The sequence below is a fragment of the Gymnodraco acuticeps genome, unplaced genomic scaffold, assembly GCF_902827175.1.
Source record: "Gymnodraco acuticeps unplaced genomic scaffold, fGymAcu1.1, whole genome shotgun sequence".
NCBI lineage: Eukaryota > Metazoa > Chordata > Actinopteri > Perciformes > Bathydraconidae > Gymnodraco > Gymnodraco acuticeps.
Window position 1 is genome coordinate 1,765,158 of NW_022990981.1, and position 144,179 is coordinate 1,909,336.

The 144,179-nt window shown below is 41.0% G+C and overlaps 1 protein-coding gene across 1 annotated transcript; it reads left to right on the forward strand.

Moving 5' to 3' along the window:
* Positions 1-17,909: 17,909 nt before the first annotated feature.
* On the forward strand, positions 17,910-71,037 carry znf644b (zinc finger protein 644b). The gene is given in 8 exon segments (XM_034235716.1): positions 17,910-18,177; positions 21,705-21,754; positions 60,111-62,819; positions 64,187-64,391; positions 64,393-64,727; positions 66,635-66,748; positions 67,016-67,106; positions 68,228-71,037. Coding segments are annotated over 6 exon segments (3,609 nt in total). The 5' UTR covers positions 17,910-18,177; positions 21,705-21,754; positions 60,111-60,124; the 3' UTR covers positions 68,397-71,037.
* Positions 71,038-144,179: the final 73,142 nt, after the last annotated feature.

Genomic DNA, 144,179 nt, shown 5'->3' on the forward strand with positions numbered 1-144,179 from the left:
AATATACAGACGCAAATAGACAAACTATAGTAAAATGAACACTTAAATGTGTATTTTGTACGTTTTCCTTCCAAAAGCCTGAAAGAAAACATGTTATGGAATCAAAATAGCACAACATCTCAAAATTGACCAGTGCATGAAAAACGATGTTTTTGCCTGCCGTGTCTCGCCTTTAACAAACAATTGATGCGGCTTGTATCGCTTAAGCGGCTCCCTCCCCACTTTTGGCAGCACCCCCTGAGCAAAATGACTTCCCGTGGCTATGCACACACCTCCCAGCAGCACATCCAAATGTTGAACCCCTAATTTGGGGGAAATATTAGACAAGGAAACAGAGACGTTTTTGGCTTGCAATGTATTATGCCAACCAACAACATGGTACACATCGTTTCACACACACATACGGGTTTTGGGCCGAGGGCGACACCGTACTTCCGGTATCAACAATTTCACGCGAGGTGCATACAGAATATCATAGTCTATTGCCTTAATCAATATAGTCAACTCTAAAATACCACATATATGCATTGGCATGATAATATTATTGTGACAAGTGGGGTATTCACCTGGTGTTTCCAGAAGATAGACGTAGATGCTGCCAAAATCGACCGAAGGCCACTTTTGAGGGTCGTAATTCCATACATTGTACATCCAACAACCCACACAGCTCTAGTTTACGCTGGTAACGACCTAGAGCACACCCTTCAAGTCCAGAGATGTAATCCGAAGACATGCAGCGATTTCTTCGGTCGTTAATTCAGAAAAAAAAACCTAGTGCGCTCTGCCTGGCTACATTAGCTAGCTGTTTATATTAGCATCGCCATGATTTTTGCACCTCCAGAAAAATGGCGTCTTTCTAAAAAAATATATGGCGCGCGTTGCATTGTGGGTAGCTGTGACGTCACTGTGTGTGAAAGAATAGCACTCGGTATAATACAAAACATCGATTCTTGACATAAAACAACTACTAACAATGCACACACTGCAAACATATATCCAATTTAACACACAAAATGTCCTTCTTGGAGCTAAACTGCACCATCATAGCTAGTGGCGCTAGAATAGCTAACGGCGCTAGCAAAGTTAGCATACACAGCTACAACAATTACAGAACCCAGAAAAACCCTCCAAAAATACCCTCTAACAACTATCACGCCAACAGTGTGCTTTTCACATTAATATTACACACAGACAGTCGACATATATAACATTTATCACGGATGAACTCACCTAATTTGGGGGAAATATTAGACAAGGAAACAGAGACGTTTTTAGCTTGCTTCAAGGTCGAATGTATTATGCACCCGTGGCAAGCTACAAGTGCCCTCTGCTGGACAGACCCAGAAAGTCAACCATGACTTGTCATATCTATTACACTAGCTGGGTCAATACCCATCAGAAGACCCCTTTTCAAATCCGGCCTGGAACCATTAGCCTTGTGTCATCCCCTTTTCTCCCATTAGCAACACCTAAATAAAAGGTAGTGGTGGCCTAAATTATCCTAAAAATAATAAAACATACAGCTCATGTCTGATAATCAAACAACTCCATTAGCCACATGTACTAAAAAGTTGAGCATCTAGCAGCATGTGTACATGTCAGTTAGGCCCACATCATGACCCTGTCATCATGTATTGATGTAGGAATGATGTGTACTTGAGAAATCAAAGCAGACCTCTGAGGCAACACACCGAGCGGCCGACATGGAGCGGCAGCGCGGGGGTCTCTGTTGTCCACGTCTCCGAGGACATGAGGGTCCACTGTGGTGCTTCAAGAGCTCCATCAGTGCCCTGCAGGAGCTAAATGCATCACTCCTGCTCTTCATCCTCGCTCTGCTGCTGGTCCAGAGGTTTCTGTGGTCAGTTTCTCACACATGCAGAGTCTCTTTCATGGTCACTATCAAACATTCAGCAGCTATCCCCAATATTCTCTCTCATCCGTGTCAACTCTTGTTTTACACTTTGTTCTTAGTCCTTAAAAGTGTGCCCTATAACGCAAGACACCACAGGCACTTCAAGTAATCAAGTAAAAAGAAAATCAAAAACACACATTAGATATTTATTTCACTAACTTCGTGTATTTGTGTCGGTGGATCTCTCCGTAATTCAACAAAAGTTAGCATTAAATAATGCCTTATTATTATATTTAAACATTCAATTTCAGCAAATTTGTAATATAAAATCTTTAAAAAACACTATAAGTAATCAACAGGTGAAATGTCATGATTAGATTAATTTGGTAAATCTTTTTAACTATATTCAGTATATACACTGCTCAAAAGAATGAAAGGAGCACTTTGAAAACACATCATATCTCAATGGGAAAATAAAGCATGCTGGATATCTATACTGATATGGATTGGGTAATGAGTTAGAAACGAAAGAATGCCACATTGTTTGATGGAAATGAAAATGATAAACCTACAATTCCAGGAGGCTGAATTCAAAAACAAGCCGAAAATCAAAGTGGAAAAATGATGCTGCATAGTAGTCCATTTTGCTGCAATTCCATTGCAGCAACTCAAAATGGGACTCAGCACTGTGCATTGCCCCCACGTGCTTGCATGCATGCATGCCTGACAATGAGACGACGGATGGTATCTCTTCCCAGATCTGGACCAGGGCATCACTGAGCTACTGGACAGTCTGAGATGCAACCTGGTGGCGTCAGATGGAAAACAATATAATGTCCCAGAGGTGTTCTATTAGATTAAGGTCAGGCAAGCGTGGGTACAGTCAAATGGTATCAATTCCTTCATCCTCCAGGGACTTCCAGCATACTCTTGCCACATGAGGCCGGGCATTGTCGTGCAACAGGAGGAACCCTGGACCCACTGCACCAGCGCAGGGTCTGACGATGGGTCAGAGGATTTCATCCCGATACCTAATGGCAGTCAGGGTAACTAGACAACAGCACTGTGCAGCTCCTTCAGTGACAGGCTGCTTCCCCCCCGGTGTCTCATGGAGAGATACTGCAGGTCCTTCCTTCCTGCAGGCGGTCAGGCTGTCTTATCACCACGGCCCCTGGTAGACCCCCACAGCAGAACGGACTATACACATTATGCAATAACGCTACTGTGAAATATAAACTGTGTTGCAACTTATTTAGTTCTGTTACACTGAGCACAGTCAACAGTAGCGTAATAGTCTTTTGTGCAATATTTAATTCTTACACACTTATGTTATCACATACTGTACTTCTAGTGTACTTTATATGTTAGTTACCTTTCCTTTTTTGTATGTCTGTTCCATGGACGTGTACCCAATTGATTTTTCTTATTAACATGTGCTCGCCTCTGTTGATCTGTTGCTTTTTGCCTTTTTTTCCCCGTAACTTTCCCCTCTGTGACGATTTCTGATTCTGAAATGATTTATACAGATTCATATTCTGAAAATGTATGCAAACAACCACATATTTAAACATAGTTGTACTTGTTTAAATATAAAACGGAAATGAAAATTGTATTATTGTAAGTAATCAAACAGGGAAGTTTCATGGTGATGACTTAGTTACAAACTTTACACCTTTAAAAAACCCTGTGCATGAAAATAGGTCTTGATTTACATACTGTAGAAGCATTTGTAATTTTGCAGAAACTGCAGTGGCCGCCCCTAATTCACTCAAAGAAGTTAAATTATCTGTCATTTACATGTATGCAAGGAACTGGGCTCAGAAAATAGCTCAGATTCTGAAATAAATAGTTGAAATAAATGTAAGCGTGACTTTGATACTGATAAAAACGAATTCATGACTATTAACATCATTTGGCGTAAAACCTTCTCATTATTAGTCCAGGTCTGCATCGCAGGCAGATCACATCATCTGATACTCTGTGGTGCCAAGGAAGTGTGTTAAATCTGCAGACGGCGTGTGTATGGCGTGCTCAGAGGAGAGGCCTCTGCTGTAAAGTGGAGGTTAATGATGGCGGCGCAGCAGCTCATGTGGTAGCAGCACCAAACCTCCGTTCCCAGGGGTAAACGTAATCACGCGGGCAATTATTAAGATTCAGAATCTGTTGTCATCCAAACTGCGGCGTACACACAAACACTCCCCCTGCTCTTATAAAGCATATTTAGACCATTAGATAAGCCACAACTCACAATTAGGCTGCTGGCTGCCTCTCCCACACACATTTCCCGGAGCCTGGTTCACATTTTGAACACAATCTTTGCACGGAGCGAGCAGCCTTATCAAAGTCTTTACGTTTTATAGCAGATTGTGATACTGTATGGCTCTGTGCAGTCTGTTATTGGGTTTCCTTGTGTGCTGTGATTCGAACGTGCACGTGTAGCCGCGTCTTATCTGAGCCAGATGTTTTCCCAGGTTGAGGGCATTCTGGTCCATGTGACTCTAAAGGGTGTTTAGTAAAGGAAATTGCAATCAGCTTTCTTCAGTTTCACAGACTACTGTCCACATGTATCCTCACATTCACGGTAAACAGGAGATCTCCTAGAGAATAACAAATCATTTGAATAAGGCTCCAGGTTGTATTATCACACAACTTTATTTGGCAGTGTGGTGGAAGAAGTACTCAGACTATTTAACTTAACTTTAAGTAGTAATACAAGTGTAGAAATAATCAGTTACAAGTAGAATCTGGCATTCAAAAACATACTTAAGTATAAGCATTCAAATATACTTCAAGTACCAAAAGTAGAAGTACTCAATGTGCAGAATGGCAATTTCGGATCATATATATTTTATCACTTGAAAACAATGAATGATGCATTCATGAGTTCATTATTTTGATGTTGCAGAGGGTAAAGGTGGAGCTAGCTTTAATGACACTGCTAGGTATCTTAGTCTTTAATAATACATCATCATTATTTAGTTGATTTACTTTGTGTTATTAATGATAAGTAAGTAGTAACTAATCATGTCAAATAAATGTAGTAGAGGATAAAAAAGTTCAACATTTGCTTTCAACATGTAGTGGGGTAGAAGTCTAAAGTAGCATTACATGGAAATACTACGAAAATAATAGTACCCCAACATGTTACTTAAGTACAGTACTTGAGTAAATGTAGTTCCAACACTTTTTATTGGGAAGGATTGGTAAAATAAATGCACTGCAGAAGCGTTTTGGGTTTCTGTTTTTGTATATGTGGCGTCTGCTACCTGTTGCGATCTTTGAACATCGCTTGGCATTTTCCCAGACTGCCCCTCTCCTGGAAGCTGTTGTGTACCTGCTGTCTGGAGCCACCTGCCCCCCCCCCCACTGCATCTGCAGCCTGCAGAGACTTGGCCGCCTGGTGTAATGTAAGCCCAGTGAGCAGGCAGCAGATCATAGGAGAGGGAGTACAAATGTGCAGAGAGTAAGAGGGGCTCACAGATGTTTCCTTGCAGATTAATGTTAATAACCTTAGCGCAAGGACAGCAGAAGAAGAAACAGCTCAGGGATCCAGATGTGGAGGAAGCAGCTCCCTGAGGAGGCAAATATTTACTGAAATGTTTCACTCTGTATCCACAGAGTGGAAATTGTAATAATTCAGGGGCAGTGATAAATAAAATACGTTAACACTAAGAGAGTATTCTTATTCTTTTTTTTTCATTGTTGTACTGAACCTATGAAGGATGTTGGTGTGTGACATTCAGTGCCTAATATATCTTGCACACCTTAAATTGCATGTGGCCCTGTCCTTGGCCCCTGTATTTGAAAATGGACCCTGTTTGATCGGATCAGACTCAGACAAGCTGTCATCCACTGTCTTTTTAAAAGGAGAGGCCCTTTTATGCTTTTTGGGGTTTTTCCTTTCCTAGTGTGTTAACTTATATAGGTATACAGTATGTGCATGTAAATGGTCTGCAAAAGTGATAATCCTGTGCTCCCTCGAAAGGGAGCTTCTCTCCCACACCCCCTCTGCCTTAAATGCCTCCATTGGACTCCTTTGGTTACTTGCGTAACATGATAATATCACTATCTAAAACTATGCTTCTTCTGGCTAGCACTCCAACACATTGTACGTGATAGGCTAAGGGGGCGGGACATCTCTAAGCGGTTAACCAATCACAACAGAGCAGGTCAGCTAACCAATCAGAGCAGACTGGGCTCTGGTTTCAGACAGAGGGTGAAAAGAGGTGCTGCAGCACAGGCAGTATGAGAACAATAAAGCATGGAGACATGTCCCAGTAGAGACACTAAATACTGATATGAACCTACTCATATTTGCTGTAATGTAAGCTATAATTGTTAGCACCAAATGGAGTTTGCCTTCAGGGCTTTCTAACAGATAGGGTTAATTTCAACCCAAACCAATGTCCAATTAAAAGCCCGTATATACACACCCATTAACACACAACAGATTCAAAAACCTCCACATATGCATAAATAGAAGCTAATAGGTACAGACAATTAGAAAAACCACGAATAACTCCTACTCCGGTTTATGAGTGCATGTTTCAGTGTCCGGTAACCACTGGAGAAAGAGTTTGGAGATGTTATGTTCCCATGCATGTGCAATTGTTAGCACGTCCAGCTAACTAGCTTACTGCTGGAGACAACATACTTCCATGGCCAAAGAGCACATCATTTTAGGGTACCATCAAATAAAAGCGAAAAGATTTCTAAAAACCAGAATAAGATGTTTACATGTGCAGCACATAACTGGGATACTACTCGCATGTGCAGTATATATTTCTCCTGCTGCTTCATGCAGATGATCCTTAAGCCAGTGGGAGATGGAGTCCTTTTCACTGAGTCCTGGCTCTGAACCAGCATTTCCATCAGTCACTTGAGCTTGGTGTTCCTCCAATAAGAGGCGTGTCATCACTCAACACTTTAGACGATCTAATAATTCTTAATAAGACCACAGCCGGTGATCACTTTTTAACAGCACAATGCAAGGTCACAGAGGAGCTTGGATCAGGTTACAACACAAACATATACAAGTCCTGTTTATTGATCATTTAAATGTGTTCATTATAGGAGGGCAGTGAAGCCATCATTTGTGTTGAGAGAAACCTCCCTAGGATTACAAATGGCACAAAGTATAGTTTCTACTAAGATGTGTTCATTAGCAGAGAGGGTTTGTGTTGGATGGGAACCAGCAGAGAGGGTTGTGCAACATTAGCTGAGCTCACATTGCGTAATAGCGGGGGGGACGACGACAGAGGCAGCAGATAGAACTTCACTGAGACTCGAGCCCAGGGCCAAGCTTTCCCAGAGCTCCAAATCCTCAGCTAATAAAAGGTGATGAGTGGAGTGTAGCTCTGACTTTGTCGTGGAGACTTTTTCAGAATAAGCTGCAACCAGGGCTCCAAGTTTGTGTACAACATGTGTCAGTGTGTGCCAGAGAAAAGTCAGGAGGTGAAACTGTAACAATGATCTCACTCTCAGCTCTGGCACAAAGTGTGAGATGAGATAACACACACACCATCATGTTCCTCTTTCAGGACGATGAGCTGAGGTCAGTGCAGTTACACTAGAACACTGTTTTATCTCACACACACACACACACACACACGCACGCGCACACACAGAACCAGTTCTTTGTAGTTGCACACACATATGCTTGCCAGATGCACATACAGTATGCCATAAAGCATGTATATGTGCATGCATGCATACATTGAGCCAACAGATTTGGACACACATTACATTGCATTTAGCTGACGCTTTTATCCAAAGCGACTTACAATAAGTGCGTTCGACCAAGAAGATACAAACTTGAAGAAAACAGAATCATATAAGTACATCAGGTTTCATAGAGCCAAAACATTTCAAGTGCTACTCAACTGGCTTTAGATAAGCCAGCCCTTTATTAGTATATAAGTGCTTTGTTAATAATTCTATCGCTCGAAGTGGAGTCGAAAGAGATGAGTTTTCAGTCTGCGCCGGAAGATGTGCAAGCTATCTGCTGTCCTGATGTCAATGGGGAGCTCATTCCACCATCTTGGAGCCAGGATAGCAAACCCACGTGTTTTTGCTGATGGGAACTTGGGTCCCCCTCGCAGCGAGGGTGCAGCGAGTTGTTTGGCTGATGCAGAGCGGAGTGCACGTGCTGGGGTGTACGGTTTAACCATGTCCTGGATGTACGAAGGGCCAGATCCATTCACAGCATGGTACGCTAGTACCAGTATCTTGAAGTGGATTCTAGCAGTTACTGGAAGCCAGTGAAGGGAGCGGAGTGGTGTGGGAAAATGTAGGAAGGTTGAAGACCAGACGAGCAGCTGAATTCTGGATGAGCTGCAGAGGTCGGATGGCACATGCATGTAGACCAGCCAGGAGAGAGTTGCAGTAGTCTATGCGTGAGATGACGAGAGCCTGGACCAGAACCTGCGTCGCTTTCTGGGTCAGCTGGGGACGTATCCTTCTGATGTTGTAAAGCGTGTATCTGCAGCAGCGGGTTGTAGCAGCGATGTTTGCAGTGAAGGACATGTTGTTATCTAGGGTCACACCCAGATTCCTTGCAGTCTGAGTCGGGGAAACAACAGAGGGGCCGATGTTGATTGTTAGGTCAAGAGTGGGACAATCTTTTCCAGATGCCACATGCACAGAGATACTTTAATAATGAATAAGTTATTTTATATTATACACTGTCTACATATAATACATGTAAGATGTATAATACAAAGTTAATGGAGCATTAGTTAAGGCTCCACGCTCCTCAGCTCCTCTTATGTTATTGCTTATCAAATGGATGGCAGCAGAGAGAGTCACTGAGAGGAATGTGCTCATCTGCAGCACCCTCTAGTGGAAAACAAAATTCCATTAGAATTGACAGCAGGATGAAAGAAAAGCTCAGCTGCCCCATTCTGTGAGCAATCATACATAATAATGTTTACTATATCAACATATCCATGAGCAATAAATCCACTGACAACTAATAGTGTGCATATTGGGTATAAGCGTATTTTCCATGGCTGGCTGTCACATGCTGTGGTGTGGTCTCCCCCCCCCCCCACACCTGTGTAAAGCTGCAGCACCTTACATGTGTCAGATGTGTGAATAGTTTTCTCTTGCAAAAGTGTTAGTGATGTGCCCCATTGTAACTAAATATATTCAGTATCACCAGTGCTGCTGTATATATTTTCAAAAGTTGTCTTGTGATTCAATGGTGAGCCTTTTCATTTTATAATCAATAAACATTGAGGGAACAAATGAGGCAGACCTCCCCAATGCTTTTAACATTTTTTATTCTCGATTCGAGAAAAATGATTTCTCCATAAACACCTCAACCCTTAGAGAGTCTCTCTCCCCTATCTCAGACATAGTCATTGAACAGGATGATGTTAGGAATCTCTTAAAACGATTCAATATTAGGAAGGCCCCAGGTCCTGACCATATTTGTGGGCGTACACTCCAGTATTGTGCTAGCGAACTCTGTGGTGTTTTCCAGCATATATTCCAACTGTCACTTGAGAATAGCCAAATTCCTGATATGTGGAAATCCTCAACTGTAATTCCCATCCCTAAGAAGCCTCATCCTAAAGTCCTAAACGACTTCAGACCGGTGGCTTTAACGTCATTGGTAATGAAAATGTTTGAAAAAATTGTTAAAGGCCTTGTCATGTCAGTAATAGGTGGTGAACTTGATCCACTACAATTTACGTATCAGGCAGGGAGAGGCGTAGAGGATGCAAAGCTTTTTATACTGCACACCCTCCACAAACACCTTGAAAAGCCACAAGCCCATACCAGGCTTTTGTTTGCTGACTTTTCTTCAGCATTTAACACAATGCAGCCACATCTCCTGGTGGAGAGCCTATTATGTCATTTTAAACTGCCCGATCAACTTGTTTTATGGATTTTAAACTTTCTAACTAATAGAGAGCAGAAGGTGTCTGTCAATGGACGCCTCTCTGACTCTGTCATCACTTCCACGGGCTCGCCTCAAGGATGCGTTCTTTCGCCCCTACTTTTTATAATGTACACTGATAAATGCAGGAGCATGCAAGACAACAGCTACTTGGTTAAATTCTCTGATGATACCGCCCTCTTGTCCCTCCTTAGCGGCTCAGAATCAGGCCACGAGTGTGCTCTTGCCGATTTTATTTCCTGGTGTGATGACAGTTTTCTGGATTTAAATGTCTCTAAAACCCAGGAATTGATCATTGATTTTAGACGTCACAGGGATGTTCCTAAGGAGTGCATCATACACAATGACAAGGTAGAAATTGTCACATCATACAGATACTTGGGCACCATTTTCGATGACCACCTCAAATTTGATGTGAATACTGAGTGTGTTGTGAAGCGGGGTCAACAGAGAATGCACCTTCTTCGCAAACTGAACTCTTTCTCTGTCAGGCCCTTCATTCTTTGTCGTTTTTACCAAGCATTCATTGAGAGCCTTATTTGTTTTTTTTTTATCTGCTGGTTCCATAGCCTTACACTGAAAGACAGGAACAGGAACAGGATTGTTAAAACCGGACAGGAACAGGAACACAGGAACAGGAACAGGAACACAGGAACACAGGAACAGCATTGTTAAAACCTGCTCCAAGATCATCGGCGTGAAACAGAGAGACTTAAATTCCTTCTGTAACCAACAGATTCTGCGGAAAGCAGAGAGCATTCTGAACTCTCCAGGTCATGTACTTTCACATGAATTTCGTCTGTTGCCTTCAGGGCGTAGATATGCTCTACCTGCTCAAAGGACTAATCGCTTTTCTAAATCATTCATCCCTTCTGCACTCAAACTTTTAAATTCTTGAAAAGGCTTTTAACTTGTTTATTTATTTATTTATTATTGTGATGCTTTGAACTATTTATAGTGTAAATTGTAATTATCCACATCTGTGCTCCCGGGTGTATCTGTGTGTTTTCTTCTTGTATGTTCCTGCCTGTGTACATGACATAAGCTGCTGCTCATAACCAATTGCCCCTTGCGGGATTAATAAAGTTGTTGATTGATTGACAACATATTTTAGTTATGCAATCCAGTTTTCTCGCTTTCTTTTTCCCCTGGGTTATTTGTAATTGTTTTGTTACGTCCCCAACAGTATCAGGAAATGTGGGGGCTCATCCAGGATCTTGAAAAAAAGATATTTAGTAATTCATTCATTCTCTGTGTCTGACTCATATTGTAGATGTGTAGCTTTGTTTAAAGTCCATAGAGGTGAACAGCTTCCTCGGTTTAGTCAGGGTGAGTGTTTAGCTGGGAAGTATCGCTCTTCATTCACTTATTAGTTATTTTGAATTTGTTGTTTTCATTGTAATCCTGGGTAGGGATTACGTTTCTGTGGAAGGTAGGTGGTCAGGTAATATCTGATGAAAGGGGCATGAAGTAATTAAAGTGAGTTATAAATGTGTGTTTTCTCAGTTGGAAATATCTTCTACAAAAAGGCTGCAGTGGCCTCTTCTCAAATGTCATTGAATCATTGTATAATAAAAATAAATGTGGCTGTTTTAATGCGCTACCCACCAAGTCTCGGTACTTCAGCTGCTGTATGTATCACACATTAAGTATAAGAACAGATCTTGAAGCCAGATTGAATAAAACTTGAAACAAAGACGTCTCGGTGGATACAACATCTAACTTATAAATTTTAGATAGAAAATAAGGAAACGCATTTCTTCCTACACTGTGTTTGTAAACTTTGGATTCATGCACAGCTGACTCATTCAATTGGTTGTCAACCATGAAGTAATGTTATGTATTCAAATGTTATGATTCCAGCTTTCCAAATGTATTTTTTTTATCTCGTTTCTTATTCCTGTATGACAGACAATTTATCTCATCTTGCGCTTTGTACAACACTGATCCACATTTCCTGAAATCTTATAGACAGAATTACAAATCGATTCATCAAGAAAATACTCTCAAATTAGAATAATGCACATAGTGTGAGCTTCTAAGCTTTGAGATGCACCTGCAGTAAATATATAGCTGTCCTGCACAGACAGACACTTGTGCAGATCACACATCACCTACTGTTTAACTACCTGGTCACATGCCAGTACAACAACATTAACACCACTGGAGTCATTGTACAAACAAACACTCAACATACTGGACAACAAATCTGTTTTTTCGCATCACTGCACAATACTCAACAAATACAACTTGCTAAGCTGGGAAAATCTCATTAAACATGCAAATGCTTGCCTTTTTTACAAGATTGTCAACAGCCTTACCTCACCTCCTCTTAGACAGTTTATTAACATACGCACAACTGCAACTAGGGTAACAAGAGGTGCAGCGATAGGAGATTGCATTATTCCACTCAGAAAAAGTTCTTTCAGTCAGTCTTTATTTTCTGTTATAGCTGCTCAGCGATGGAACTCAATCCCACCTCCAATCAGAGACCAGACCACATTCACTTTATTTAAATCAAAACTCAAAATATGGTTAGTGAGGAATCAGCTCTGCCAACACTGACCCAAACTTCTGCTCCTTACAACCCACTGCCTGTGTTTTAACATGTTATTTTGTTTTGTTTTATTTGTTTTGTATTTTAAATTGTTTTATTTAAGTATCCCAGGAATGTCTGTTGCATGTTTTAAATGTAATGTATTTACTTGTTTAAAATGAAATGTGTTTTAGGTTGACTTTTAAAATCTGTCCAGGGACTACAGATGAAAAATAGCCTCTTGGCTAACTCTGGCACATTTACAGAAATGTTCATTAATGTGCACTGTCCCTGTTAAATAAATAAATAAATAGATGGATACAGACAGACTGCCACCCGGAGCCAAAGTCTGAATTCCTCTGCAGTTCAGTACAATCCACAGTACTGTAGCACGTTTATTACAGCAGCTGGATGTACAGGAAGTTTCTCGGCTCGGCATGCCAAAGTGTTGGGAAACACTGGCCGAGGCGGCTGAGCAGAAAAAGTACACCATACTCTGCAAAAACAAGTGAAACTCCTCCAGTACTGTCTGCAAAACAAAATAATGAATCTTTGATATTGAAATTGACATGGAGCAGCAGCTGGATGCCACCATATATATCCAACTGGGAGGAGATTTACACAGACAAGATGATGACTATGTACTTCTATAGTGAGATCACAGAGAAAACAGACTCAATGGATCTAATTTCTCTGGTGGGGGGGATCATTAAAACGGTCCCATCACTTCACACCCCCTATGGCACTGCTGCCCCTTATACCCAATTGTTTCTCGATTAAATTGAAAGCTTTGCAGCATGCGAGTGCAACAGTAAATAAATCAGCTGCATCAAAGCTCACAGTCTGTCAATCAATTATCCCATTAGTGAGGAACTTTACAGAAGCCCTTGTTTTTCTTGCTATATCTAATTCAAGCAGACTAGTGTGTTCCAAAGGGGCCAGATCCTCATCTAGTCCCGGATAACAAGGCGGACAGGGGGTCCCAGTGTGACCTCACTGTTACCCACACCAGCATCTATTATTATTTTCTTTTGGTGCAAAAGAATTAACTTAACAACAGGGCCAGGGTCATCCTCTATTCTCTTTATGGAGGAGGTGAAATAATGAGCATGCACACACAACATCTGACTCACAAGATCTCTGTGCGCTTTGAAGAGAACAAACACATTGGTGAAAACTTTAAGCATTCTCTTTATTTCTCTTCCTTGCGAGAATAAAACAAATATCATAGCAGACTCCAAAGCACTGCTTGTCTCCAGTGTACAAAACTAATCAGCCCGTGTTACTCGCCCAAGGTCTTCCCATTTTTTTATTAGCAGTGTTCAGCCCCCACAGTGAGGAACATGAAAGAGAATGCAGAGTGCTCAAAAGAGGGCTTGTCTCCCCAATTTATGTCAATCTCACTTGCTTAAGCGTGTTTACAGAGAGATCAATTCCCAAACTCTGAGGGCCGACATTGTCAGAAATGAATAATTTAATAATGATAACCTTAAACTTTCTGTTTTGTCATAATTGCCTCAGTAATATTCTTCCTGTTTTTTCTTTCTCCGCCAAAAAAACATGCATGGCATCAAAGTGGTGCTTGTTTATTTCATAGTGGGGACAAAAAACGTTTTTGTTGTTGTGACTTTGACCTTTAGCTGTTTATCTGTCTGTGGAGCCCTGATATCTACAGTTTTTAAACCTCTTCTTTGGTTGATTTCTAAGCATTTTAAATGAATACAAAGTTGACAGATTAGTTTTCCTCGCCCTCTACTTAGCCCTTTAAATCAGTGTGAGGCCAGCAGCCCAGCACCATACCACTCTGTTCCATTCATCCCACCACTAAGCAGTGCTTAAGATCTTGCACAAGCATTAGAATGTGAGTATCGGCGCTCCATGGCTCATCAATGAATCATGGCCCACTGCTTTCCAGAAGATACCACTGTGTGAGATCTGCTTAGCTGATGAAAAATCACATCAACATCAAAGAAGTCCTCTTAAAAGAGCAAGTTTAGAAAAATTAATATTTGATAATGCTGAAACCCCACATAAGCACACAGCCAGCGAGTGCCTGATAATCTCTTAAGAATATTATTAAAAGCCTTAATATGCCATATTTACTGATATTAAGGATTAAAACAGCATATAATATGCGTTTAAGAAGCGTTTTGCATATCAAAATACAATTTGTGAGCAGTGATTTAATGGTAGTTAAGACTAATTTCAAAAGACATACTAGGAATGGACACAGTAAGCTGCCCTCTGCCACCTTGTGGTAAATCTACAGTACTGCATGTATGCTTTCATCATTATCGTAAACGTACATGATTTATGTTAAAGTTTCAATGTTTAACTTGTAATGCCCATGTGTAGTAAATGTGTGTTGAGTCTATAATTGTTGTTAAAGGTGTAGGTTCATGGTGGAGGCACTGATTTTCCACACGATCATAATGAGGAGCGTATAACTGCTCAATATTAATGTCTATGCTTTGTAAAGTCTAAGGATGATTGCATCACTGATATTTAGATTATTTTGTGCAACCTACTGGGTCTATGGAGTCTGGAAGGCATTTACCAGACAAAAAGACACACCATTAACCATAAGTCAGGATATTTATGCCTTTGCTGTCTTAATTATGGTCATTCTTTTTTCATAAATCTGTCTTTTCTGAGGCCTCTGGAGAAACATTTTGTGCACCTGTGCAACCTCGATTAACTAAAAGAATTAAAGGTAACACCAGGTGATTATTTGATATACAAATGATCATTTTGGGGATGAAGCATTCCTTTAACTAACATTTTAAACAATGGATATTTACCTGTAATATAAGGTACAGTATAGATATATGGCACTCCAGAAAGCTAAGAGGGACATTTCTCTCATCTTTGAAGTCACAGATAAATCATGTTTTTACAGAAAGTAGCCAGCCGGACAGACCTTATGACCTGTCACAGCAGGGGAAGCAGGTGTTAATAATGTATTAATACATGTGAATGAATGGGAAAAGATCCTCATTTGCAAGCATCTGATACAGATATGGGACTCATGTTTGGAGTTAAACATAATATATAATAGAACATATGAATTTCAAATATAAATGAGTGGTCAGGTGGCGACCTTGAATCAAACCGAGGTCTGCAGCCTTCATTAGAGAGTCATTTCACCTGAGCTACAGAAGAGAGACAGGCTATGAATAGCTGCGTCTGAGATAGTGAACTCAGTAATTCCTCACACTGTCATGTGCCCCGGTGATTTAAACTGGTTCTCTGCCTCTCTTTGTTAACTAGCTTCAGTATAATGATGTAGTTTTCTGTGATGTTCCAACACCATGGCTGGAGGCAGGAGTTTAGTCAGCAGCATGCAGGATCAAGAAAAAAAAAGTGAGCCACTGAAAATGGAGAAAAATGGCTTGCAGTACCCCAAGGTAGGGAATAAATTGCAGACGATAACTAGTGAAGCGAGGCACAAACAGCATAATAAATTGTTAGAGATCCTTTTTTTTTTGCTCTCATTTTGCAGAGCAAAATCAAACTTTGGAGTGCACAGTTGGTAGGCCATTAAAATAATTACTTGATGCTCTGAAAACAGAAGGCTTGTGTCAATCCCTATATCTCACACAAAAAGACAACGCACTCCTCGGAATCACTTTGTGTTGTCTGCTGTATGGGTGGGTACGCTGATAACCTCAGATCACAGAGAGGCAAGCACAAATACAGTAAGTGACTTGGAAATAGCTTTGAACGAAACACATCTCTGTTGAATAAGCAGCTAAACCCAGAGCTAATGCACACTGGCATGGAGTAGATAAATATGTATGCACAAATATTTAGGTCTTACAGTTTCTCAATATATCAATATTAATGATCTGCATTCTACACATTAAATAATTTAGCTAAAATAAACAAGTCATATTTTTGCCCACTCTATAAATATTCAACCAATCTGGATACATTTTTGTTGTCTGCAGACTACTTCTTGTTGATAATAGCAGTCACTGGAGCAATGTACATTCAAAGATGTGTTAGTTGTTTGCTTAATCCAATCAATGTTTCATATGTTTATGAATATGAGAATTAGCAATCCAATCAACCACTCCAGACACCACACACTGTTTCCTCAAAGTACAGAGCAAAAATGTTCTGTAATATTATAAACAATAAATATATGTGTTTGGAATATTTGCTTTTACGTCATTGGATACAGGATATATACCCTGTAGAAGCATATATTGCATATGTGGACCTAAAGCAAAGTTATGGCCAATTTACAGGGACAATATAGTGCAATGCAATGTATCGTTGGGACAATCAGATATAAAGTTAACCATGCTTAAAGCTTGGGTTCCTGCATAGTTCAATGACACATATGTCAACATAAAAAAAACAACAACTATGATAATTTGTTTCCTTCACGGTAATCAGAAAAAAATACATTTACAAAATGTTTTACATATTGATTATGGCAAAATTAATGTTATCAATAAACAGCAGGTACAAATAAATAAAAAACCTGCATTGAAGTTTAAAGTAAAAAAGAAATAATTGTAATAAATAACACCTGTTCTACTACACATGATGCTGCATTTTTAATGACTGATGAGGTTTAAATGGTCTCATGGTCTTCTGCGGAATCATGAAAATCACACTTGGGCCGGAAAGAAAAAAAACATGTGACAGTATAAATAATGTATTTCCAGCATGCATTCTGCATCATTATCCGACAATTTAAACGAGGGTTAACGCTCACTGCTTTTCTTGTACAAAAGCAGTTCAACATTAAATATACAACAGTCACACATTCTTTCTTTTTTAACCAGTTATACAACCATTTTGAAATTCAGTTAATGGTCACAGAAGACACATGTAATCCCTTCTGTCCAAGTTACACTGTGGATGACACAGTTACGACAGACACAGCCATTTCAAATGAAGAGTGTCAAGACTATTCAACAATATTATACCCTCCGTGTTTCCAACATGTTCATTTGAAAGCAGTTTACCCTTCATTAATGGAATAAAAGTGAATATTGTGAAAATACTTTCTCATACCATTGAATGGCAATATTGAGAATGTGGTCACATTCTCATTCATAAAAAGACGAGCTCAGAGTGGTAAATTCAACTATGTATCCATTACTTTAAGCTAACTCAGTCAACAATTAATGCATACATGTTAGCTATTTCAGACATTAAGTCGTTAAGTTTAGCAAAGATTATCTAACCAGCTCCCACTTTTTGGCAATCTAATTATCCAACCATTTATCAACTACTTTTAGCTATTTTTAACCCTTGCCAATCATTTGTGATTTGTTCTGTATTTATTCTATTTGTTTTTTCAATTTAGCTTAAATGCAGTGGAGCTCATCCCAAATAGTCCATGTCAACTGCAAAAGTAGCCCACCCCCTGGGGTGCAAATGCTAGCCCTGGTTGGGAATCAGTAATTTACACAATTATTATATATAAAATATTCCTATTTTATATCTCATTTGATAGTGAGTCCACTAGCAAGAACAAGTCTGTGTATCTCTGAACGAAAACGTAGGTTGTAGGCTAAATTGATTTGATATCAGGATGCATTCAAGGTCATGAACCTCACTCAAATAAATTGTGTTGTCACATCTGTTCCCAACCATTTTCAAAATATGGCGCCATGTGTCGCTTTAGTTAAGTAGTAACGTCATTATGGTGAGCTGTTTTAAGTTTGAATGTCGGGGAACTAAAGTGGACGTGAAGCTTTTTCGGGGTGAGCAGTCTACCTCCTGCTGAACATCCCTCTCCTCTGGACCAGAGTGCAACCTGCGTGATTTTAAAGCAAAATGGCGACAGTGTAACGGAGTGGAGAGCCGAGTAACTGGGTCAGGTGCAATGACAAACCTGAGGACAGCAGTCTTCGTCCTGAGGTAGGTGATACAGCCTTTCGAAACCTCTGATGTGCGCAGGGATACATTGTAGTCAAGTGCGGTCATTAGTCTGCCGTGTGTCGCTGTCGCTGTCTCTGTCGTGGGTCGATGTGAAGGTATTCAAACACTGCAGTGACCAACAACTGGGAGCTAGTTTACCTCAACTTCTATGTGTTCGATATTGCTACACAAATTGTTTCTCCAATATGCCGCTGGTTCAGTTGTGTCTCTGAGGCTCAGCCTGTGGGCAGAGCAGCTAGCTGACTGTCGCAGAGCCTGTCAAAAATAAAGTCACTGCTAAGTGCTAACAGAGCCAGCTTCTTGCTATCTAGCTACGTTGTTTCAGTTTGTACTAAAGGACAAACAGTTTGTGGACACAAGTCGGGTTTCTTTGGAGTCAAACGAGATAAACTTGGTTGTTACTTTGATATTGTTGTAGGATATGCAAAGCATTGATGTAGAGCTGCATGATAAACTTGGTTTATCAAGTTTTAAATCTCTGACTATAAATGGCCCAATAGAAACAGAGTGATGTGGTTGTATGGAAATTACAAGACGATAGTGTAAGTTGTTAGACGTCAAAAGTAAGGTCAGTGGCAAAGCAAACTCTGCATGTCAAGTTGAGATCGCATTGCCAACATTATTACTGCAGAGCTAGCACAGCAAAACATGACAGCACCTAAGCACATTTAAGCAGCCTTGATTCAAAACATGTTCAACTACATATTGAAGTTCTTAAATGATAAGACCGAGCAAGCATAACAATAAAGACAATATTTACCTTCCTCCATTTCCTTTGAGTGTGGAATACCCTCACAGATTCATCACAGATGTACACTACTTCCTCCTATCTATTTGTCGACTATCCACTAAAAATCCCACAATGCAATGTGTTGTATTTTATAGAATAAAAACATATGTTTGTGTAAAAGCCTAATATAACGTTCAGTAATGATGCAAATAGGTTTGATCAGAAAGTTCACTGTAATTATAAAGTTAACCTGTGAGTGTCTACGCAACCAGACAGATTTGTCGCAACATTGGTGTAATTCTTTAGATTTATTTTAATTGGTTTTGTTGCAGGTCAAAACGACTACATTATCAAAAGCCCCAGCATGTCCCTTCACGCGAAGCTGCTGTTTATGTTAGCAATTTCAAACCTGCAAGCAACAGAGAGAAAGCATGTCAAACATGCAGTTGCAGAAATAACACATTGATAGTTTTTAATTAACACATGGAAGACTTTTCGATTGATAGCTTGTTAAAATATTTTAGCCTTACCAGTGACGAAACAGAGTGCATCTGGTAGAACTTGTTGCAAGTTAAAACACAGGTATGCCCACAGTCATTTTCTCAGAGCAGAATGTTAGGCAAACAGACAAGGTTGTCGTTGCTCCGCTGGTCTATGGTGCCTCTGCTGCCTCACTTTGCTGGCAAGCTAGCAGGTGAGACTGCAGATGTGTTGTCATTGTAGTCAGACCACTGCTTTGTACAAAGTTGACCAAAGCCTTATCTTTGTTAGTTATTTTACCATCTGAGGTGTGAAACTAAAATACTTCCGCACAATGCTCCTCTGTACTTTGGTGTTCTCATTGTTTGCTCAGGATGGCTTTCCTCACAATGACCTCCATTTCCATAGCAAAAGACAACACTGGCATGGTTTACTGAAAGGTCAATAGGTCATGCAATTAGTCAACCTGATCACAAAGTATTTGTTTTATTGTTTTATGTCCTATATAACTATGTTGCAATGTTGGAGGAGCTTGGGACTACATTGTAGCTACTGTACATGCTTTTGAATCTTGAATCTTTGAATCTTTGAATTTTGAAAAAGAAAACTACTTCAAAAATGCAGTTGTGCTTATAAACTGTAAACACGATGTATATATTAAGTAAGTTGGAACTCATGTGCATGTCCATGTTGATGCCCTAGGATGGTGATGGTGAATACATATCAGCAGTTATTGGTAAGAGTTTCATTTTGAATGGCGCTTCATACATCCATGATCCATCCATCCATCAATGTGTCCGTCCATCCGTCCGTCCGTCCTTCTATCCAAACAATTTGTGATTTTCATCAATCATTGAACCAAATAATTGCCAGCAGAGATAACAAGCATAGTTGCATTACTCATATCTCTGTAATCAGCTCAGGTTTTATCAAATCAAACCAACATAAGTGAGTCCATGACTCCCTGCAGGTGTCTATAAGAAGAGCTTACGTGGCTATAGGAGGAAGTCAATGGCAGCTTATCAGGCTAGTGTAGGTTCTACTGCTCGACTAAATAAATCAGACGGTCGAGGCATTTTATCCACAAATTGATTAAATGTCACTTGACAAGGTCACATATTTTAACCAAGATGCTTAAAGTCCCTGAATGCTCAGCATAGCAAACAGTTCTGTGTTCTCTGCCGGCCTGCCCGGCTGCTTACACTGCTATAAATGAAGACACCGGGGACTACTTAAATGGGAGAACACTGGCCTGAATGAGCAACTCAGCAGAGGAACAGCTGCAGAGAGGAGATATTTTAGTAATCAGGTGGATCTACCAAGAACATTGAGGTCTGCAGAATCATATCAAAGGCGAGGAAATAAGGGCGGGCATCCATGGAATCACACCGTCTGAATCACTGAAAGACTCATTAAACCTCTGCATGGAAATGAATTGATATCAAAGCTGTTTTCTCTTGGTGATGAACATATAGCTGTTCTGTTTTCACTCATGATATATATGCCTGTTCCCATTTGGCTGTATATAAGTGTTATCTTTTATTTTCATGTTTAATCATTAGAAAATAGTTAAAGTAGCATCCAACACAATTTCCCAGACACCATGGTTATTTTAGTACATGCTTGTTTTTTCTTAACGCCAGGTATTCCATAAATCCATACGCTTTGCTTTTGATGTAACGTTCTCAAAATGGTTGTTGATTAACATATCCTCTTAGCTTCAGTTTCCGTATTGTAAACATTTAAAAGTGAATTATATACCCTTGGCAAACCATTTTCTTAATTGAATGTTCAAATTGAGCTTTAAGTTGAAGAATAACCAGGAAACATAATGGGCTGTCCCTAACTTTGCTGATGGTGCTGGCTTTTTCTTCACGTTTAGTCTAACAATGATCCTGTAAAATACTGTGGCAACACCAAGGCTGTGGCCAATCATTGTTTTAATTGTTTGATAAATTATTAACATATCATCTGAGTATTTGTTGCTTAATCCTTTGGGTTTTTGGAGACACAAAGAACACAAAAGATCCTGTAACACAATTGATCTTCTGATCATCACAGCGCTTATCTGACGCTGCGATGATCATGTTTTCATGTACTTGTGTGGATTTATTTAGCAAGAACAAAAATCAAGCTTTTATTTTTGGATCCTAATACAGAGTCTGAATTTGGAGGGACAGATTTCCTTAGGCAGGGTGTGTCAGAGATGTGATCACAAAATCTTACTGAAGCTGAGATGTTTTTCAGTTCTCTGTCGTGAGCAGTTTAAAGTTTGAGAACATGTTCTCTGTTACAGATGAGTTTTCCAGGAGCCATGAGGGCTAATCTGTGCTTCAACATTCACTGGTAAGTACATTACTTTTCTTATTTCTTTCAATGTAACTTGTTAAATATTCTGCCTCATTATTGAGATCCACTTTCTCTAATTTGACAAACACAGGTGTTAGTAGAATATCGTCTCTTATTATCAGCTTTATGATTCAGACGGGAATCACAACAGGGTGACCTCCTGTGGAGCAACATATGTTTATTCAAATAGCCACTGATCTGAAATTACAAGTATTTGAGCGGGTAAAACTCAAAATGAGTGTTGATTGCTTTTTAATTGAAAAGAAAGAAAAATGTGTGTGTCTGTGGAGTCTAATGTTCTTGTTAGTATTATCATCATTATAATCACAATGGCAGAGCATAAAGCAAAAATGTGACCGTCTCTGAAGAGGTGTTAGCATTCAGAGGCACAGTAGTATGTCTCCTTACCGGCTTAACACCTGAAACTGTAGCTCCGACGTGTGAAATGCTCTCAAACTGTAGCTGGGTGTGATTAGCAGTCAAATTAAATCTGAGATATCAGTTACATGTGTCAGTGCTTCCACTCCTACACTTGGCAGGTTGTAGGGAGTGACAAGCTGGCTGTTGATTATTCTCCGGTGTGAAACCCAACCAGTGTTTACTCAAGTCTTTGTTCAATCCTAAAAATGTAAGTCCCTATTTTGATGTGGAAATTGTCACCATGATGAATGTGTACCATAGTAATCTAATCATGAAAGGTATTATTTGTAACTTTTCTACGTTAAAATGTCTAAAAACGACTAGACCGGTGTAATACATGTTGTTGAGTTGCATTATTGCATTAAACCATATACTTTTTTATGTTCAAACCTAGAGTAAACCATCAGTTTCAATGTCATGGGGCTTTCATATGGTTAGTTTTCATGGCGACATCATTTTAATCCGGTTTTAATACAGATTTTGATCAACTTTTTTTATTCATATAAGGATTTTATGATGTCTGGAATTTAAGATTAGGGGTCGATATTCCGCATTTGACCGATTATCGGTATCGGCCTTTTTTTTAATCAAATTGCCGATAAAACTTTGGCTCTGATGCGGCCGTTTCTCTGGCTGCAGCCACCACTCTGTGTACACGAGCAATGTCCCGCCCACCTGATAGGCTATTACTGAAGTGTCAATCAACACTGAAGATTTTCCGGGCGGGAGCCAGCCAGAAAGGCGGGACCTTCTCAGATTACAAGCAGGTGCGAAAGAACGCAGACACAGGCCATTTCTCAATCTCGAGAAAACTGGCTTCCAAGCCAATATTTCAAGGATACTACGTCATCGAGTGCCGCAGAAGGACTGTTCCAATCTCCAGTATACATGGAATTCCACCGAGGCCGCGTCCTTGGTTTGGGGGTAATTTCGAGGCTGCACATGGGTAGACTTCGCGTCCTTCAAATCCCCACAATGCTTTGCGCACGGACCAATTTCCCCAAATCTGTAGCGGAAAATGTAAGGCGCACTTGCTAGCCTGTTCCATTCTTCGTTTTCCGATTGCCAGGAAGGATTCTTGCCTCGCTTCTGAAGGAAGTGACTCGGAAGACATGTGCTACCAAGCAAGCATCGTCGCGATTGAGAAACGGCCACAGACTGAACAAGCAGCAGCGCTGAGCGGCAGAGCCATACATGTCTTTCGAAGGTAAATCAGTTGAAATCCGAAGTTCAATAAACATCCCTATCCCCTATGCTGAAGTTGCAAAAACACCACGATTTTATGATCCAATTCTATCAGTTTCCCTGTTACACAGGGACGCGGGAGGAAGTCAGTCAGAGTTGGGGGTGCGTGCAGCGTCTCGCAGCAGAGTAACTGTGGTTTAGTAACTAATAGTTTTACTTCCCGGGTCCATTTGTTTTGAAGAGGAGGAGTTAACTTTGTACCACCATGATCCAATCATAAAAGGAAGCACTACCGCATTACCATTTTGTATAACTACGAGGCCAGTGTTAAATTTGTTTTTTAGTTGCTAACGTTCACTGTCCCCATTGTTTTTAACTACATTCAGACATAGTGAAATCTCAAATGTGAATCAGGGTTCCATTTATTCATCTGTAATGTCATTGTATAGCTGTGAAAATGCTTCAGCGTCTTGGTTCTCTGCCAGAAGGTGACATTATTCAACTTCTTTTCCAGTTTTAAGACAGATTATCTAAAATTCTTTGATCTTGGTTCTATTTATCCATAAAGATGAAATCACCGGCTTCTCTGAGGTTATCTGAGAAACAAGCTAAAGTTTACTTCAGTTAAAGAAACAGATGTTTACATTGAAACTGCACTATTAAGTGTTCTTTCAGTTTTATTAGCTGGGGCCGTTTGTTTTGGGTAGGAGGCGGATAATTCCAGATGATTCAGCTCCGGGGTAAAACACTTTTTAACTATGAACAATGAGGGAACCCTGACTGGGAGAAGATGACAACAGTTTTGGTAATGGCACTGAATAACTGCTACTTACCAAATCGTACTTAAAATGATCAAATAAATGTGCATTTTAATCAAGGGTTCATGTATCATATCCATTAATGCGATGAGACACATTTAACATTATTATGCAAAATACTTACTGAACCTACATTTCTCTGCAAAGTCCACGTACGTTTACGTACAGAGTAGGTTGAGGTGGATGGATGGCTCAGTTACGGCCCCTACACACGGCGGCGTGCGTTGCCGCTTCAACGCTTCTGCCCATTCACTTTGAATGGGGTGACGTCACGATTCGCCGAACTGCATTGTGGGAGCAAAGCGTAGCTTCTCTCGCGGTGCTCGCTGCAAAAGTAGAGCAATGTTCTACTTTTGCCGCCTCGACGGAGGCGTCAGCCAATCAAATCCCGCATATGCAAATCTGACAGTTCAAGCGCTAGCCAATCAAACCGTGTGTATTTTGGGAGAGCCAGACCGCAGTTATTTCCCATATGTCAAAAAATGGAGGAAAAAATTATCGTGGCGGTACTATATGACCACCAGTCCCTCTTTACATACAGGGATACAAACCGGAGGAGCCAGGCATGGGGGGAGGTGGCAGAGACAGTGGGTGACACTGGTAGGTTTTCGCCTGTTTGGGGAGTTTATATCCAGTGTACTTCGTTTGAATGGACAGCTAGCAAGCATAGACAGTATATTTAGCCAGCATGGATGTAGCGTGAATGCTTTGCTTTGTATGTCCGGGGCGGGACATTCATGTGATTGGTTGTTGCTCGCGTTGCTCGCGTTGACTCCCCAAGCTCAAGATACGCCCATCGCCAAGCGGCAACGCACGCCGCCGTGTGTAGGGGCCGTTAGACGAAGACTTTCCCTCAGGAGACTGCTGTTTGTGTCCTGAAGCACAGCTTAATGCTGCGTTCACACCAGACGCGATGCGATGTTTGGGGGCGGCGCGATTACATGTAAAGTCAATGCAGAGACGCGGACAGACGCAAATTCGCTCCGACGATAAGCATGAAACGGTGGACGCGAATTCCGCGCCGAGATTGAGGCGATTGAAGGGGGCCGCGACAAACGCTCGAGTTCAATTTGTTCAACTCGAGCGTCATATTCGCGTGACGCAATCTCGCGGTAGCCAATCAGCGGTGAGGATCTCAGCCTGCAGTCAATGACGTTCAACCAGAAAACATCAGCCGTTAGCTCTTAGCAGTTAGCACACAGAGCTCACAGCTGCTCATATCTGTTCAGAAACTAGACAAAAGTTAAACAAGTACAAACCACAGGCTGTCTGTGTCATGGTGAATACAGTCGCTGGTTTAGTTATGTCTGTAGGCCGTTGTTATGAGTGTGGAGTGAGCACAACGTTAGCTTAGCCTGGTCGACCCAATCTTTATTCAGAAAACAAGCATTTTGTCTGCAGACTTGTCAAAGCATTAATTCATGGTTTTTACTAACCGGTATCAGTATGTTGTTACTTCGGCATCATTTAGAAATGTGTATTACAATTTAATCACGGTAAAATATGTTCATTTTGTTGTAGCTCCCGAGCCAGCACGTCTTGTTTGAATGATGCGAGTAAACACAGCTGGCAGCCGCGGTGAAACTCGAGCGTTTAGAGCGATGCGATTAGAGCGAAGCAAATATTCACATCGCGTCCGGTGTGACGCAGCATTAGAGCAAACGGAATTGAATGGCATGTATGACCGTAATTAACATTTATAAAAACGTCACTTTTACAAACATTTGGTTTCGAAAAGCCTGTATAAACCGCTCTGCATTCCCAAATCATGACATTTTGAATCCATATGTTGTGTTAGGGAGGACCAGGATCCTTGTTGCCAATAGGATTTGTTACACATTTGTTTTACACATGTATGTGCAATTACATGGACTTAAAATCCTCTTACTGAAACGTAATGGTGAACATTCACTGCTGCTGCAGTAGGATGGAGTTATAAGGCAGTTTTCCCCTGTCTTAATGTGATGGCAGCCCTACTGAGAGGGATTTGCAGAAACATATTTTTGGATGAATTTGTAGGGATCAGGGTTCATTCTCTGGTTTTGATTCTCCGGTGCATTCTGATTATATAAAAACCCTCAAGCTAGAAGCTTTTGAAGCCAGTTTATTTCAATCCAAACTTGGATTTCCATTCTTTTTTAGTTTCTAGTTTGGGATGTTTTTCATGTTCACAACCCTGGATTTACATGTACATTGAGTGGCAGTGTGTTTTTTAAAGAGCCATGGGAGTTACTCTTTCTTGGAGAAGGTTTTGTTTGAAAGGAAAGACAGATTTACGTTACTTAAATCTAAGAAGCCGGCAGGTGAGATTGCTTTTTGTCCAAGGCTGAATGAAGCAGTAAGTCAGGAGCTGTCCACAATCCAGCCTCTGCAGATCAAGCCTCCAATTATCATGTTTCACTCGGGTTATGGACCGTTTCCTCCACTAAGGGGCAGAATATGATCACTGATGCGCTCAGCCCTCGCTCAAGGGGATGATACAAGGACAAGCAACACCAGCTAATGTGCAGTGTGTAATCACATTAAATTGAATCAAAGGAATGATGCATGAAAACAAAGAATAGCTTACAATGCAAAAAAGAACATTTTGTAATTAAATGAAACCTGAAAGTAAATCAAAGATAAAAAGAGTCATGTTAATATACAGAATATTCTAAGGTATTATTATGATAAATATAGGTTGTGTTTTTTGCATTTTACTAACCTGATGATTACATCTTGAATACCTAGAAATATATTTTGCTATATTTTAGGCCTGATCAAGATAAACCAAAGTATGCAAGAATGTGAAGTCAGTATTTAACACCTCACAGGTCCAAACAGCTCTGTGTTTGAGGGTTTGGATTAGAGAGCTTCCGTTGAACATGAGCTGAGAGGCGGCTAACCCTTTCTGTGGTACTGCTCTAAGGTTGAGCTCAGCACTTTCCTCATTAATGTCCCACTTATTCTCAGAGTTGGCTGTGATATTTGAGCGATTTGAGCATGCGGGGCACAGGTTAGGCACAATTATGCTGACGGAGGGCTTTTACAGCTATGCTCAATGAAATCTGGAGTGTAGGATTAGACATGCAGAAAGTTATATAGTGATTAACCTTCATTTGAGTCCCCTCCGTGATCTCCAGAAGACAAATCCGCCTGCTGTCAGGTATATTTCTCCACCTTGATAAATGACCTTCAAAATGATAGATTGAGGCATTTTTTTCCTTCTTTTTATGCTTTTGAAGCATTTGTTTGCCCTTTTCAGGAAGTTCAAATGCTTCCTTAAAATACAAACCTCTTCGATTTTATTTGGATGTATGGCAGTATCGATTCAGAGGTAACTTAAAGGTCCTCTGTGGAGTTACTGACCACTAGGGGCGCTGTGGAGCATGGCAAAAATACTCAGTTAATGTATCCTTGCGTTATGTCTTATTACATTTTTAAAGGAAAGTGTCAGTCTCTTATCATTGCAATGAAACGTATGTTCTGCACGAGTCATCACATCATGAGTCATCACGTCTTCTTGCCACTTTTTCATATTTTCCGCAACAATCGTTGGCTGCAGGTGCCTTCTGTTGGTGATATTTGGTACTGAGGAGGATTTAGTGCCACACCAATTATTTGACCAATGAAGTGTCTGCTGTTTCTTCAAAAGACCATGTATTTATACAATTACAGATCAGATTGTATCTCAAGGGGATAATAAAATACCAACATTATTACCACAACCAAATAACTTGATTTAAAAAAAGGTTCATGAAACGTTAGCTTTTGGTTGGAAAACATTTTGCCCCCATTAAGTGATTTCTGTTTTGGAAAATACATTTTGGGGGATTTATGTTCACAGTGTGTGTTTGTTGGGTTTATTTATTCAGGTTTCATCTGCAATACAAAAAATAAAACAAGTGTTATTTTTCTATCAAGAAACTGGGGGAACATCCTGTTAATCTGTTAATGAGAAAAACTATTGAAAGCTAGAATGTCACAGTAAAGCTCCATTTAATCAACTGAATATATTGATGCCATCAGTTTCTTCTTATTATGCTTAGACATTTAACACTACCATGCATCTGTATTAGTTCATGTCACGACTTTCTAATCATCGCTAATCATTATTTCCTTAAATGCAGCATGATGAATGAAGCTATAGCTAACGTTATCTTCTTCATGCGTTTGCTCTTTGACGCCACAGAAAGAAGCCTTTCATAACAATGGCGGGTCTCCTCCCTCGCCCCTTCAAGAAAGGACATTTTTGAGCCCCTTTGATTTGCCCCGATTTGTTTTGATGTGAGGAGTGAGTGGTTTTTAAAATCTCCTTAACTCCCCAGGCCTGGCCCAGCCTCCCACAGGGCTAATGACCGCAGCCCGGCCCGTGCTGAATAATACAGACGCTTGCTCGGTGGAAGTGGGGAGGAGGGCACGGGGTTAGACGTGGGCCCTCCTTCTACAGTACACCTCCATTGATAAGATTGTATTAATTGGTATGAATAGAGAGGGATTTCTCCCTCTCCTTGTATACATTTAGCATTATACTCATTAGCTTCCCTTTGCCTCCCAGCGAGTTTCTCCTTCACATCCCCCGGGGTCTCCTGGGAGGCAATTTGCATCTCTCCATGGTGTCCCTCTGGGGTTATTGAGGAAATATTAGCCTCTTTTCTTCTGTGGCCGACCCTTTGATTTATTAGGATCTGGGGCTGATAGAGTGCCACTCACATGTTAATGACTGGCGCTGATACAGGCCCCCGGTGCAAGACCACGCATTGATCCGGGTTGAAAAGGTACAATTGACAAGCGGCACTGAATAATCGCCTTACACGCGTCTGTGTGTTTATGTATGTGTGTGTGGACCTTGGGAAATGACAAGGGAATCCCACTGCTGTCAAGGCCGCTGCGCTCAGGCTGTCCGTTTTCCCTGATAGAGTTAGATAAATAGGCTTTCGTTGCCCCTCTGAATTCCTTGTGACTTTTTGACAGGCGCAGTTTTGGGCGTTTTCTCGTCAGAGGCTGGCTGCTTCTTTGTTCTGCTATTCATGTCATCTCTTTGACCCCATGCGGTGCTTATTTGAGCCACTTCTAGCTCTATAAACCCCATCACAGGCTGCAGACGACACACTTGATCCAGTTGCTGTTAAGAGATGTTCTCCAGGTCTAATAATAGAGATCTAGATGACTACACTTTGGTTGCCATTAGTGACTACGGGGCCGCTGCTCCCCGTCCCCGCAGCGGTGCACTCATATTATGTTTTAAAGAAAGATAATGAGACATTTCATACTAATACCTGCGATACTTGACATGCCTTCAAATTCAAGCTCACTGATGTCTGCTCAGCAACATGGAGCCCGTCCTCAATTTAGAGAGCAGTTTGACACCGACTCCCTTTCATCTGAATGGTCACATGTCTGCGGCAACAAAGTTTGATATAAATATATTTCATTTTTTTCCCCATCTAAACCGGAGAGGGAAGCATCTGCCTAATCATAGCAACAACTTCTGTCTTGGTTCGTGTCTGTGTGCTCTCAGTTATATGGTAATAATAACATTTAATAAAAGTCAACATATCTGCCACTAAAGCAAAATACCCAGCGCTGCAGCCCCTCTACATACTAAGAGGGCTGGGAGGGTTACTATCAAATGTATTTTGTTACAATAACAAGTTACATGCAAAAAACTGTTATCGGTAACGTAATCTAAGTAACACAATATAAAGTAATGTAACCTGATTACTTTCCATTACTTTTGGATTACCTGAATTATAAATTATAGATAGATAGATACTTTATTTATCGTAAATTGGGAAATTGTTTTGTCACAGCAGCATTTTGACAGTCAATCTAGAATAACAAAATGTCTTCAAAATAGAACAAAACAAATATATAAACACAAAAAATATAATGCAAAAACAATACAAAAGTAAAGAAATATCAATAAGATAATGATTAAGTTATTATTAAGTATACAACAAAAAAAAATTAAATGAAAAAACAAAATTCAGGCAATGGCAAATTCAGGCAGGTAACATTTTTAATATATCTCTTAATTTTTTTAATATATTTTAACATGGTATTCCACATTTTTAAAGAATCTACCGGTAATCTGATTACATCCATGTTCATACATTGTGATATATTCATTGTGCTACATTTTTTATTTTTACCGGGGAATAAACTTGATTCCGATTAATGTATGTAAGGGAATACAGCTTGCTTTTTTTGTTTCCTGATTATGCAATCCCGTTACATGTAATCTGTTACTCCCAGACCCTGCTTATAACAGATTAGAGTTTATGTATATCCATTGCGCAGCTCATGCATATTGTTATGAAGGAGTAATGCAAGAAATGGAAATGTGCCATTTCGACGAGCCGGCACAGCTTGCCAAAAGCGGGCAAGTGGGTAGTGCTTGTGGTGGTGCTCGGGTTTGTTTTCCTCTCAGTGTCGGGAGATGAGAAGTCATGTATCTAAACAGAGCAGATATGATGTTTATGAGAGCCATCTGCTCCACTGCCCTCCTCAACGTGAGAGCAGCCTCATTAAAACGGTCACATGCCTGAGACATTTTTAACCGCTGTTTTTTCTTCCCTCTTTAAAAGGAGTAGAGTTTAAAACTAACAAAGCCTTGGGAAATCCCCATCAGACATCCCTCCCTTAATCCATTTAATTTTGAAAGGTATTGTTTAAAGCTTTAAAGTTTATATCGTTTAATCCCCCTCCAACACTACGGGCAGCAAATGAGGCTGTGTCAGCAGCTTGAACAGATATAATCTACTCCACACAACAGAAAATCCTCCTTCAAGACAAGGTTGCATGGGTTTCCTGTGAACTCGCCGTTTGATGTTTCTACCTGCTATTGAACATGACTTCTGTCTTAACCCAACTGTCACTCGCTCCCTGTCCCCTTTTATCACTCCCAATGTTCTCGCTTCACCTTTTTTCATCAGTAAATCTACCATCACAGCCATTTCACTCAGTCCCCTTCTCTAGGACGAGGGGGGCACGGAGAAGTTTGTTGTGGGCAGGATCGGGGGGGCTCCTCAACACACTTTTACTCGTGAAGGATCTCGGACAAAGAACAGGATTGTTTCTAATGCACTTCTCTAACAGTTTTTATACTTTTTTATTATGTATCTGCAGATGCCTTTCACACACCACGGATTGTGCAAGACATTATTACTTATCATTTGTCCATTGTATTTGCTCGAGCAACTACAAGGGACTTTCATTTTGTGTTGATTTTGGACCCCTTGTGCAGTACTGCCTCAAGTTGTAAAGGTCTTGATCTGACTGCACATGCATTTGTTTCGGAAGCAAGTACAAAGTGCTTCATTTTAATAGTATTTTTCTTTGTTTAACACATCTGTTTTTGGCATGCATAGCAATGAGTAAATGTTTGTATTAGCGACTTTGTAAGATTAACAACTGTAATACAGTTTGTGTTATAGCTACGTGAATACATATGATTGAGAAAGACAACTCTACAAAGAAAATGTCCTTTAATATACTGCTGTTCCTGAAAAGTTGTCTGTAAAAGTGTGATAATCAGATCTTCCAGTCATGCTGTAAATCGTTCTGATATTGCAGGCAATCTGACAAGCCATATTGGACAGCCATAATAATCATTTTATAGAAATAACCAATATTATCTCTGATGCTCTACTCTGCTTATCTTTGGCATCCGAAGTAAATCAAAACTGTTTTAAAACCACTGAAAAGTTGTAACTCTAAAGCATTATTTTAGAAATGATGCTAAGCTAGCAGCTAGTTAGCCTATCTAACCTAAGCTCAAATTGTAAATGGGGAAGCAGCTAGCCCAAATCTGTTTAAATTAAAAACATATATTCCCTCCACAGCCGATTGTTGACAAAATGATTTGTATGCATTAACATTTGACAATGAAGTATCATTTGAATACTTCCAAAAATATGGAGCTATTCCTTTAACTTATCTTTTTCTAAGTCATTTGAATGAACACTCTGTATTCTTGTTGTTAAAGCATGTATTAACATTTAATCTTCTCATTACAAAGAAGATCATTTTATTTGCAACACACCTCCTATGGTACTCCTATATTGTCCTTTAGAGTCTAATTTGAGTCGTATAACACGGTATATATTTTCACTCAAGCAGTAAATTACATTGTTTAGTTATCAAAGGCTTTGTGTAATTACATTTGTGCAATTCAGGATGACAGGGCTGATAGTGTCTGCACAAGACGCTGGCATACATAATCACAGCCAAAATCCCATTAGGGAGAAAGAAGACCATTATTATGGAAATGACCTTTGGGTGACAAGAATTCAGTGGGATAAAAGAGTGCGTAATCCAGACAAAGACATGGTGTGAAGCCGCTCTCTTTATTTTCTCCTGTGCTAATTTACGAAATGTAGGGTGTTTCATGAATACTCCAAATTGGGGTTTATAGTTTTGCTACTAAAAAAAGAAAAAAGTCACATTCAAGAAAGGGAGATTTGTGGCGTCTTGCTAATTTCTGCCTACTTTTCTTGGTACTGAGAATAGAACGGCAGGGCTGGGAAAGTAGATGTTTTGTTTACTGTGGCACCTTCTCCGAGAGAACACACTCACCTTGGGATTACCGGAGTGTCAAGCCGAATCTCTGTCTGTTTGTTTTTGAGCCACTCTTTGATACCTTCACACTTAAGAGGCAGCTTCATAAATTCACACTGTGTCAAATAAATCAATAGATCCCATTAGCCCAGGAAGTTGTGTAGTGCAGTACTTGAGGGAGCGTGGCTCCCCTTGTTTAGACGTCTGTGCAGCGGAGGCGATGGCAGAGGAGTGTGAGGCTGGCTGTTGATCCGTACAGACAGCTCCAGCAGTTGAAATGGTTTGGCTGACTGGTCCCAGTTGGTTTTTAGCGCCGTTTCCACTGTGCTGCCAGCCCGGGTCTTCAGTTGAACAGGAAGAAGGAATTTGCTTAGACATTCACAGCCTTTACAAGCCTACAGCGCCAAACTCTCTTCAGTGTGTGTGTTGTCCTCAGCAGACCAGGAAGTTTGGGTTATTTCACTTGTTTGCACTGAATTGTGTTCTAAGTTTAAAATAAACGTCTCAACGTAAATATCTTTTACTTTTAGCATTTTTAGTGGATGTCAGGACGTTTCCTTGAGATGCTGCTAACAATAATTATCCCTATGAATTAATAAGCAGATCATTTTCTAATTATTTGCTTTATAAAATGTCAAGATTTTGTTTAAAATGCACATTACAATTGTCTACAGCCCAAGATGACTTTGTCTTGATGGTTTTGTTCAATCAATAGTCCAAAAGAAGAATTTCACATACATACAATCATATACAAGAGAAAAAAAGATACAAATACTAAGATCTAACGAGCTATTACTTCTAAATGTTTGGTATTATTTCCTGATAAGTGACTCGAATGATGTTGGATTCTTTCTCTGTCTTTCAGTAGAGCCATTGCATCAAATGTTCTATTGCTGTTTCTGTTCTCCATGCTCTTCCCAAAGAACACAACCATATCAAATAAATCTACACAATGTATATTTAAATAACAGGTACATTCAACTTCTTATACTTGAGCCTTTTGACAGCAGTTACCTGTCCAAAACTGCATACCACACAGATTATATTTAGTGTCATTGCCCATTATCATGGCATCCATTGGTTTCTCTAATTAAAAACATTGCAAAGTAATTAGCTGACTTGTTTTGGTTTCCAGTCTTTAAGTTCAATTAAACCATTTCCATTTATTTATTTATTTCAAGTTATTACTTTTATTTGTTACCCAAGATTCATTCATCCTGATCATCCTCAACTGATGCTTCTTCTTCCTATAGGCTAATCTTTCTCGTTTCCCTGATTGTCACTGTCCTCATCTCAAATTATTGTTATAAATATTTGTATTAGGGTGTCACCTTTTGAGAGGCCTTGCTCAATAACAAGGCCATCTTGACATATAAGAGCCAGGGAACCCTTAACACTACCATAAAGACTCTACTACCATTCAAAGAGGATTCTTCAAATGCAGAAGACAACATAATGACAGGTCAGATAGAAAGGCTTCACATTCATCTACTGTAGATAGAAGTACATTGTTGACTGATCATTACTTACTACTTAGTACTTACACATAGCAAATGTATTACAATAATTAATTTGGGCACTATCTTTGACATGTCATTTTCATTAAATGTACGGAAAAGAATGAGTGCAGGATGAAAGAGAATATAGTTTGACACGCGCCGAGGTTGTGAGCCAGACTCAAATCCGTCCTGATGTGAGAACATGGCACTGATCCCTGCCACTGTGTGCCATCAGTGCCATGTTCTCACATCAGTTAGTGAGTGCCGCACACCACCATTTTAATTCACTAACTTGAAGCCATTTTTATTTTGGTACAAATAAAAGCTTTTATTGTTCAGCCTTGTGATTATCATGTGCACATGTACAATTTAATCTGATACAACATCCTGACAATAAACCCAGAAAAATGAAACATTCTAACCTCGGTTAAGGTAGAGCACGTCAGACCTGTGATTGGATCTCACTGTACAGTTGTACCTGATAATGGCCTTTCAGTGTATATTAAGACTGCATGATAAACATAGGCTTACAAAGTTAACTAAGGCAAACGACAAAATACATTTCCTGCTGAAAATGCATGTGAATGCTGTAAACTGTACATTTTTTGCTGAATTTAGCTGAAAAAGCTGAATATTGTATTAGTTGAATGGTCTCTGTAGCTGCTTTTAGTGTGTTGATGAACTTAGCGGAGAAAAGTTAAATTATTTGAATCAAAATTGTTACAGCTCAAATGCATTGCAATGACTTTGTTGAAAACTTGAAAGTGAAATGTTAAACTGGAAGAGTAGGACAAATTGTGAAGAAGCTTAATATTTAAAAGAAAAGGGTTAAAAAAAGGTAAACTAAATGTAAGTAGTAGTGAATTAATGTTTACAAACACCTGTGTAAGCCCAGAGATCAAAGGTTACCATTTCTATTTTATTTTCTTTCTATTCTTGTTTATTTCTCATTTTGTTTTATTGTAAAATGCCTTGTCTTTTATGCTGCTGCAACAAAAACAATTTCCCAAATTGGGATCAATAAAGTACCATCTTTATGGAAGCAAACAAGAGACAGAAGTATTTGAATTTTATTAGACACCGAATTTATAGCATTGAAAATAATTACTTTGAAAATCATGTATCTGAATGTTTTTGCTCCGAATTTACCTATGTGAAATAAAAATGTAAAAATTCAAGTGAAAAAAATTAGAATGTTCAAATTCAGATCCCAAAAATTCAAGTGAAAACAATTCTACAACGGTTGCTACACTATACGAAATACTCTCTTACAAAAGCCCTGCATTTAAACATGTTAATGTTACTTTAGTAAAAGTATGCTAGTATAATTAGGAAAGTGTTGTTAAAGTAGACACAAGTTATACTATTATATTATATCATTTGTTTTATTGTTATTACCGATGCAAGAGTTGACTTAACTGTTGTAGTTGGAGCTCATTTTGAACAATGAGCTAACTAATGATTACTTTCATAATGGTTTCATGTGCTGATTATTTTCTACATTAATAGATGCAGGTCTGGTTTGTTCAAACTCTCAAAATAGTAGGACATGCTGTCATAATTACCCAGAGTCAGAAGTGACACCTTTACAATGTTAAAGCTGTTAGATAAATGTAGTGATGTAAAAACTAAAATATTCAAGATAGTGTAGTGGAAAGAGATATTGTTTTAAAAATGTTTTTACTAAAACAAAATCTCTTGTTTTGGACTGACAGTAATGATTCAAGAAATAGTAGATAAATAAATACACACACATCAATCTGTGTGCATTTGTTGTGGATGGAACACAACAATTGGTGCTCTTACCTGTGATGCCTCCTCCAAACATTATAACCAGACTGTATCATTCAAACTACAAGTAACAGTTCTAGCTACTTGACTTTAGACAAACAATTCAAAAGACAAAATCAACACAATTTATTGAAAGACCAATCTTTATTTTACGGTGCCTCTCCTTTTGTTTGTATTATTAAACCCTGTCAATCTAAAAAACTGAGCAACTAAACAGTTAACTTTATAGTTCTTATTGTCCAAAGTGTTACGTTATTATGAGAGTGCTCTGTTTGATTCTGAAATTGTATATATTTATATAAATATATACAGTGGGGCAAAAAAGTATTTAGTCAGCCACCAATTGTGCAAGTTCTCCCACTTAAAAAGATGAGAGGCCTGTAATTGTCATCCTAGGTACACCTCAACTATGAGAGACAAAATGAGAAAAAAAAAATCCAGAAAATCACATTGTCTGATTTTTAAAGAATTTATTTGCAAATTATGGTGGAAAATAAGTATTTGGTCAATAACAAAAGTTCATCTCAATACTTTGTTATATACCCTTTGTTGGCAATGACAGAGGTCAAACGTTTTCTGTAAGTCTTCACAAGGTTTTCACACACTGTTGCTGGTATTTTGGCCCATTCCTCCATGCAGATCTCCTCTAGAGCAGTGATGTTTTGGGGCTGTCGCTGGGCAACACGGACTTTCAACTCCCTCCAAAGATTTTCTATGGGGTTGAGATCTGGAGACTGGCTAGGCCACTCCAGGGCCTTGAAATGCTTCTTACGAAGCCACTCCTTCGTTGCCCGGGCGGTGTGTTTGGGATCATTGTCATGCTGAAAGACCCAGCCACGTTTCATCTTCAATGCCCTTGCTGATGGAAGGAGGTTGTCACTCAAAATCTCACGATACATGGCCCCATTCATTCTTTCCTTTACACGGATCAGTCGTCCTGGTCCCTTTGCAGAAAAACAGCCCCAAAGCACGATGTTTCCACCCCCATGTTTCACAGTAGGTTTGGTGTTCTTTGGATGCAACTCAGCATTCTTTCTCCTCCAAACACGTCTAGTTGAGTTTTTACCAAAAAGTTCTATTTTGGTTTCATCTGACCATATGACATTCTCCCAATCCTCTTCTGGATCATCTAAATGCTCTCTAGCAAATTTCAGACGGGCCTGGACATGTACTGGCTTAAGCAGGGGGACACGTCTGGCACTGCAGGATTTGAGTCCCTGGCGGCGTAGTGTGTTACTGATGGTAGCCTTTGTTACTTTGGTCCCAGCTCTCTGCAGGTCATTGACTAGGTCCATTTTTGCTCACTGTTCTTGTGATCATTTTGACCCCACGGGGTGAGATCTTGCGTGGAGCCCCAGATCGAGGGAGATTATCAGTGGTCTTGTATGTCTTCCATTTTTTAATAATTGCTCCCACAGTTGATTTATTCACACCAAGCTGCTTACCTATTGCAGACTCAGTCTTCCCAGCCTGGTGCAGGTCTACAATTTTGTTTCTGGTGTCCTTTGACAGCTCTTTGGTCTTGGCCATAGTGGAGTTTGTAGGTGACCAAATACTTATTTTCCACCATAATTTGCAAATAAATTCTTTAAAAATGTGATTTTCTGGATTTCTTTCTTTCTCATTCTGTCTCTCATAGTTGAGGTATACCTAGGATGAAAATTACAGTCCTCTCATCTTTTTAAGTGGGAGAACTTGCACAATTGGTGGCTGACTAAATACTTTTTTGCCCCACTGTACATAGGCTATATACATTTATACACATTTTTCCCGCTGGAGAGGACGCTGGCGTTGACTGTTCACCGCTTCTCCGCCTCTGTTACCCTCTATCACCCTCAGCTAACATTCGTTCTTGCAAAACTTTCGAATTGGACTACTGCCCCACATCTTTACTGCACTGCATATTGTTTTTAATTTTAACTTATTTTAGACTTCTGCCTCCGTTGCTGGCTGCCGTTGCCGGCTGCCCTCACTCAGCCATCAAAGTGCCGGGTGGCTATTGCTATCTGCTACATCGCCTACTTGTCTGTCTCCGTCTCACACAACAACCGTGGACTCTTTCTGCCTCCTGCCTTTATCTCTGGGGTACATATTTGGTACTTCAAGGCTGGATTATTGTAACTCCTTATTATCAGGGTGTACCAATAAGTCAGTCAAGTCGCTTCAGCTGATTCAAAATGCTGCAGCTCGTGTACTAACCAGAGTTAGGAAAAGGGACCACATTACTCCTGTTCTGGCTGCCTTACACTGGCTCCCTATAGAACACAGGATAGAATTTAAAATTCTTCTTCTCGCCTACAAAGCCCTTAATGGGCAGGCGCCATCTTACCTTAAATAACTCATTATACCCTACTGTCCTACTAGGGCATTGCGTTCCAAGAATGCAGGGTTGTTCCTAGAGTCTCTAAAAGTACAATGGGAGCCAGCTTCCAGTTTGTGTTCGGGGGGCAGACACCCTATCCGTTTTTAAGAGTGCGCTTAAGACCTTCCTTTTTGATAAAGCTTATAGTTAGGGCTGATTAGATTCAGCCCCTAGTTTTGCTGATATAGGCTTAGTTTGTCGGGGGACATCTTACTTCTTCCTTCTCTCTGTCTATACCTGTGTACTCTTATGTTCCGATTAACCCAGCTTCCCCAAATGTCTTTCTTTTTGGTGTCTATATACGCCGGGATCCGGAGTCATGGATGATCCTGCGGTCCTGTGTCCTGGATCGCGAGCCCTGGATCTTGAGTCGTGGCTGTGGTCCTGGATGGATATCCTCGTGGATTCATCTTCCTATTATACACACATGCATTTCCAAACATTTGGACTACCTATGTTGCAAATGTATTATCTTTTAAATTTACACACGGCATCTATTGCACGTCTGTCCGTCCTGGGAGAGGGATCCCTCCTCTGTTGCTCTCCCTGAGGTTTATCCCATTTTTCCCTTTAAACTGTGGGTTTTCTCCGGAAGTTTTTCCTTGTACGATGTGAGGGTCTAAGGACAGAGGGTGTCGTATTGTCATACTGATATTCTGTACAAACTGTGAAGACCACTGAGACAAATGTAACATTTGTGATATTGGGCTATATAAATAAACATTGATTGATCGATCTGTCCCGTCCCGCTGTTCACATCCTCCTGCCATGTTGTGGATCTTCCTCGTCTCCACAACAATCCTCCACCTCTGTGCACCTAGCCCGCTAGCCGCTATCGCTGCTAACACACTGCTCCAAGCATTCCCGCCTGTCATCATGCTGAAATACTCCATCTCACAGCTCCTGTCATTCACCAACTCCTCCACCCCGTCTTCCATCTCAGTCATCACACATCTTGGACTCCTTCGTCGACCCCGCTACATTCACCGAAGCACCCGCCACAGTTTTGTTTACTTTCAGCACGGACAATCAATAGCATCCATCTGCTCTACCCAACGCACTGTCGCACACCTGACGCGCCATCAGAACGCAACTCTTACTGCTCCTCTCTCCCCCGCTCACCTATACTCCCAGCTGCATGAAATACCTGGAGCAGATCCCACTCCCCTCCGCCTCCCAACACATATAACAAGCCATTTCTCCCCACCATCAAGCCCCCCTCCTCCGCTCCACTGCCCCCCCTCTCGTGCCCACCCCCGCGCTGCTAACCTGGCCAACCTCATACCTCTCCAGCCTGCCACCACCCCTCCAACCCCCCACTTTACCAATTTTGCCCTCCTCAATATCCGGTCACTTAACAATAAAGCCCACATCCTCCACGAAATAATTCTGGACAAATCCATCGACTTCTTTCTGCTCACTGAAACCTGGCAACAACCCAATGACTTCTTCTCCCTCAACCAAACACCCCCCCCCTGGTTTTAATTACATCACTAAATCCCGCCCCTCACGCCGTGGTGGTGGGCTGGCTGTCATCTACAACCACAACATCCGGACTACAGAACTCACCCTCCCCTCAGTACCATCCTTCGAATTCCTCGCCTTCAAAGCCACTGCTCACTGACAGTTATCCTCATTTACCGCCCCCCCAAACCACACCCCTCCTATCTCACTGAACTCCTCAACATTGCTTCATCCCTCTCCCCATGTCTGTTACTCCTCGGCGACCTCAACATCCACATGGACTCCCCCACCTGCAAACTCGCTTCTGAATTCTCCTCCCTTCTGGACAATTTCTCAATTACCCAATATGTCACCTTCCCCAACCACGATAAAGGACACATCCTTGACCTTGTCTGCTCCACCAACCTCCCAGTACTCGACCTCCACTCCTTCCCCTTTCCCCTCTCTGACCACAAACTCATACAGTTCACCCTGTCCGCCATCCCCCCCCTCATCCAGGAACATCACCTTCCGTAATTTATGCTCTGTTGATCCCCAGCACCTCTCCGACCTGCTGTCCTCTACTCTCCCCCTGGACTCGAACCTCAGCTCACCCGATGAACAACTCAACCACCTTAATTCCACCCTACTCCCTCAACAGCCTGGCCCCCCTCAAAAGGAAACATTTCACTTTTAAAACCTCCTCACCCTGGTTCACCCCTGCACTCCATAAGCTGAAGCAAACCGGCCGCCAGCTTGAACGCCTAGCCAAGAAATCATCCCTCACAGTTCACCATGAATCCTACAAACTCCATCTCACTACCTACAGAGACGCCCTCACTGCCGCAAAAACTGCTTACCTCTCCACCATCTTTACCGACCCCTCCCATAACCCCAGGACCCTCTTCTCCACCGTCAATAAGCTCCTCAAACCCCGTGCTGACACCCTCCCTTCCTCCACTTCCACTTTATGCAGTTCATTCCTCCAGTTTTTCTCTGACAAAATCACTGCCATTAATCTCTCCCTATCCGCTGCATCTGACACACATACATCTCCTCCAACATCCACCGCCACAATTTCTCCCCCCATCTCCCTGGACCTCCCGAGCCCTCCTCCCCACGGCCGCCTCTCCCAGTTCATTCTGGTTACCCCCCCTGAAATACTCAAACTGATCAGCTCCTCCAAACCCACAACCTGCTCCCTTGACCCTCTACCCACCCCTCTACTGAAATCCTGTCTCCCCGTCCTCTGCCCCTACCATGTCAACCTTTTCAACTCCTCCCTGTCCCAAGGAACCGTTCCATCTACCTTCAAAACTGCTGCTGTCACTCCCATCCTCAAGAAACCCGGTCTGGATCCCTCTTCCCTCAGTAATTACCGTCCCATCGCCAACCTCCCCTTTCTCTCAAAAACAATAGAACGCATTATATCCAAACAATTCCACCGCCATCTCCAAACCAACCAGCTTTTTGAACCCCTTCTGTCTGGTTTTCGTCCCCACCACAGCACAGAAACAGCCCTCATCAAAGTCCTCAATGACCTCCTCACCTCTGCTGACACTGGTTCCCTCAACATCCTCATCCTCCTCGACCTGAGTGCAGCCTTCGATACCGTGAGCCACACCATCCTGCTTACCCGACTCCAGGACATCGGTATCGAAGGTACTGCACTCAGGTGGCTCCAGTCCTACCTCTCCGACAGATCCCACTTCATCTCCCTCAACAACCACTCCTCTGCCACAGCTTCAGTCACCCAAGGTGTTCCCCAAGGTTCAGTACTCGGCCCCCTCCTCTTCATCATCTACATCCTCCCCCTTGGTCAGATTCTCCGCCAATACAACCTGGACTTTCACTGTTACGCTGACAACACACAGATTTACCTCAGCACCAAATCCCCCCACAACCCCCCCCTCACCCACATCGAATCTTGTGTGACTGCAATAAAATCCTGGATGCAACACAACTTCCTCAAACTCAACAGCAATAAAACTGAACTCCTCCTCATCGGCTCCAAATCCACCCTCAGCAAACCCCCCAACCTGACAGTCACCATTGATGGCACCCCTGTTTCCCCCTCCACCCAGGCACGCAACCGTGGCGTTATATTTGACCCCACCCTCTCCCTCGAGCCTCACATCCGTCAAGTTGTAAAAACCTAATTTTTCCACCTCTGCAATATTGCCAAACTCCGTCCCTCTCTCACCCGCCCTGCAGCTGAGCGACTCATTCACGCCTTCATCTCCTCCCGCCTTGACTATTGTAACTCACTCCTCTACGGCATCAGCACTACATCCCTCAATAGACTCCAGCGTGTCCAGAATGCAGCCGTCAGACTCCTCACCCACACCAAATCATGGCATCACATCAGCCCGGTCCTCAAAGAACTCCACTGGCTCCCCATTTCACACCGCATCCACTACAAACTCCTGTTCTTCACTTTCAAAGCCCTCCACCATCTGGCCCCCCCTTACCTCACTGACCTCCTCATCCTCTACCAACCACCCCAGTCCCTCAGATCCACCTCAGCCGGTTTGCTTTCCATCCCCAAGGCCAAACTTTGGAGCTTCGGGGATAGAGCCTTCTCTGTGGCAGCCCCGAAGCTCTGGAACTCCCTCTCCCAATACCTCTGTGAGTCTGAGTCCCTCACCCTGTTCCAGTCCCGCCTCAAAACCCACCTCTTCAACTCTGTATCCATAAGCCCCCCCCCCCCCTCTCAACCAACTTCCTCCTGACTGCTTTTCTGTTTTGTTGTTTTTTTGTGGCTTTGTTTTTGTTTTGTTTGTCTACCCTCCCTCCCAAATGTAAAGCGTCTTTGGGTTCAAGAAAAGCGCTATAGAAATAAAATGTATTATTATTATTATTATTATTATATATACAGTGGGGCAAAAAAGTATTTAGTCAGCCACCAATTGTGCAAGTTCTCCCACTTAAAAAGATGAGGCCTGTAATTTTCATCCTAGGTACAAAGAATCCAGGAAATCACATTGTAGGATTTTTAATGAATTAATTGGTAAATTCCTCGGTAAAATAAGTATTTGGTCACCTACAAACAAACAAGATTTCTGGCTCTCACAGACCTGTAACTTCTTCTTTAAGAGCCTCCTCTGTCCTCCACTCGTTAACTGTATTAATGGCACCTGTTTGAACTCGTTATCAGTATAAAAGACACCTGTCCACAACCTCAAACAGTCACACTCCAAACTCCACTATGGCCAAGACCAAAGAGCTGTCAAAGGACACCAGAAACAAAATTGTAGACCTGCACCAGGCTGGGAAGACTGAATCTGCAATAGGTAAGCAGCTTGGTGTGAAGAAATCAACTGTGGGAACAATTATTAGAAAAGGGAAGACATACAAGACCACTGATAATCTCCCTCGATCTGGGGCTCCACGCAAGATCTCAACCCTGACCTTGGCCAGGAAAAACAGGCACTCGCTTGTTTAATTATTTTGCGGTCTAGATAATTTGAATTGTTTTCTTTTTTTGCGTGTGTTTATAAATTACCTCGAGGGCCGTACCAAATGGTCTCGCGGGCCGTACCAAATGGTCTCGCGGGCCGTATACGGCCCGAGGGCCGGAGGTTCCCCACCCCTGGTATAAAGGAAAGAATGAATGGGGCCATGTATCGTGAGATTTTGAGTGACAACCAGAGTTGGGTGTAACAATATTACTTTTGTCGGTAACGGAGTAGTGTAACGCGCTACTTTTATAATTCAGTAATCACACTACAGTTACTAACATTGCCCCGACACGCGTTACTTCGTTACTTACTCAAATCAGTTATAATCAAACCTCAACAAACACCTGCAAAGAACATGCTAAGGTGAAGCTAACGCACAGCTATTTGTTGTTTGTTTATATCACGTAGTCTGTTCTTCTGCTCTGTTTTCCGGTTGTTGCCTGTTTTGAATGACGAATACACACTACCGCCGCCTGCTGGTAAGGATAGTTATTGCCACTCACGCATGCGCAGTTTGTACGTGCTCGGCTGAAGTCTTGGCGGTGTGTTCCAGTGCAACACATGGCCAACACGCAGGAGAACACGCTGACGCAACAGCGTGAGCAGAGATATACTGCGCAAAATACAGATAGCAGGAGACAGAGGACAGCCACGGTCAGATAGGAAAACATTCAGGAGCTATCTGGATCAGTCTTATGCGACAATGGAAACTGAACTAAAGAGAACATTTGAAACTTTAGCAGTCTGCGTGATCTGCCTGTAGGGAGGGGCGGGCCGGCCCTGCGAGTAAGGTAATGAGTAAAGTAACAAGTTACTTTATGTAGAGAGTAACGAAGTAGTGTAATATATTACTTTTTTTTAAAAAGTAATATGTAATATATTACTTTTTTTTAGTAACGACCCCATCTCTGGTGACAACCTCCTTCCATCAGCAAGGGCATTGAAGATGAAACATGGCTGGGTCTTTCAGCATGACAATGATTCCAAACGCACCGCCCGGGAAACGAAGGAGTGGCTTCGTAAGAAGCATTTCAAGGTCCTGGAGTGGCCTAGCCAGTCTCCAGATCTCAATCCCATTGAACATCTTTGGAGGGAGTTAAAACTAATGTTTTACACTCTTGGATGCTACGCATAGCATCGTTAGCACAGATGGAGCTACGATTGCTCAAATGCTAACCCAACTCTAAACATTAATTAACGTTAGCTTAATAAAAACATCAGTAACATAACATAAAGTACGCCTACGCAGGGTTGACTTACCGAAGAAACTGCATTCATGGACGGTCTGTTTTAACCGCAGATGAATCCAATATTTGCATGACGAATAGTCCACCAGGAAACAACACAACAAACACGGCCGAGTTCAAGTAGTGTTCTCCTCATGAGCTGAGCCCCTGTAGCATCACGGAGCCAATGGACCTAACGGAGCTAGCAGTGAGACAGAGGAGCTAGGAGCAGCAGTCCCGTTGTCATGAAGGGGGAATCTAACTATACAGAATGTTTTTTGTGGATCCAGGCTAGAAACATGTTCATTTTCTGATGTTAAGTTGGACATTTTAACATAGGGTCTACGGGAATTGCTCCCATCTGCATCCATCGCCTACAGTTTGCAGCATTGGGCTTCACCGCACTGTCCCGGGGTTCGCCGCTTGGCTCTGATAGGCCAGAAGTCGGTTTGATTGCATTTGGGCTCGATTGCTTATCCTGTCTGAGTAGCCCGGATGATGCTGCATCGCAATTTTTGATGTCGAATTTTATACACCGAATTTTTTGACATCGAATTTTAAACACCGAAATATTTAACGTCGAATTTTTTTCACTTGAATTTTTGGGATCTGAATTTGAACATTCAAATTTACTTGAATTTTTACATTTTTATTTCACATAGGTAAATCCGGAGCAAAACAAATTCAGATACATGATTTTCATAGTAATTATTTTCAATGCTATAAATTCGGTGTCTGATAAAATTCAAATACTTCTGTCTCTTGTTTGCTTCTATACATCTTATCTTATGGTGACGACGTTATCAAACATCTGTGTAGGTGAGCCCAGAGATCAAAGGTTTCCATGGAGATGTGCTGTGAAAGGAGAGCCTTTCCATTGTTCTGAATGAGAAATAAAGCTCTTACGTTTCTAACTATAGTTCAAAAAACGGTAGCTAATATTGGTAAAATGTCAACGCGTGCAGCATCTCAGGACCCCGACGAGCGTCTGAGTCTGCTGTTTGTGTACTTTCGGGTCAAAAATGTGGCATTTTTGGCAGATTTACTAAAGGTGTGCAGCTGCTGCTCTGAGGACAGATCAGGCTTAATTTACAATGGGCCTTAATGGAGACATGTTGAATTTTTTTGTCACTTCATGCCCTCAAGAGGCATTTTGTTTCATTTTTTTGCCTCATTTTTTTTATTTTTCAAGCTAAGAGATGTTTTCCTACAATTGAAGCATACAATTATGTCCCAGGAGTGTAGGGTTTGAATTATGGCAGTTAAAAAAAAAGAATGTAAGGCAAATTTCAAGCTGTCCTCCACTCTAGCTGTGACATCACGCACTCTACACTGAAAAAAACGGGGAGTAAGATTTACTTAGGAACATCGAGGTAAGAAAACGCATGCAGAAAATCTAAGTAAATTTAACAACGTATATTTCAAATAGCTTCTACTTAAAGTTAAGAAGTGTTTGTTACTAATGGCACTTAAGTAAACTTTACTGTCACACTCAGTTTTGTAAGTACATTTTATTTACTATTGTATAGTAGATTTTACTTAAGATTACATGTGCATCTTATTACAAATCTCCAGTAAAACATTTGGCTTTTCAGGTTATTTTTACTTGCTATTCTTATCTTTCATTTAATACATATGTAGGTGATATTTAACTATAATTATTAAGTAACATCAAATGCAATTCTTATTCAATAAAACTGTTTTACACTTTTAAAACAACACTATTCTCCCTCGATGGAGATGGACACGTTGGGAGGTGTGGCGTCTTCTTTTGCTGCACATGGATCTTCACGACACTCGGCATAGTCCTTTTTCCACGATATCTTTGCCTCCATTCTGTCAAAACATGTAAATTAGTGTTAACATACAATACTGTAAACCTTTCTGTGAATTTAGTAAAAACTGATTGGGTTGAGTTAGCTATTTAATTTAGTGTTTAAGTAGCCATGTTTTTTTTAAGCAGAGGGGATGGGTTCAAAAAGAAGCTTCAAAAGGTTCAAAGGGCTTTATATCATATGCAGTAGCTACAGTGTGGATATGGGAATTTATATTAACTCTAATTTATTACGGTCAAAGTATGACCACAAGTAAGGAAGCTCAGTTCATTAAATGTTTGCCTTGTTCCCAACAGGAAGTAAACCTGATTAAATAATTGGGTTCTACAAGCTCAAACTATCAATTCTCCTGAAAAGCACATTTGAATCAGAATATTAAACATTGAAATTGAGTAATTTGAAGATATATATAAATTAGGGCCGGGACTCGATTAAAAAAATGTATCTAATTAATTAGAGGCTTTGTAATTAATTAATCGAAATTAATCGCATTTTTAATCACATATAAATATTTGACCTGAGAGCAGTGAGAAGCAATTTTTTTCACATGGATTTTAGTATACCATTAGGCGCATTCACACCGCAGTACTTTTCCCACAAAGGTTCATGAGAACTTAGTTCATGAGAACAAATGAAGCCGCTGACGTCACTTCTTCTTCTTCTGCTTTGGGTTTACTGGCAGGCCGCAAACCACTTCACGGCGTATACTGCCGCCCAAAGTCCCCGGCCGGAAGTCCCCGGAGTTGGGGACTGGCTTCAGTAGAAGCTGCTGGCACTCCCAGCAGCTTCTACTGAAGCCTTCCGAGTAAATCGCCAGAACGCCGACTTCTCCTCATCTCCACCGCTCCCATGTTTTATTTTGTGTTGCCATAAGTTAGTCTCTCAAAAGTTTCTGCGCTGGGCTAATGCTAATACTGCTAATGCGAGGATAATAAAATGGCGGCTTCACAAAACTTTTTGGGAGTTTTACGGGGCGTGGTTTGCAATCCGCCCAGCCAATCAGACATATAGCTCTTTTCTCACAAGAGAGCCGTACGAAAGTCTCTGCTCTCTAGCAGCTCTCTGCTCTCTAGCAGGGACTTTCGTGGGGGTAAAAAGGTTCTCATGAACTAATTTTAGTACCGGCTCTTTTTGGTGTGAACGCGATAAAAGAGGCTAACGTCCACGCTAGCTTCCACGCTAGCTGCTATATGTTTTGCATTGAGGTGATACTTGAGGCTTGATGTGCTGCGGTGATATGCGAATTCCTTTTTGCATAATTTGCACACAACCGTGCTCTTATCGACGCTTCCATCCGTCCGTTTTTTAAAACAACATTTCCCACTGTTGTTCACTGTGGTTTGTTGTTGTCTGAAGTCATGAACGTTAGTTGGTGCTCCAGTATAATCGGTACGCCTGAAACTCATCCAGTGAGAAACGTTCCGCGGTGCAAAAATAAGTGCGATTAAAATTTGTTAATTTTTGTGTAATTAATTAATCTTAATTAACGCGTTAAAGTCCCGGCCCTAATATAAATATTATACAGTCAAATTAGATTCCAATGTACTTATCTAAATGTTAACTTAAAAACTGGAGACTGAAGAGGTTTTTCACATACTGGCAAGATGTAGCCTACTTACCTTTAGAGAATAGAGATATTCATGTACAAACAGAACAGCAGACACATTTTAACACAAATCAAGCAGAACATTTACCTGGTTCTCTTTAATCAGCTCCTCTGCAGACTCTTCCAGAAGCTCCATCAGGCGGGAGGACAGCTTCCGTCTAACTTCAACGTGGTGCTGTTTAACAGACATGTCGATTATTGTAGCGAACACACATTACTGTAAGTACAGAAAGATACTGGAGACAAAGAGTAGGGCTGAACGATATACCGTGTCATGGCGATAACCGCGATATGCGCATGCGCGATATTCACACCGCAGGGACGTGCGGTTTTATTCGTTTAAAAAAAAAATGCTAACAACTTTAGCACAGAATTCAAAATAAAGATACCCTTATTACTTATCGAAACTGCACATACAATATATCCGATTAAAGCTGAGACTCCAGATTATTTAAGTATAGTATCTAAGCGATCCGATCTCACGACAGGGGAAGCAAACACAGACATCACAACACCTACCTTTTACGGGAGATTGTCTCACCGTAGCTGTCAATCTGATCAAAAGACGTGTTCAATGGCATTAAAACGAGAAAAAACGCAGCTGAATCGGTTGATCCATAGGTTAATAATGTATCTGTGGCTTTGAAGCAATTGTTTATAATCCATAATTCCATTTTTATGTAAAAATCGGAGCACAAAAGTTAGCTGCTAATGGTAGCCACCAGAGTGTATGCAGCTTCCGGTTTTGGCTACGCCGTCACTCTCACTCATTATTTGGTAATGTGTGTGTGTTAGACTGCTGCATAGCCAAGACCGGAAGCAGCAGCCACTCTGGTGGCTACCATTAGCAGCTAACATTTGCTCTGCGATTTCTACATAAAAATGGAATTATGGATTCTAAATGAAATCATTTTCTTATACAGAGACGTTAAAAACCTATGGATTAACCGATTCAGCCGCGTTTTAATGCCATTGAACAAGTCTTTTGATCAGATTGACAGCTACGGTGAGACGATCTCCCTAGAAGCTCTGTAAAAGGTACGTGTTGTGATGTATGTGTTTGCTTCCCCTGTCGCGAGTTCGGATCACTCAGTGATGATACTATATACCTAAATAATCTGTGGAACCTCAACTTTAAATCGGATATCTTGTATGTGCAGCTACGATAAGTAATAAGGGTACTTTTATCTTGAGTTCTGTAGCCAAAGTCCGTTAGCATTTTTCGCTCAGGGGTCATTTAGATGCTTCTTATGAGACTTGTGTTTTGTTTTGGTAAAAATGGTTTGTATCGTCAGTTAGCTGAGATTATTTCCGTTAATCTGGTATAACACATTAATAGGTTCTTAAATATTAAGATCCCCTGAGACACAGTGTCGTGAAAAAAAAGAGTAAAGTACCCGCCGGGACCTTGGGGCTTAACAGGTTAAAAAAAACGCAATATATATCGCAGGGGAACAAAAAACCGCAATGTCAGTTTTTTTCAATATCTTGCAGCCCTAACAAAGAGTATATCTTAACTTCAATGTAACGTGCTACAGAAGGAGGCACCAACAGTTCAACTTCCCAGTAGTCTTCGTGAATCACCCCTCTGGCTGCATCACAGACTGGCCCACAGAGCAGTGTCCATGGCAGTGAATGTGACATACCCTTCTTTTAGGAATGTGGTGCCGCTATCTGTCTCAGTGTACACAGGAAATAAAAGCACACATGTGCATCACACACAGTCGGATGCATGTGAGTGAACTGACTTGACTTCCACTGTAAAGGAAAACTCAGTTTAGCGACACACTGCTAACTACTATAAAACAACATCCGGTTTCACAATGAGTGGTCGCATTTTCGAGAGCTCCCGCTTTGGCGGTTATTCCTCACGATTTTTTACATATTTCATCCTCCTGACAATATGGATTATGGACTCCTACCTCAACTCATCAATGAGGCAACATCACTTAGAGAAGGAGAGTAATGAAAGCGGGGATAAAATGAACCACAATGACTTTTACCTTCTCAACGGCTGGGAAAGGAAACACCTGGCTTTTGGAAGTGCAAGCATTCATGCATTATTAACTGCAAACCCTACGCGAAAGTACTTACCCCCGTCAGGCAAACTAGACCGAAGAAGTATGATCGTCTTGGTCTTATTGTTAGCGGGAGACATCCATCTGAATCCGGGCCCGGTGCAGACAAGAAACCAGTCCTGCAGGCTCGAGGAGCTAGCATCTCAATTAGCATCAGAATTAGCATCTCTTCCGCTGCAACAACAACTACGCGACGACAACAGAGACCGGGGAGACAGCGGAGACCAAGGAATAAACGGAGACTTCGAGATTCCCCCGGGGACGCCTCGGCAGACAGACACGCATGAGGCAGTGACGAGAGGAAGAGAACCGAGATCCGAGGGAACAAATATCCGCCATGTTGTTAGCCACCCTGCTAGCATATCAACGGCTAAAGCTAGCCACCCACCACCACCACCACCCCACCCCACCCCACACCACCAGCACCCCACCCCACACCACCCCACCACGACAAGCCGGTTGCTGTAACGGACAAAGACAAATATCTGCAAGCTGACGACATTGTGCATTTAAGCAACAAAAATGGACTACATATTTTTCATCTGAACACTAACAGCCTGAGACACAAACTGGCTGAACTCAGGCAGCTATTCATGAACGGTAAGGCAAGCATATTATGCTTTTCTGAGACCAAATTGGACAATTCCATTACAGATTCAGAGATTGAAATTGAAGATTATCTTGTAGTGAGAAGGGACAGGAACGTGAATGGAGGTGGTGTCTGCATGTACATACATAAAGACACCAATTTCAAAAACCGTACTGACCTGCATCATGAAAATATTGAATCTGTGTGGGTTGAAATTCTTTTTGACAATGCTAAATCTGTAATAGTCGGGACAATCTATAGACCACCGGAACAGAGTGACTTTTTTGATACATTAGATGGGTGTTTGGCTGATGTGGGGGATGTAGAGACAATTATTATTGGAGACTGGAACACGGATATGCAACGTAAAGACACGTCCGTCTTCAAGTCCTTCAAGGCAAGGCAAGGCAAGTTTATTTATATAGCACTTTTCAACACAAGGCAATTCAAAGTGCTTTACAAAAAATGAAAGAGATTAAGAAAATGGCATTTAAAATCAGTCATTAAAAAGAAAAGCTAATAAAATAAACATTAAAAGAAAAAATACATGGATAAAAGTTACAGTGCTGTCAATTAAACATTAAAAGAAAAAAGTACATGGATAAAAGTTACAGTGCAGTCTAAGATATGAATAGTTCAATTAAAAGCAGCGACAAAAAGAAAAGTCTTCAGCCTGGATTTAAAAGTAGTCAGAGTTGTAGCGGACCTGCAGGTTTCTGGGAGTTTGTTCCAGATATTTGGAGCATAATAACTGAACGCTGCTTTACCATGTTTAGTTCTGACTCTGGGGACAGAAAGCTGACCAGTCCCTGAAGACCTGAGAGATCTGGATGGTTCATAATTTAGCAGGAGGTCAGAAATGTATTTTGGGGCCTAAACCATTCAGTGCTTTATAAACCAGCAGCAGTATTTTGAAATCTATTCTTTGACACACAGGAAGCCAGTGTAAAGACTTCAGAACTGGAGTGATGTGATCCACTTTCTTAGTGTTAGTGAGGACTCGAGCAGCAGCGTTCTGAATCAGCTGCAGCTTCCTAATAGATTTTTTAGTGAGACCTGTGAAGACACCATTGCAGTAGTCGAGTCTACTGAAGATAAAAGCATGGACAAGTTTTTCCAAATCCTGCTGTGACATTAGTCTTTTAATCCTAGATATATTCTTTAGGTGATAGTAGGCTGATTTAGTAACAGTTTTAATGTGACTGTTGAAACTCAGGTCAGAGTCCATGACTACACCTAGATTTCTGGCTTTATCTGTTGTTTTGAACATTGCACACTGAAGCTCAGCGCTAACTTGTATACGTTCTGCCTTGGCTCCAAAAACCATTACCTCAGTTTTATCTTTGTTTAATTGGAGAAAGTTCTGACACATCCAGTCATTGATTTGTTCAATGCACTTACTCAGTGTTTGAATTGGAGCATAGTCTCCTGGTGAAATTGTTACGTACATTTGTGTGTCATCTGCATAGCTATGGTAACTTATTTTGTTGTTCTTCATTATCTGAGCCAGTGGTAGCATGTAGATGCAGGGTTTCCCACACATAGACTATACTTGGGCGGGCCGCCCAGGTATATTAACGGCCGCCCAAGTATATTTCGCGACCCATTTAGTTTTTTTTTTTTTTTTTTATACATTTTTTTTTTTATATCTTTTTTTTTTATTCGTCCGTGACCACGACGCCATCTGCGATCGATTAACTTGTAGACAATGATCGCTCGCTCCCTTGCTCTGATCTCGCCTCCTTCTGGCCTGTTAAGTGGCCTGCCTCACACAGGGTGACTGGCTGTCCACATGATGTGGCCTGCCGACATGGCCACTGTCATACAGATCATAAATCAAAGCCCTTGATTGGTCTCTGTGTGTCATTCAAGCTCGGGATAACCTCAGCTCAGGTGAGGTAAAGGACTCTTGAGTGTTTAGATAGTTAACTTAGTCTAAGTTCTCAGTGGGTCTCAAACGGTGTGGTCACCATTTATGTAAACACATATTTCCATTTGAGAGGGTAGTGATTGGTCTAATGGAGAGTGAGGTGGGCTGAAGATCGGAAGGCTGTGAGTTCAAATCTCGCCAGGAACACCAGCACTAGTGTGCCCTTGAGTAAGGCACTTAGCCCTTAGTTACTCCAGGGAGAATGTCCCTGTAATCGGTCATTATAAGTCGCTTTGGATAAAAGCGTCAGCTAAATGAAATGTAATGTGATTAGTAAAATATGCATGAATAAATAAATAAAAAGTTAACTAGGTGAAAAAAGGTAAGATACACTTTTAAAACTTGTTGAGAGAAAACTAGTCTTTGCTGCTGCCTCAAAGAGGAGCAGGGGGAGAGGATGGAGAAGGGGGAGAGGAGGGGGGAGAGGAGGGGGGAGAGGAGGGAGACAGGAGAGGCTGATTCAGGAGCTCAGACACACTCACGACTATAAATGAACCAAAACTAAATTAATAAACAAGTTTCAGTGTTTTTTTCATATTGGAAATGGTATGTTATTGGTTATGGCCTTGATTTTATGATTATTGAAATGTATACAGTTCTGTTAAATATAGGTGTTTCCATAGATCTAGTATCTTTATTTTCCCCTCAAAATGCACCAGATTGATGCATTTAACTCCAAAATAAAAAATAAAATCTTACCGGGGGGGCATGCCCCTGGACCCCCCTAGAGGATTTGAGGTCGACCCCCACTAAAAATCACATGGATAGGTTCCTAAATACATTAATAAATACATTTATTTTTTTAAATAGTAACCCATTTTCATGTGTGGGTAGTAGATTTAAACTATAGGGCTATCATTATGGACCCTGCCTGTACCTGTACCTGTTCGCTCTGCCATCGCGTGAAGGGTCTGCTAACAAGCGACCAACAGAAAGGTTAATGTTGTTGCACGTCACCTCAACCCCCCCTGCTGCCACCACCCCCCAAAGTATATTTCAGATCTGTGGGAAACACTGGCAGTTAATGGACCAGCACCAGAGGCATTCCCATACACACAGGCGTTGGAGCTGTTCTTCATGAAATCCCAGAAGGATGAAGTGCTCTGACAAACAGTGCCATCTTTGCGCAAAATGATTATACCGGAATGAAAAGTCAATAAATAATGTTGTTAAAACTTTTTTTTTTTTTCCCTAACCTAACCATGTTAAAGAGAAGAGGCCCCAAGATGGAGCCTTGAGGAACCCTGTAGGATTTGTGATCTGCACGGCTTCAGCCAGCTAATCACCCAACCCACCCGGGTATGTGAAACAACACAAACTACCATTGATCTCATTCTGACCTCTGACAAGTCCAGGATCTCCAGTAAAGGGGTTATAGCATGCGGGTTAAGTGATCATTATATGATATTCTGTACCCGCAAAAAGCTAAAACAAAGGGCCGGCTGTCACAAAACAGTCATATCTAGAGACCTCAAAAACTACTCTAGCGAGGCCTTTAACCTAGAACTGGAGAGCCTGGACTGGTCAGATGAGCTCAGTGGTACACAAGTTGAAGAAACATGGCTTGGTTTCAAAAACAAATTCTCTGCAATACTCAATGATTTGGCCCCCCTAAGAACAACCAGGGTAAAAAATCGCGCTGAGCCGTGGATGCACTCCGGCATACTGACCGCCATGAAAACCAGAGACAAAAAATGCTCTGAGTTTCATAAAAGTCAGTCAATGCTTTCCAAAAGCACGAGCAGTGAACTCCAGGCCCACGTGACTGAACTAAAAATTGAAAGAAACAGACTAAGAAATGACGTAAGCTCCATGATCAAAACTGCCAAAAAGAATTTCATCAATGTCAAAACTGAGGAAAACAAAAATAAACCCCGTGAACTTTGGAAATTACTCAATAACCAGCTTGGCTGCAGTAAAAAACTCAAAACGAGATTTTCTAACTTAAACATAAAGACAGATAACAGGCTCATCACAGACAAACTGGATGTGGCCAAGTACTTGAACATTTTTTTCACAAACATAGCCACAACTCTTGTAAATAAATTACCCTCCCACTCAGGGCTTTTTGGAGTAGATCACATCATGACCTACTACAAAAACCTAGGGGTACGCAAAGATGATTTCAGTCTAGCAAGGGTAACAACAGCAGAGGTACTCATTAAACTGAGCGCCCTCCAACCTAACAAGGCCACTGGCCACGACAATATCCCCTCCAAATTCCTCAGAGACTCAGCAACCGCCATCTCACCAGTCATAGCTCACATAATTAACCTCTCCATAAAACAGGGAAAAGTACCCAAAGACTTCAAAATTGCAAGAGTAACCCCCCTGCACAAAAAGGGCAGCAAATTGGACCCAGGCAACTACCGCCCTGTTTCTATACTTACCTCCATCTCGAAAGTCATGGAAAAAATAGTATATGAACAGGTCGAAAAGTACCTCGCGGAAAATAAACTAATCTATGAATTTCAATCTGGCTTTAGAACATCCCACTCCACTGACACATGCCTTCTTTATTTGAGCGACCACATCAAACAAGAGGTGGACGAGGGCAAGTACTGCGGCATGGTGATGCTGGACCTACAAAAGGCTTTCGACACTGTCAATCACCCCATTCTGATTGACAAGCTAAAAGCCATTGGTTTTGATAAACTATCGGTGAGCTGGATGCAATCCTACCTGGAGGGGAGAGAACAGATGGTGGAGGTAAACGGTACTCTGTCCCCCCCCCTCCCAGTGAGCTGTGGTGTTCCACAAGGAAGCATATTAGGTCCGTTACTGTTCCTAATTTATGCAAATGACATGTCATCAGCATGTGACTGCAACTTGTTCCTGTTCGCGGACGACTCAGCCCTGCTGGTCTCTGACAGGAACAGGTTGCAGGTTGAAAAAACCCTCAGCTCCGAGCTCGGCAGAATCTGCACCTGGCTCGCCGATAATAAATTATCATTACACCTGGGTAAAACAGAGTCCATTCTCTTCGGTTCGAAACATAATCTCAGCAAATCCGACGACTTCTCAGTTGCAGTGGGCGACATTATTGTCACAAGTAAGAAGGAAATTACATACCTAGGATCTATTCTTGAGGCAAACCTCTCCTGTGACAAAATGGCATCCAATGTAATAAAAAAGTCAATCAAAGAACTAGATTCCTATACCGGATCTCCTCTCTGGTAAACAAAAACACCCTGAAAACTCTGGCAGGAGCACTCATTCAAGGGTACTATGACTATGCTTGCACGTCATGGTACCATAGCACCTCCAAGGCGCTAAAAATAAAACTTCAAACATCGCAAAATAAACTGGTCAGACTACTGCTTCACCTTTCATCTAGAACCCACCTCACCTCTGCCCACTTTGACAACCTAGGATGGCTTAGAGTAGACGACAGAGTACAGCTACTTGCAATGGGCCTGGTCTACGAGATCCACTACACCTCTATGGTACCCATGTACATGTCAAAATTCTTCCCAAAGGTCAAGGAATACCATGATCATAACACCAGAGGGAGCTCCACAAATCATGTGAAACCCAGATTTGGCACAAAAAAGGGGGAATACACGTTTCGCAATTATGCCACATCAAGGTGGAACGCTCTTCCCACAACTGTAAAGGAAAGTAAAACTATACTTACCTTCAAAACCTCTCTTAAAGAGCACCTTCGGGGGAGAGCATTGCAAAACTGGCCCCGGTAATGGTACAAATCTCAACCTGTCGTTCAATGGACAGCTTCCCCCCCCCCCCATCTATGTATATACTCGCATTTTAGACTCTGTTACTAACTGTATATCTGTAGACTTGGTATGTCTTAAATGTCCGGTTAGGATGTATTAGAACGAAATCTAAAATGAAAATTATAAATAAGCAATCTGTATGTAAAAAAACCACCTGTATGTAAATTGTAAATAAGCCATCTGTATGTCAAATATGTCTTATATGTCTTAAATGACATGATGAATTGGAAATGGGGGACCCTGATGTAAACAAGACGAAAGTCTTTCTCTGGTCTGCATCCCCTTAACAATTGTATGTTTTGAGCTGTACTGTACTGTACCCAATATACAAGCTGTTAATAAACTTTTCAATCAATCAAAACCGAGCAGGATTTGAAAATGTAGCGCGAACACCACCAACAAAAAAACTCTTCTGAACTACTAGTGCGGTGCCCCACTGCCACATGTTTTATTCAAAATGGTGAATCTCGCCAACTGTTAACTAATTTGAAGCAACTACTAAACCACTAAGTATTAGGCTACATGTTGTGTGTGCCTCGTCCATGACAGCAGGCTAAATTAGCAAGCACGCTAACTAGCTAAATTGCTAAGCTGAAACACTGACGTTAGCTAACATTTGTTTGACATCCATATTAAGCTGACAAGCTAACGGGGATGTACAGAGTTAATAAAGTACAAAAATATACTTGCATGATTCAAAATCCGCGAGTATTCATATTAGACGAGGGTCCATGCGTTCATGCTTTCATCTCTTCTACTGGAACCGTCTGCTTTTTGCAAATGTCTGTACCGTGCGCAAACTCCTCTGACGTCATCGGGGGCGTCGGCCACCTTTACTCAAATTGCCCAGGTACATTTGACTAGCTTTTCACAGGTTGTAGGTCAACACATTACTTTAGTTAACATTTACTTGGTGCTATGATTTACATTTACTTATCAAAATGAAGATACAAAATTACTCCATAAATTCAAGTAACACATTAAATAATAGGAGAGATTTTGAGTAAAAGAAAATTATTAGTAATTTCTTGTATAATTTAAACACATAATCATAGTATTATTTACTTATTTGATTAGTGTAGCCTTAATGAGATGCGCAATACCCACTAATGTTAAAATCTGAAGAAGGCCTCTTTACCAAGCTCCAAACTAAGTTAAATATCTCAAAGTGTAAAAGATATGAAAAATCTGAAGTACAAGTTTTATAGCTGAAGGTCTTGTGATCATTTTAAAGTTGGAATGAAGTCTCTAGCTGAAAGTATGAGGAAGGAGTACTGTATAGCATTTGGCACACGGTGTAGGTAAAAGAGGATTTGAAGGTTCCTCCCATTGAATTACATGTTAAAAAAGAGTTTAAAAAGCTGAATATTTCAAAAAGTATAACATATTTTGAAAAGTTTCCCATCATGTGCGGAAAATGCTGAACATTTTAATATTTGAATGGTTTCTGTAGCTGAAAGTAGGCTAAAGTTATTCAACGGCAAAATATTGGTTGAAATAAGGAGAAGAAGATTAAAGATTTGAAGAACTATAGTGGAATGCTGTAAACAGCATTCACACTAATGATTGTTTGCTTTCTATTGTCTAACAGAACACAATGATGATGAGGCGCCCATAAATCTAATTTACCAAACTGAAAAGGAGGTGAGTGTTTGGGGAACGTAGCAGGCAAGGTTAGCACGGCTCATCACAGATTGATCTGTGCATACAGCTTAACAGCATTAAAGCTCATAATCCCTGTAAATATCTCCAGGCAAAGTCAGCCTTTTAACATTGACTAAATGAAGTAAATAGAGGCAAATAGATTCATAAAAATTACATTTCTGTTGAACCCGCGTTCGTTATATATAGACTCGGGTTGCGTGAGTTGGCTGCTAATGAGGCTTACACAATTCCAACCAAGATATTTTGATGGTTTTGCCACCCTGCCGTTTGGGGGTAACAGTGAAGTCGGTTTTAAATGGAGAGCGTCTGTTCTCCCCTCCAACCTCTTACACCACAACAGATGGGGAGAATATGGAGCTCGGAAGGTTTTACCTCTGAGGTGGTAACAGTGAAGCCACTCATTAACACTGAATTTATCACTTCGTTAGCAACACAGCTTCCTGTAGAGAGAGCCACCCTGGATGTCAAATCCACAGAGCATACGTTTAGAAATAAATCAGCTCTGGACTGCAGGGTGTAATCTGTTATAAAATGTAGCATACACATGTTTAATTTAATCCTTAATATGATCCTATTTAATAACCAATTGAATAGTTCATAGTATAATTAGGGAAGAAACAGGGTTGGGGAAATACGGTTTACATGTAATGAGTTTATGTAATCAGGATATAAAAAAAGGTAACTGTATTTGATTACAATAACATAAAAATAAGTAATCAGATTACTGTTACATAAAACATTGATATTACTAGCACGATTAAAGTATTACAGCACTTTTTGAAATAAAGGTTGATATATATTACAGGTAGACGTGCTGAATACATTTTCTTTATGGCTTGTATTTAGGCTACTTTAATTCTTCTTTATTTTAAATACATTTATATCTTAATGCAGTGGGTGAACACCTGATTTATTAAACAAAAAATGCAGCTTGCTTTTGATTCATGTATTAAGCTTAAACAGCATTTTTATTTTAACTATTACTGTTACTACATGTTTGATATGAAATATCTTGGTTTCTTCTTTTCTAAGGTTACATTGTTACACACACTTAACGTAAAAATCATCTTATTGTTATTTATAATCAAAAGTAACAGGAAGTAATCAGGTTACATAACATTTATATTTTGATACATAGATTAGGTCACTGATTACATGTAACTAGTTATTGTAACAGATTACATATTTAAAGTAACCCTCCCAACCCTGATTGCGAAGGCATATGTCTTCTTTGTGCGGGTCTTTGTTTGTATTTTAAACAGATTGTGTGCCTGCCAATTTGTCAGGATTCAAGTAACAACAGTCTCATGCTGTGCTCCGTGTTGGCACCATCACAGAGTGATAAGACGCAATATGATCTCATCGGAGGTGTACTTTGTTCCCATGGAAATTGGTCAATTTTAGCAGACGACTGAGAACTCGAGGTGGAGACGCAGGAAGGTTGCGTCCCAGAGGAACCCTCACATAATTAAGCATCCTCGCCAGGGTATTCAGGGCTAACAGCGGGGTTTGTTGTGAATAGAAGTGGCGAAAGAGGGTGTTGGAAAATCATAATGCAGCACGGAATAAAACCACTCTCATTTTATGGAGGAAAATACTTTTTTAACTGAGCCAAATGATCAGCATGCATGAGAAAAGTGAACTACTTTATGTGTTGTGCAACAGTGTTTAGTTTTGTAATTTGTATGTACTTTGTTTTTTCTTCAAACTATCTTCGGATGGTTGAATACCAAAATAAAATGAATATTATGCTGGTAGAACTTTAGTGTTGCTGCCATGTGTATTGATGTGCATGCTGGGTACAGATTTGTTATGTATTTAACTTTTTATTTATATGTATTATTATTATTATTATTCAGTAGGTTTATGTTGTTCAGTCTAAGTATTCTATTTCATCTTAACTTTATTTTCACTATTATTATCAAGTTGGATTTATTCCCATTGTATTTTCCTTTAACCTGCCATTCTATCCCTGTTTTTATGTATTTTTTTATGTCCATTATTCCCTTGTTGTAAACCACGTTGTGTTGCATTTCTTACATGCAAGGAGCTCTACCAATGAAGAATAATAATATATCATATCATAAGACGGTGTTTGCTTTACTGAGCTTGCTTGTAATGATTAGAAATAAAGAGTTCATTAAAATAATTTTCTTTTATATTTCAGAAAGTATTGCCACTATGTCAGATCTGAAGCCAAATGCACAAGAGGACGAAGACGTGGAGTCGGTATGTGACAGCCCAGGTCGTACTCTGGAGCCATTACAGTGTCACACATTGTCCCTGAAGTACAATGCTGCAGGTCTGTCCTCAGATGAACACGAAAACCCTTTAAATGGAACCCAGCCGAATCCATTTGTATACAGCAGTGTCCCTGCTGTTCCCCATGCAGGCAATTCATTGCCTTCAGGAGCACTTGTTAATGGACCTGGTTCACACCCCACCTCAGAGGTACACTGTGTCCTGAACAAAGGCACTATTTTATCCAACAATGTCCTGGATGCCGCGTGGCAAGCGGAGAAGGACACGAGCCCCGAGGTGTTATCACCACCTAGTGAGCTTCAATCAGACGCTTGGAAGAACACAGCGGGGCCCGTCGAAAAAACCCCGGCCACACAGCCAGGTGTCAACACGCCATCGTCTCACTCGGAGGAGAATGAGTCCAAACTGGCCTGTTCCACACTGTCAGGTGCAGACAGCGGCGAGGAAATGCACATTAGCCAACCTTTGACAAAACAGACAATGAAAACAAGATCTCGACGGGACGTAGAATGCTCAGAAAGCTCCTTGGATGATTATGACGACGCTAAAGTAATCAGATGGGATTCAGAGAGAGAGTGCTTCTCACACAATGACAGAAGGCTGGAGACCAAAGTGATGCACCAGAGGGACAGCAAGCACAATACACATGTAAAAAGCATGTCAGGCTCTCTGGAAAAGGTTAACAACAGCTTAAATCACACATACAGACGCTGCTGTTTCACCAGTGGCAATGATTTGGGAAATGTTGACACTGCCAACAAAGACGATTCTTCGTGTACTCAATCTGATATTAGATATTCCAGCGTGCCACTCAGAGGCAGTTCTACAAGCACAGCTTCAGACTCCAAACGCCATATTTATAGCACAGCGCAGGAAGGCTGTAATGAGGGAAATGACCCTGAAAATGAAGACAATTTCAGTTCAAAAGTGGAACAGCTGAAGAAAGAACAAGTGGAACAAGAGACACTTTTCTTTTCATGCACACTATGCAATGTTAATTTCAAGGAAAAAAGACATTTCCATAGACATATGATGTATCATTTAGGCAAGCATAATCAGATGAAGAGTGAGGGTGTCTCTCAGCCCTTTATATGCAGGGAATGTGGGCGTTTGTTCTGTGATAGCAACTCCCTCATGAGGCACATCATTATTCACCAAGACAGACTGGAAAAACGTATGAAGGAAATCAAAGGTCTCAAAAACACCGAATCCGCAGACCGGGGCACCAAAGTGCAGTGCCCTCGGTGTGTGTTCGGCTGTAATTGCCCTAAGATCTCTGTCCAGCATGCCAGAATGCATGATAATCTGAAGCACTACTACTTCTGTGAGGAGTGTGACTACATTACTCTGACAAAGCAGGCACTTGAAGCACACATACATGTCGCACACCTCGACACACACCAGCCTAAGTACAGGAAAATGACTCATAATGATGATGCACAGGAAGTGGACCATGTTCAGCGTAGAATGAGTTTTTTCACAAGCAGAAATAAAGTAATAATTGAAAGATGTTCCGAGCTGAAGCACCTGCGTTCAAACTATGGCGATTCTAAAAAGGTTGCAAACAAGCCCAAAATCGCCATGTCTAAACCAAATCTCTTGACTCTCGGAGAAACGGCCCATTTTCCCAACCGCTCCAGTACAACAGAGGGCATTTACATTCAAAAGTCCAGCGACAAAACTGTAAATCCTCCTCAGTTTCAGTGCTGCTCTAAAAACATGCTTTTGCCGTCTTTGTGGAGGGTCGACAGGCATGGAAAACTACTCCTACAGCAAAATGTAGATGTGGCAACTGATCTCACCTATGTGAAAAAAGACTCTGAAAACAATGACTGCGAGGCTTTTGGCAGCTCAAAGCAGGCAAACCGTCCTGCGACTGCTGATTTTTTACCATCAGCCAGAAATCTTAAATTAGACCAGACGTTCTGTCTGGATTTCGAGAACCACCCCGAAAACGTGAGTTTACAACTGCGAGCAAACCAAAATTCTCTGTCAATAAGAAAAATGTCAACACCCTTGCATAGCACTATTGACAACATGAACGGTAATATATCGGCAAAGCTTTGCCAGAGGCTCAGGAAACGGTGTGCAGCAGATGAGGAGTTAGAGAAAGGCTGTGAGGGCAGGGAGAACTCCAGTGATGACAGCAGTGCAGCTACAGGCAGCTTCTTAGAAAGCCAGAATGTGAGGAACCCGTATGCTCGGAGGTATTTCACAAAGAGGCAGAGGTTCTCAGCCAAAGACCAAAGCCTGCATGTGTACAAGAATGAAGAGGATGGAGATGAGGACTGTAGTGACATAGAGCAGCTGGTAATCAAAGAGGAGCACATTGAAAGCACAGTGTGTGATGATTCCCCAGAGTTGCCTTGCATGCCTGTAAGTGACAGCGTTGATGTTTTGCCCTCACCGGGGGTGGAACACAAGCCCTGTCCGTACTGCCCCGCCATGTTTGAGTCCGGGGTGGGCCTGTCCAATCACGTGCGAGGGCACCTGCACCGAGTCGGCTTGAGCTATAACGCTCGACACATGGTTTCACCAGAGCAGGTGGCACTGCACGACCATCAGCCACGGATACGCAGAAGGATCCCCTGTGCCATGAGGAAAATTAGAAAAGGTAACCGCAACAACTCAACACATTTTTTTAAGTGAAATGTCTGGACATCCTTTGTTTAGTTTGCCATGAGATTTGGTACAGAACATTCACTTCCGTCCTGAATTGTAACTAATATGTTAAGCTAATATGGTGAACATGATGAACATTATTATTATGTGTTAGCAATGTCATTGTGGGCATATCTGAATGCATACTTGCAGCATTAAGCTTAAAGCAGATGCTACCTTAAAATCGTTGTTGTTATTTACAACCCTAACCTCAAAATGCCGCTTTTGGCATGTAAAGATATTATAAAAGGTTGAAATTCACAAATTTGAAAAAACGTCCCCTTTGCCAAGATAATCCATCCACCTGACAGGTGTGGCATATCCAGATTCTGATTAGACAGCATGATTATTGCACAGGTGTGCCTGGTCACAATAATTGATCAGGTTGTTGATTGTGGCCTGTGGAATGTTGGTCCACTCCTCTTCAATGGCTGTGCCAAGTTGCTGGATATTGGCAGGAACTTGAATACGCTGTCGTATACGCATCCCAAACATGCTCAATGGGTGACATGTCAGTTAAATATGCAGGCCATGCGAGAACTGAGATGTTTTCCTTGCAACACGGGGCTGTGCATTATCAGAATGCTGCGGCCAGGATTTTAACAAACACCAAAAAAGGGATCACATTTCCCCTGTGCTGGCATCACTGCACTGGTTACAGGTCTTTCAGAATTTATTTTAAAGCACTTTTAAAGATTTATGAGGCTTTACATAAGCTGTCCCTGACATACTGTACATCAGTGACTGCCTTTCATTGTATAACCCTATACAAGTCACTCAGATCCTCCAATGTCTTTATTTTAGAAGTACAGAAAGTATTAAACAAGACAAATGTTGTGTTCATAGAAAAAGACTTTGATCTTTGATTTCAGCTCATGAAAAATGGGAGCAAAAGCTAAAGTGTTGCGTTTATATTTCTGTACAATGTATATATCCGGATCTTAATCTGCTGAATGTTCCACTTTGTTCACCAGTTAGTTTCTAACAGTTTGTGTACCATTTCGTGCTGAGCAGGTCAATCACGACTAGTTTATAAAAAAAGCTTTCTTACTGTACAGCTAAACAGCTAACAATGAGCTAAAACTGACTATAAAGCTCCATAAAAGTCTTATTAAGATGCAATGAGCAACCGCTTTTACACTGTCACATTGTTTTCACATTGTCATAGGATTTTGTTATGATAAACAGAAATATTAGAGCCACTTCAAATTTACTTTTGGGTATGTGAGACTCTAGTGGGCATGTGCATTAATAAGCGATCTATCATCAACATATCATATTGTGTTGCTATTTTCTGACAAATGTCATCTGGTCTTGCAGCTGTAAAGCCAGAAACCAAAGGAGAGCACACATGTCCGCTGTGCTGCGGGTGGTTTGATACTAAGACCGGCCTCTCCAACCATGTGAGGGGACACCTGAAACGAATTGGTAGGAGTGCAACCAGCACCAGCAAGTCTCCACTGTCCATCTTAAATGAACTGCTGCAGGACAAAAGGGAACATCAGAACATCCTCCAGAACCAGCCCCCCCCCACCACCCTTTGTCTCTCAGAAGTTAATCAGCAGCAATAGTCTGGTCCTGATGCACATGGGCATCCCACTGAAGACCCAGCATGAAACGAGGAGCCCCGCTCTCATGTTGGACAGCTTCGTGCCAAAACAGGAGGCAGAGGCTGAAGCACAACTAGACACCAAGGCCTCTTCCAGCACTTTAGTTGGTCTTCTCAAGATGAGACAGGAACGTATGCAGCTCACAGCGAGACACAACCAGGAAGCTTATGGAACCAAGGAGCTCTATGATCTGACCAAAGATTACATGGAGGAGACCCAGATCACCAGTGTGGAACCAAAATGGGTTCACGGTAAAGATACATCTTCAACTTGGGTGGTTTTGTATTTTTAAGCCCAGCACTATTGTACATAAAGTAACTTAAAGAGGCCCTATTATGCGTTTTTGGGTTTCCCCTTTCCAGTAGTGTGTTCTGTTTTTGTGCATGTAAATGGTCTGCAAAGGTTAAAATCCCAACTGTCATAGGAATGAACAGGGTCCTGCCTCCACGCTGTATCCAGTTCTGTATCCAGGTGCCTAAAACGCCTCCTTTGTTTACTTCCGTAACATAATGACATCTATATGTGACACTCACACTGCTATTGGCTAGCGCTCCAAAACATTGTAAGTGATTGGCTTTGTGGCGGGATATCTCGAAGAGCTTCACCAATCGCCACAGAGCTGGCCAGCTAACCAATCAGAGCAGACTGGGCTCTGGTTTCAGACAGAGGGTGAACAGAGGTGCTGCAGCACAGGCAGTATGAGAAAAATAATGAGCTTTTTGAACATTAAACATGGAGACATGTCCCAATAGAGACACACTTGAGAAAAAGAGGGCCCCTTTAGCTTAATTGGAAAGCATCTTAGGTGCATTTCAAATCTCTGCAAGTGTATTTTTAAAAGGTGAAGGAAGTTAAGAAGTAAATAAATCCTAAAATGGTATACAAATGTCAGCATTTATGTACCCGTTTTGTTGATTTTTGGCCAAATCTCTTTCAAGATATATGAAGCATTTCAGGAACCCCCGCTTTTTCTTGGAAGTACACTGCTGCTCAGCTGGATCATTCATGAGATTTCTACACATCAAACATTTTTAGCTGTGTTCGATTGCAAGGGGGTCTGCTATTAATTGTGTATACACTAGCTTTCAGTTCTCTGATGTTCATCAATATTTTATTACACATTTTCAATATCTCATTACACATAAACTGCAGGTGGGGGTCAGTTAAACAATAGTCCACAATCATTTGATTGGTGGAAAAGAAAAAAACACTGAATGTCGCCAAAGTGCTTTTGAAGTTGATATTAAAAAATCATGAGGTCCTCTTGATGTGGAGTTGGAAACCCATCATCCGTGTTTTCACAACAGTGTTTAATGTCTGTCCAAATCCAACTTTTATTCAGGTTCTGAGAGAAATAAGATAAAAGATAAAGATTTACAATGAAAGGACTCTTTGTGGAGTTCTATTTTAAACTACATTGTATGGTTATTGCTGTTATTATGGTGTTACCGTGACATCTGTAATGTACTCGCAAAGATGGCTTTATTTCTCCTGTACTGAAACTGATTAAATACATAAGGTAAAATATATAATTACGGTGTTAATGTTAATATAATATGATAATATATTTTCATTGGCAAGTTAGATTGATATTAACCTCATTTTTGCTCAATACTTATGGACATTTTTCTAATGGTAGGACATTGTTCTCAGCATTGTTTAAGCGAAAAAAGGTTTTTAACTTTTTAATTTTGTTAGATCTTTTGGGATAACTTCTTCACAAATGTTCACGTTAACAGGAAATGGTTCACAGCACATTCTGCCAGATTTCTGTCATAGGACTAACACATCTGTGATTTTTTATGAATTCTCTGTGACACTCGTGAGGTGGTGTATGTGAACATAGCCCCCCCGAAGACACCAGATTGTGTTATACTTTAACAGGAACACTTTTCAAATAGGAGAGTGCAAATCAGCTGCTTAGAATGAAAGCAGGTGGAAGAAGACTTTAGCACACACTGGGAATAACACTTTGCTTGATAATAAAATTACTGCATGAACTCAAACACTATCCCATAATGCTTTTCTCCTTAATAATGCAGTGTCTATCTTTGGCTGATCTAGAGCAAATGGATAGTATAATCACATAATTTGAGTTTCCTCATTTGCCTTTCTCTCTTTGAGTTAAATATTTCTTTCTCACTGTTCTATCTTTCAGATGAATGTGATTCGGATGACATTTCTATTCGGTTTAACAACACTTTACCCAGGCTTTCTGGTCATCTTCGAGGCTACGCACACAGGAAGAGGTTTGCCCTTTTTCAAGATGCAGGTACATTTTTGACGATATGCAAAATATCAGCAAATGTGTCTCGTTTACATGAAATATCTGTTTTGAGCACATGAATCAAGTGGTTCATATTTGTGAGTAATGCTTCAGACATTAGATAAATCGGCCCATCTCAAATGCATGTTAACTAGAATAGTAAATATCAGTATTAAATGCAATAGTTGGATTTGGGATTATTTATTTATGCCTTTTGTCAGTGATCACTTAATACATGCCCTCAGATTAAGCAGCACTGTTTTGTCTTGTTAGGCGATGATTATAAACCGAAGAAGCCAAGGCCCGGGCTAAAGAAGAAGATTTTACTCTCCTTAAATGCTGAGATATGCACGCTCACCTGCAGGTACAGAGATTTCAAGGTTAACCATGGTTCTTTAAGGGAAGAGTGAGTGAGAGTGCTTTCTACCTCTATTTCATATGTAGGTCTTGAATGAAATAGATAACCCAGCACACTAAAAAATAGTGACCAGTTGTCATTCCTATCCTTTTAAGTTACATCCAAAACCAGTGGTGACCTGGAATCTAGGGACAAGCACAATCTGATACCCTTAAAAAATTGAAATGACCCAGGGGCCGAAATTAGCTTCCACACTCTAACGCTTACCGGACATGTGACATATGGACAAATGTATCGCATTGATCCTGCTATTTGGTTTTGTTTCTCTGTTTTTTAAGCAGGCCTTTAACGTCAGCAGAGCATCGAGTACGCCTGCTCCTTGTTGTATTCCCATGAGCATACTTGCTGTTCTGAGTGCGTTCACACTAACAGATATGGCAAAATACAGTGCATTATGAGTTGAACTCATGATGGTCAAAAGGTTGAGTAGCCTCATTGGTTACCAACTAGGCTACGTAGCGGAAGGGTCGCAAATGTTGCGATTGCCTTTTTGGATAAGTGCACAAAATCTGAGTTTGGTTGAAGAAAACGCTACCCTGTCCAAATTCACGCAGACCAAAGTAAGTAGATAGTGTACACAGTGTACTACATGGAAGTCCTTGCTTGTCTGATCTTCCACCTGACCAGTGACCCAGAGGCATGCTGGGAACAGTGATGGACCTAACCTTAACTCTCAAAGAAGTACAATCCCATCCCTCTACATTCACATGGTGAACATGGAAGCATTGGCTCTTTTTGTTCACAGGCCCAAGGTGTTTGACAGAAGCCTGACGACTAACCAACTAAGAGAATCTTCTCTAGAGTTCTCTCCTCTACTAATGCACTTCAAAGGCGCTCCTCTTCCAGAAACATACATTTCTGACAGCGGGAAGACTTTTTAACTTGTTATGATGGAAAATGTTGCTGACCCCCCCTGGCTAATCCATGAACATATGGAATATGTAACTGCTGGATAGATCGCTTTATAGTCTGAATAGAAATAAAGTAATATGAGAAAGCATGGCTTACTTCTCACACTGGGAGAAGATGAGTGCACAATAACTGACGGGTCTCCCCTCCCTCTGCAGGTTCTGTGACCTGGTCTTCCAGGGCCCCCTGTCTATCCAGGAGGATTGGATCAGGCATCTACAGAGGCACCTCCTGCACACCAGGGTGCCTCAGTCAGGGACCGGGATGGTGGAGGTTTTGGGTCTTCACAAAGTACAGATTTCCCATGAGCACCAAGATCCAACGTAGAGTTCTACCCATCTGGAACCTCCAGTTGCCTGAATTTGCACATTGTTTGTATGTGTATAATCCATCAATTGTTTTAGATTAGTCCTAGAAATATATAGTGAACTCAAGACTACTTAAAAAGATATATTAATATAACTGTTTAAATTAGCACAAATGTATGTATAGGATATTTTACTGTTATGCTTTGCCTTATACTTAGCTAGGAAAGCTTATAAGATTGATCTGTATTGACTGCTAGATAAGTTAGACAAAACAATGGGCAGCAGACATCTCTTCAATGGAAACTGGTCTGCAGAGCTGCAATCTTTAGAACATGTGTTTCTCATAAAGAAAAGTGCCTTGTCATAAGCATTTTATGAGAAATCATATTCATTATGAAATGAAGAAAATATGAACATTTCTGAATGTATTGTAACTTTGTATTCAAGATTCAATTCAAGATTCATAGGTCTTATTGTCATGGCAATGAAAAGCTGAAGTCCCAAGCTCCTCTAACAGTCCAACATACAATATGTTTTAAGACAATTTAGGTCAGAAAAGGTACATTTCTCATTACAAGAAAGAAACTTTACTCAATATTGTTTTCCTTAGAAACGTTTTATCACAACAACAAAATGTAATAGAAGCGTTGCCAGTCCTATATTGGCAAGATTTAAAAAGCCTGCACTTTTTAATTAAGTTCATATCTCATTTAGTTTTAGAGAGGAGATCAAATAAGGTGTTGTTAAGCAGTGTACACAGGGCTGTCATTAGTCTGTTCTCTGTCGGAGTTCACCTCGGTGTCTGCATCACACGCAGCATCCTTCTTAATCAAAGTGACATTCAAGATGTTAGGACAGCTTGTTCTGCTTAACCTTCAACCAGCAACATTACATCTGAAAACAGCCTCTCAATATAGCCACGATAACATCTTTTGATAAAGAGAAAACTCTAACAAGGAAACGTCCCCGTTATTAACAGCATAGTGTTCAACATCCAGATCTGCGTTCCTGAAGTTTTGGACCTAAATTAGTTGCTTTTTTTCTTCTATGACTAAGAATGAAATTGAAATATTCTATAAAACCACTGGCCACTTTTTTTGCATTTCGATAACCTGCCCTCCATATGTTTCTTCATAAACGTGGCGCTTGTTTTGCAGGATGCAGAGACTCTTCCATACTTTGACAGGGAAATGGCTATGCGAGGTAAAAAGACGACAAATCATTTGAAATGTGTAGAACTTTTCGGGTTTGTCACTGGAAGATAGCACTTTGTCTTTTGCCAGGACATGTTGTCATACACTTTGTCCTTCTCACCCTCTTTTCGGCACCTACAGGAAGTGGGTGAGTCGACGCCAAAAGACTCAACTCACATGTCGCCATTATCATAAATACTTCGTAGAATATTACAATTTTAGGATTTCAATTTTCATATTAGAAAACGTCTTTAAAAAATAAATAAATGTCTCTGTTATTCAATTATGCTTCTCCAATGATATGCACATTATTATATAACACCTAGAATGCAAGAAGAAAAATTCTAAATAAAATAAATATTTAGCTTTAATAACCTAATGTAATGAAATGTATTTATCTATTTTTCTTGGAATATCCAGCTTTCTAAAATTGTAGACATGCAGTGCTTCCTTACATACACGTTAAGATATTACAATTTCTATCAAATAAACTACATCTACTCTGGCTTACTGCAGATGTTATCTTTTAGATAAAGTGAATTGTTCTTAAATAGTTAGACGAAAACATTTATTTGTAATTATTTGATAAGTTACATCAACAGTTGAATGTAGATTTGGGAATTACAGCATGGCCCATCCAGAAAACAGTTTCAAGAAGATGCTGTACTGATTTGAGGGTAGATCTACAGTTTATTATGTCTTCTAGTTAAATTGAAGAGATTATTTACAGTTTTTGTGGAGAGGTTTAACTAAAGGTTCGCCTTGTGTGGTTCGCTAGCAAACTGCCTGACAAAAAAATACTCAATTTGAAGAAATGGTGGCCAAATGTGTTGGGCATTCAACGTCAGGTGAAAATTGTGTTCCAGAGAATAAGCTGTATCTTTTGGAATATCAATGTGGAGAGCCAACGAGAAACAAAGAAAGACAAAACACTGAAGTCACGATGTTATATGCTGCTATATCTGTGTTTAATTAATAACATGTCATGTCAACAAATGATATGTCAACTCTTATTTATTAACTTGTGGTTTTATTTGAAAGTAAAGATACAGCTGTATGTGGTGTGCTCAATTGGAGCATGCATGTACTGTAGTGCATGGGCACGGGTGACAATTTTCTTCCAAGTGTAAAAGGCTTCTGTGGTCAGAAATGTAGAATATGTTGACCTATTTGATTTATTGTGTTTAATTAGTTTGAACTACATTTTGAATATGTTTGTAGATGATAAGAATAACAGTAATTAAGGGTATAAATAGTGGATTGTCCTATGGGGAGGGGCTTAACATATATAAACCTCTGGCCACAAGTGTTTTGGAGTTAGTCTGACTGTGGCTGTAGAGCAGAGAGGTACCAGTTATATTTCTTCGACCTGTACATATATATTGAGGTTTGTTTTCTTTCTATTTTGGACTGTATCCTTGTTGCTTTATGTTCTTTCAGCATTTTGGATGTTAATAAAAGCACTTAAGGATATATTGTTTGTGACTCTAGCCATCTTATTTAATTCCTAGTTTTTTCATCGACCCTTTTTGTAACATATATACTGTTTACAGCGGATCTTTATCTATTTATTTATATCATATGGTATTGAATTTATTGTCACAAAACCCAATGTCTTGTGGGATAAAAACAAAATCTGATTCTGATGGAAGTAAGAGATTCAAACAGTGAGGTTAGGAATAATACAGCAACATAATGAAGCGCATTTAAAGTAAAGAGGTGTTAATCTGCTGCAGCTCTGTAACTGGATGTATTTGAGGCTGAGGAGCAAGTCCATTAAAACACAAACTGTACATCTATAGGGTATTTCTATGAGGGAATGATGGTACCTTGCATTCCAAGATTTTCAAAGCCTGTTTGTAAGTAACATCCGTAATGTATTGGCCTGGACCGGGACCAGGCAGCAACCATGGGACAGATGTGAACATATCATTGTACTTTGAAACAGCAAGTTAGCATGCTAGTGCTAATAGGGAGAACAAAGAACAGCAAGCCAAAGCCAGATGTCAAGATCATTCTTACTCTAATTCACAAATCTTTTTTGCACAACTTCTAAGGGGAACAAAATGTGCTGCACAGGAAGTGATATTTTAAGATTTGGGCAGCAACCGTCGCCATGTTTGTGTTTGCTTTAAATAACCTTTAACGTCTTAATCACCATAAAGCAGGGGGGAAAATAATACTAATGGCACTCATTTAGTAAATTGATATCCTTTGGTAGTAACATAATCACATTCTTTGCAAAATAAAAACGATATGAATTTCTGGAGCATTTTATCAATGACAATATAAGTTGTCTAGTGTTTATCATGTTATATACTCTGTGCTGTATCTACTTCCCTGTCTACTGTTGTATTAATATACAATGTTTCCACTCTCCCTATAGAGCACACACAGCTTTTAGCATCCTCTGGAGCTGACCCTTTCATGATGAACTATTCCCCTGCCTACTACACATTTTATTTGTTGCAATTCTTCAGGGTGAAACATGCAGATTCCTGTATGATGTTGTGCCATTATTCCCAACAGGAAGTACTTTTAGGGCTATGTGCTATTTTAAACTCCACTTTTTAGCGTTACAGGCACATTATTTGATGTAGGCCTATCCAATGATAGCCACTCCTGGGTTTTCTACTTACCAGTGGCAAAGGGGGCTAACCCTGCAGTTTATCTTGGGCAGTATTTAAAGCAGCGATCAAAGCTGTACAAACCAATTGTCATCATGCCTCTCCGGAGGGAATTTTGAAGTACATTAATGTTCCTTCTTTGGGAAATAATTGTGGCACTCTGTGACTTCATTAGGTCTCCTAGCTGTTTCAAAAGATGTTCTCTCTGGAGGTTGAAAGCCACATCGCTGGCAGACAGCATCCCAAGGGGCCGAATGAATAAAAAAGGAGAGATTATAATGAGATTGAGTTAGCCATGACCAGAATTGGGCTTTTCATTATTCCAATGGCTGAAGAGAGAGGGGACAAGGCCGACATAAAGAAATGTGTTGTTGCAGGACCCTCACTCGCCATCTGCCATGGGTGTCCAATGGTAGGCAGCCAAAGCATGCTTATCACTGCCATGGGTATCAAAGGGGGGGCTCCTCCCTGGAGATTGCTCCATTAAAATGGCAAACGCCAACCCTGTATGCACTCCACAGAAAACCTGCATTTTATTCACACTTTCTTGATAGCTGATTAAAAAAGGAACATTGGAACACCTGAATTACTTTGTGATTTTGGAATTTTTGCTTATTAGCTAATAGGTGATTTTTTTTATTTGAATAGTCAAAGGGATTTTTCTTTGTATTTTGTATTTTTCTCTTACTTTTCTCAGATTTTAGTATTAGATGGCTTTTAGCATGGCCCTGATTTGGAGAAACGAAATGGAGTACTATATTATCTTAGTTACTCTGGTTAGTTTGTATTTACCAAAGTGTCACAATCACATAAACTAACCAACTGATCAAGGCAGTGGTAGACCAGAAACTCTACTGTTTTGCAACTTTAAATGACTATTTTTGTCAATGGAGTCATAGTGGTTTTGTAAAGATCATGGATTAAGGGTTCAGCTGTCATAAAGGACATTTTGACAGCAAGGTAAACCCGTGAAAATATTCTAAATATAGCTTACTGATATCGATTTTTTTTAGGGGTAAACATAAGTTTAGCTATGGGAGCTAAGCAGAACACTGCTTAGCTCCCATGCTAATGCTTCTGACCGCTATCTACACTGAAAAACTGAACCGTTGACTTTATTTAAATGTTTAGTTGAAAGCAATAATATGTAGTTTAAATAAAAAATATAGTGTTCAACTTAATATTATTGCTTTCAACCTAATTCAGTTAGGCCTATGTGAAATCTGTTGACATAATACATTTAATTAAAGTCAACTTTTCAGATTTTTCAGTGTAATAAAGTGAATACGGATAATAACTCATGGAACCCAACTTCAAACCATCAGAACTTAACATGTAATCGCTGTGTCCTGAGAAAGTGAGCATTAACTGCAGGACTTTTTTGTCAGTGCTGTGTTTTTGGCAGCAGCAGTCCAGAGATCAGGGCCATTGATCATGACCTGTCCTTCTGCCAGCTATTCCAAAAGTGCCACAGACTGCTACTGTGTGAGAAAAGGGGGAAAAAAGGAGAAAAATCAATAGGTTTCCATTATGTGGTTGGGCAGTGTCACTGGCCTGTCAATGATCCTGTTACAGCGGCGGAGCGGGGGTGACACGGGCCCACACTGCTGCTGCTGACAAGAGGAAAACATGCTGACAGGCACCGGGAACAAGTTGGAACACAGATTTGCACTTCAAGCAGCCGTCCGAGGAGCACCGTGCGAGGCCACCAGGCGGCACGGGGCGGGCGGGGTTGAGATGGGGATTGGGGGGGGGGATTCCCAGCCTTCTCCTGTCTGACTGTCTAGCTCTCTACCAAAAACGCTTTTATCCTCCCATAAATTATTCACCTCTGGATACACCAAAGGAAACTCGGCTGCACTGATTGTGGCTGAGGGGAAATTCATAAAAAAAACCTGAGGCCCAGTCTGCAGCCGGGACTCGGACAATCCTCATCTGTAAGCACCTAGAGTATATGAACTATTTGATATAGGAGATATAGGAGCATCTGCTCTGCATTATGCATACACTCTGACATCACTGATCATCTTTTAGAAATGATCATTGAGGGAGGTTTGGGTCGCACCTTCTATGACTTAACATAATGTGTTAACTGTTTATGTATAATTTAATAATAGATCCATGCACTCATAAATATTCAGAATTCTATATATAAACTATCATAACACATTTGTATAGGTTTTTTCAATGACATATGGTCAAGTGTCACAACATTTCCAAAAAGCTCACTGACACTTCTTTCCATAGTGTAATATTATTCCACCATTATGACCTTTATATAATGCATTATAATCACTTTCATAATGCATTTTCATGAAACTATAAGTTACTACAAGTGCTTATTGTTTGCTTTTAGTATAGAGGAAAAAGTGAACAGCAATATTTTGTGATATGATACTTGACATTGTAGGTCATACAATGTGTTGTAATGTTTTATTACTGCTGATATAAAGCATTATACAAATTAAGTGCTTACAATAGTTACACAGTGTTATAACCCAATTATAATTTAATATAGACATTTACTTCATAGAAAGTGTTACAGAATGTTGTGTCATATCTCAGATTTAATGGGAAAAGATCATTTTCATATTTCGTAACTGATGTGTTGATCCCTGACATTATGTGTTGGCCTCCAGAGAACAGGAGTCACTCAGTGCAGATGGCCAGTCAGAAATGAAGGGAGACATCAACTGTCTGCTGGAAGAACATGAATCAATATATTTTGACAAGGATCAAATGTGCTTCAGATGAACCTTTTGGCTCTCCCAAAACACCAGCCTGCCTTGTCAAACCTCTTTATTTCAGTTGGCCTACATGTAATCACCCCATGACTCATCAGATTCATGTAATAGTTACACTGGTGGAAGAAGTGCTCAAATGAATTACTTAAGTACAAGTAGCATAGTATATTGTAAAAATACTCACATTTTATGATTTTTTATGCATTTATGTTTTCATCACTTTAATGTTGCACTTGGTGAAAGTAGGGTTTATTTGAATTACTTGACATACATGTAGCTTAACCTATAACATAACATATTTAATGTGTTTCAATAAAAATATCAAGAAACTGCAAATTAATCTACTAAATTACTAGTAACTAAATACGTAAAATAGATGTAGTGCAGTAAGTACATTATTTGCTTAGCACAGACTGGTGGAGAAAACATATAAAGTAGCATGATGTGAACATACTCAGTTAGAGAAGTACCCTGATTGTTTAAAGATCAGCCCTGGAGTAAATGTAGTTACATTACATCATATTAATAACAGTACTGCATCACTCTCCTAATCCAGCATAATATCTGATAATAAATATGTATTTCAGCTTGTTTGCAATTCATGGTTTTCATTGAATCTTCTGTTGTCTGAACTACAGGCCCTGACTCTCAGTGACGTCACGCTCCCTGCTAATAGACTTGAGAAAACACTATTTCTTTCAATTACGCACACATATGTGTACATTTTTTTTTCTTATGTGGGCAATTCAGCCCATAATGACTGGGGAATTCAGGTTAATATGTTGACATGGTTGAACAACAGCGGGTCATGTTGCACATCACGCATGGCTGCCTGCGCGTGCAGCAGCTGACAGGTCCTAATCAGCGCGGCCCCGAAGGCCCGGGGCCACGGGCTGTAATCACTGCAGTGTTAAACAGCAGCGCGGCAAATTGAGACGTAATTAAAGTCAAAGTTGTAATAATTGTTTCAGCTAATTGGGCAGACAATGAAGTGCGTTATGGCGCCACGACATTATCATAACCTGAGACAGAGGTGGGTTTTCTGTGTGTTCCTGGAAGAAGAGGGAATGTTGTGTGTGAAAATGAAAATGATGGTGCATGGAAACGCATGTTCTGAGTTAAAAAGAAAAGAAAAATAATCTAAGTATCTAAATATTGATAAAATAGAGAATGTACGATGGTTAAAATATTCAGATTAGATTAGATTTACTTTATTGATCCCAATCTGTGAATTATTTCGTCAAAGCAGCATGTAAAGTTAACAATGAATACAAATGAAACACAATTGAGAGAAAACACTCATAAACAGTAAATATATCAACAGTGTACGATATTTATCCATAGAGTGTCTGTATCGACTACACATTATTTTTGATGAATGCATCAATAGCCGCACTGTAAACATCACCAGTCTGAGTGATGTGTCATTTACAGTATAGCAGATTCATAATGCAGCCAACAATATGCCCATGCTGCGTGTTGTGTGGCGATGCTGCACCTTGGGCTACATCATTACTTCCTATTAATGACTCTGCAGCTGAATGCCAGTGTACGGTGGGGTTGGGGGGTGCAGGAGGTGTTGGGGGGACCGGTCAGGGAGCAGCTGCCCTGATCCCGCCGGGCTCAGCCTGACCTCCTTTTTTATCCTTTCTTTTTACATCACTAAACTGCAGGCTGACAGGCCGAGCACAGAGCGTTTGATTCGGATGAGGAGAGAAATGTAGAATATGAGCCGAAATGACGAGTCAGCCAGGATTTCAGGGAATAAAGAAAAAATGGACATGAAGAAAATAAATCAGAAGGCGTCTGTATAGTGATCCATCACTGCTGCTTTAACATGGACTTCCATCCCCTCTCAGTCAGTCCCATTTTACACCAACATAGATATGATTCAAACAGTGCTGCAAAGCAACTAAGTACATTTACAGTACTAAGTATGATTTTGAGATTGATTTGCTACTTGTATACAATTCAAAGGTTAACCGTGTACTTTTACTCCATTACATTTATTTAATAGCTTCAGTTCCTCCTGGATTAAATGCACATGCTACCCAGCAGAGAATAAAGTAATTTGTATTACATCCTCCTTTACCAGCTTGATAACACATGAATGCATTAATGATTATAATCAAAACATATCATATATATTATTCTGAAATGGACCAATCTGCATAATGAGTACTTTTACTTTTGGTACTTAAATTATATTTTAATGCTAATACTTTATTTCATTTGAATAACATTTGCAAAGCAGACACTCTACTTTTACCAAGATCTGAGTACTTCTCCCACCTCTGGATTTAAATCCTGCAATCATTCACACAGAAGTGAATATTTACGGTTGTGATTGTTGCAGTGCTCATTTAGAGGGGTGTGAAACGGCTCTCTGGGATTAGAAGTGTTCACTAACCGCTGGGCCCAGGAGCCTCAGTCTGCAGTTAGGTGCAGTGTCAGCAAGAGAACGTTAGGGGGCGCTGCTCATTTCGTTCTGAGAGCCCTGTGCTACACTGAAACAATGATAATGGAATAAATGAGGCTACAAATAAATTAAAAGCAGGGAATTAAGGTGGTAATTCGATCAAATAAAAGTCAAATAATGCAGATGATGCATTTGATTTTTGGGATGTTTTTAGTTATTAGGCCTATGATGCAACATTCCTAGAATGACTCTCACATGCAGGCCGGATGCATTCCACTTCTTATGCACGGTGAAGGGAGGATTTAAACTGACTTCCAGACCTCCTTCAAGGCCCCATTCTGCAGGCGATTCCTCCCCACTTCCATCCACCCTGCTGCGGCCACAGAGAGATCACCTCCCCGCCTTCAGCTCCGCAGTCTCCAGGATCTGCAATCAAACACATCCCTAAACAAAAACAGAAAGAAAAAAAGCCTTTGTCGCATTTGAGGGAGACATTTAATTACAACCGCGGGTGTAACGCAGGCATTGAAGACAAAAAAAAATAGCAGGCGACAAATGAATATACAGAGCAAATGACAAAACATGAGGGAGTAACTGACAGATGAAAAGGCGCAGGATGTGCCGCTAACAGGCACACGCGCCGCTACAAAGCGCGCGCGCATCTGAGAGCCAGAGTTTGTTTTATTGCTCTTCTCCCGGGTTGCATCTCCTGTCGATTTGCAGGAGAAAGAAGGGGGATAAGTGAACATGCCCTGTTTAAGAAACAAACATGCAGATTAGATGGGATCCTGACAACACACGGCTCGGCTTCATCTCCCACAGCTCACATCCCAACCATGGAAAACAGAGGGTTGGAAATGCACTCAGCGCAGGTTGACAACACTTACCGTCACTCTGCACAAAGTAATGCAAATAATGAGCTGGCATATGGAAGTAAAGAGAGGGAGTTAAGACAAAATCAACTCTGGCCCGCTTAAGACCCGGTGGGTGGCGCTGGGAAGCTTTCTTTAGGCGTTTCAAGGCATGAATATAGAATAATAGTGCGATAAACATTGACGTGTTTGCTTTTCTTTTTTATTTCTAAAATAGAAATTAAACCCCCCCACAATGTGTCGTCGAGGCACACAGTGGATTTGGGCGTAGCCAGCAGGAAGCCTTTTATCAAGAAAATAGCTATAGTGGAGCATGTTGTTCAGTGCGGGGGTGTCACCTGTTCTGTGGGACAGCATGTCACCCCCCCCCCCCCCCCCAACATGATGCAGCTCCTACTCACTTTATTCTGCGGGTGGAGCGACTCCTCAGGCCTCACCATAAAGGAGGATAGGAATATTTGAAAGAAGCATTATTATTCAGGGTTAATTAGTTTTAAAATATGTGTTGTTATTATTGTAGATGATGTTTGTAATACTGGTGGTGACTTATACTTATATTAACATTCATAAACATCATATGCCTTATGAAGCAGTTGCTCCAAAAAAAAAAAAGGATTTATACAAATGTTTCTATATTATATTGCTGTTATAAGGTTACAGTTAAATCCATATAAATAAATATATACAATAGTATTTATTTATTACGTAGAGGCAACATCTAGTTGTGTTTCATGCTCTTTTTTATATAAATGTTTTTTGTATTTTAGGTAGGCTAGTTTTAAAAAGGTCACATGACACTTAATTTGATCATAACGTCATACATCCCGGGGATAACCTGTGCAGGTATAGCGGCGGGTCAGTTGAGGGTTGCACTGCGCACAATAAATACGTTTTAGTCTTTTTCAGTGCTGTGTTGGTGGATGGGGACTGATCCGAAAATACCGCGAGAGTTTGCGAAGTTAGGGGCAGGAAGTTCTGAGGGAGCTGCAGATGATGGAGGATGCTCTGGATGATTAGAAGCTTCATACTGCAGACATCATCTGGAGGTGAAGCAGCATCACATCTTCCCATGTGACATGCTGTACACTTAGTGATGTTAAACTTCCTACAGTGTCCATGGCCTGTGACATCTGCATTATAAAGGGCCAGATCTAAATACATCCTTCAGTTCGGTTTCAGTGTTTCCTAATATAGGGCCCGAGACCTCCCACAGGGTCACAAGCTGATTTGGGGGATAATGACAGGATTATTATAGGAAAGAGTATAAAACGTATTGCTTTTGGAATCCACGATCCAATCTACCTAAATAAGTGCGATGTGCAGGGGCGGACTGGATACAAATCAGCCCGGGACTCTCGACCGGCCCACTTCGGTACCGCCGGCCCACCTCGGTACCGCAAGTAAATACCGCTAGTAAATTGTCGGGAGGGGGGGGGGGGTTGGGGTGCTAGTGACTTATCCGACCGGCCCATCGAGATTCGTCCCGAACGTCCCTATGGCCAGTCCGCCCTGGCGATGTGGGAACTTGTAGCCTTGAATGCACAAACAGAGTAGTTCAACTTTTGAAGTGAATAATATTAGATTATGTACAGATTCTGAATTTACCAATGAGGTAGGAATTACTACTTTTTCTAACTTTGTCTGGCAGGTAAAAGACCAACATTTCGCAATGCGTTTTTATATGTCTGGTAAGCATTGTTAGCCAAAAAGGTTGGGAACCACTGCTCTAGTCTGTGAAAACTAGCTAAAAGAATATCATGTGATCTTCCCTAAATTAAAGAATATAATTTTCTTGTACCACTTGTGAAGCCCCCCAAACATTCCAAATGATTCCCGCCTAACCTGTACACCAGTGTAAATAATGTTTATACTACTTGTACATTTTCTTAATTTCTTTGCCCATTTCCCTCTCCAGCTCTGCAGTACAGGCCGGGACACTTCCTGCCGCTGAGCTCCAGACCTCATTATTCCATTCTCCTCCACCATCCAAGGTTGATCTGATCACCAGATCAACAAGAGGGATGTGGAGCGAACAAATAATGGAGACAAAATGAACAAATGATTAGTATGCTGTGAAAAGTACAATACATTTCTTATTTAGCATTTAGATAACTATCTATCCTGAGGAGCAAGCTTCAAAGTTGAACTCAGTTTAGGCGAGGGGGATTAATTCTCTCTGCTGCATGCTTCATTGAATCTCTCATTACCAAACTTTGTCCGTATTGATGTAAGATTTGATTGAAGATTAGAGCATTTAGCAAATCTTGCTTTTCCGCGTGTATCAGGCTTTCTCAAGCGTGGCGCACCGCTCGCTGGTCAATACCCTCACTTTTATCCAGTGTCTGCTTCATTTAAACTTAATCAACTCCATCAATGAACTGGAACAGCGAAACGTCCCCTGGAACAATAGCTTTTGTTGGATAATGCTTTGGTCTTATTCCCAACTGGGCGGCGATAAACCTAAAATTACACTATGATGAACTATTTCAATCAATATGATAATGGAAATTGGCTTTGGTGACTCTTTGCAGGGCTTAAGGAGGCAGGCTAAAGCCTGTGTGACATTAATACATCTCCATGCTCTCTCCCTGCTGTTGCAACCCCCTACCTCACTTTATTGTCCCATCTTTTCAGTGACATTGACTACACCATATTGCAAAGCGCCTGGTAGTTTAATGATCTATCTGCACCAGGGAATGCTTATGCTGAAATGGATGCACGAGCCCACGGTCTCATGCATTGTTTTCCAACTAAATTATAGGCTCTATACTTTGTTTCCTGTAGTGGCTCAGCGGGGTGTAGATCAATCATTGATGGCACTGTTGTAAAGCAGACACAACATGACTTTTGCTGCTCATTTGGACATTTTGTCCTTGTGTGGCATCCAGTGCCTGTTATAGGCTCCAGTTCATCATATTTATACTGCTACCAAAAGACCAATTTCACAAGCCATAGCAAGGAAAAACGCATGCTCCCCATCTGTTGCATACTAATAAATATGCCACCTTCTGGGACAATCCAGGCGTGATCATGATGATCAACTGCCAAGTGATATGACTTACCATAAAGCTGTTTATTTGAGAAGTTTCCCCTCAGCCAATAATTGTCAAATTTATTTCAGCATCTATTATCATTTTTCTGAAGTGATTTATGAAACCGGCAGAGTTGTTTCCCTCCACGCCTTTCAGAGACATTATATTATCATTTCTGAAGCCAGTGCTGGCACGCAGTGAGAGGGATGCTGTGTGTTGTTTTCACACAGAACTGAGCAGTTATCAGTGGAGCTGAAAGTCACAGCTGTCCTTTAGCAGGGACTCAGTGATCAGCTCCATCCCATGACTGATGGAGTCAGTGGGTATGCTATTAGAACCATGGAACTAATTGTAATTGTATTTAAACCAACAGCATTTATTTGAAGAAAAGTAATATCGATGCATGCAGGTGAGTGTCACTATTAATAAGCACATTTCCACTTCTCAATACTAGCCAGGCCCTTTATCTACCTGAGCTGCAGAGAGAATACAAACTCAAAAAAGGTTAGAACATTCTTTTTTTAATGACATTTATTTATTGATATATTCTGACAGAGAAAGCCCTCTTAAATAAAGTCTTCTAAAGTCAATGAGACATGTAAATGTAAAGATGGCAGGACAGCTGGAGAGCTCAGTGCTATGTCCCGTCACAGGACCATGCTCATGGTGATTACTACAAATCATCTACACTGAACATTTTTGGCTGACCATTTCCCAAAGTTGTGGTAATATTTTCAATCCTACATCGGGATCAGTCTCCACCACAAGTGACAGGCTTTCCCAATCACATAAATAAAACGGATTATACTTTAGGTTTTAAAAATACAACATTATAATTTGTATTTCTGCAGCAGGAAATTCTGACCTGCTTCCCAGCCCCAAATAATAAGATAAGAAATATATTTGTTACTGTGTACATAACCTTGTAATCCCATTATTATTTTATGAAATGAAGAATTCCACACTCAGGGTTTATTACATGTCAATAATACTCTGACAGATACTGGATTGTGTTTGATGGGAACATCATTATTTGAGATAGTGATTCTCTTATTTAATTTTAGGCCCAGGTTTGTAGTGAGTGTGACAGTTTATATTTATAAAATCAACTTCTCTCTTGCTTTCTGGTGTCAAAGCCATGTTGTTGTAAAAATAGTTGCTGCAATCATTGGCAGACATATGCAAATACCAATGTATGTGATGAGCTCAAGCAGGCCAATAATGTAGACTATGGCACTGACTATGGCATACCTGAAACGCCTCCATTGGACTCCTTTGTTTATTTACATAATGACATCACGTAACACACGCTTCTGGTGGCTATCGCTCCAACACATTGAATGTAATAGGCTAAGGGGCGGGACATCTCTAAGCGGTTGTCCAATCTCAACAGAGTTGGCCAGCTAACCAATCAGAGCAGACTGGGCTCTGGTTTCAGACAGAGGGTGAAAAGAGGTGCTGCAGCACAGGCAGTATGAGAACAATAAAGAGCTTTTTGAAGTAAGCACGATATGTGAGCACAATTGTTTAAGCGGCCTGCTTCCTTGGTATTTTGGACTTAAACCAATGGTATTCAGTCACGACGCTATATAAACAATGAAAAGCAGCAAATTCCCTAAATAAAAAAAGCTACAAATAATGTTTATGAATGATTTAAATAGTTGATTAAAATGATTGCGTATGAATCAGTCAGGTTAGCGTCTTTATGTCAGTTGCTGACAGAGATGGAGACTCGCTGCCTCTCTAACCTCTGCCTCCTGTGGCAGCCTCTGTCAATTAGCCCGTCCTGCATCTTCGCTGAGAGAAGCTCTTCCATGTCACCGTAATCCCGCTAACATGAAACAGCAGATGTGTCGTTTGACACTTTTTGAATATGTTGTTTGCCTTTGTTTCCATGTTTTACTCCCGGTGCTGGGGATGATTTGAGAGGACAGACATGCACAACAGATACAGCACCTTGAACATCAAAGGCCCGCCGCAGTATTAGCAGCAGTGTGTGTGTGTTTCTGCTCTGACTCTGCACACACATAGCTGCTGTGAGTTTGCGTGCACATCGGTGTGCCTGCTGTAGGAAAGCATCTGAGACAGCTCAGAATATAAAAATGTACAGGCCTTTTTCCTGCTTTGTCTGTCTTCTTTCCCATTCTCTTAGGTGAGCGGGGCCTGAGCGATGGAGCCAGAACCTTTCATCTCAGCCAGTGAGTGTAAATAGCTGTCATGTTTGATTGACGCACACCATGATGCCCAGCACGAGGGGGAAGAGATTCAGGAGAACACTTTACATGAAGGTCTTCCTGTCTTCAAACCAAAGACGTAATGAATGAGTTAATACACAAAAACCAACAGTGTTCTACTTTTCCTCAGATAAGATTTTATGCAGAGACATTTGCATACATTCCATAACAGCCTATACTGTACACGACTGGATCCACCTTGTTGGCTTAACAACTTATTTTAGCAATCATTTTAAGAACTGGCTCCATGTGGTTACTTTCTTTCTGAATTACAATCAACCAATCACTGCCTCTGTAGCCTGTATAGCCAGGGAGCGCTGAAGCTTAAAGTTACACATCACAATTATGAACTGTGATATGAAATCTGTAGACAGACCATGTTCACCCCAGTCATTTTGGTTTGGTTTGTCTGTTTGTCAGCAGGTTTGTGGACAAAGTGCTAACACGATTGCCATGAAACTTGGGTGAAGCATGGGTCTGCACCCTCAATGCCCCTCTTGTTGGTTTGTTAGCAGAATCATTACAAAACTGAAGCCTTCAACTTCTGCATAGAATGCAATGCAGGTTCATACATTCATTGCATATTATAATATTAGGTTTTTGAGAATCAATACAATATCATAGGGTAGGGTTAGGGTTAGGGTTAGGGTTAATATCAATTTCCGGAAGGGGAAATATATTCTCAAGCAGCTACTTATTACTCTGTTGGTCTAAGGCCATGCTAACAGCTCTGTTAGGCCTAAAGGTCCTTACACACCGAGCCCATTTTTGGCGTCGATAGATCCGCACCGTCGTGTCTTTTCGGCCGTGCCGACACCTTCCGCCGCCAATTCAACATGTTGAATCGGTAGGCTGTCGGCCAAAGAAATCACTCTGATTGGCTGTTCAGCTTAGCGAATCAGTGCATGAGAAGCGAAACGGAAGTGAGGGACCCAAACAAACTATTAAGAAGGTAAATCTGAGATTTCATTTAACTCCAGCTCTCGACACAGGTTCGGGAAAGCCCCATGAGCTTCTTGCTGTAGAGCGAAAATGGAACGTGTAAGGGAAACTTCTGCAGCAATGGAGAGTCAGGACTCAGAGAGACACGAGGAGAATTGGAGCTTTGATGTCAAACACTGGTAGTTTATTACAAGTATCGGCCGGAGAATTCATATCACAAGTCACAGCAGCAAGAGGTTCTGACTACCCGGGTGGGTTGCCACATCAATTCTGACCAGCCTCTCTCTCTCTCGATAGACCTTTTAACTAGCTTACAGAGAGTTAATCCACATATTGGGGGGCTGACGTAAACATTCTGGGAACACTGGAGATAGCCCCAACATCTGGAGACACTGAATCACCTGTCTGTGGTGCTTAGAAGCCAGCGTTCTTCCAGTCATAAAACCCTACAGTATGTGACCGATAATATCAACAATAGCTGAACCCTCCCATTCCTTAAGACAGATAACAGACTCAGGGTTGGTCGTAAACGTCAACACACAGAAAAGGTCAAATATATTAGGAGTAAGGAAGAATTATTCCCTAACAGAACGCACACGCTATTTGTTGTTTGTTAATATCACACAGTCTGTTCTTCTTCTCTCGGTTATCACGCAGTCTGTCTTCCGGTTGTTGCCTCTTTTGAATGACGAATACACACTACCGCCCCCTGCTGGTAAGGAGAGTTATTGCCACTCACGCGTGCGCAGTTCGTACGTGCTACTTGGCCGTCGGCTGAAGTCTTTGCGGTGTGTTCCAGTGCCACACATGGCCAAGGTGTCGGCACGGCTGAAAAGACAATCTGAGTAGGGCGTGTCAACGCTCATCGTCGGCCTTACGCCCATCGACGGCCAAAATCGGCTTGGTGTGTCCGGGCCTTAAGAGGCTTAACATGTGTATGGATCCGTCCTCAGCTAAATGCTAATGTTAGCGTGCTTTCTAGCAGTAACAATATGTAGCAGCTAGCGGGACATGATTACAATGTTCTTCATCTCAGTTCAACTGAGATTAACTTAACACACATTCAATTTAAGGTATTATATTTAATGTTTTGTTACAAAGTCCTTTAAAGAATGCTATAGTGCACAAGCAGAAACATGGTGTTTCCTCATGTAGGGCTGTGACATATCTGCACGGAAGCTACTTAAGCAGTGAAATGCATTATCAGGAAATAAAATATCCTAAAAAAGATTGTGCTTTGTCTGTGTGGTTCAATCGGGAGTCCGACTGGCCTCCTATGGACATGAACACCTTCAAACCACACTCTAAAGTCATTGTTTTCTTTCAAATAAATGAGCTGGAGTGCAACACCAAAACAGTAGTTCTGAATGGACAGCGCTCCCAATCCTTTTGATGTTAAAGGCTAAATGTGTTGTTTTTAGTATACGTTATGCAGTGAGCATTGTGACGGCTGTGTGGCCTGACACATATTTCTTTGTTTGGCCTGATGCATTTAACAATGTGCTTTTGCTTTGATATAATGAACAAAAGCACTCTCATCTGCACTCCAATGGGCTGGAACTGGCGAGAAAGAAACAGTTTAACTAAAGAGAATATATGCATCAAATGAAAAGCAGATGAAAAAATATGCAATTAAGTTCCTGATTGGGTTAAGTATTTCTCTGCCAGCTCATGCCAGCTCCCACTAGAACCTGTCCCAAATGGGTGGCTTCCAGGCCTGGGCGAGGCCCCAGAAAACATCACATCAGAACGGTGCCATCTCCCACTGCACCTCCGTTTCCTCTGATCCACGGCCAGTCCGTCCCCCTCCTTCCTCTCTGCTACGTTCAGCCCCTCTCTGCGTCCCAGATAATGGAGCTCAGCTTCTGTCTGCCAAAGGGTCCGTGGCTGCCCGGGAGTAATGACCTGAGGGGGTACTTTGTGACAACCAGGGTATAATAATGCCTCCAGCCACGGACAAAGCAGACCCTTGGGGTCAATCTTTAAATACTTTTATGTTTTTCACCAAGGGTAAGAGTCATTTGTTTTTATTGCAGGCTATATACTATACACAGTGCAGAAATAACACATTTATTCAAGACAACAAGGGACATAAAGTGTGCTTAATATTGTTTATTCCAACAAAAATGCTGTTAACTTTTAATAGGACCTCGCCAGTGCTGACCTATCGCTTTTGATGAAACATCTTCCACTTTCAACAGAATTTATCCGGCAAATGTCCGTAGGCCGTAGTCCTTCAGATCAAAATAATGTTATTGAGGCACGCAAGGGATTGTGGAATCACCTGCGAATGAAAGACTTCTCCTAATAGGTTAATTGTAACAAAAGCACAGGGTCTTGCCCCATTGAACAGGAGAGGCTTGTGGAACACAGGCCCGTGGAAATGATGTCAAGCAATGTGCTGCCTGCTCTCCCCTGCAGGGCCAGAGTTTGTCTGTCAGCAGTTAAATGCTTACCTCCCACCCCTCCCCTAACACTCTACAATCAATTTACCTCCTCGGGGTCTATGAACCCAAAGATTTGACCTTACAGACTCAAGCTTTGCTTCCCCCCTCATCTCTCACACCTCAAACAGGACTTATCAGACAAAAGGTATTTCAAAATTGGATTTTGTACACAGAAGGAAGATTTAGTTAAATGTTTAAGTGGCTAAAAGCACAGAAATAATTTGGTGAATGAAACCATACGTTCTGAAGTGTTAATGCTAATCACAGCATCCACACTTCTGTTTTGGCAGGTGTTGCTGAACAGTGCTAACCACCGAACATGATGCCTCTGCTACTTAGTTTTATTCCATGGCCTGCTTACCTGGTATGTCTACAATGATTATTCAGGAATAGAAAAACAAAGCCAGTTCCTGATGAATGAAAAATCTTAAATAAAAGCTGCACCTTTCCTCTTATGTGATATTTATTGAAACTGTTGATGGTTCAGCACAAAGCTATCTTCGGGGTGCTTGAGGAGAACTTTGTAGTGAAGCATCATCTGTTTAAAAAGATTATCTTCGTGGAGTCTTAGTTTATAGAGGAAGGCAGAACATAGTGTGAGGGGATAATATACAGTACAATGTCACAAGGACCAAAAAAAAAAGTTATGTTAAAAATAATATTAAACATAAAAAGGCAACTTACTTTTTAATGAGTTGAGGCTTACTCAAATTTTAAAGTTTTGAATCATACACAAAATATTGAGACAACTACAATTATTATTTTTGGAACTGTTCTTTGTTGATGATACTCTCTTTTATATATCTCTTTAACTATGTCTTTGTAATTGTAATGAAGCTCTTGCTGGTTAGAACCATAGAAAGCAATATGGGGTGTTTAGTCAGGACACGGGAGGGAGGGATCTCTTTTTTAATAATAATAATAATAATAATAATGATAGTAATACAACCCGGTATCACGGCAAGACGTGAACATGTGACGATTTACCATGCTGGGAGACGTGAATATGTCACGATTTCGTCCCTTCAAACGTGACAGCTACACGGTATTGTTAATGGCCCAACCAGTGGAGAAATACCCGGAAATGCCAAGCAAATGCTCCCCGACGGTCGGTTGTTATTGTCAATATTAATATAATATTGATTTATTTTTTAATAGTCACACTCGATTACGCTGATTTTCTTGTTGCCCCAGCTGGTCGACACCTCTTTTAGCAGAAACAAAGGCTACATTAATGTATTAAATCGATGTTAATCCATGCGTGTGGATGTGGAATTAACGAACGTGACGTTGTGCGATTGCATTGCCAGGCAACAGCTTCGGTTCATGTTAATTTACAAACTCTTCCACTACAACCATAGTTATATTTAAAAACATGTTAGAAGGCCTCACGAAATACTTTAATGTAAATTTAAATTTAAATGTGAAGGAATGTGTGTATAACAAAATACATCGGTCATAAACGAAACCGGAAACAGACGTAAGCAAGATCCTCAGCTCGATGATTGGATGTTTTAGCCGCAATGCATTCTGGGATTTGGTGTTTATGCGATGTGAAATCCGAAAACATTTTTTAAAATAAAATAATACTTTATTCCGAGTGTTCTTGCTTTTCTCTTTGAAAGTCATCACATAACGGCATTGTAATACACGGTTCGGCTGCATTAAATATTACATATCTGCCGTAGTTCTCTATGTATAGAGCCCTGCTGAGAAGACTTCTGGACAAACATGAAGAACTGCCACCAAAACTGAAAATGTGACGCGGATCATAAATATATCGGCAATTAAACAACATCTTACATTTCTTTTCACACAATACGTCTCCTTGCAGTATCAACACTAATTCGGCTGACTTTTATATTTGATCCAATTGGTAGATAGGCTGTATTTACACCATAACGGTCTTTGTTTTTAATATAAAAAAAGATATTAATAGGAGGATGTGCAAAACAGACAAACTAATAAGGCTTAATTTAAACATTAAAGAATACTTTATGTTAAAGTCTTCTTTTGAAGAAGAAAAAAGCTTTGGGGGTATAGAAGAAGAATATGGAGGGATGAAACCCTCTTTAATGGTCACACATGCAGAGCACACAGCACACACAGTGACATTTGTATCCACAGATAAATATTGTGTGTGTATGTTTAAGCACTTATTTTAACTGATATTATACATATGTATTATACTCTTATAAGATGTATGTAGATAGTAAGACATTTGCAAAATATGACAGTTTAATGGTGGAGGTATACACACACATTGATAGATGTCTTGTAATGCACTGTTGAGGAACAAGTTTTTCATTCAATGCAGAACTACACCGTAGTTGTGTATAATATGATATGTCAATAAACCTTATAAAATCTTGAAATCTTGAAAGGGATGTGCAAAATAGTCATTATATACAGTCTTTAATGAACTATTAGTAGATAATAACGAGTAATGAATATACTTTATAGGGATCCTATTCATATCTAATAATAAAATAATGAAATTCAATAACATGCTTTAACCACTAGGTGTCCCTTTATATCAGCTGTGCACCTTTATGGTGTAAATACAGCCTATCTACCAATTGGATCAAATATAAAAGTCAGCCGAATTAGTGTTGATACTGCAACGAGACGTATTGTGTGAAAATAAATGTAAGATGTTGTTTAATTGCTGATATATTTATGATCCACGTCACGTTTTCAGTTCCTCATGTTTGTCTAGAAGTCTTCTCATCAGGGCTCTATAAATACAGAACTACGGCAGATATGTAATATGTAATGCAGCCGAACCGTGTATTACAATGCCGTTATGTGATGACTTTCAAAGAGAAAAGCAAGCACACTCAGAATAAAGTATTATTTTCACATCGCATAAACACCAAACCCCAGCGTGCATTGCGGCTAAACCATCCAATCATCGAGCTGAGGATCTTGCCTACGTCTGTTTCCGGTTTCGTTTATGATGGATGTATTTTGTTATACACACACACATTCCTTCACATTTACATTTTAATTTGCTTTAAAGTATTTCGTGAGGCCTTCTAACATGTTTTTAAATATAACTACGGTTGTAGTGGAAGAGTTTGTAAATTAACATGAACCGAAGCTGTTGCCTGGCAACGCAATCGCACAACGTCACGTCTGTTAATTCCACATCCACACGCATGGATTAACATCGATTTAATACATTAATGTAGCCTTTGTTTATGCTAAAAGAGATGTCGACCAGCTGGGGCAACAAGAAAATCGGCGTAATCAAGTGTGACTATTAAAAATAAATCATTATTATATTAATATTGACAATAACAACCGACCGTCGGGGAGAATTTGCTTGGCATTTCCGGGTATTTCTCCACTGGTTAACATGGGTTAACAATACCGTGTAACTGTCAAGTTTGAAGGGACGAAATCTTCACATGTTCACGTCTTGGGTTGATACCGGGTTGTAATAATAATAATAATAATAATAATACATGTTATTTATATTGTGCTTTTTAAGGATCTATTAATAACTGAATATAAATACAGATATGGATGCACAGGCATTCAGGTATTACAGCATTATTTAAATGTGTGTGGTTCCAAAGGGAAGAGTGCTAGCTACGGGTTAAGTGTCTGATGCTTCTTGCTATTAGGTGAGCCTTTTGTACAATAGTCTTAAAAGGATGAATCTGGATTTTGGTGATCTAATGACTTTCTCTCTGGTAGCAGAAGGTTGGTATTTTGGTGAAATCCATTAGAAAGACATTACATTTTGAACAGAAAAGACAAGGTTTGTACATGATGAATTGTAACGTTCAGGAACCCTTTTTATCTATTGTTCAGGTCAATTTTTTAAGGCAAGGCAAGTTTATTTATATAGCACCTTTCAACACAAGGCAATTCAAAGTGCTTTACAAAAATGAAAGACATTAAGAAAATGGCATTTAAAAACAGTAATTAAAAGGCAAAGATAATAAAATAAACATTAAAAGAACAAATACATGAATACAAGTTACAGTGCAGTTTAAGATATGAATAGTTCAATTATAAGCAGCGGCGAAAAGAAAAGTCTTCAGCCTGGATTTAAAAGTAGTCAGAGTTGCAGCGGACCTGCAGGTTTCTAGGAGTTTGTTCCAGATATTTGGAGCATAATAACTGAACGCTGCTTTACCATGTTTAGTTCTGACTCTGGGGACAGAAAGCTAACCAGTCCCTGAAGACCTGAGAGATCTGGATGGTTCATCATTTAGCAGGAGGTCAGAAATGTATTTTGGGCCTAAACCATTCAGTGCTTTATAAACCAGCAGCAGTATTTTGAAATCTATTCTTTGACACACAGGAAGCCAGTGTAAAGACTTCAGAACAGGAGTGATGTGATCCACTTTCTTAGTGTTAGTGAGGACTCGAGCAGCGGCGTTCTGAATCAGCTGCAGCTTTCTAATATATTTTTTAGTGAGACCTGTGAAGACACCATTACAGTAGTCCAGTCTACTGAAGATAAAAGCATGGACACGTTTTTCCAAATCCTGCTGTGACATTAATCTTGTAATCCTAGATATATTCTTTAGGTGATAGTAGGCTGATTTAGTAACTGTTTTAATGTGACTGTTGAAACTCAGGTCAGAGTCCATGACTACACCTAGATTTCTGGCTTTATCTGTTGTTTTGAACATTGCAGACTGAAGCTCAGCGCTAACTTTTATACGTTCTGCCTTGGCTCCAAAAACCATTACCTCAGTTTTATTGTGACGAAGATGGCTTTGTCCCTGTGGACTGACGACTTCGGGCTTTGTATATTGCACATGTGTTTTATTTTGAAAAGTGTTCCCTTTCCCCATGTCTGTTGCTATTGATTGTGTGCACCTGGTGCCCTGTGTTGTCTCCTCCCACCTCACCGGTGTCATGTTGGGTTAATTAGTGTGGGTATTTAGGCTCTGTGTTTCCTGTTTTATGAAGTGTGTGTGAGATCCTTGTGGCTGGTGACTGTGCTCACGTGAACAGCAAGATTGAGGCTGTGTCATGTGCCCGTGAGTAATAAATGCCCACACAGGGTTGTATTTGGGACGTTCTGCCTCTGCCTCTTTGCTTCTTCTGGGCCGCTCAACGGTCAGCTTCACATTTATCTTTGTTTAATTGGAGAAAGTTCTGAAACATCCAGTCATTGATTTGTTCAATGCACTTACTCTGTGTTTTAACTGGAGAATAGTCTCCTGGTGAAGTGGTTATGTAAATGTGGGTGTCATCCGCATAGCTATGGTAACTTATTTTGTTGTTTTTCATTATCTGAGCCAGTGGTAGCATGTAGATGTTAAAGAGAAGAGGCCCCAAGATGGAGCCTTGAGGAACCCCACATGTCATATTTGTCAACTCAGATGTGTATTTACCTATAGAAACAAAGTTGTTTCTGTCCTTTAAGTAGGATTCAAACCAGTTTATAACTGTTTCCGAAAGTCCCACCCAGTTTTCCAGTCGGTCTAGTAATATGTTGTGTCAAACTCAGCACTGAGATCTAATAATACTAACACTGAAGTTCTGTCAATGTCTGTTTAAGTGGATGTCATTGAAGACCTTTACAAGAGCAGTCTCAGTGCTGTGGTTTGGACGAAAGCCTGACTGGAACACATCTAAACAGTCATTTAAATGCAAGAAATTACTCAACGGTTGAAAAACAACTTTTTCAATGATTTTACCTAGAAATGGCAGGTTTGATATTGGCCTGTAATTGTTCATTACTGAAGCATCTAGATTATTCTTTTTTTTTAAGAGCCGTTTAATGACTGCCGTTTTTAGGGCCTGTAGAAAAACACCCGAGTGAAGAGACTTGTTTACTATATGAAGTAGATCTCAGGCCATGCAATGAAAAACATTTTTGAAAAATCCTGTTGGAATAATATCAACAGTTAGTCTAACTCTTTTGTTAAGACCAAAACAACAAAAACCCGTCAGCCTCAGCCGTGCTCTGTGTGTATAGTGCTAATTAGCAATGTGATATGTCTTGGAAACAATAGATATTAAAGTTTCTTTATATTGCATCATCATTTAGTTGCTTTTCCCTCCAGTCATACTTCAATAGCCAATCAGTAGCTAACATTACAAACGCTATAGGCTATAGCACTACATTACACTTTCTTTGTCCCTTTTAATTGAGGTGTTGCCACCAGCTTTTGTTTGACTCCTGAATAATAATCAACTACTTCCTTTTTAAAGTGTTTGTCTAACACCACTGTGTTTTAGGTCTATAACTGAAGCTGTTACTTGGTTCTTGTTTTTCACCACTGCATTAACCATAAAGACAGCACCATATATTTTGTGTTGGTGGAGTGTTCACTTGCTGAGGGGAAGATGGAATAGTTGAGGATGTATACACATGGGGGAAGAGCTGCAGTAACAGAACTCAGCTGGAGTAGGTTTCTTGAGGGAATGCTCGAGGAGCGGGAACAGAGCCAAAAGAGCGCGGAAACATACTTCACTTTATTGATTTTGTCGATCGTCTTAAATGAGGGGCACTCTAGGCCAAAGGCTCACCTCTGCATTTTCTCTGTGTGCCTCGGCTGCTCGGTGGACCACAAGCAGCCGTTACAGGAGCCAGGAGAGAGGGATTATGTGCAGTGTGTGCGTGTGGGGAGGGGTGTGTATTTGAGCCAGCTGTAGTGAAGTTCTAACTTAAGTTTATGACTGTGTTTGGTATCAACCTTTTGTCTGGTCTCGGTGAGGTGCACTGCCTCAGGTGTGTGTGGCATAAATAAGGCTATTGTTTGGATCACATGCATCATGTTGAAGTCCAGAAATGAGATATAGACACCACCCCCATCAGGGATCATGACCCTTTGCTTTACACCAGAGATACACTACGATTGTGACTTATTCATCAACTGTGACTGGGTTATGAATGGCTTCCCGAGGCAAATATTGATCATGTCAAGCGTAACATCACTACACTTAAAGCAAATGTCCATAAACAATTACGTAGCGTAATCTTATAGTATTCTCCATTTTAGCTTGGACTGACATGCTCATTTGTTTGATATTCCCATATGTGCTTTTATTTTTTACAGACAGTGTCAATAGTTATTCAATTACTAGCACCATGAAGAGTTTACCGCTGGCCCCAAAGGAACGGCCTACTTTATAGTTTTTTGGTTGAACTCCAGCCAATACCCCTTTTTAATTGAGATTTTAATGCAAAAATGATCTCATCTCTCTTGGGTTTTAGCACTCTGTTATTTACATTTCAAGACATAACTTATACTGTCACTTATATATGTTGAGAAAAACAGTCTTTCTGCGTGCACCTTTTAATCTCAGTTTAACAGTTTCTAACAGCAACATTTTTAAAGCCAATCACAGGAAGAATTACGTAGTTTTACAAATTTTTTGTTACCAAAAACAAATTATTATTCATAGCATGGCAACATAAGCCTTATAACATATCTAAAGGGATCTCTAAATATAGGACATCTCAATACACTTTGTCACAGTGCTGCAATATCTTGTAAACCCAATACTCCCATAAGACATCCGTAAACCAATGTTGAAAACTCTTTTTAACAGCTAAGAAATGTTTTGTCTACAACTTGACTCATATTGTCATATAGGCCAACTATAGACCACATTATAAGTGAAACAATTTTTATAAAGTGATCAGTATATAAACAGAAAAAAAACTATTCTGATATATGATTAAATACAAATTTATTTTATGTGATTTTCTTTATCCAGTTTCCAAATTGTGAAAATATTCAGCTTAAACTAAATGTCTTTCAGTTTCGGTGCTTGGTTGGATTAAACATGCAACATTACTGATATTTTGCTATTTTCTCTTTCTCTTTCAAACCTATAATTTATCCTTTTTTGTGAGAATAAAAATCAGATTAAAGCATATTGCAAATAATCTAGTTTTAGAGCACATTTCTCTGAGTTGGTGCAATTAGTCGTATTTCATTACTGAGCAGTCTCTGTTTGGAAGTCTGAGCAGCATTAAACAGTGAATGTGAAATCCCTTTCAAGTCTTTATTTGGTCTTTATGTAGCCTTGTGTTGGATTTGTTTGTAGTTACACTTTGGTACAGCACACGTTGTGGATCACAACACATTTCATAGGTTGCATGTTTGGTGTTGTTCCTACTAACAGTAGGTTAAACCTGTCAGTATCTCAGTCTGATCTGAATGTTGGTTTAGAATATTCTATTAATGCTTTATGATTTCCTTTTGTCACACAATAACACTTTAGCCGTGTTGAGGGAATGAATATGATTTTTGCGGGGTCTTCCCCATGCATCCCCCTGTTGTTGTCCTACTTATCATCTTCATCTGCGTTTCCGTTATAAACTACCTAAGCTTCTGTATATTGTGTCCCTCTCATTTCATTACACACAATCCCAGAGAAAGCACTGGGCTGGATCAGTTAGTCCCAGCCAGCTCAGTGCTTTCCCTGTTTCTTTATTAAAGTGTAATCAAACATCGCTTTAAGTGGAAAATAAATATCCAGATCTAATAAGCTGCTCAGCCGGATCATGTAAATGCTAATTTTCAAGCTGGTTCCAATCCATCCCACCGAGGGGAGAACAAACCCCAGCAATCGCCTCATCCACCCGCGATTGTAAATCAGGGAAAATAATGGCTGGATAATGACCAGTTTGCGGTCCCAAGCAGATTGAATGATAACAAAGCACGCATGTTGCATGCAGCTTTGCATTTAACATTCTATCACGCGGAAAGCCTGCAAACAGCTTGGTGTGCCTCATTAAAGGGGTTTGTCAATGCCTTGTAAATGTTGTATAGCAAGGGGTAGAAGATTCACAAGATAAACTTCCTGATAGGGGAAGACAGGGTTTGTTTCCCGCCCAAAGGGGTCTCCTCCCTGACAGGGGCCCAGAGATCTGAGAGGACCAGCGAGCCAACACTCATCTGTTTTCTAATGTGAAGGAGTGAGAGTGTGAAGCAGAAGGGAAGAAAACCCACTTAGACGAGCTCTAAATAATGATTTATAAGACATATAAATTGCATCGTTTTCTTGTTTGGGGAGAGGCTGATTTAGCTGCTAATTGGTGACAGAAACTGTCAAACGGGTGGCAGATAGTGATTGTGGTGGCTTCTGTCAGGATTAGGTGAGAGGGAAGAAGAAGAGGAGGAGGGAAAAAAAGGAGCTTTCTTCTGGTGAAGGCAAAGACAATATGACGGCAGTCCCCTCCCTTCCCTTGTCTGATATTTACCCAAAACACATTAAACAGATAAAAAAGGGAAAGGAAACAATAAGCTCAGGATTATAGACCCTGTCTCATGCCTTCGTCTCGTGCTCTCATGTCTTCTCTTTTTTCTCCTATCCTCTAAGCTGTCTCTCTGATTGATTAACGTGTTTGTTTGAAGAAATTCTGAATGTTTGCTCGCACAATAAAACACACAGGCGCAGGGATACAGGCAGGATGTACACAGACTCGCACAAAGACAATGAATGCAGCGGAGACACGGCGGTGAGACGGATAAAGACTGACTGACTGATCTCTGGAGGGCATCTTCCCCTAACCCCGCCTTGACTCTCCTCCCTTTTCTCTCGAGCATTACAATGAACAGTAATTAGGCTTTGATACTCTGGCAAATGAACAGTAATTAGAGTGTGCTACTGTGGATCCTCTGCCTGGGCCGCTCATTGAATATTCACACCGTTATTGAACGTTAAGATTAGTTTGCCGCTGTTGTGCACAAACACTGTGGCATGGCAACGGCCCTTTGCAGATGGTGTTAGGGGGATGTGTGTGTGTGTGTGTGTGTGTGTGTGTGTGTGGAGACAGGTCGCCCAAGCCCGGCGGACCCTCAGAGGGGATTTTCTGGTTATTAGATCCTTGCCAGATCATGGGCCAATTATAAAGAAAACTGTCAGTCAAGGCAAAGTGGCTATGTGATTAGTGGAAAAGGACAAAATCAGGTGAGCAGTGTGAATCTTTCCGGAGGCAGCTTTGATTTGCTAATAAGAGAGGGAGAGGGGAGGGGACCGGGGCCGGGTCCCCAGCTGTAGTCCTGCTTTGCTCTCTTCATTTTCACCGTGACCTTCTTAGCACTGCCGGTCTAATCCGCGCTGCAGAGGAGACATAAAGGATGGCTCTCGGGGGGGGTTTCTGGGTCCAGCCTCTGAATGAGGCACAAGGGGGTTAGCCACCAAAAAATGAGAGCAGTACCCTCTACTCCCAACCAGAGGGCCATGAGTAATCAAACAGTTCCTTCAGCGCGACAGGGGCCAAATGCTGCGTAATTAGCCTAATAGTTTTAAAGACTTTTTACTTGTGATAAAGAAGAAGCTCTGTCAGAGAGAGAAGGGGGAGGGAGAGGATAAGAGGAGGGAGGGAGAACCGCTTGCCTCCGAGAGACAGAAGCTCTGTTCGCTCCTCTTCCTAATTTCTGAAAGTGCGACAGTGTATCCTAATTTAGTGGCTGGTGACCAGGGCTGACATTGAGGGGCGTGGTAGGGGCCTTTTTTTTCTCCCCCGCCGTGCTTCCTGGCTGGGAAGAAGCGAGCGCTGAGGGGAGACAGGCAGCACAGTGCCAGGGCTATAATGAAGCGCGGGAGACAGCAGCCTGACAGCTCTGGCAGGTGATGCATAGGGCCCATGCTAATTCTTCAGCAAGCCAGTGATGGATCCTGAAATCTTGACCACACATCCCATTAGCCCCTGTCTGTGACAGGAGAATAAAGATATTAAAAAACCCAGGAGAAGTTGGGGGGGGGGGGGGGCGTGGACAGCCAGTCAAAGGACCTTACGCAAACCTCCAAGTCCTCTGCAATATTTTCGGCAGCAAAGTTATTGATGACTTAACCTCTGGGGTGCAGGTTATGGGTGATGGATACTGTGCATCCGCAGCATGGAGCAGCAGAGGATAACAAGGCAGACAGTGAATCACCTGCCGCGGCTGATAAAAATAGAATATGACAAGTTCTATCTGCAGCTTCTACACTGCATTACTCCCTGTACATTCTAAAGAGATGAGAGGACTGGGCTTTCCTGTTAATACATTAGCTCATTGAATGTCTTTTCTATGGTCTCAGCTGTTCTGTGCATCCCCACTGCCCTGGCTATTGCATCTCAGCACTATGAATGGAATAACTGTTTATTAGGCTGTCCCCGCCAACTCCTCTGCGACCTCCCCTCCTTCGTAGAAACAAAAAAGAAGCAGGAAATAAAAAAGCGTAGGAGGGTTTGGAACTCCGTAGCTATCAAGCACTCAGGTGTGTTTACCATATATCTTTTATCTTCCTGCGCAGGATAGGGCTAATATTTCTGACAAGTTTTGTGTGAAATATAAATGACCCGGCCTCGATACAAATAGGAAAACCGGCAGCGAGGCGAGCTGAGTCGCAGCCAGGGCCCCCGGAATCCTCCCTATTTCTCAGGGTTGACAAATAGCACCGAGCAAGTTCCAGGGGAAACTGAGAGGTTACTGTGACAGACAAGGAGCACAATTATCACACTATGATGAAAGAGCGGTGGCGAGCGTGCGTCGCACCGTTAATTACCGTCCTTTTTCCACCAGCCTCTAATGTGAGGAAAAACACGCGATGACAAGTGTGTAAAAGAGCAAGCACTAAATTACTGTCAGGACAAATAAACGGAGGATCGCGCGGCCTGCACAGTGATTTACGGGGGCAATTAGTCACCGCCCCACGGAGATGCTGAGGACAGCAGTGCGGCGGGAGTGTGTCAGGGAGAGAGAGTGTGAGAGACACCCTAATGCTCCGCCCACACTTCCAAAGAAACGGGATGGGGAGCGGGAGAATGTTCTCCATGCTCTTGGCTGAGTGACCTTTGTCTGGCAGAGGGCCTTTATCTAACTTTTCTATGGTATTAAAGTAGTTCAGAAATAAATGATCAAGCAACAACAATGCGACGAACATCCTACTTCAAATCAGTGCCATGTTGTCATATGTATATGTATCATAATAGAATGAAAGGAGTAACATCAATGGGCGATATGGAGCAAATGTAGGTCACCTTTACTTGTTTTGTGCTGAAGTAGGTTGATTACAACACAGGTGTAAGACAAGCGAAAGCAATGTCTGTCATTACACCGTCAGTACAATGCAGCCTTTTGTCTTAAGTCGAATGTGTCAGCGTACTTGAAATGCTAAACGTCTAAAATGAGCAGTCCTCTGCTCCACCATCAAACATCAATGGGCTCTAATTGTTTCTAAACGTGACACAAGTTAAGATACTTCAGTTTAAAGCCCCGTCGTCACATCTCAAAAGTGACGCTTGATTTCTCATCTCGTCTCGGCGAACGGTTTTCCGAGACAGGAGGTCGCATTGCAGTCGTCACATGTCCCTCATATTTCATGCTCGGCTATGAAACGAGCCCTTTCATCACGCATTAAAATACCTGCTGTACTTTTAAGGAAGTAAAACCACTGGGAATAAGCCAGAGCGGGGGGAGAGCCCATTGATTTGTAATGGCTGATGACAGATAGTGTCACATCATCTTTGTTAATTTCACTCATTCCGAGCCGTTGAACAAACATGGCGTGCCCATTTTCTTTCTGAGAGACATTTCTGAAGCTATTGATGAATGAATTTGAAGTATGCCTTGTTAAGAAATTGTCACACCGTGTGATATCATACAGACATGTGATGAATTAAAGTAAAGACGGAAAGGGAAGAGGATGCGGTCTGAAATGTGTCTTAATACATCCATCATAGCCAACTAAAGACAATTATAGTTGAGCACCTTCAAGAAAACCCTCAAAACATAGACTCTTGACATGCAAAGCTTTTGAAGCGTTCACTTCACTTAGCGCTGATGCTAACGTGACAAAATGTGTTGGATAAATATTGACATTTTAATCTGCATTGTCATGCTCGTATACATATTTAGACTGAGCGTTTGCGCAATCCTTTTGGACAATAATAATACTGCCAGTGTTATGGACAGTGTGATATGAAGTGGGAGGGGGGTGGGGTTCACATTCTCCCGGCCATATAAATCCAGTAGGGGCTAGTGAGTGGGCTTGCTAGGTTTGAGCCACGTTTCCAGGTCAGTGGCCTTGAGCATGCTTGGTTACAGCTGCCTTGCCCATTCTTATTGGCAAAGGTGCCATAAGACGGGGTTGTGAGGGGCCATAAGTGATGAGGAGGAAGGAGGAGAGGCTAACCAGGAGAGGACCATATGCATGTGCAGTAGTCTGCTTCCCCCAGGCTCTCTTTCTATCTCTCTCTCTCTCCACATCCCTCACTTCACTGCATTATCCACTCCTCTGCCAGGGCTATAAGTGCCAGGACATCAGACTTCCTCAAGCTGTCAGCCTCGCTTTTTCCCCCGGAACAACAACATGCGAGATTGGAGGAGAGTAGGAAAAAAAAACACCTGGTGGAGCTTGAGAGAGATGAGTGGAGAAACTCATTGGAAAGATTGGAAACAAGGTTTAGCTTGAGCTGTGCTGCTGCCAGTTAAAGGCATTTTCCTTTGTTTGGGTCCTGACGTTATTTTACTTTAACCACACAATGTGATTGGGATCTATATCAGTCCTATTCTCAAAGACTATAGTCTTGTATTTAGCTATAACAAAGTGTGAACTATAGTTTCTGTACCAAGACGTCTAAAAAAACAAGGACTATTTGTATAGTTCCACGCCTATGCCTGCAAGCTTTCTTTGTAATTGGGCCATTACTGCAGCAGCTATAACAGGTTTTAAAAGTTATTCATGAAATATTTTCAAAATGTGGTTGTGGTTGTTCCTGCATTTAATGTAACTGAATGTTACTGAACTGAATGTTCCATTCACATGATGGGGGGGAAAAGACGTATCAAATGAAATACTATATGGGTGCTGGTAGTGATATTGGTTCTGGCATTGTTATTCTTAGTAAACCCTACCCAGGCAGTCCTTAAATTGACATAATTCTACAAAAGCCTGCATTATATCTGTATTTATTTGCGTATGGTGCTTGAGGATTTAAAAATTCTGTGACAATAACTTAAAATGCATATTCCTTTATTATAACTAACCTTCATTCCAATGAACTCAGTTAGTAGATCAGCTGGTTGAAGCATTGGATAGATGACAAGAATAATTGTATGGTAAGTAAGTACTTAAAACGTAGTTAGCGTAGTTTAGCTCACAGAAACAGCCTTAATCTGGCTCTGTCAGGGCAGATTTAAGAGTGGTATCAATCCTCTCATCAAATGCTTTGTCACAATATTTCTAAGTGCAAATATACTCTTTTTAGTTTAACAATGAAGGCATTAAAATTCCTTTGCTTCTCCTGTGTTGCACACTCTTTCAAGCTAGCTAGTTAGGGTTAAAACCTGTTAGCAGGACACTCTAAATATCAATAGATTGACAGGGTTTAAATTGTAGAACGAGACAGCCCAACTAATATGGGAATTTGCAGCCATACATGGTAAATGTATCTTTCAAAATAATACTATATGTATTACAAATTGATATTTGGGGTGTAAATTAAGAAAATACAAAGAGATTGTTTTATATGTGTTAGCCTAAATCTTCACAAATCTTTGTGTATTCTCAAAACATTCTTAAAAAACCCACATTGGGGATTTCATTGTGCGATTTTATCAATGTTAAGTTAGTTATCATCAAATTAATGTTGCCAGCCCATCTCCATTCTTTGTGTTGTGTTTTTGTTGTTTATCAAGGAAAGCTATTTGAAAACGTATTGGGGCTTTCTTCATAAAAGAGATGCAAGTGTAAAAAACACACTTATCCACTTTTTCCCGTCATTATGGCTTCTGGTGTTTTGTGAAAAACAGGCTTTGAAATTAGACTCACTAACTGGCTACGAAATAACAGACAGTCAAGGAGAAAAGGAGGTAAAAAAAGAGGGTCCATGAATCAATATGGGCAATGGGGGAAGGCCAAATGTAATAAATAATACAATAACAAGCCTAACTAATGAGCTGTTGCGACGGTGCAGTTCAGAACAGTCCCTTTGTACGAATCTCTGCTAATAATCTTGGGCCGGTGGATGATGAAGTGTTGCCATAAGGCAACACCTGTGCAATTAAAGCAGCGGATTCTTCTGCACGTAACATTAATTTCAGCCCTTTATAAAGGCCCAATGAGCACACTAATAATCTAGTCTACTTGACTCCACGTCTAGCTGAAACAGAGCATCTAATTAGGTAAAGGTAATTAATTAGAGATAAACGGAGCTAATCAGGGCCCGTTAGCACTCCCACTTTCTTGGCATTAAGACATGGAGCCTCCTGCTCTCTCATTGGCCGTCCTGTCATCTGTTCAGCGAACATGAAAAATATATGTTTTTAATAGAGGCTCTGTGATCTGACAATGAACTGGCCTGCTCCCATAAGATCAAGATCTTCTTCTAGTGCTCCTCTAATGATCTTATTAACTGATGGTAAATTACTGATTTATAAAAGTTGAGGCTTCATGATAGTTACACATGGTGTAATTGGGGTTGGTTTGGGTGCATAACAAGATGGAATTTAGATTCAGCAGCAGTTACGTCTCGTACAAATGTGAATAGACAGCTGAAATGATAAGTCAATCAACAGAAAATGTGTCCGCAAATATTTTAATGATCTATTCATCATGTAAGCCATATTTTTGGCAAAAAAGGCAAACCTTTTCTTAGTCTACCGTCCTAAAGATCATCATTTCCTGGTTTTCATTGACTTATGTGATATTAAAGAGAATATCTTTTTTTTTTAGGACTAAGAATCCCAAGTTCCTGCCATAGACCGTAAAATTATATTATTTGAATATATAATGGGAATACCAATTTTGTACCATTTAAATAATAACAATATCCAGTGTTAGGTTTTTTTTGCATTTCCAACCTAAAATGAAATATCTGTTATGGTGGCCGGGACATGATATAAAACAAGAAACAGTTAAACATGAATATGATTTTTTTTTCTTCCCTCCCCAATATTTCATGGGGGAAAACTAAGCCCCAGACAGCAAGCACCCAACTTCCTATCATTTTTGTTCTAATTATAATATGAAAGGTGGCGGTGTGCACAGGGATGGAACAGCTTCCTTGTTACATCGATGCAATAGCTGCACGAAGACCCCTGTGCTTCTACTCATGTACCTATCATGTCCAATTTTTTTCCCTATAGATATCCAGTCTGCGCATATGTGCAAATAGTGTTTGAAAATGGAAATGTAATGGTTATTGTAATGAATAATGACTTGGCAGATCAGAAAAGCAGTAAGGCAGGAAATGCGAGCGATCCTGAGAGAAGGGGGTTTGTTTAGATGCTCGAGTGTTGTTGGGTTTCATGAGAAGGAATGATTTGGGGGAAACATGATTATATTTTCCCTCTGCTTTTCCTCGTACACAGGGGAGTCGTCTGCTACAAGAAGGCAGGGCGCTCCCTCGACACGCATCATTAGAAGGTTTTTTACAAGCGACAAGCAGGCTATTTGGCTGTCATTGGGATTGTTTGAAGAGAATATGTTTCTGCTCCAGACTCCAGGGAGCCTCACATCAGGAAAAAAGTAGATCACCCTTGAGCACTTGACACTGCTGTTATGCATTTGTCAATATTAAGGCTAAGAGGTTGGGCCGGTGTGTGTAAATTGGGAGTTTGGCGCCGTCGCCCGCCTCAAATGTGAGTTGACCTTTGACCCGACATGTCAGTCATTCGTTAACCTTGTTCATGCTAATTGCTCAGCCTCACCTGCGCTGTTTGATTATTCAATTGTATGAATAATACTGAGCAATTTGCCTAATATGTTAATACTGGTATAACTAGCTTAGCTTTTGTTAGTCTTGTTAGTAGAATATAAATGATCGGCAGAAAATATTCATTGACTATTGTTTTCATAAATAATAGTTTAGGTAATTTTTCATCCAAACTGCTAAAAGAATCTTAAACATATAAAGATTTCTGACTTTTCTCTGTTTTATATAATTTCAAAGCACATTTTTGTTTGGCTTAGGAATGACAAAAGTAGAAATGTAGACTTTTAGAAATCAGGACATATATTCATAACTATTTCCTAACATTATATATAGCACGCAATAAACCATTAAGATACATTATAAGGGGAAGGATTAATGGATAATGAAAATAAACATTAGCAATCCTAGTAGCTATCTATTTAGCAATTATTTAGCACGGTATGCACAACATTTGCAGAAATGTCCTTTTTATCACTGATAGCAACTTTCTAAAAGCAGCAAAAAGGCACATAAAAACTGAGTCTATAACACAAAGTGCTTGAGACAGAAGTGAAAAGTGAGGTGGCACATAGTGCGGACATGATGGACTGTCACATTGCGAGCATGGCCCATAATGCAACCATCACTGGCCCAAAGTGCAGGGTGTGTGCAGCGTTTACAATTGAAATGAGGCAGGGTGTAGGCATACAGATCCTCATTATATCATTTCCCTAAGGGCTGAGGGCAGCGCTGCAGACAGGAAGGAGGGAGACAAGTGCATCCTCGCTGTTCGCAACACACAGACGAGTAACAGTTTGGTTTCAACACCAATCTCCAAATGGCTTTTCAAAAGCTAGGCGGAGACCAATACAGAGGGGAGAGATTTGTGTCGGGTGTCTGCGATTCTGGTTCATTTGTCTGCTGTTCACCATGGGCGAAACAGGCAAACATGGCACGCGGGTCACATCTGATTCCCCATTGGAGACGAAATGGTGAAAGGATGGCAGCAGTGCGAGGCAGCATTGCAGCACTCCGCCGTGTCCGAAAGTATCTGCATCAGTGGGGCTGATTGTGAGGCCCCCGCTGGCGCTGTTTAGATAGTTTGACTACATCAAGCTCTCCTCCAGACGGCTCTTACTGGTGTGATTAGAGGAGGGTGAAGATGAAAGGTGTTCGGTGTATTTTTAAAATTGTTGATTTTCCGTGTAATGATAGCTCGTGCAATTAAGCGCTGGCTTCAGGCTCTGCATGTCCTTGTGAAAAAAATCTCCTATTTGTGTGTGTGAGTGAAAATGAACATGTGTGTGTGTACATGTCTGCCTGTGCTTTAGATATATTTTCTACTTTGATATTAGATTTTAATGGTTTTATTAAATGTGCCAACTGCTAGGACTGTCTTAGGGAAGACAGCTTTTAGATGCGCAGCTCCTCTGTCTTGGAATAGTCTGCAAATTAAATGGAAACTGAGCAATCTGGTGCCACTAAATGTTTTTAAAGCTCGGTTGGATGCTAGTCAATCGGAAGCTATTGGTACCTGTTTATGTGGATAATTATGTAAATGATGCTGTATGATGTCCTTTTGTTGTTCTATTTATGTTTTTATGTTCCATGTGGAACTACTTGAGCAGGTCTCCCTTGAAAAAGAGATCAATGATCTCAATGGGATTTATCTGTATAAATAAAGGTTTGAAATGAAATGAAGCACCCAGCAGACTTTTCTATCAGTGTTTCAGATGTTGTGTTTGATATATGTGATGTGCATTAATGTTACACTCTCTAGTTAGTGTTGATATTTTAATAAAAGAACCCAAAAATAAATTATAAAATCAGGTTAAATCTAGATCAACAGAAACAATGCAAACAATTAACATTCATAAATAGAATTTTGAATGATTTTTCCTGCAGAAAGTGTCGTAAACAAGCAGTGTTGAACACCAGCCCCCTCGTGTTGAGATGAACTTGCCTGACAGCTAATGTTTCCTCTTGGATTAAAACATAAGCCAGCGTTTTCTTTGTTTTCTGATGTGTAGTTTTCACGGTATGGATGACAGGACATTGTGTGTTGTGTCTGTGTTTGAAAGGTGGTGGGCGTGTTCGCACGCAGTGATGGGGCAGTGGGGGGGGGGAGATTGTCAAAAGGGCTAAATTTGCCATGAGAGTAATTGTGCTGCTCCGTGGCATTCACTTCTGCTAAATGTAATCACTTTAAATAATGTCAGTGACATCTTGTGAAGTATTTGGTGGAAGAAAAGGTACTATGTAGGGCAGGCATCTAAGTGTGTGATCCCGACTGTCTGTGCGTTATCTTCTCTTTCATTAGAGATGAACAGCCTCGGGTTGGATTGGCGGGAGGCAGTGGGGGGTGGGAGAGTGTGTGTGGATGCAGGGGGTGGGCAGTGGGTACGGGAGGGGGTGGCTTCAGTGGGAAATAGGATTATAAAGAGGGCTCTAGTGTTGCCTAGAAGACAAAAGTGACTGACGATTAGCGTAATATTTGTTGCACAGTGCATCACTGGCTGAGCATCGTGAACATTTATTGCTAGTGCCAGCCAATTTCATCTAGCATTTCATCACACCCTGCTCCGGCCTGTGAAATCCCTCGTAATTTTACAAACAGTCAGCGTGTGAGAGGAGCAGGAGGAAATAAAAAGAGAGAGAACATGTTATCGGCGGCTGCCTGATGTGCCTTCTATACCTCGAGGCGCGGTGCTGCAAAATTCAGCGTGAACTTTCGACACTTAAATGCTAAAATGCGACTGATTTGAGATGATAATAGGCGCCCTAATAGAAGCTGATCTTTCGCAATGGCTTCCAGTCCTATAGCACGCAGCTGTAATGCGATGTGAGTCGACAGTTCGGTAAGGAAAAAAAGTGGAGAAAGGCACAAATAGTGAAAGATAACACAACATATAACCCTGCTTGCTGGCTGAGAGGGAAACATGTCTCTGCTCCGTATCAGGGCGGTCGGAGGTAGAGCAGATTGGAGAGGGAGCAGGAGACAGGGCAGGAGACAGTAAGTGGAGCTGGCAGAGCGAGGATCCAGGCGAGGGGGCTTGACGGTGTAAGAACGGAGCTGACCCCTCAGCCCTCCAAGATCCACAAATGGACGCAGGCGTTGGACGGGACAGGCCTGGAGTCAGAGACCTGCTCAAGGTTGACAACAGCTGGGGTCAACCTTCAGCAAACCCGCGTGTAAACAAGCTGCTGAAAGAAAGCTAAAGGGCTCGAATCATGGCTGCTTCCATGGTAATCCTTCACTTATTGTCATGCTGAATTGGCCTCAGATATTTGAGGGCTGCCTTAAAGGAAAAGCTGTGTTTGCTGCAGTAACAGCAACAGTCCCAGAAATCCTTAACATTTCTATGACTTATTTTTGGTTAGATTTGAGAGATTTCTGCCTCCATCTGATCATACATGTCGTGAAATGCTGAGGAAATGTTTACACTGAAAACTGTTGACAGTGTGTTGGTGATGCTGATATGGAACGTTTATTTTTCAATACTGTGAGCAACAAATACATTTCCTTCTACCTCTATTGTATAGGGGTTGAAGGAAGGAATCTTGGAGATGTATATCTCAACACGGAGCATACAAGTGTATTATTGACCATGGAAAGAGTTTGACATTAAACAATCTTGTAGGATAAGGCAAGTGCTAGTGTGAATGTTTCTTATTGGCAACGAATGAAATAAAAAGTATTTGTGTATTAATTTTTGACCTTGAAGTTGTGTTTTTGGTTACTACTAAAGTTTAATTTCTTATTTATTTATCAATAGTTTCGTAAAACAGTTTGGCACTGTAGATCCAGCAAAGAATACTAAAATAGAGGTAAATGGTGCATTTGTTGGGAACTCTTTTAGCGGTGTACACATTTGTTGCTCTTGTGAGAATATATAGTGCCTGTGTTTATAGTAGTCAATGAACATGTCATCTATGTGTGTTTGTAGTTTGGACCAGAGTTCTATGGTTAAGACAGGGTTGTGAGGCTTACTTTAAAAGTGTATTCTGTTACTATTTGTAAAGGAAAGTAATCAGTAACCTAAACTGTGTCGGATCAACATTTCAAAATAATGTGACATTACGTTTGGATTACATCAAGATCAAATACAATGCAATTTCAATAAAAACGTTGTTTACTTAAGTGTATTATGTAAGACAAAATAACAATGTGATCTACTGAGTATCAAAATGATTCTCTTGATTGGAAAAGCTGCCTTTCATGAAGCACATTCAGGCAGCAGCCTACACAACAACACTGAAACACATGAGCACATACTACAATTTAAAACAAATTTAAAAAATCTGAGCTGACAGAAATGATCTGTTTTAGTTACATACACACAGTTAAAGGTGGGGTAGGTAAGTTTGAGAAACCGGCTGGAGATACACTTTGTGTTATATTCCATGGAATGCTCTTAACATCCCGATAGCAATGAATATCTTAAAGGTGGGGTAGGTAATTTTGGAGAAAACAGCTCCAGTGCGCTAGAGTTTGAAAATACACAGCCGGAAGAAATCTGCTACTTCCTTCCAGAGCCCCTCCTCCAACACACACGAACAATGAGGGCACGAGATAAGTTTGTGCACAGATGGAAGGCTGACAGGCAGGTAGGCCATCCAGTTACTTTAGCCGGCTCAGATGATTGGTCGTGCTTTTTACAGTACCACGGCTTCCACAGATGAGATTTCTTTATGGATTTTTTTTGTCAAAGCACTTCAGATATTCATTGCTATCGGGATGTTAAGAGCATTCCATGGAATATAACAAAGTGTATCTCGAGCCGGTTTCTCAAACTTACCTACCCCACCTTTAAGTTCACACACTATTTCATGAACATATAAATGCACCTACTGAATTAAAAACAGAACAAATGAAGCAAAGAAAGTGAAAACCATAAAGCAGATTCAGGCAGTAGGCATATAGATTCACACTTAAAGTATTAGCCTACAGAACAGTACAGTTTACAGAGAAGAGATAACATCTGGTCCTTTACAACAAACACTGTATGCCTGTTTTTAGGTTTTAGTAACACTTCTGCTAGTGATTCACAAGTTTTAGAAATATAACATTTATCTGATTACTTATTATTTGATCTAACTGTAAGGGAATACAGTTCCCTTTTTTTGTATGAATAAGTAATCCAGTTACATGTAATCCATTACCCCCCAAGTCTTGACATAGAAGATTACGATATATTAGGCATTCGATATACCAACACAGTCTCACTCCCTGATAGTCCAATAGCGACGCTCGGTCAGGGTCCTGTGTGCAGTTGTGACGCGCCGAGTCTCCTTCAGCTTCATAAACGGACGCAAAGAGCTTTCAACTGATTGCAATGTATTCCCATCGGCGGCGGTATTTGACGCTCATGGAAGCACCGCATCGGTCCATGTCGGCGGCAGTTAAAGGCAATGTGAGCGTCCATTCCCATTGGATAACGGAGGATTGTACACCCGGAAGTAAATATTCTCCTTACTGTAGATTGATTTTACAGTGATATCTGCACTACTCATCGACTCAACAACACCAGATTATCCTTGTTAATTACACAACATTGATTGGTTTAAATTGTGTGCAATGCTTTTGTATTTTCCCCTTCGATTCGGAGAAACTAATATTTTTTCGGAGTTTAGGATGGCTGAATACACTACACTACCCAGAATCCTCAGCTGTCGTTTGGGACTACACCTTAGAGCAGGGGTCTGCAACCTTTTTGACCAAAAGAGCCATTTTGCTCCTTTTTCCCAAAATGTTTTGTGTCTGGAGCCGCAAAATATATTTCATAGTTTTTTATTGTTATATCAGACAAAAACTACATTTTTTTTGCATTTATTAGGCTATTTATTACATGATATAAAACTGTTAACCTCTAATAAGAAACAAAGAACTCTTATAAGGAGAATTAAAAAATAATACACAGGCCTACTTTAAAATAAATTAAACACAGCACTTGGGGAGTCCTCTGCACATTTGAAGGGAACAAAAATATTATTAAAATGGGCCCACTTTGAAATAAATAAAACATATAGCTGCACCCTAAAAAGAGTTAAAGGTAGGGTAGGTAAGAATGGAGAAACCAGCTCGAGTGCGCTAGAATTTGAAAGTACACAACCGGAAAAAATATGCCTCTTCCTTCAGACTTCCTTACAGAGCCCCTCCTCCAACACACACGAACGCGCACATGACCAATGAGGGCACGAGATAAGTTTGTGCACAGATGGAAGGCTGACAGGCAGGTAGGCCATCCAGTTACTTTAGCCGGGCCGGCTCAGATGATTGGTCGTGCTTTTTACAGCGCTACGGCTTCCACAGATACATTTTTGTATGTATTTATTGACAAAGCATTTAATATATTCATTGCTATCGGGACGTTAAGAGCATTCCATGGAATATAACAAAAAGTGTTTTCTGAAATAAATTACATATCCCATTGAATTATGACTGAAGATCGTCAGCTGTCTTCCTCTCCCGTGTTGTTCCTCGATACGTAAAGGCTGCACCACCGTTGACAACTTCTCTCTACATATCAAACATACCGGTAAACCAGCATTGTTTGCTGTGAAAGCATATAACTCTGTCCACACAGAATTAAATCCTGTGTTCCTCCGGTACTTTTCTTTGATTTATCCATAGTTCGCTCATCGAGCCGGGGGTCAGGTTATTCGCCTCCAAGAAAAGGCGCTCGCGCGGGACCGTATCAGGATGTGACGCATATTTTAGTTGACCTAATTAAAACCGTTTTGTTTTTTATTTATGTGTCACAGTATCACCATAAAATACGAAACATTTTCAACCATGCAACAAAATATAAATAGTCCTACAAATACTTTTATTTTCTTCTTATTTTTGTGTAAGCTCAAGGGAGCCAGAGCAGAGGGCTTAAAGGGTTGCATGCGGGCCACGGGTTGCCGACCCCTGCCTTAGAGGCTTCTCAATTCTTAAATTTCCACTCCTCGACTCCGATCCTCGTGAGTTAGTCCCGCCCACAGGAGATGCGAGCAGAGGACTGAGGAGGGGAACCGAGGAGAGAGGAGGGGAAGCAGCAGGTGGTTAGAGAAATGAGAACTCCTCTCCTCTGAGCGGTCATTTTAAAGTGACGTCCATTAATGATGACAGGAGGCACAGCAGCCCTCTGTCTGATGGACAGATGTGTTCATGACCACTTAAATATTTGATTCATTCACAGTGCGGTATAATGAGACAATAACAGGCTACAGATGCGGACAAATACACACATATATTTATATAAATATATACAATTTCAGAATCAAACAAGAATGAGAGCACTCTCATAATAACGTAACACTATCAGAGACTGGATATATCCCCCCCTCTCTCTGGTCGCTGAAATGGGGAATTTAAATTACGGGCCAAAAGTTGTATTTACAAGTATTAAAAGTAAGCGGCACCAAACCAACTGAGACCCGTCTGTCCGCCGCATCTACGCACTGTACAACACACACACCTACAGCTCCTAAAGCATAATCTGGCTACAGCCGTTGTGTATTTTATTATGTGAAGCACTAAATGGTCTTAGAAAAATATCGACTCTTTGTTTGTAGATATCTACTAAACTACAGCATACAAATACAGAGTAATGTAGGCCTGTTATACTGAGTGATATATATTTTACACACTGCTCTGCTTTCTGCACGGACCTCACAGCTGTTCTCACTGTAAACATCGCGTCGCTATGAAAGCAGTTACTACAATAATATCCAGGGGATGCATGCAGAGCTGTCATTGGCTGAGATAAGTCCGGTCGTGTGTAACGCCTCCACCGTTCCCGGAAATGCATCCACGGAGGAGCCGTGGAGGATGCATCAGTGTATCCTCGATCATAGCTCCTCCAGAGAGCCTCCTCGATGCTCGGTCCTCGGTGTGCATTTAGAGAAATGAGATGTCCTTCAAAATGGCGCGCTGAAATTCATTTCCGGGTCACTGCCGGAGGACCGAGGAGTCGAGGAGGGGAAATTTAAGAATTGAGAAGCCTCTCATGTGCTTTGCTTGACAAACCCTGTGATTAGTCCTCAAGCTCTGTTGGAGTGGCAGTGCGCAAAGTTTACACGGAGCGTCAAACAGCACTTTCAAATGGAATGAATCCCATAGACGGCACACTAACCAAAACAGGAATCGAACGTGTCCTACCTTTCGTTTCGACAGAGCAAAACCAAAACGAGTAGCGCTTCAACACAATCGGCCATTGTTGTTGTTGTCGGTGTGAGCTGTGAGGGGTTTCCGCGCGGTTTGGCTTTATGAAGCAGCCACGCAAATGGTTACGTCATGACGCAAACAATGACGCAATGACGCAGCACCAGCCGGAGCTAAACCGAAGAACCGGTTCTGAACCTTAAAAGCTCTAGCACGGAGCTTGAACCGGAGTTGCGTTGGTGTGAATGAGGTGATTGGAATATGATATATTTGACAAATAATTTCTAAGTAGCAGCCAGATGAATGTTGTGGATGTTGTTTCAAAGTTCAGGTGTTCAATAGTCTTCTGGCCTGTGGGCTGAAACTGTCCCTGCGTCTGGTGGTTTTAGTCCGGATGCTGCGGTACAGACAGAACAGTTTGTGGCTTGGGTGATGGGGGTCTTTTATAATCCCGAGGGCTTTCTTTAAAGTTAACCTGGTATTTTTACTCCACTACATTTATTTTAGTTACTTTACAGATTCTGATTAATGATGTGAAATACAAACAACCCTTAAATCAGACTTTGGTTACATGAGTAAAATTCAGTGAAGGTGATTGTCAAGTGCAAACAATCAGGCGAGATATTTGATAGTTGATGCTTGAGAAGACAAAAAATGTATCTGCAGATCTCTATAAAGGATATTAATTACTCGTTATTCTCTAATCGTTCATCACAAACTGTATATAATGGCTATTTTGCACATCCCTTTCAAGATTTCCAAAGGTGTATTGACATATCATATACACAACTACGGTGTAGTTTTGCAACGATGACAAACTTGGATCATAGGTTCCTCAACAAGACATCTATCAATATGTGTGTATACCTCCACCATTAAACTGTCATATTCTGCACATTTCTTATTCTATATACATACATCTTATAAGAGTATAATAAATATGTATAATATCGGTTAAAATAAGTGCTTCAACATTAACATTGCAGGAAAGTTGATTGTCAAGTCCCAAAACAAACCATGCAATATATGAAACGTTAAGTACTTTGTCAGGCTTAATATTTATCAGATACCCCCAAAGCTTTTTGCTTACATAAAAAAAAGAAGACCTTAACCTAAAGTATTATTTAATGTTTAAATAAAGCCTAATTAGTTTGTCTGTTTTGCACATCCTCCTATTAATATCTTTGTACATCCGGCACTAAACTGTTTTATTCTAGATATCATTTACAGTATCTTCTTGATATTTTCTATTCTATATTTATATCATTGACCTTCTACTTTCCCACTATTTTGTATGTATTCTTAATATTGAAATGTTTTCATAAAATATAACATATTCAAAAGTGCTTTACAAAAATGAAAGAGATTAAGAAAAAGGCATTTTAAACAGTCATTAAAATGCAACACAATCTACCTGCATTGCATTACTCTAAACGTGTAATAACGTGCTTTAACCAGTAGGTGGTTTGGGTTAAAAAGCTGTCAAGTTTACAGTGTTAACAAAATAAAATATACTGCTGTTTCCGGTTTAGTTTACGACGGATATATTTTGTTATTGTTTTGATATTTGTAACACAAAAGCGATGGAAAAAACCCACAGCAACACATAAAAGATGGTCTTAACACGACCCAGCGGTCTAGCAGTTAATACAAAACAATAATATCCAAACAAAATATTACTACTAACTTTATTGTGAAATTAAAACAGAACGGTAAAAGAATAGTTTCCGGTCTATTCTGAGGCCCGATCTCTGTAGATAAATAAAGAACTACGACTGATGTGTAATATTTAATGCAGCTGAACCATTTCTTACAATGCATTCTTCATGAGATGACTTTCAAAGAGTAAAGCAAGCACTGCTGAATAAAGTATGATTTTATCTTTTACGAAACGTCTTTATATGGAATGCAGTTGGAGGTCAACCAATCACAGAGCTTGAGGACTAATCACGGGGTTTGTCGAGCAAAGCACATGGTGTAGTCCCAAACGATAGCTGAGGATTCTGGGTAGTGTAGTTCTGCCATCCTAAACTCCCAAAAAAGATTTGTTTCTCCGAATCGAAGGGGAAAAATACAAAAGCATTGTACACAATTTAAACCAATCAATGTTGTGTAATTAACAAGGATAATCTCAAATACCGTTTATGAAGCTGAAGGAGACTCGGTGCGTCACAACTGCACGCTAAAGGACCCTGACCAAGCGTCGCTATTGGACTATCAGGGAGTGAGACTGTGTTGGATATACAGACAAAGCTTGGCTGTATATCTAATTGATGAATTATCATAAGTTCCTGTGGGATAAAGACAAATAAAGAATATCACCAACCTTATCCTAATTCCTTTTTTTCTAAATCAAAACTATAAACATGGCTAGACACCAGAGACAAGTATGAAAATAGGTGTTTTGTATTTTGTGAACTGACCTGTAACTCTTTGTGGAGTGGTACACATTTAAACTAGACAGTGTGTGTTGCCTCAGCACATTTACATGGGACTGGCTGTCCTGACATGTGATACATTGAAAGAATAGCACAAGCAGGCTCAATACTTGCGGAGATAAATGTTGCTGTCATCTGTCAAGAGGAGAATGTGTTCAAAATTAAACTTCTGCTCATCTGTGCTGTTCGTCATCTCATCAACACGCCGGGGTCCTATGGTGACCGTGTCCCAGGCAGAGAGACGCTTTGTCAAGACTTTTAATTAGTAATGGGGGGTCTCCAGGGGATGGGTCTCATGTAGGAGGAAGTGTGTGTGTTGTCTGCGAATATAAGCATGTATGAAAATAATCTTCCTTGTCTGAAAATGTTGTGCGCTGATTGCGAAAAAACAGTATTTCACGAGTTTAAAGCATCCTTCCCGCACACGGGTTATTATCAAAAACACACACACACATCTTGCCTGCCATTTGAGAGAGACGGAAGCCGCCAGCAGTGACACACACGCTCGCATTATTATTATTTCTGATGCATTTAATATCCTCGGTTTAAGCTTTGAAGACAATCTTTGGGGAATATTGAATCTAACCATTCTCTTTTGCCCCCGATTCCTCTCTGAGACAAAACTTTGTTAATTAGCCCCATACCTATAGGCAGAGTTTTCATTTTCTCCGTTTTCCCTGATATTATTAAAGCTGCTGCTGACTCTTCCCACCCTTCTTCCTCCTCCTCCTCTGTTGTCTTGTTATCCGAAGTTGCCACTGGCGCTTTTTCATGCAAATTTGGGCCAAGTGTTTTTGCAGCATCCTCCCATACCATTAATGGCTGTGGCCCAGGGTTGGCCCTCCATGCCGTTGATGCAAAGTCTTTGACTGTTTCTGAGTGTCTCCTTAAGGCCCTCTTTGCCCGGTCCACACCAGCGCTGTCTTTTCTGGACTTATCTCAGCACCCTTGTTCTTGAGTAGTTCAAAGTCTTCACAAATCCAGCTGTCAAACTAAAGTTAGGCCTGGGACCTTTTAGAATGTCTTTTAGAAATCAATAGAACTTCCCGAGCCTCCTTTTTCTTTAGTCCATGTTCTTAACTCAACTTAACACAAAGCCCTTCACAGTATAGCTTCATTTGATGGTACTTTTTTGCTTACAATATATTTTCCTTTCAGTTTCTTAGTCAAATGAGCAAAAATGCTGTTGAAAGATAATTTGCATAATACAGTACTTTACCCAGATTACATAATTTTGTCAATGTATTTAGCTAGCATTTTTAACACATGGGTTGGGGATATGCAGATGGTGTTCCAAGAAAGGCTTCATATAAATATTTAGTTTTTATATTATATAAATGTAATGGTGGTTGTAAATTCAAACAAAACACAAATGAATTAAAACTACTTGGTGAGGTTAAGTTAGGCTTCATGGTTTGACTTCAAATGGGAACACTTAATAAGTATTTCATACCATTTCTAAGATAAATGATCTGTTTCTAAATCTAAACAAGTCATTGCTGATTAAGATGTTATAATACAAATCTGTTAAAAGGTTATTTAGTCACATTTGAAATATCTACTGGGGCTGATTTCAAAGTTGGTTTGTAATGATGTAAGTTATTTCAACTATAAGTGAACAGAACACATCAATTAGCAGTAGAACTGTCACTTTTATAAATCAAAAAAGATACATTTGTTGAATCCAAAAAGCTTCTTGATATCACTTCTTTGATGGGTTTTTGTTTGGGATGATTCTTACAGTATTTTACAGCTTGCTAATTCTTCTCCATTTTGCATTGTCACTGAGAAAACAAAACCATTAAAGGGCCCATGTCATGCTTTTCTGGTTATTACCCGTCCCCTTGGGGAAGCTTTTTCTGCATGTAACTGGTCTGCAGAGTCACAAACCCTCAAAGTACACCCTGTTGCGAGTAAAACTCTAACACAGAAAATACCTGTCTGTGCTGCCCCAGAACGCCTCGTTGGAGATTTCTCATTTTCCATAGTTTGCTTCCTGGGTTCTGTGACGTGTGAACACCCAAATCAACAACAAATGACCGGATTGGCCCAAATGGACCAATCCTTGGAGCACCTCACACACCAGGATCCCTTGGCTAACTAACAGGGAGTCCCATTGACTTGCATAGAGCTCCCTGAACGCTGGTAATAGACGAGTTGGGATGGCGGAGAAATGCTCGCAGACCCATTCTCACAGCGTTATAAACCTTTTTCTTACTCAATATCAAGCCACACTTATTGTTTTTACTTCGGCTGTGAGTGTTTGTGTGTGCTCAGGATGAGTTTCGCTTGTTCTCGCTGTATCGCCGACCCGGAAGCCTGTCCGCTCCTCGCAGCAGCTCACAGCAGCAACGAGCCTGGCAACGTCCTGACCAATCAGAGCACAGTACAGGAGCTCCAACAAGCCGTTTAGGACAGAGAGTGAATACACATACTATACAGAGATGCTGTATGAGAAACCAATGTGAGTTTGGAACATTGCACAATTTAAATCTTTAGTATACCTCAACAATGGAAATATGATCAGTAGAAATGGCCATGACATGGGGCCTTTAACTGATAGTTGTACTAGTAGTAGAAATAATGGGTAATTTAAATGTTGTAACTGATAATATGGCAACAATAAATGTCTTTCTGCAATTCTGCGGCTCATGAGTAATGTTTCAATGAAGGAAATCCATCCTGTTTACAGAGCACACTAGCACAGCATTCCTTTCTTGCAGTAGAAACATTGCAGCTCATCTATAAGCATTACACTACTAATGGCATACTAATAACACCATTCAGACTATTAAAAGCTCTCCTGCAGATGAGCAGGATTCAAAATGTTTAACTGGATGAACTCCCACTTCTACAAAACAGTCGACTGTCTTTTGAATAATTACGTTTCCAGGCCTTTGATTTGCCTCTGACTTTAAGAATATGAAGCGATCACCTCTGGCTATGTGATTCACACTAAAGGACTGCTTTACATTGCCAAAGGGGCGACGCTAGCTGCTCCCCCATCACACAAACGGATGTTATTCACAACAATATGCAAAGTGCCAGCACCTGGGACTCTCAAAAGGAAGTAGACTTCAGCATTAAATCACTGGAAAGTCATTATTCAAAGAAGTTCAATATTTTTGTTTTCATAGCACACTAAAATGCATGATTTATCTACATTGAATAGGTAATATGGTGTTACATATCCTAACCCTGGGCGTGTTATATTTCACATTGGAACAATTTACAATATACATAAGCAGCTGTATGACTGTACTGTGGCTATGTGAGGGGATGTTTTATGTGTATGTCTATTGTGTCTGTCTAATGATGAATACAAAGTCTGTGTTGCTCACAGGCACAGCTCTGAAAATGTCGACCTTTTCAATTCAGCCTCGCCTCAGTGTATCTGTGTATCACTTTCCAAAGAGCTGGTCAGTTTTGTCTTGAGGCACTCGTGTTGCAGTAGAGGTGTATTCTGTGATCTAGACATATAGAGGGCCATGTTTGAATGAGCCACTTCTTCTGAAGCTGCACCCAGGCAGCTTTAACAATGCTGTAAAGCGTAATGACAGCCCTCTGAACAGCACCATGATCACAGGCAGTAAAACTATGCAGATGGTGGCAGATGATCAGTGCCGTGTGAACAGAATACAAATGACTGCAGTCCGATGGAGTGAACTGTGGATCCCGTTAGGACAAAGGCACAGTAATGGCCGCCTCTGGGATAATACGTAGCCTTCTGCTGAAGCTGCTTTTATGGCCGCACACTTTTCATTTGTGCAAAGTTATTCGCTGAAAGCTGCAATTCTGACAGTTTGCTCATGTTGCCCATTAAATCCCATACGAAGGGTAAGTGTGTTCCCATTGTATGTCCTATATCTGTTAATACAGCTGGATATTTACTGAGGCAATTCGGGTTATGTACCTTAGATACACAGCGGTGTCCCAGCTGGGATTCCAACCTTCTGGTCACAAGTCTGCTCTTTTAAACATCCCTGCTAATTGGGCTGTGAGGTAGATTTCAGAAACGGTTCAGCAGCTTTCCCTGGTTAGCAGCCCCAGATGCAAAGTTTGATCACTGTGTAACAAGTAACATTTTGTTATATCATGGTTACAAGAATATGAATGCCTTAAGGGATAATGTGCAGCTAGGCGGTCATTAACGAGAAAATAACAACTGAAAGGGTCATCATAAATCTCGATGCGAGTCCATACCTTGTTCCAATTACTGTTCACTTCCTGTCTGACTTCTTCTGTTGATTTCTCGTTCGCCGCTCAGTCTTTTAAAGTATTTTTCTTCTCTTGCGCTCGTTTTCCTTTCTTTACTGGCGACAGTTTAGCAATTCTATAGCAAAGAAGCCAACGTTTCGTGCTTTCCATGTCTGTCATGGGGATGTCACGAGGAACTGAAACCAGGGTACATAGTCGATGCCGAATTCTGAACGGTAATTGTTTTTACCATAGGAAGCACCATTTCCACGCTTGCTTGAAATAATGTGTACCTACACAAAGGATTTACTTTGCATGCTTTTTGCATGCAGAAACAGCAGGCAATGTATTAGAAAAGAGTTTAGGCAGGTGTAGATACAGTAAGACATTTAATGGATTCATTTAAATGGATGTGCATAAGTGGAATAACAAAGAATCAAAAGTATTGTCCATGGAATTTTGAAGAGGACAGAGATTTGGGTCAGTAAATATGAAACAACAATAATTTATTAAGAAGAGATTACATTTATATCTTGGCCAAACAAGAATTTACAAAGTGGAATCTGATTGGTCATGTCTTGCCAAATGTTGAATGATCATCAACATTTTTGGTAATTGATTGCAGTTCTTTTAGTGTGTACATGGTGTATCAAACTGAAAATGACCAGGGAGATCTGCTAAATAAAAAAAATATATATATATGTTTCACTTAATATTAAAACAGTAGCCTTATGTTGTTGCAGGCTTCCTAAGACTATGGCCAAGATGGTCTACACATGGTGATATATTTATCTGAATAAGCAGATATTTGTTATTTTATTAACAGATATTAATAGGCTGATATTTATACCAAAATATACTCTACACATCATTTTCATTTGGGAAAACTAAGCTATTATTAATTAATAATTGTTTTAATCCGACATTCAGCATATCCACAGCACAAATGGAATGATCCTTTATGTGGACTCTGGTTATGGGCCCGTGTTTTTATCACTAAAGTGTATTTGGACTGGAGCTGGTCAGCTGTCGTTCAGTGAATCCAAACAAAAGCACTTGTTCTGTCACATTTTGTCAATGCAATATCCCTGCTGTGATTGGCCACGCACAGTGTTGGTGTGTAACAAGCCTTGACAAAAGCATGTGGCAGAAATGGGTCACTGTAGTGTTGTATCTTAAATTAAGCAATGACCGATAAATAAAGCTGCTTTCCTTTTCTTCAGGTTTCATTGAAACAGCCATAACAAAACACTTTGCAGTAACTGCTGTATTCAGTCTGCAGACAAGGGGAATTGAATGTAATCATCACAACTCAATAATAGAATATCTGGTTTGGATGTTGGTGTATTTGCAGTTAATCATTCATTTGAATGCGAACCATACCTTGATTAATCTGGCATGTAATAATGCCATCGCCCCTTAATATAAAATAGAGAGTCTCCTCTACCTGGGGGGTGCTGCAGGCAAATAAGCTTTGAGGTGTAATTAATGTAACACACTATTTCTCCATCCAGCTTTAACACAACCTCCTGTATTAAAACATGTTCTGATTGCTAAATCATTTGGGAGTGTGTGATGCAGCATTACAGTACCCTTTAACCTCTGAATCTTGACTGAACTGTGCATAATTGGTTGGTCAGCTCCTTCGCTCATTAGTGTAGCATTAATGTGTGCAGCCCTGGGCTAGTGTGGTGCTAGTGGCTGGGGGGGTGTGGGGGCTGGCCTCCTCCGTGGAGCAGCCACCATTAACTCTGGCCTACAGGAAGCCTTCCGGGAGGTGAGAGAGCTCTAGACCCGGTCCGGTCCCAGCTCGGAGAGAAGGCTCCGAGCCCCCCCCATCCGTATCTCCAATGTCCTTGTGAGGCGCGCAGAGCACCAGTGACGTTACAGAAGCCCCTCCTGCTCTGTGAACTCCTGACAGCAATGCGCCCCCTGCCACTCCTCAGCAGGCCCCCTCCCTGCCGGCAGGGCAGAACAGTGACTGATGTTGGCATGAGACGTGCTGCCAAGTGCCCTCGTCTACGTGTCCAATCATGGATGTTGATTTCAATTAGCTCAATCACATGCTCCAATACTGACCTCTCTCATTCAAGGGCTTTGTCTCTACGCTGAAATAACTGAAACGTTGACTTTAGTTAATGTATCAACAAATTACACATCATCGAATTAGGTTAGTTGAAAACAATAATAATACAACACATATTAGGTTAAACTATTCTTTCTTTCAACCAGCCTAATACGATTATGTATAATTTGTTGACATAACACATTTAATTAAAGTCAATGTTTCAGTTTTTCAGGGTAGTTTCCTCCACTGCCCCTCGGCACAAAGGGGTCAAATTGTTTGGTGTTTGCGTGGCTCCAGGTAATGGTGGGTCCTCGGTTATGGTGGCCAAGACATTTCAGCGGTGGCCTGCCAAGACTCGTTGGTCATCAGGAGATGGGGTAAAGGGGCAGGGGGTTGGGCTAATGATGTAAAAGCTACCCCCATAATCAGTCTGAACAGTGGTTGGTCCTGATGGCTGGTGGCTGCCTGGTGCTGGGCTGATTGATGCTGGCCCAGCGTCCACACAGAGCCCTACCATGTGGACCCCACTGTGTAAACACTGTCACTGTGGTGCATCTCTTAGCTGCTTAAAGCCCGGATCAGTAGCACGCTTTGTAATCTGCAGCCGTGACCAAAAGGAGACATGAGGGGGATCACAGGACTGGGATCACATATTTGTAGCGTTTTCAGATGTTTCATGGACACAAAATGCAGCTTTTGAGGTAAAAAACCTTACTGAAGTGTCATTGTTTTGATTTAACCCTTGTGTTATGTTCACATTTCGCACCCTTTGGTAATGTTCGGGTCAAATTGACCCGGGACATATTTCAGGGTTTAATAAAAATACAGAATTAAATTCAACATGCACAATTCCAATTGTCTTTAACTCATTCCCCAACAATATAAATGAAATATATGATTAGTTTTTGAAAATACTCTTTGCTAGATCAAATTTAACAATGGAAGTGTCCATCGTTTTTTGTGATAAAAATGTAATTTATGTTAAAATAAAATACACTGTAATAAAAACTAAGTTTACATTTTGCTCATGCTTTTCTAGGACAAATGTAAATGAAACATTTTTTCATTAATGTTTATTATGTTTAATCTGTCATATAATAATCAAAGCCCTGAAGGAAATAAAGCAATTTAGCAGCAATTGGAACACAAGAACCACACATCCAAAAGTATTTGGCTGTGAAATATAGAGGGAATGAAACATCCATATAAATGACATAGAACAGATATAAACACAAAGCAAATAAAAACAATTAACAGTCACTATTCATAAAATACAGTATATCCGAAAACTATATTGATGAAGTGACGCTGCAGAACATCATGTGAGTCAATGGGCAAGTCCGTTTAGGAAACACATGATGTACAGAACTTCTTCGTGTGTATAGCACAGATGTACTTGTTGCAGTTGCTGCATGTAATCTGTGTCTTTGAGTCCTTTGAGGGTCCACAGACCTCACAGCTGGCTGTGGGGGTCTTCCAGAAGCTGACTGTGGGGGTCTTCTTGCGGCTGGCTGTGGGGGTCTTCCAGCAGCTGGCTATGAGTCAAGTTCATCTTCCAATTTGCTGTCAAATTCTGAGTTTACCTCCACATTATCCTCATCTTCAGAAATGTCTTCCTGTTCCACTTCACCGTGTTCCTCTAATGCATTCCACTCACTCTCATCCATTATTAGCTCCAAGGCTCTGAGCAGAATATCTTTTGGCCATTTTGTTGGTAGATAATTGTAGTTCTGCACTACACTGTTACTACACTGAGGTTATGTCTCTGTTTAGTCCCTCCTCCGGCATGCAGGTGCGAGGGGGACAGTGCGAGAAAATGTAAAATGTTTATACATTTCTGGAAGATCTAAAATGTTTATAATGTTCTAGGATAGTTTTGTGTACACATTACAAAGGGTAAAGATCAAGGGAAAACAGGACCAAACAGCTGCTCTATGCATACAATTGTGTGTGTGTGTGTGTGTGTGTGTGTGTGTGTGTGTGTGTGTGTGTGTGTGTGTGTGTGTGTGTGTGTGTGTGTGTGTGTGTGTGTGTGTGTGTGTGTGTGTGTTTTTCTCTGTCTCTCTGTCCTGGTATTGTATCCGGGTCAGATTGACCCAAACCTCTTATGAGGGACATAAATGCGGGTGGGCATTTTTTCACAAGTGGAACAAAATAAAAACAATTCCACATGTCCTTCACAATAAATAAGCCCCGGCCATTGAGTTTCAGGTTGAACGAAAATATCCTTATTTATTTTTGTATTCATTGAAAATGGAAATCGGGTCAATTTGACCCGAACACCACACAAGGGTTAAATTGAGTAAAACTCAAAAATTCCTCTTAGGTAATATATATATTATTATTATAATTAATATATTATGAACAAAAACGAGAATACCTATGTAATATATTTAGTTGAATTATGTACTTTCCAAATATTTGAAAACAGAGAGAAATCAGTACCTTTAATCAAGGTAATGGTACGTTTCATTTGGTCACCCGTAACAAAGTCAATCAAATGTGTGCATGTGTCAATGTTGTGGTCGACCTTCATTTTTATCATACGCATCTTCAATCTTTTTTTTTTATAATACATTTCAACCAGATTAAGGATTTTAGTCTTCGGAAGTATGGATCTTAAATTATCAGACAAAACAAGCGTATCAAACATAGCATTTAGCCCACCGCCCCTCCATACTATTTCCTCAGCACTGTGTAGCAGAAACATGGATTTTGAGGTAAAACTGCTTTATTCAGCGTTTTTAGCAATTGTTACCACCAGTTCCGTTAGCTCCATTAAACACCTTCTGAACCTCTGGAGCTTAAGTTATCAGAGAAACAAGCTTCACAGAGTGGCTATGTGTAGAGGAGTCCTCTGCTCATTATTCAGCTCCCAGTAAAAACCTCCTGGGAATCAAACATTCAAATAATCCTGACCAGTAGATGCAGACTACAATGACCAATACAAAAATTCCCAATGCCGCCGCAGTAATTTTCAACGATCTCTGACTTGTTTTACTGTTTTGACAGAAAGACCCCTAGTGGCAGAAAGGGACATATTTTACAGTTAAAGAGCTTCAAAGACTGATAAAACCACCTTTTAGACCCTCAGTCATGAATTTCCTTGCTACCAGAGTCCATTGTCTGTGGCCCAGTGGGGGAGAGGCCATTTCTTTAAATATCCTCATGTCAGTGCCATGCAGCGCAGGTCGGCTCGGGGGCCCACAGACCCCAGCAGCCCCTCTCTGCACCCCGTCCCAAATGCTGAGCTTACAGTCAGAGATAAGTGCTTCTCCAGAGATAGCCCCTCTCCCTCAAATTGCCTTCCACATCTGTGTAAGAATGTCCACAATGTGCATGTTTAACATGTGACCATTAATCACACTGAGACAGTCAATTAAAGCCATCAGAGCCACGGGGGGCGAGCCGGGGCCGTGTGCTAGCAAAATAATACACGGACACATCACAGGACATTTTCTACTCTTAGTGCCCCGCAATGAATCAATGATTTCTCAAAATGGATCCGGACGTTTGTGAGGATGTTGTCTGATGAACTGACCTCAGGTTGGCGAGGAGGACAGATATTTTCAATAACATATTAGTTAGTATGTCCTTTTCTAATGTGCAACTAGGACTTTTTGAAACAATTCTCAGGTGCAAACTGCTAAATGCTCATGTGGAATTGATCTTTGTATTGTAAGCAGTGGTGTAGTGGGCGTTGGACGCCGTACCCCTACTTATTTGGAGCATGATCTTTTTTTTAATAGTCTAATAAATATAAAATCATTGCCAGTCTTATCAGTTGCCAGAGGTGGGAGTAAGTCCTACATGTGCAAGTCATGAGCAAGTCTCAAGTCTTGACCTACAAGTATCAAGCAAGTCCCAAGTCACTGTGGTGAGAGTCAAGCAAGTCAAGTCATTGCTCAGGTCAAGCAAGTCAAGTCAAGTCATATGAAATTCTGATGAATAAGCCCAGTTTCCGCATTTCCTCATCAGTTAAAATACAGTGGTTATGAAAATGGATTCAACCCACACTATGATGTTCATTACATACACAGTTAATCATTTGAAATCTAATTTAGACCGATGACAATCATATTAGATTCATATTAACCCTAGAACTGCAGACAATATAGCAAGGATTCAATCAAAAAGTCTGTTCAAAAAGGCAGAATTCCAGGTAAGAAAATCATATATGGCATTTGCCATTACACATATTTAATTTACATTTCTGTTAACACTAGAACCGCCAACAGCGTCAGCACCTACATAGATATCATTTTCAAATCATTTAATTTGTTCCTCTTCATCATTTCCTTATAAACTAAGTAGGACGATTTAAAACTCACTTAATTGGGTTCATTTAGAAATTGCTTCAGTTTATCATCATAATAATAATAATAATAATAATAATAATGCATTTTATTTATAGAACAACTCAAAGACGCTTTACGGTATGAGGGAGGGTAGACAAACAAGGACAGGCAAACAAGTAAGTATAGTAAAATAAATAATAAATAAATAAAAAGGCAGTCAAGAGGAAGTTGATTGAGAGGGGGGGGGGGGGCTTATGGGTAGACAGAGTTGAAAAGATGTGTTTTGAGGCGGGACCAGTGGTGTAGTGGGCATTGGACGCGGGGGTACGGCGTACCCCCACTTATTTGGAGCACAATCTTTTTTTTAATAGTCTAATAAATATAAAATCATTGCCAGTGTTATCAGTTGCAAGTGTGTATTTGTTGTAATAATGACAAAAACATAATACATTTCATAGTAATTATAATACAAAATAAAAACGATTTCCTTAAAGAATTATGATTCATCATCACGCTCATGACCCCACGGCGAGCTGGGGGTGTGTCCCACGGCGAGCCAGCTCACTGCCCGCCGATTTTGCGGTAGCTCTTTCCCTCAAGAATGCTAACGAAAAAGCTCTATAATGGCAGGCAAACATTTTTTACTTGACTTCTTTTCTAAAAAGGATATAATTCACAAGAAGAAAGAGGCTAGCAGCACCGAAGCTACAAGTGAAGTTGCTACTAGTACTACATCATCAGAAGAACCGCCTAAAGACGTGGATAATGCTAGCACTAACGTCAACGTTAGCTGCGCTAGCAACGTTCCGCTGGCTAGCTCAAGCTCACCTTTCCCAGAGGTATGGACGGAGGAGATGTGGCGGAGGAAACAAGAGGCATGCCCGTGGATACACTGCAAAGCTGGGAAACTGGGCTGCAAAGTTTGTTCATCCATTTCGGATTTATCAGTCTTCAAAACGCAAGGTGTGTGTGTGTGTGTGTGTGTGTGTGTGTGTGTGTGTGTGTGTGTGTGTGAAAAGCAGCGCTGTCTGCTTATTTGCAATGTAGGCTAGGCCTAATCAGAATAATTTCAAGTCCAGATCATCGTCTGCTTAGTTGCAATACTGTAGTTTATGCAATTTAGGCCTATAAATTGTTTATGTAATTTATATGCCAGTGTGTCCATGGTTTTGAGTCTGTGTGTGTGTTGAGCGCAGCTCCGTCTACTTTTTGCAGTACAGCAACTATAGGACTAAGCATGCCGGTAGTTTCTTTGGGCCTGTCTGCCCGTGTTGTGAGTGCACTTTGCGCGTGCGCACTTGTGTGGCATTGTTTGGGATGACCTAATTAAAATAGCGTCCCCCAAGTAAAAAAATCCCCACTACACCACTGGGCGGGACTGAAAGACTGTGAGGGACTCAGAGTCACGGAGATCTTGGGGGAGGGAACTCCAGAGCCTAGGAGCTGCCACTGAGAAGGCTATGTCCCCAAAGCTGCAGAGTGGATGATCATAACAGATCAAAAAGTTCAGATTCATTTTACAATAAATCAAGGAATGATGCACTTCTACAAACAAAAACAGCATAATTAAAACATTTAAAAAACTACTAAAAGTAGATGAACTACATTATTCAAAAGTTTACAGTAACTTCTGATAATAACACAGGGGAAATAAACGAGGCATCTCTTTTCCTCTCTCCCCCTCTCCTGACAGCCCGTCAGTATCAGGGTTAGTCAAAATGAATCCCTTGGAGGTTCTAGTGTTCATTTACCATTGTCTTCTCTTTGCAATGCTTAATCGATTTGAAACCAAGTCTAACGTAGCTTACACTTAACGTTAGCATTCTAGCTAACACAACACATGCACGCACCGTTCTCTGTGGTTTTTTTTGTAGTGACGAATGAAGTTGGATGTTGTGGTGGTCGTGTCACTGATCTTTATGCTGCAGACCCTGCATACCGCTGTTCTCTTCTTATTACCGTCATCGATAACATAATCCTTGAATCCAAACTTCACTATTTGTGGAGTAAAGCCAGCTGCTGCCATGTTAACTGACACTCCTGCCTTCTAGTGGGTTGCCAGGTTTGCGCGCACGGCGCTATAATCACGTTTTTCGAAAAAAACTAAACGTAATATCTCACTACAAAAACAAACGCCAATATTTAATTTTAAACAGTCAAGTCCTTTCAAGTAATCTATCTCAAGCTTAAGTCAAGTCTCAAGTCATGAATACCAAGTCAAAGTCAAGTCAAGTCTTTTATCAATGTTAGTCAAGCAAGTCTCAAGTCAAAAAATATGCGACTCGAGTCTGACTCGAGTCAAGTCATGTGACTCGAGTCCCCACCTCTGTCAGTTGCAAGTGTGTATTTGCTGTAATAATGACAACAACATAATACATTTCCAGCCAGCTCGCCGCCCGTCGATTTTGTGGCAGCTTTTCCATCAAGAACGCTAACGAAAAAGGCAAAAAAAAATGACTTGACTTATTTTCTAAAAAGAATATAATTCACAAGAAGAAAGAGGCTAGCAGCACCGAAGCTACAAGTGAAGCTGCTACTAGCATTACATCATCAAGAGCCGCCTAAAGACGTGGATAATGCTAGCACTAACGTTAACGTTAGCTGCGCTAGCAACGTTCCCCTGGCTAGTTCAAGCTCACCTTTCCCAGAGGCATGGACGGAGGAGATGTAGCGGAGGAAACAAGAGGCATACCCGTGGATAGACTGAAAAGCTGGGAAACTGGGCTGCAAAGTTTGTTCATCCATTTCGAATTTAAAGCAAAAGTCGAGACAACTTGAAAGGATATGGCGTTCCACTAAACTTGAAGAATCTCGTTTAATTTGGCATATTACTCTCAATGAATATAAGAAAGCACTGCGTAAAGCGAGAGCAGCCTACTACTCTTCATTAATAGATGAGAATAAGAATAATGCAAGATTTCTTTTCAGCACTGTAGCCAGGCTGACAGAAAGCCACAGCTCAATTGAGCCTTCTATTCCCATAGCACTCAGTAGTAATGATTTTATGTGCTTTTTTAATGATAAAATTGTTACTCTTAGAAACAAAATTAATGATCTCTTGCCTTTGACCAGTATAGTGTTATCAACAGCTCCCGGAAACGTAAGTTCTAATATTACACTAGATAGTAAACTAGAATGCTTTTCAGCCATAAACCTTGAACAATTAAATTCAATGATTCTCTCTTCTAAACCATCAACGTGTATGTTAGACCCAATTCCAACTAAGCTGTTGAAGGAAGTTTTTCCATTAATTAGCACTTATTTATTAAATATTATGAATATGTCTTTATTATCAGGCTATGTTCCACAATCATTCAAAGTAGCAGTGATAAAACCGCTTCTTAAAAAGCACAACCTCGATCCAGAGGTTTTAGCCAATTATAGACCTATTTCCAATCTTCCGTTCCTCTCAAAAATTCTTGAGAAAGCGGTCGCAAAACAGTTGTGTGATTACTTAAAAAACAATGATTTATTTGAAGATTTTCAGTCTGGCTTTAGAACACATCATAGCACAGAGACAGCTCTGGTTAAAGTCACAAATGACATTCTAATAGCCTCTGACAAGGGACGTGTCTCTATTCTTGTTTTGCTCGATCTCAGTGCTGCATTTGATACTATCGACCATGATATCCTATTGCAAAGACTAGAGCATTTAGTTGGCATAAAGGGAACTGCTTTAGACTGGTTTAGGTCCTATCTATCTGAACGCTCTCAGTTTGTACGTGTCAATGATGAATCTTCCACGCAAACCAAAGTTAGCCATGGAGTGCCACAGGGCTCAGTGCTCGGACCTATTTTGTTCACATTATATATGCTTCCGTTAGGCAATATTATAAGGAATCATTCTGTACATTTTCATTGTTATGCGGATGATACTCAACTATATTTATCAATCAAGCCTGATGAAATTAATCATCTAAATACAATTCAAGACTGCCTTAAGGACTTAAAAACGTGGATGACCTTAAACTTTTTAATGTTAAACACGACCAAAACTGAAGTTATTGTACTTGGCCCGAAGAATCTACGAAACAAATTATCTAAGTATATATTAACTATGGATGGCATTAATTTGGCCTCCAGTGAGACTGTAAGGAATCTTGGTGTTATATTTGATCAGGATTTATCCTTTAACGCCCACATAAAATCAATTTCAAGGACCGCCTACTTCCATCTACGTAACATTGCAAAAATCAGGCATATCTTGCCTCAAAACGATGCAGAGAAACTAGTCCATGCATTTGTTACTTCAAGGCTGGATTATTGTAACTCTTTATTATCAGGGTGTACCAAGAAGTCAGTCAAGTCGCTTCAGCTGATTCAAAATGCTGCAGCTCGTGTACTAACCAGAGTTAGGAAAAGGGACCACATTACTCCTGTTCTGGCTGCCTTACACTGGCTCCCTATAGAACACAGGATATAATTTAAAATTCTTCTTCTCGCCTACAAAGCCCTTAATGGGCAGGCGCCATCTTACCTTAAAGAACTCATTATACCCTACTGTCCTACTAGGGCATTGCGTTCCAAGAATGCAGGGTTGTTGGTTGTTCCTAGAGTCTCTAAAAGTACAATGGGAGCCAGAGCCTTTTCTTATCAAGCTCCACATTTGTGGAATCAGCTTCCAGTTTGTGTTCGGGCGGCAGACACCCTATCCGTTTTTAAGAGTGCGCTTAAGACCTTCCTTTTTGATAAAGCTTATAGTTAGGGCTGATTAGATTCAGCCCCTAGTTTTGCTCATATAGGCTTAGTTTGTCGGGGGACATCTTACTTCTTCCTTCTCTCTGTCTATACTTGTGTACTCTCATGTTCCGATTAACCCAGCTTTCCCAAATGTCTTTCTTTTTGGTGTCTGTATACGCCGGGATCCGGAGTCATGGATGATCCTGCGCTCCTCTGTCCTGGATCTTGAGTCGTGGCTGTGGTCCTGGATCATAGGTCCTGGATGGATATCCTCGTGGATTCATCTTCCTATTATACACACATGCATTTCCAAACATTTGGACTACCTATGTTGCAAATGTATTATCTTTTCAATTTACACACGGCATCTATTGCACGTCTGTCCGTCCTGGGAGAGGGATCCCTCCTCTGTTGCTCTCCCTGAGGTTTCTCCCATTTTTCCCTTTAAACTGTGGGTTTTCTTCGGAAGTTTTTCCTTGTACGATGTGAGGGTCTAAGGACAGAGGGTGTCGTATTGTCATACTGAGACAAATGTAACATTTGTGATATTGGGCTATATAAATAAACATTGATTGATTGATCAGCCTTCAAAACCCAAGGTGTGTAGATTTGTAAAGGAGAGAGAGAGAGAGAGAGAGAGAGAGAGAGAGAGAGAGAGAGAGAGAGAGAGAGAGAGAGAGAGAGAGAGAGAGAGAGAGAGAGAAGTTGCAATACTGTAGCTTATGCAATGTAGGCCTATACATTGTTTATGTAACTATAGGTTACTTACGTAACCCCAGTTCTCAGAGTAACATGAAGTGAGATGTCTCACTATGGGATGCGCCTCATCGCGGAGCAAACAGAAGCATCAATCTCATTACGCCAATCCTGATTGGCTGGTGATCTTGACGTCAGCGTCAGGGAATTCACCCCCCTTCTCTGTGTTTATTATGAAACCCAGGTTGAGCAGGTGCTTTACGAGGACATTTGTCTGCGTAACAGCCTCCTGCTCCGACTGTGCGAGAAGCAGCCAGTCGTCCAGGTAGGTCGCCAGGCGAATACCCTGTTGTCTTAACGGGGCTTCCGTACAAATACCCTTGGACTGAGAGACAGACCGAAGGGGAGTACTCTGTATTCATAACAGATCCCCTGAAATGCGAATCTCAGATATTTCCTGTATGGGTAATATACTGGGATGTGAAAATACGCATCTTTCAGGTCGACTGATGTAAACCAGTCGTCTTGTCGCACGAGCCGCAGCAGAGATGTGTGAGTGAGCATTCTGAACTTATATATTTTTAGATATTTGTTCAGAGCCCTCAAATCAAGTATTGGCCGAATTCCGTTCCCTCCCCATTTGGGAACGAGGAAGTACTTGGAATAGAAGCGGCCCTGACTCTGCTCGGCGAGTACAATAGATATAGCCCTCTTTTCTAGGAGTGAGAGAATCTCTCTCTCCAGAATATGGGCTGACTCTCCTCGGGCTTGCGAATGCAGAATGCCTGAGAAGCGAGGGGGGGTGACGGTGACTTGGAGTCTGTAGCTCCGTGTAACTGTCTTGAGAAACCCAAGCAGATGTCGTGAGCATCTCCCGCTGTATGCTCCTTAGAGCTAGCTGAGATGTCACGTCCCTTCCCCTCTGAGTCTCTATTTGTTGTGTTATGGGGCCCTCCAGTGTCTGAGCACTGTGGTGCCCCATTTCGACAATCCCCACCGACACAGCGCATGCGTGTGGCGGTGGTGCCCTTACGGCTCCAGCTGGCACTGCGCATGCGCGTGACGGTGGTGCCTTCACAACCCCAGCCGGCACTGCGCATGTGCGTGACGGTGGTGCCTTCACGACCCCAGCCGGCACTGCGGATGCGTGTGACGGTGGTGCCTTTACAGCTCCAGCCGGCACTGCGCATGTGCGTGACGGTGGTGCCTTCACGACCCCAGCCGGCACTGCGCATGCGCGTGACGGTGGTGCCTTCACAGACCCGTCAATTGTCCGCCCTTTGAGAGAGGCCGTAGCTGCTCTCAGAAGGGGAACAGTTGACGGACTGTTTATTGTTTTTATTGTTTTTCTTTTCATTTTTTCGAGCTGCGCCCTTGGCTCGAAGCCTGGATGCGTCAGCGGAAAATGTTTTATGACAGAAAAATCAATAAGTGTGTGACATGTGTTTATGCAGACTTGAGGATGGTGTTGAGGCATCTCTCGAGGCGGCGGGAACACATTTAGAGCTGGGGAACCGTAGACTTCCAGCTCTGTCATCGCTCCCGGCTTTGCCGTTTGAGCCGATGACATGAAGATATCTTCTTCTTGCTCATCCGAATCAGACAGGAGGAACTCAGAGGTGTCTTCTTCGTCCTCCATGTAGTCTAATTCCAGGACATCCTCCGCGGGCGAGACCATGGTGAGGTCCCGCCGGGAGCTCCCGCCTGGTGAGGCGTGGGGCTCCGTTCCCACGTCTCTTGCCGCCACCGGGTCCCGGCCTGACACGGCGTGGGATCCCGGTTCCACAGCTGCCGCTGTTAGTGAGCCCCAGACCGACACAGTGAGGGGCTCAGTCTCTGCGGCGGACGCCCCCATGTCTTGATTGCCAAACGGCGAATCAGTGGACATGAGGGAGTCCTGTTCCAACAAGCTAGCTTGGTGTGCTAGCCGTCGGTGGAGGCTCTTTCGGGTGAAACGGGCACAATGCCCGCACGAGCCGGGGTTGTCGATACAACGTGTTCCAGCCCGAGGCAGGACGAGCAGACCTGGTGTGAGTCTGTGCCTGCTATCTTCAACCCGCAGCCGCATGACCGAGCCTCCGAGTCCCTGACTCCTCTGGTGTGAGGGGGAGAGGCGTCCATCTTGTTCGCCTCGTGGCGTGGAGAGGACCCGCTCATAACAGGTACGTCGTTGAGAGAAAAAGTGTTACCAACCCGTCCTTAATCCGGAGAAAAAGGGACGGTGTGGGTCCTTTGTTCTCAAAGAATATTGACTGGTGTGTCAATATACTTCTAATCCTTTTCTCCTCCGTGAGAGAGAAAAAGAAAGCGTCCTCGCTACCGTGGTGTCGGTAGTAAGGGGAAGCTAGCTAGCAACAGGTGCGTAGCTAGCTTGAGAAAAATCAAAACCTTACCTTACTTTCCGGGGAAAGAAACGGCGAGGTCGATTTTAATACTAACTGGCGTTAGTATTACCGTCTTCTTGCGAAGCAGAAGGAGTAGCCGGCGAGCGCCCGTCGACCGAAATGGTTATATTTGGGTTCAGTCTGTGGACCGTTAAGCTTGTCCGGCTACTATAGAGATGTGCTCTGAAGCGAGAAGAGGTGTTTGAATGACGCATGCGTCGTGGCGCTAGCTACTTATAGGGGGTGAATTCCCTGACGCTGACGTCAAGATCACCAGCCAATCAGGATTGGCGTAATGAGATTGATGCTTCTGTTTGCTCCGCGATGAGGCGCATCCCATAGTGAGACATCGAACGGAGTGTTATGAATGAGAACTTATGTGCCAGTGTGTCCATGGTTTTGAGTCTGTGTGTGTGTTGAGCGCAGCAGCGTCTGCTTTTTGCAGTACAGTAACTAAAGTAGGACTAAGCATAGGCTACCGGTAGTTTCTGTGGACCTATCTGTCCGATTTGTGAGTGCACTGCGCGAGTGCTCACTTGGTTGCCATTGTTTGGGATGAACTAATTAATATAGCGTCCCCCCAGTAAAAAAATCCCCACTACACCACTGATTGTAAGGGCTTCATGATAATACAGTGTTTTCATTTATTGATTTTTTATGTCAATAAAGTGTTGTGAATATGTGATCTGTGGTATAATCCAACAGCATGATGGTGTTTAATGTTTACATTAAACAAAAGAAAGAAAGTAGGTAAGGTAAATGTTTGATGCGTGAAGAGCTTTAGTCTAATGAAATGCACAACAGCAGAACCCAGTTCATGGTTTTAAAGGTCACATATATCATTGTATAATGTAATTCATGTGTATCTACCGTACCTTTTATATTTGCTAAGAAGAATGATCTCATTCTTATGAATGATGATTTCAAATGTATCTCCCAGCTTTAGGTGTAGCATGCATTCAGTTACTGCCAGTGTTGGAGGAGGTTATCAGAGCCTCAGCTTGGGAAGTAACAATAGGAACATTTCAAATGACTCCACTGCCAATAAAAGTACTGGATCCAAAATGTTACTCAAGTAAAGGACCAAAAGTATTATCATCACAACGTACTTAAAATACTAAAGATAAAGTACTTATGCTGCTCTGATCAGTGTTGCTTTCTTATTATTCATTACATAACTCTACTATTTATTACTAATGCATTCACATGCAAATATTTCATATTGAAACTCTCAACACGTTTTATTTGCCATCATTCATCACCAAAAAGAAAAGTTGAAAAAATGTAATTATCTGAAGATCTATTGCACTTAAACAGCCCCTGGTGTTGAAAGGCCTAATCTAAACAGAAACTAAAGCTGGCAGATAAGATTAGTGTTAGTAATGCTAGTGCTAATTTACTAGGGTAAATAGTAAAATATTTCTCTGACCACATGGAAATACTCAAGCAAAGTAATTACAAAACTGTACTGTACTGTAAGTGTAAAGTACTTCATTACCCCATTAGTTACAGCTTATCATCCAATTTGAGAAGTTACTTCCTAGTAGGTTATTATTTTCCAACACAATGCAGAGCCTATATACATAAGACATTTAAAGACCATATGCACGTATGGAATCACAGTAAGAGCCATCATTTAACCACGCAGTTAAGGAAAGATAGCTCTCAGGTCATATGAGGTGCAGCCTGCTCTTTTATTCTCATCCAGCTGTCAGCGGAGCCTTTGTCATTGGCACGGGCTATAGATAGAGATGTCAAGAGGGACCTGTGGGTCAGCGGGTCAGGAACCCCTTCACTTATGTTGACCTTCAGACTGACAGAGTTATACTCTGTCAAGTCTCCGCTCCCGCCATAGCTCTGTGATCGCACACAACTGTAATAAAGACGTCAGGCTCTGACCCCCGTCACTCTTCATTTCACTGCTAATTGTCATGATTGCTGAATAACACGTAGATTTCAAACAAATGCATTAGCCAAATGAGGAGGAGTGAGGACTTTGATGGGTCGCCTCCCTGTCCTCCTGTCAGACGGGCTGTTTGAGAAACACAGCATTTGCCCGTATAATGGCGGTAAATTACTTGTAGCTAATTTGCAGATTGTTGTCAGCCAGATGGAGCGCAGTTTACCCGTTTGACAGGTGAGTTAGCAGTCTAAGGACTCGTGAAACATCACACTCACACCTATTATTACCAATTTTACCAAGAGAGATTTTGAGAGGTTTCCCTCCAGCTGCTACCCAATGTGTATATTATTCATAATAACAAAGAATTGTGTCCTTGAATTAAAGAAGTTATGTGTGTTTCTATTTATTGTTTAATAAAAGAAATGGAATTATCCATGAACGTCCAACTAAACAAGAATGAAAAGGGCTCGGCTAACAAGCTAACGTTGACCGCGAATTATCGTCATCATGGCGTCGCAGCATTTTCATCTCTAACTCAGAAATAATTATATGGAGGAAAGACATGTCACAATACGTTTGAATACAGATACTGGAGAGGATTTCATATCAGAAACCAAAAACACATCACTGTTTCTCATTGGCAATAAAACACAAAAAGATTGTCCATGAACTTGCAACTAAACAAGTAACCAAAGGTCAATCAGAAGGGCTCGGCTAACAAGCTAATGATAAACGTGTATCACATTTGTCATGGCATCGCAGCATTTTCATCTCTTTTTGTGTTACCCCATGTGGGTAAACAAGCGGTTGACACAAGTTAAGTATTAATTAAACATGAAGCAGAAGAGAGGAAAGCTTGAAAGAGTCCCTAAAGAGGGCTCTAAACAAACGGGGCGTGGAGCAGGTAGCACAGTGACCCCGCTCCCAGGAGTGCTGTCTGCTGTGAGGCCGCCGCTCACTAATGAGCTGTTTGTGGAACTGGGTACACAGTGACAGTGACCTCTGACCTTCACCCACACCGTCTGGGGAGCAGTGAGGCTGCGGGAGGAAATCCTACCCTCTCTGTTCCTGATCCACTCTCCCGGTCAGACCAGTTTGTGACGCGCCATCCTGCTGAGGTTTCTCAAATACTCTCTGACTCGATATGAAGGAAATAAAAATGTCTAGATAGTTTTGACTAAATATGCTGATATTGCAACATGTTTTTATATGTACTATCTAAAAATATGACATTTATTAATATTTGAATAGTATTTTAATTCAATCTTTGAAAGGTCCAAAACACTTAAAAAGACATGGGAAGTAGGATTTTATTAATCTTTTTTTTCTTATTTTCAATGTAACCTCAATTCATTTGAAATGTCTAGCATTCATTTAACACAGAGTGTAATTTTTTTTAATTAAATGCGCACACCTACATTTATTAAATCCCATATCAAGATATTAAGAACTAAATAAAGCCTTTAACCCTCCTATTGTCTTTGTTTCCCCCCCTTACTTTGGTGTTCACGGTCAAATTTGACCGATCCTGTTTTAACTGCTATTACATTAACACAAAAACCATTCATCATCACCAAATTTCATTTAACACCCTTTCAAACTGTAAATATTGTATCAGACTACTGGTATACATGAAAAACTGCAGTAAATACACAAAGTATAGACACTGAACATGTGTTGCTGTGCCAGGTGTGATCCATGTGAGGGGATGGGCACATAAGAGCGGGACATGTGTCAAATTGTTTTGTGTGTGTGTTTGTGTGTGTGTGTGCCAGGTGTGATTCACATGGGGGGATTGGGCACATAAAGGGGGGGGGGGGGCACATATGGAGTGTGTGTGTGTGTGTGTTTTATCTGATCCGGAAGGTTACTAATTCCTTTTCTTTACGGCGGTCATTTTTGAGCGGGAACACCATGGGTGTTACAAAGTTGACTAAATCATCCAAAATTCAATGAAAGTGGTGATCAGCAATTGTACATGTTCAAATGTCTACTGTGAAGGATATGAAGGATAAAGCCTTAATGCTATCGAATGTAAAACAAAAACGTTATGATTGATGAAAGTAGTAAATCGGTCAGATTTGACCTGAACACAACAGGAGGGTTAATAGTATTACATTTTTTTGTATCAATCTAACTTTCCTTAAGCTGTAGAAACCATGGAAGGGTTGACTGTTGGTGCTTGCATACATTATTTAATCAATAAGATTTTTGTTGGTAAAGGCAAACAATAAAACAGCTCTACTAAGTTCAGAAAATAACATCAATTTAAGGCAGCCAATGATGGAAAGAGAATAGTTTGCTATATCGTCAACTTTCTAAATAAAACTCCAATACAGCAAAGTTTAATCTGAATGATTTAGTTTATTCAACTTTAGCTAGATGTTTTCTCTCTCTTTGCAATCCATTTAAAAACTAAGACCATATCTAGTCTGATCTCACAGTTTCATTATAAATTGAACATTTTGCCCTCTGAATAACTACAGCATCATTTATTTCTCTCTCACTGTGAAATTGAACCTTTGTGCTTCTTAATGTCAGCATGTTAGGACCCTGATAACACTGCTGTGCTGCACCATCACTTACATAATTACTATTGTAATAAGGCCATAATGAGCGTATCCAAACACGACCTTCAGGCTGCGTCTCTACCCTTAGTTTTAATTATCCTGATCATGCTGGAATTTGTTCTTCCTTTTCGCACAAGTGTTCTTTACAGTTAGAGCATGAGACACTAATGACCAGTTTGACAGTTTCATAGTGTGGGGGGGGGGGTGCTTTGTGTGTTTTTGAGTATGCCAGCGCGTCGGCCACTGAGCCCAGCGACAGTAAAAACCATCTAATTAACCCTCCTGGTATGACATCATGTGATTAAATTAAAGCGCATCATCTCCCCGCGGGTTTGCCTGGAAACAGACCCCAACAATTCATTTGCTAAGCTTTAATTTTCAAACCTGTTCCAAAGGGCCCGATGCAAAAGATAATTACCAGCTTCATCTCGGGTGGGTTTTTGTTCCATCCATTCATTAATAACGATAAGAAGGTTGGAGGTTAAAAACTCATTTAATTGCCTTTATATTAATGACATTATGAAGAGCCGGGACTGTGGAGCCTAATTCTGTCCAGTAGTTAGTCTACATGCAGGGCCCCCTGGAGGGCCGCTCACTTTGCCAGAACTACACTACGGCAGAAGTAGAATTAATGTGCAGCACGCTTTAACAGCGATGACAAACATGCTCTCCAGCTAGGAATTATCCTGAGAAATGGCTGCAGAGACACACCCTCCCTCTCTTCCTCCACACACACACACACACACACGCACGCACGCACGCACGCACGCACGCACGCACGCACGCACGCACGCACGCACGCACGCACGCACGCACGCACGCACGCACGCACGCACGCACGCACGCACGCACACAGTCCAACTTCTTTTTTTACTCTTTTGCCTTTCAGGGCCGCCGTACTAATTAGAATCTCTTTACCCTCATGTCCTGTAAAGGTGAATTCCTTCCCACCTCTGAAAAAAGAACCAGCAGTGGATCTGTGCACTGATGACTAAATTGTACTCTACTTAGGAATAAGGATAATGTAAATGCCTCTCAGCCAAGCCATTTCACCCATGAATATTGAAAAGAGGTAATTTCAGCGAAGCGTTGGCATTTTAACTAATTTAAATTCCTGTTATCTCTGCCAGTGTTTTGGCTGCTTTTATGGTTACTGGAGCAGATTTAGTAGTGTATGCATCATGGCCACAAAAGCCCTAACCATACATCTGAATGCTAATTAAACATTTGAATAATCAGCTGAATAGTACTCTGTGGCAAGAGATGCTAACATAAGCATCCTGTCTGCAAGACTGGAAAAACATATTTAATAACATTATATGATACTTGTGTCCATAATTGATCAAAACAACACTTATAATGCGTTATAATCAGCTTAAAGCAATGTATGGTTATAGTTATAAGCACTTGTAAATATTCATAACGCTTTGAAACAGTTATCTTTATACGTCACAAAGCATTAAAATAACTTAAGTTCATAATACTTACAGAATAGTTTTCTGGCTTTTGTCTTGCAATCCTTGTATTTAAATGTCATTGTTTACATGCTACTTAATGCAATAATGAGCACTTATATTGACTTATGGTAACATTCAAATGCATGAAAACAGTGATTATAATGCATTTTCCTTTTTAAATATTATTATGTAAAGATGTTATAATAAAGGTTTATAATTGTATTAGTTATTATTAAATGACTTTATAATTATTGTTGAGTGCTTAAAAATCTAACAATACAGTGCTATAAGATTTTAATATATTATATGTATGTATGTTTACAATATAAACATGGGCGTCATAAAAAGTGTTATGTGTACTTATTTTGTCTGCTCCTAAATGAGTATTGTAGTATAACTCTGCTGTCTGCGTGTCCTCTCACTGAGAGAATGGTGTAGAGTTCCTGTATTGTAGCATAATGATCCTAACTAAATAGCACAAGGAACTTATTAGTTTACCAGTATCACCAGCCAGAAATGAGGCCATGGGGGGGATGATGAATGAGTTTATTTCCCCAAGCAAAAGGCTGACCTGGATACAGCTTCTTCCTCCCGTCCCCTGTGCCAAGTGGGCCACCATTTTTCACCGGCCTCACACTTAGCCGTGGACAGGCTGATTTGGGCCCTTGCTAACGGTAGCTCTGACCCACGCTCCGCCTCCGCCGCCGGCCTCCCTCCACACTCCTCCCAAAAAAACTGTAATCCCATCGCTGGGGCCCCGTAATTTGATCAAATAGCATACACCCTTCCCCACCACTTATTGGCCAATTAAGTCAAGTTCTCACGCAGGGGGTCCAGCTGGCTCGGTGTTATCTGGGGATGAATTGATTGAAGCCATTCCACATCTATGAACCCTACTTTAATGATGTAGGTGATAATACTTGTAATTCTTCTCAGTCAGGGGACTCATGGGCGCAGCTGTTACCACGGTAATCCTTGTCCTGATACACTGAAGTACCAGCCAGGCATTAATCTGTCTCTCAGATTCTCCTCCGCCAGGTTTTTCTCCTCCACCTTTTTTTCCTCTGCTTATGTTTCGTAGCTAATGCTACATCTGTGAAATGTGACAGTGAAGAGAAAAAGAAGCGTAAGACACGCTTGCGAGGGATTTCGATGTTAATGATTGCACTGCTTGCATTCCCCAGTTCAGCCCTGACCACTTTGTTAAAAAAAAAAACCGGCACCCCTCCTCCAACTACACCATGACAACTTAAGAAGGATAGATTTAAGGGTGAGAAATCAATAAATACATGCATTAGTTTCAAAGGCGGACATTAACATTCTAAAACAGACTTCTCTTATAATCCTGCCTCTAGCCATTCATTCAAAAATATCAAATTATCATAATGAGGTCTAACTGCATATAAATGCTTAGCATTAAAAGCAGAGAAGGAGGTTACACATAATTCAATGCATTCTTCATTACAGTGTTATCGTATAGCGTATCTCTATAGGTTCCTCACTTAATATTGTAAGATTGATTTGCATTGAAGCACATTTCATGATGTGACAATGGGAATAGGTAATGATAGAACCTGTTTTACATATTTCTTCATAAAGGTAGAAGACTTTGTCAAAAAATAAAAAATACAACAGCTGACCTGAATTTTAGGCACATTATGCATAAAACAGATGAGAGCCTGCTCTTAAGAGTGTCGACGTTGTCTTTTAACTTGAGATCAGAGAGGGGAAATTGCATAGAAATGAGTCTGAAGCTGGAGCTGCTTCAGATCCTGCAGGAAGAGAGAGGTGATCTCCTCCGCCTGCTGTGACCTTGAGTGTTAGCCGGCCAAATCGCTGCAGTGTGCACAACAGCTAATAACATGCTCCACGTCCCCATCAGGTCGCCATTAGGGTCCTCGGGGTGCACGGGGTCAGGAGGTCACCAGAGTCAGGTGGAGTCTGGGATAGATGTATCAAGGGAATAAGGCTCATGCAGGCTACTCTTTAAAGGAGCGTCATCAACGGCTAACACCTGCACGCCCAGCCGGTGCTCTGACAAAACTCACCTGCCAAAAAACAATGAAGATATTCTGCTTCCCTTCAGATGCTTGCTGGGCATTTTGCACTTTTTAGAATAATCCCCACACATTAAACACTCACAAGGCAGAACATCCACTTATCTGTGCCATTACATTTACATTGCCAACTTCTGTAAAATGTATTTCCCTTAAAGCGATTGTGTCTTGTAGGGAAACATAAAATCTTACATTTTGTAATATGTGTGGAAACTTAAGGGTACTGATAGAAAGTGCACTGGATGATGATGAATAATGCATCACTGCTGAACAAATTAGAGTGGTGTGAGCCCCTCTGCTGTGTGAGCCGGATGCCACGGAAGATCTCAATATTACGGGATGAAAGATTGGGTGAGTAAGCAGCACTAGCAAGCTGGATCAGTCTCATGGTAAACAATTTAGCGTGGGGGGGCGTGCAGTAATTACTGCTTTCAGTCTCATTTAGAAAGCCTGTTGGCGCTGGGGAGCGTGATGTCACTGCGATGCTGGATGCCTTTCTGGATTCGTGGTGCGAATATGAAACAGTGATTTAAGTGACAGGACGCTTGAGCTGCCATGCCAGCTTTGAACACTTCCTACCCCCCCCCTTTTTCCCCCTCCCCTTCTAGACAGTGTCACGCCTACTTTTGTCTGAACACATATTGCTCAGTTTAACTGCTACATTTTTGTTTTACAAATCTGTATGTGTGTGTGAGTGTGTGTGTGTGTGTGTGTGTGTGTGTGTGTGTGTGTGTGTGTGTGTGTGTGTGTGTGTGTGTGTGTGTGTGAGAGCGAGTATTTGTGCTTGAGTGTGTATGTGTGTGTGTGAGTGAGTGTGAGTGAGTGAGTGAGTGAGTGAGTGAGTGTGTGTGTGTGTGTGTGTGTGTGTGTGTGTGTGTGTGAGTGTGTGTGTGTGTGTGTGTGTGTGTGTGTGTGAGTGAGTGTATGTGTGTGTGTGTGTGTGTGTATGTGTGTGTGTGTGTGTGTGTGTGTGTGTGTGTGTGTGTGTGTGTGTGTGTGTGTGTGTGTGTGTGAGTGAGTGAGTGAGTGTGTGTGTGCTTGAGTGTGTGAGTGTGTGTGTGTGTGTGTATGTGTATGTGTATGTGTGTGTGTGTGAGAGTGAGTGTGTGCTTGAGTGTGTGAGTGTGTGTGTGAGTGTATGTGTGTGTGTGTGAGTGAGTGTGTGCTTGAGTGTGTGAGTGTGTGTGTGTGAGTGTGTGAGTGTGCAGCAACCTTGAAGTCTGTGTATGTCTTCGACTGATATAGTGGTTCATCGACAAATCTAATGCAGAAACTCATTATGTACATACATATCGAATTAGCAAAGCAGAGCCTGGTTGCACGGTGTGTGTGTGTGTGTGTGTGTGTGTGTGTGTGTGTGTGTGTGTGTGTGTGTGTGTGTGTGTGTGTGTGTGTGTGTGTGTGTGTGGCTGCAGGATAAAATAAGCAACAAGCATTTTGGGCTTGTAAACACAACACATAGCAGCGTCTGTTGGTTTCTGTGCTCATTATTTTTGGCAGGGTTGCATATGTTCCCCGTGCCGAGGCGCACTTGATTATCATTGCAATCAGCAGAGGTGCAGAGAGTCAAATTAATTTGTAGTAATTAAAAGCACTGCTGCAATCTGACAGCGCATGCTAACGAGACCCTTTGATTGTTTGGATCTCTAAGTGTGCCTCTCCTTGTTTGCATCACCTCGGAGGATTTGGTAATATCAAAGCTTAGCGCTATCTGATACTTGTCAAAATGCGATTTATAAAAGTGTAATTCTTTTATTGATTTACTTTAGGTTTGATGCCTGCAGTGTCAGCTCCCCTGGTAGAACTTAGTGGATTCAAATGCTTGTCACCAGCTCGGCCTCCTTTTTACTGAGAACAATTGCCATAGGCCAGCCCAGCAGGCATGGTTTAATTGCCATTAATTAAAAGCATAAATCTTTTTTCTTCACTTGCTCTGCTCTTAAACAGGGCTTTGCGTTTCTGCTTTTTTCCCTCTATGCTTGTCAGAATCCCTTCTGGCTAGTCAGGGTTCAACTCCCCCCCATCCGCCTCCCCCTCCCCATCCTCCCATCATCCCTCTCCCTCCCCTCTCCTCTCTGCTCACCAGACGTTTCTGAAATCATCTTTTTAGCACACTCCTGTATGATCTGACATGAAGTGCGGGCAGCATGGTGATGTTTAGTAAACCGGCTTCCTTCTTTATTGATGTATAATGAGGTCAAATGAATCCCCTCGTACGCATGCTTAGATGGCTCCTCGCCTCAAATCCATTCTGACAGCGAGTAAAACAGCCGGCAAACACAACGCCGGCTCCCAGAGACATGCTAGTGAAAAAGCAGGAGTGAAAGGAGAAAAAAAAAGCTATTTTATACCATGGCAATTTCCCTCCTGTCTACTCCTTAATTAGACACTTATTACCCTCTGAACAGTATTGCTCTCCTGCTCTAAGCCTCTAATTCTGCAAATACTGGATGGTGGAATTAACATTAATGCCAGGTTTATTATCAAATGACAGCTCTATTTGCTTAGAACGAAAAAAAGAAAAGAAAAACATGTTGGTTTTTTTGCCAAACATAACAAGCTTTCTTACAACCTCAGCATGAATTGTACATCTTATTGGGGTGATATATGGCCTCAACCAAAAAGTGAGGCTAGGTTTAACCCTCCTGTCGTGTTTTATGTTTATTCATCAGATAGTACACAATCAAGAACCATGTTCATACATTTTCAGTGTCTATTATTTGTATACTGCAAAATTATGGTCGTTAGGTTGATGTAAGAACAGTTAAAACAGACCGTTCAAATTTGACCAGGAACACTAAAGTAAGGGGGGGGGGGTTTAACAAGGGATCACCAGCGTGTTAAATAATCAGCGGTGTCAAAACAATTCACTTCCCTTTCACTGCCAGGCCTCGTCCCCTCGCCCTCAGCTCCTGGGTGGCCCCCGTCAGCGGCTCATTGTTCCCCTCCGCCCGTCAACGGCTCATTGTTCCCCTCCGCCCGTCAGCAGCTCATTGTTGCCCTACACCCGCTTACGCATGTTAGCTTTTTGCCACATCTGCCAGCATTCGCAGCCATTCCCCCCCGCTGAAGCTGCCCAGTCAGGGCCGAGCCTTCCCAGGCCTTATTAAAGCCAGAGAGAGCTCCAGTTCAGGGTCATTGAGAGAGTGCAGCACATAAATATGTTAGGGCAGTGCTATCAGCCGGTCAGTTTACTGGGGGTGATCGATGATGCTCCCAACACACCCGCCCAACAAACATCCTAAGCGGATGCGGTTTTTGCTTAATTGGGAGCTTTGCTGCTCAGATTCCGACTTATTTGATGTTGATGATGAAGTCCCAGGAAAGCTGGGGGATGCTTGTAAACTAAATGTGTGTGCGTGCCGTCTTCATTGGTACGCTGGTCAGAACTCTTACCCGTCAATTTGACCCTCACACACACACACGTACACACACACATATGCCCCAAGCTCATTTTTAATCCTCGCAGCTCACTGTGAAGGCAGGAGGAAGCTCCAATTAAAATTAAAATAAGCTCTTTTAACGGTCTCTTAAATTGACAACTGAACAATGATTTTCGAATTGGTATCTGTCAAAGGTCTCGGAAAATCCTCAGTTGATAAGGCCCAACGCATCCAATTAGTAGCGGAGTAGGGCCTCGGCCGGTAATGATTTCCAGGTCCCTTAAGATGTGGCGCGGACACTTATTGCAAATTACTGACAAAGAGCCCTGCTGTATTGATGAGGGGGGGAACAGCCCAGGCTCCGTGTTCCCATCAGGTGGACGAGCACCAAGAG